At 41.8% G+C, this 140,546-nt stretch overlaps 1 protein-coding gene and 1 long non-coding RNA gene across 6 annotated transcripts; one reads left to right on the plus strand and one right to left on the minus strand.

Annotated features, from left to right (window-relative positions):
• Positions 1–2,352: 2,352 nt before the first annotated feature.
• Positions 2,353–54,416, minus strand: cdin1 (CDAN1 interacting nuclease 1). Of its 5 annotated transcripts, none has more exons than XM_046412375.1 (12): positions 54,254–54,413; positions 53,873–53,996; positions 44,432–44,477; positions 43,356–43,420; positions 42,455–42,515; positions 39,105–39,177; positions 32,041–32,120; positions 31,662–31,711; positions 29,889–29,956; positions 28,227–28,292; positions 27,940–28,045; positions 2,353–3,881 (listed from the first exon to the last, which is right to left on the minus strand). In XM_046412375.1, exons 2-12 carry the CDS (start codon positions 53,971–53,973, stop codon positions 3,725–3,727), a joined length of 873 nt encoding a protein of 290 aa, XP_046268331.1. In that variant the 5' UTR covers positions 53,974–53,996; positions 54,254–54,413; the 3' UTR covers positions 2,353–3,724. The 5 variants fall into 5 exon arrangements, with proteins under 5 accessions (XP_046268331.1, XP_046268333.1, XP_046268334.1 ...); XM_046412377.1 differs by having other exon boundaries at positions 54,160–54,254; XM_046412378.1 differs by lacking the exon at positions 2,353–3,881 and adding an exon at positions 8,452–9,817 and having other exon boundaries at positions 54,254–54,416.
• An 88-nt stretch (positions 54,417–54,504) lies between these two features.
• LOC124071647 lies at positions 54,505–73,961 on the plus strand. Its single transcript, XR_006845355.1, has 5 exons — positions 54,505–54,564; positions 55,063–55,142; positions 55,587–55,615; positions 66,466–66,619; positions 67,365–73,961. It is a non-coding gene; the product is annotated as an uncharacterized LOC124071647 (long non-coding RNA).
• Positions 73,962–140,546: the final 66,585 nt, after the last annotated feature.

Consider the following 140,546-nt stretch of genomic DNA (forward strand, 5'->3'; position numbering starts at 1 on the left):
TGCCTGGGGCAGAAACAGGCCAGAGCTCTCTTAACATAAATAACACAGGAGCGTGGAGGAAGTCCGTTTGGTGGTCTGCTGGAGGGATAGAACTTACCCATCAGTCTGCCTCTGGTTCTTTCTCATTCTCTGTGTTTCAGTGCTCTATGTAGCAGCTTGGCTGAGGAGGAATAAAACAGCAGGATGTGGAAGAGATTGGGCCAAGATGTACATCTGAGTGGATAGTGGACTTCCAATAGCCTGCAGGCCCAGGCCAGACAGAGTGGATGCTGTGAACTGCTTCAAACTAATCTGACACATGGGAGTCACAGATTTAAGGACTGTAACCAATATTACAATACTGATTGAGACGTGTGACTAAATCAGTTTGTGTGTAGCTTCTTGGCAACGTTGCATCAGGAAAAACACGATTAATAACAATATTCTTCCTTTTTGTTTTTCTCCCTCACACATAATTGATTAACAGAAATCCTCATGTATTACTTTATTGTAAATTTTTCTTTGATGAAAAATGCTGCATGTTGACTCTTGCTCTAGCTGGATGCCTCTTAAGGATCAAATTTCTTCCGAACACTGGTGTTGCTAGTTACAGGAAACAACCTCTCCAAACTGGCCTTATTTGGAGAACACTCGAGTGCCCCATTGTTGTGACAAGAACAATGAATCTAAAAAGAGGCGAGAGACAAGGGCAAGGAAAACACAAAATAAAGATGTCTGTCTCTTAAAACTCATCAGATTGAAGGTGTTTTTTTTTCTATATTTGCATTCACATCATGGAAATACTGTCAGCTGACGGCGATGTCAGAGCTCGCCTTTGAAGTCGATTTAAAAAAAGCTGTATTTGGTTTGCATTGTGTGCAGAACCTAATTTATAGGAGTTGACCCTGGCTCCTCTTTTGTGCGACAGCCATCTTGGAAAACAATGGCAGGAAGGCTTGAAACTTGAGAGGAACTGAATCTGCTGTTTTCCATTTTTTTCTGTTCTTATTCAACAGAGAATTTTCCCTCCCTGAGTAAAATAGCTCTGTTTTTGTGTCCAACAGGAGCCATAAACTGATGTCTAAGCATTCCATAGCCAGGCAATAGGGCTGAGTTTAACTGGACACATGGGGACAGTTGTTTTGTACCACATGGAGCAGGGGGGGCCTGACAGAGGAAGCCATGGCCGCCTGGCGACCTCGCAGTGACCCACTGGCCTCCTCATGGAGGGATCAAGGCCTAGATGGGAGCCGGCTGAAGGTTAGAGGTTTAAGGGTAACAAATCAAGCAACACTTTAGTGGTATTTAACCCCCACATACCATATCTCTCTAACTGCGTGAGCAGTGCATAACTGAGCAGAGCAAACATAGAAACACACTTTAATTCCATATATATGGAGTTCAGTAAGAGAACGGTAAGTGGGCCAGGTTTGGGAATGAGAACACCGCAGCGGAGACAAGGAGAACATCATTTCATTCATCTGTCTATACTTTACCCCTGAAGTTTGCTTTGATTCATCTCTCTGCAAGAGATCAGGTGAGCACTGATGGTCAGCTACAACACCTGTGTACTCAAAGATCAGTGATATCCTGACTCAAACTCAAACAGTTTTTAAGAAGAGATCAGTCAAATAGGCATGAATGATCTGGGGGCTTCTTGTTTAATGGTGCTTTATTGCATTACTGTTTCTGTTTTGTTTTGTGTTTTTCACGCACATATTTATTCTTGTGTTTTGTACTCTCTTGTGTACTTGAGTGAGTTGAGTGTTATGGATTTCAGAGGCCCATCTAGAGATGGGCATTGAAGATTAGCTTAGGATATAAATGCTGTGGTGTGTGGTGCCAGTTTATACTGCATACTTGTCCCTTTACAAATAAATAATAAATAAACAAATAAATTAGGAAACAAACCATCTTCTTTGCTCAATTTCAGTAGTGCAACAGTGAGGGGTCCACAATGCACGTGTAAAGTGATTCCCCTCTTATTGTAAGATGCATTCTCTCAGGTGGATGAAGGTTCTTCATCTTTTCACTTTCTTTCCTCTTATCATTTTTTGGGGCTATAAAGAAGAGGACACGACAGGGACCCCCTATAGGCAGTGCATATCTGCCTCTAAAAGCATCACTCAACTTTATGTTCACTTCTGGTTCCTCTAGCCAAGCTGTGTTTCTTCCATCGGTGTCTGCTCATAAAAGGTACTGGGGGTTGTAAAGATGTGCAACAGACAACTACTGGATAGTCACACACCTTTACATGGAAATCAGCTGTTTATGCGTACCTGTAGGCACTCACATAGCTTAAAGTTAAAGAAGTCTATAATGTGCATATAAAGTTTAGACTATTAATATTCATGACAAGAACAATTTGAAATAATTTATCAAAAAATATTTATTGATATTAGACACATACATAAAATTGCACTGAATTGTAAATTGAAGAGATTTTTTTTTTACAGCCCTACAGTGCACTCATGGAAGTGGCTTACAAACCTGTTTGCATTTTACTTTCTTGTGACTTCAGCTCTCTGGCTTAATCCTCCTGTAACTCCAGGCTACTTGGCTCACTAACAAACCTTAGCAAATTTAAGCTAACAGCTTGTACGATACACATTCAGTACAGACTTTAGGCTAACATTGTGAACTTTGACCAGCGCTGAATATGATAAGTCTATTAATGAATCTATGAATAGCCGGACAGAAAATTAATCGCCAGCAATTCTGATTATTATTATTAATCACTAAACAGAATTCGTTGAAAACGCTTCTTAGTAAACTGAACATCTTTGAGTTTTGGACTCTTGGTTTGGAAATTTAATTTAATTTTTCAGTTTTTGTGATTTTCTAATTTGAAGTTTAACCAATTTATTAAAAAAAATATTCAGTTAATCAAGAATAAGGATTATTCACCATGCAAAGTAACCAAGAAGAAAAACAGAAACACTTGTTATGTCATCAAACTTGCTGAGTTAGTGGGAGATGAGTGGAAAACTGCACCCAAAACGTGATGATTTATAGTTAACAGTAAGTGTTAATTCAGATAAGTCACACTAAAGAAAAAGATATTGAGTGTTCATAATACTTCCGTGATGAAATCCATTTGCAATATGAACTCTTGAACGCTTGAACCTCATTCCTCAACAGATTTTAGAACGCGAAGTGAAAAAGGTCAGTGGGAACAGCTTTAATCAGAATTGATCCTGACTGAGAGGGCACTGAGTGACGCAGGTGAGAGTCAGGCGTCCACCCAGCCCCTGGACCGCACCTCTCTTATCTGCCGATGGTGCAGAGGAGGAAGAAGTGACAAAGGCCAGGGCTTTGGGTGTGATAAGGAAGGGCCATATGTCCCGCTCTGGCCCTGGCTCTGGCCCTGGCTGTCCGCTGCGAGAGGCCATCCAGGGGCCAGGAGCTGAACACAACCAGGAAAGCCTTCAAGACGTTGTTTTCACACTCAGGTATGAATTCGACCCTGTGACGTCAGATTTACAGAAAAATGATGTGTATTTGCATGTGGTAGCTTTGGGGTAGAGAAAGACAGGGAGGGAGGAAGAAAGAGAGCAGACAGAGACAGAGGGTCAGGTGGAGTTCAGGGCAGATATCTGCCAGGAGTCTCACACTGCAGGAAAGCCAAATTGCTTCCGGATCTAGGTATCCACTCCTGTTCCTGCCCTTCCAGCCCGTCTTCCGCTCTCTTTCCTTCCATTCATCCTTCCATCTTAGGTTTTTTTTCTTTTCCCACTCTTTGTCTTTATTCCGGCTCTTGCGGCAGTCGGTCCTGCTGGCCGGCGTGGCACAGGGTGACAATGTCTGTAGGAAAGCAGTCTTTGAGCAGGATACCTCTGTCTCTCTGGCAGTCCAGTTCTCCTATGAAACCGTACCAGTAAATGACAAGGCCCGGACCAAACCTGCAGTGTGAAACAAAAGAAACGAAGACGGTTTTTTGTTAGTAAATCAATGCTGTCATCTCACAGAGTTCCGAAGTAGTTATGAATGTGTTATACTGTTGGTTTTAAATCCATATCTACAAAATCCTTATGGCTGTTGACTTTGGATTTGGAAGGTACAACAAAAAAAGCGGAAATAAGCAAGTGAAGAGACAGAAAGATGGGATACTAGTGAGATTGATCTTTGGAAGATAAGATTGCTTAGGTACTTTCCTTTGATCACCATCCAGGAAACTGTGCTGAATCAAACAGAGAAAAACTCTGTCAGGAAGATTAAGATCTTTCTGACAGAGTGATACACACTCGATCACATTACAATGGCAGTGAAATAACAATAATCTGTTAAATAACAAAGCTCTACACCAAGGCCTCCGCATCCTGTCATCGGAAGAGTTTGGCACATAGCAGAGCACACAGAGTTCAACATAAAATCTAAGACTTAAACGCACTGCATCTGGTGGTTAATGTTAGCCAGTCCAACTGTGTCCAGCTGTTTCATTCACATTCCCTTTGAAAGACGGAGTAACTTTGCCTTAGTTGGCAAGCACTGCTGATACTAAAAGCTATAAATAATGACTCACCGAGCAACTGAGCAGTTCAGACTGTTTATACATAAGGTGCCCCCCTTCTGTTCTCTTCCCTCTCATCATTTGGTTGCTATTGTGTCTTATAGATACTGTAGCTAGCAGAAGGTCTGCAGAAAGGTGCAGAAACAATTAAAATGGAAGAGTTCTTTGCCAAGAACGAAGATTGCTATTTCACTACCTCTCCCTTGCAAAGGCGATAAATCATCTTTCAAGCTATTTATTATGCCCCAAAGAGCCACCGGTGGCCCCTCTCTGCCTCATATAGATCATACCTATTCTTTGAACATTAGCTGCCATGCATAAAGACATGTCACAGTTGAACTCTGAACGGAGGAGCACCTCGGCCCCCACCTGCAGGACCAGATTCAGGGGGCTGACAGTGCTCCGGTCCCAGACACTCTATCCTCAGACAGTTAACATTGTTGCTGGGCCCCTGGAGACCGAGACAGGAAGCTAGCCAAAGGGCCCTGGAGAGCGACAAAAGTTCAGCTCCAAGGTAAAGGCGCATAAAACCTTAAATATGTGACCAATCAATTCATATTAAAATATGTACTCAAACATCCTATGGTGTTATTTTAATAATAATTATTATTATGGGAATCTTTAGTATATTTGCTATAATTTATCAGCTTATTAGAAACAGCTAGATGGTTGACCTTACAACTTGGACAAGGTATTTTAAACGCATAAATTATAAGAGTGAGTTCATAGCCATACATGTACTGTACTGTGTTGACTCGGCCTTGAGGCGGTGCATGTTCTACATACAGTACCTGCATGGAGACAGACACATGCATGAAATAATATGTGCCTATAGTCCCCTCCCTCCAAGAGGCCCTTGCAGCAGTACATGCTTCTGCACCCCATCCCTGCATTCTACATTTTACAGTGTGTGATTTACGGTGCTGTATCTATGAGCAAACAGTCCAAACCTAACAGCGCTGAAGAAAGCCCACAGATGCACACCGAAAGTTCACCACAATGTCACACACATAGCTCAGCCTCTCAGCACCGCACAAAAGCTCAAGTCCCCAAAACTCTCATCGTTTCCACGCTCCACCGCTGCACATGGTTGCCAACTCTTAATATGGAAATGTTATGGAAACAAAACCTAAACATTTACATTAGATGACTTTGGAAAAGGGGTTATGCTCTTCTTTTTATTCAGCTGCAGTGCTGTATGTATTTCCTGTGCTCTGGACGGGGAGACGAGGCTGAAAAGGGGAGAAAAAGGGAGACCGCTCTGCACAGTGTAGAGAGAGGCAACCTTCTGTAAAGGTTAAAACTGTACATCAACAGATAAGGCAGTGGTGTACGATACATCATGTCCCGGGTCTGTCAGGGGAGGCTGAGCACAAATTGAAACAAGCAAAATTATAAACACAGGGGAGCCATGTCACCAAGGCCTTTCCATACCGTAAAGAAAATAAATGGACTTTGAATCCTACTCAGAATTAATACAAGTTAACACCACAGGGACCTTGAGGTAAAAACCTGAGACTGGGAATACAAACAATAACAGAGAGGGGGAAGGGAACGGTCACGGGGCCAAGTCTGAGCCTGATGGCTACAGTATGAGACTCTTAAGAAAAAGTTCTAGGCAGCATACAGACACTGTAGAGCAATTACAAATATACCATATGTGATGCTCTATACTACTATACAGATCCTCTAAACTTGCTGTGTTATAACGCCTGAGGAAGTTAATGGAAGCTAGGTTTGAATTTGTCGGCAAATTATGGTTTATTATGTGGGCTGGCGCATCTTAACCTGGCGTGTGCTTATTACACACACCACCTCTAAAGTCAGCGTCAGCCATCCTTCCAATAAACACCTAACTGTGTAATGAGTTGGTGAAATTGTTTGTGAAATGTAGCTAATTTCAGCAAGGGGACCAGTTGACAAGCTTGGGTGTGGATTGCGGCTGCCAGCCACGCTTTCGTTAGTGTTAATGAGCGGGTGGTGGTCGCATTTAAAGCAGGTGCCAAGCAGCTTACAACGGCAGCAAAGGCACTCGGGAACAAAAACCCTCAAATGGAAGGAGTGTTATTAGTGTCTGCCTGCAGCCGAGCCTCACACAGAGCTGAACATAAAATCTCTGCATCTTCTCAGAGCACTGGAAAAAGTGTGAAGTGCAAAAGCTAAATAAAAAAAATATATAACAAAATACAAACTGTACCCTTGATTTTATGTATGTCCTTCTCATTTTGTGAGACGTCTGAGGTTCATGAAGGTCAGACAGCAGATCCCACCCCACCCAAAAAAAAAAAGTTTTTTTTTTTTTTTTTTTTTTTTTTTACTAAACACATATCAAGTCTAATTTGATCTGCCACATTTGGTGAGAAAAAGTTACATTAAAACTGGGGGCTGAGCACTTCTGCCAAAACACAGTACATGACATGATGAATTATCAATAAAATCAAGATAAATTTATGCTCAACTTTAAAACACCGTCACTTCATTTTACACACCGCACACAAACCCTTTTTAAACAAACGCCTCGGCAATGATTTAGACGGCGCAAGCCTCTACCTTAGGGTGAACTCTATGTCTCTGAGGTCTCCCCACAAAGACCTCTTTGTCTACAGCATCTATACATCAGGTCACAATGTAGGCCCAGTAAAGCACTGCCAAACATTAGCTTTACTCAGCCTCTTCTCTGCTCCCTGATATGCAGGTAGGGAAGCTGCTTGACTGCTTTTAAGACAGAAAGCGTTGAGAGTGATTGGGGTGAGAGGTATAGAGGAATAAGTCTGTGTTGGACTATGTACATAGCAAAAGACAGAGATAAAATGTGTGTATTAGTGACAAATGGCCTGTTCTTTCATGGTCAGCCCATGCTATAGGCAGTTGCTTACAGGAGTTTATTTACAGGGCAGATAATGGTTGCGTGATGTGTTTGTACGTGTGAAGTTTTAGAAGGGGTGACAGTGACCCAGAGCCTGAATGTCAGGTGATACGGCCCTGCAGCTGGTCACTGTACATCCAGCTTGTGTATTTTAAATTAATGGCCTCCCAGTAGCTGTTTGTGGCAAAGTCAGCCAGCCTGATGATGAAGACGCCCCGATAACACAAGCTTCTGTGCACACAAATGGGATATTTAAAGGCTGACTCTGCCTGGAGGGACATCCGCAAACAGGGCGGTAAATAATCCCCTGCTACAAACTATACATCCACCTGTCCATACATAACAGAAGTTGAATGGAGGAGTTAACCTCCCACAGACAAGTTATTAACATGACTAGAGCTAAGAATAGAAACACCTTTTTTCTCTCCGCCTCTGTCTTAGTGCTGAAGGAAAAGTTCAATTCTGCTCAGGTATGTAAAACACAAATAGCAGACATTTGCAGCACACAGTTGTATGTTTAACCCAAGCATTGTAATTAAGGTGGATTAGACGGCAATAAAAACAAAAGAAAAAAAATCTTCCGCCAGGTGTAATTCTCCCTGACATTTTTATGTTTTCTGTCAACGGGGTATGGAAATGGAACGTGACGTGGCTGTGGTTCATCTTTGTGGCTGCTGGAGGTAAAGAGAGTGTTTTATGTGTATGTATGCTGAGATGACTATATGTGCTCTCAAAAGACTTACATATAAACAAATGTTTATTACCTTGAAGCTCTTGCTAAATAAGTTCACACAGTGTTAATTAGGCCTGTCACTGCCAGATAAAGCTATCCGCATTTTGCGGTGTACCAAAGTTTCTAAATCTGGAGTCAGCGGTGACTTTACTGCCCTGGCTTATGGTATAGTGTGTTGGCGTCTATTGGATCTCAAGTACTTCGACGGGGTTTGAGTCATGACAAAAAATATATCATATATATAACATTGAGTAATGACAAATTAATTCGGGCATTTAGTGTTGTATCTTTTGTTATAACAATACATTGCCTGCCTATACAGACATAGTTTTCTCAGTGATACATAGTTCAAATTATTCTTATTATTCCATGAGTTACCTTTAAGTTGTAATACCCTTAAGCTCCCCCAACGTCAGTGCCCAATGGGAGTCTTTATCTCCCAATAACGAATTATCACTTTCTCTGACCTCAGTCTCCCTCACAACCTCCTACCACCTCAGCCACCTTCTCACATTAACCCAAATCTTATCACCTCACACACACACACACACTCACGCACAATCTGACTGACTCTATATCAATCAACTGATTGATAACTTGTCTAACACATGATTGTGTGAATGAGCACGAGCTAATAAGCATCAGCCTTATGTTTATTTTGACAGCACAGAAACAAGACAAGGAAAGCACAGACTCCCAGCACCATTTGGTCCTGGTTAGGGTCTGATTGTACAATATCATACTTCCCAAACATCCTGCAGCCAAAGGGAGGAGTCTTAATCAGTGTTTGGAACTCGTCAAGTCCCTTAACTGAGCATGTCGCCTACCACATTAGCAACACATATCTGAGGGGACAAGAGCGCGTCGTGTGTGTAATGTGTGTTGGTCTCCTCTCTGATCTACGGCATCACGGTCCAACGCGCTCTGACACACTCTGGCCTGCTTTGGATGTGGAGCGAGTCCAAACAAGGTGTGGTCTGGCTTTGGTTTAGTCTGTTTAGTGTTAAGAAATTGGTTCAAACGGCATTGAGGACACAGCGTGCAACAAAACAACCTGCCGATGACAACTTGATGATAACACCAAAACAATAACTATCAAAGTTAGGTTGTAGGCATGGAATCAAGCCTTTGTAATATGAATGTAATATAAAGAATGTTCCATCTCTGTGCTATTCTCTGGCTATGGCTGTGTGAGGGTTAACATTCAGATGGTCAGAGCTCACCTGATCTTTTCTCAGATATCGACTCCCCATCCTCTTTAACGACCCTCTACATCATGAAAATGGCTTGATCTCTTCAGTTATGACACACTGAGTGGGTATTCATTAACACTTGATGCTGATATTATTAAATTCTATTATCGCAATGGCTGCAAATGGTGTCCCCTGTGCAAGTGCTGTACTGAAATCATGAGTAGGCAATAACTGTGCCTGTGAGTGTGTGAATACATTTTAAATATACGCACTGCATGGAATTGAGATGACCTTCATTATAACCGATATGGGAATTAAAAAATAACAGAAGAAAAAAGGTCTCTAAGGCTTTTACTGTTTTCAGAAGAGGCTTATTAGTGTCCAAAACCAAACACTGGCCAGAGTGCTAATTTGGAGATCTGTCCAGAGAATCCCTCTGGTCCCTCTGGCCTTTGATGAATCCCCATGTTTGCAAGTTCTGCTTGGAGACAGGAAGCTTCCCGTGGTGGCAGGCGGGCTGGCTGGGGGCTGGGAGCCTGTGCAGACGAAGACGACCACAGCGTCAGGGGGATACATGCTCCTTTAACCTGTTATTGTGAACTCCCAGCAGCCCTGGCCGATAATTGCCACCTGTCTCTTGGGAAACGCAGTCAAAGGCAAGCAGAGGGACAGCCATTTTGTGTCTGCCATTGCTCCTCGCCCCCGCACAGCCCCGGTCCTAGTCCTGCTCTTAACCCTGGTGGCTAATGTGTTTTCAATTTAGGATGATCCCCCTACTACAGGCACAGCCCTAATCAACAACAGTTTGTACTGTAACCCTATCTGCCCTTGCGAGGGCAGCGTCAGCCTGACCAGGCGCCTGCAAACCTGGTGTGTCCAGCAGAGGAACAGTGTTGTGCGTGTATATATGGATGATATCATGTTTATATGTGAGGTCATAGGATGTGTGCCTGATACTTGGCTGTTTGTCTTCTATATCTTCTTATACCATTGAAACAAACATATAACCTTCCACACACACACAGCAGACTCTCACACAAGGAAGCTGCACATGATGTCACAAGTTACAAACTAAATACATTTAATTTAATTATGAGTATATGTAAAAACAATGAAAGTTATTGCTCCATTTTTAAACATACATAATTTTAGAAACATCTGACATGAAAAATGCAGAAAAAAACCATGAAAATATTCTGCTTTTTTAAAGGCATAATGTTTATAACAAAGTGACAAATGTACTTTGTATACTCTTTATGTCACTTCTAACTATGTTTTATTTTATGTAATTTCCACTGTGAAAAAGCCACACTATGAGTACAGTCTTATATCTTTAATTCTGCTGAGACTTCAGTGAGGGCTGAATCAAAAGTGAGGCATGAAAAGGCAGGTGTGAATGTTTGTTGTGTAGGACCTCCTGGCCTCTGCATCCATGAGTAGAACCCTGCCCCAAAATTAGAGTGTGGCCTCTAATGTCTCCCTGGGAGAAAAAGGGGCCTGGCTTTCGTCCAAGTCAGCACCTTTGGAAGTGCAGTCGTGTTACCACCACTAAATCAACATGTCAGCGCCCGGCCCAGTGAACTTCTTCACCCAGACTCCACCGCTTACAGCTACCCCACACACCTAATGAATTGGTGTGAATGCCCATCTGTCCGCTACAATGAAAAGGGAAAAGAAGACATGAGGAGGAAAAACAAAAAAAAAAAAGAAAGATATTTCTTTTTCAGCTGTTGCACAGAACATTTGCAGTCTGCCAATATGACACTCACAGAGAAACGCTGCATTAGTCCTGTTACGTGAACAAAAAACCCCTCAAAAAACTGCTGTGACAAAACAAGCCAGGTTAACGTATGCTCGGCATCAACCTTGGCCTCTGAGTCCAAAATGGAACTGTCCCAGTTTGGGGTGTAGGGGGTTTGGAGACGGACGCAGGCGAAGGGCCACAGAAAGCCGTGTGCTTACTCGGCAGTCTGTTTACATTCCTGCGGGTAATTTTAGCCCTTGGGAGGGGAGGTGAGCGACGGGGGGGGGGGTCGACATGTCGTTGGGGCTTGTCAGTGGTTGACGGACCAGCCGGCGCATTGGCGGCACCTGGACATGTGGGTGGTACTTAGAAACACACACACAGGCATAAGACCTCCAGCAGACAAATCATTGGAACTGTTATCTGTGTTTGTGATAATCAATTATTTACAAGGGTTAGTCATGAGAAATTAAACGAAAGAGCTAACTAGTAACATATACGTAATATCGATGGCTACTTTGTCTATGACTGGCCAACTAAACAGAGCACAAACTAATGAGGAGGTCTAAGGGGAAAAACCACAGCAGTGAGGGTGCAGTCCTGATAATAGGCCCACCACAGAGCGCGATTAGCTTTGGACAACACAGGATATCCCCAGTGTTTTCACTGATGATCTGGGGTGCAAATCTAATTTCAGAGTAGTTTTTAAAAATTTGCTATGCAAACAAAACAAAAATCCTGGTTCAAGAATCGCTGAGGGCTTCTGTGTGCATGTTGGGATTTGTCTTTTTATTGCTTCCAGCCCAGAGTGTCTCTTCAAAGGGCAAGAAAGCGAAATGTCCATGTGTGTTTGCGGTGCTTGTGTGTCAGTGCACGTGTAAGACAGAGAGAGGGAGAGAAAGAAAAGGGGAGAGAGAGAGACTCAGAGCTTATCGAAACTAATTAGGCGAGGGATCAGGATGGAAGTTAAATACTGGGCTACATGTAATGAAAGAAGCAGAGTGGGGGACATCTAGGGGTCAAGCCCACACCAAACAGTGGTCCTTGGGCAATCTGGTATTGATTTTCACTCGTTTCGGGGATGAAGGTGGGAGGGGGGAGGGAGCCATAGAGGAGGGAGAGAAAGGGAGAGAGAGAGAGAGAGAGAGAGAGAGAGAGAGTAGTGTAGAGTCTAAGGGTCTTGTGAGTTGTCAACTTGACAGTTTAACCCCTTTTGGAGGAGAACAAACAAACAGAGGAATCTCCTGGGCTGACAGCGTTGATCTGTCACAACGATGACACTGCAAAGCCCCACACAATGCCCACACGGGAGAGGAGAGTGGGCAGGAAAAGGCAGGAGGGTGGCTTGATATAGATATGCACAGGCACATTCCCTGAGCCTTAAGAAGACAGGACTGTGCTCTGTTTCTGGGAAGCCTGAACTATGAATATCTACACCTTCAAAAATTCAGAGAAGGAAAAAACATTCAATGACTAGGCTACATTTGCACTGAAACTGTTCAATTTTACTGTGAAATTTTTTGTATGTGACGTTTCTTCTTAAGTGTGTTCTGTGACAGTGGTTGACTGACAGATATGCAAAAGAGGGTCAACCAAAGTAGACCCATCAGATACATTTTGGTTTTTTCCCCCCAAGTCAAAAAGTTTGGGTGCCTCTGATAAAGAAACAAGGGTGAGTGTCCACAGCCACCCAGATGCACACAGATGTCATCGCTCCTCTCCTGTCACTCAATCTGTGAAGGCCGTCACCCCGAGCACGTTCCCTCTCATGTCTTTAAACACTTCGAGACCCCTTTCGCTTTTCCCCTCAGACCGCCTCATCGCTTTGTCACATTGCCAAAGGGGGACTCCATTAGCCTGGCCATGCATACAGCCTCTAACTCTCACTTATACTTAACACACACACACCCACCAACACACAGAGGGAGGCTGATACGCGTAGCTGAGGCTGTCCACATCAAATTAGAGTGGCCCCCATTGTCCCTATTAAGGCCTGGGAATGCTCCATCATGACGGATGCTACGGAGTCCCTCACTTGTCAGGAGTTGTCAGACAGATAGGGAGTCTGGATACACACAGCTGACAGGTAATCTTAATGTCTTCAATTAGCCCAATTAGGCCTGTCATAAACAATTCGATAAGTGCTCGACCAACACAAACAGATAAACGCACGCACAAGCACACGCAGACATACGCACTCACACATCGAGGTCTGCGGGGTATTAATGAGAAGGGTAATGGGTATATCAGCGGACGGTTGACTTGTCTTTTGTTTCAAGGAGGGGTGTGTCCCCCATCCTTTGCTCTCAGCTGCGCACTGCTGGCTGCTACCTGGTCAGTTCAAATTGTACTATCTCCTTTCATTAGTGCATCGCTGGCTGAGAATCTGAAAGGCCGTGACAAAATTCATTTGAGACGAGTGGGAGCAGATTGCCTGAAGCAGGTGCTATAAGGGAGATAAAACAAAAGCAGCACCTTTGAGAAGCTCTGTGCGTGCATACGTGTGTGTGTGTGTGTGTGTGTGTGCGTGTGTGTGTGTGAAAGGCTTTTTCCTGCTCTTCACATTCTGTTCTTTTCCTTGCTATGGTAAATGGGTAATGACACTTTTGCTTCTGAAAAAAAGAAAGAAAGAACAGGGGCCAGAGAGGAATCAACCCAGCGCACACTAGGAGCGTTTACAAAGCTGTGGTGAAATCTAAATATTGTTTCTAGTGTGACTAAACAGGCCAACACCTTTCTGTGAAGAGGATGTGCGATAGCCGAAATTGTTTGATTTGGTCTCTCCTTCACAATATCTTATCGCAGAGCAACGGTGACACCCACACTACATCCCCTGCTTTTGTCCTTTTACCGTTTCTTTAAATCCATCTATTTGCATTCACTATCAATTTCTTTTTCTCGAGGTATGCAGGACATGTTTCAGGAACCGTGAAGCACAAGCTAATGTTTGAAACAGAGATTGCACAGTTTGCAAACACAAGACCCGAGCAAAGTTAGTATCAATATTTGAACAAGGACTTCACATCAACACTGCCTTGATCTTGTGTACAGAGGCCTTGAAATGTCCCATATTAAGCAACAAAACTGACACTCACAATGCAGCGCTTACACACCAGTTGTTGGGCATTCAGGGCAATGTTGCACAAAAGTGAGAAAAAAAAATGACCAACATACAATCAACACAGAAGAATTCAGTCGAATATGCTGAATGGTAAAATCCCGAGGCACAACTGAGACAAGAGAGAGAAATCAACTGCTATCAGCAAGATCTGTGATGGACAACTAGCTCTACTAGTGATCTTTACCTCAAGTGACGGCTGGAATGCCATCTGAGGAGAAAAAAAACAGAAAGAATTAAAGAAAGAGAAAAGCCGTCACCGGGAAGTTGTAATAGGAAATTGCTCTTGGCAACTATTTGTTCAAGCACCAGATTTTTTTCATCTTTATGCCAACCCAGCGAGCCCCCATTGGAAAACAGGGCAGGTCCCCCTAATGAGTAATCTATTTCAAAGCAGTCGTGTCTGGGCATGACAGTTTACTGAGAGGCTTGAAGAACTGGTAATTACCAGTGTTACGGGGCAATTAATGCATATTACACTGCGGCACTCATGGCGGTGACTGTCAGCTCCCCAATAAAAATGAGCACTCTTCAGCTAAAGGGTGACATTAATTGGGCCCTTAATGACTATGCAGAGGAACCAAGCCAAATAGGAACAAAACAGGGGACTCGCTCTGACTCCAGCAGAGGGCTGGAAATTGGACTAAAAATGAGATTAATTGCTGTTTAGAAAAAAAAAAGAAGGGAAAAAATGTGGTGAGGGGAAGGGGGAGAAGGAGGTTGGAATTATAGGGTGCAGAGAGCAAGGGCTGCTCATACAAATGACAATTCAATTAATTATTTTATACAGTATTTTCTATACCTTAAGGAGTACAGACAAGCCTCAGGCCCATTTCGAGGGCTTTGTCTTGATATGTTGCTCATTGCATAAAAACAGCCACATGTACATTTCCCCAAGCACATAACATGGTGCATATGCTTGATATAATGAATACATTTAAAATCTTATGTAAACGAGAGCAGGTACTTAGGTCCTCCATACTGTGCAATAGAAAAAATCATCTTAAGAAGCAAGTATGGAGAGTTTCTTGATTATACACTTTCCCACTTTCCTATGAAGTTTAAGGCTTTAAGTATGTCTTTACACTTAAAACAGTCCATAAAAAACATTAAGCAAAGCTTAAAAGTAAATCTGCCAAATTACAGGCCTTCCACCCCCAGAAGTGTTTGTTTAGAATAAGATCAAGGATTTGGTGAAGACACGAAGTAATTCCGATTAATGTTGCTAAAGCTAGGCACATACTGAACACCACCTGAATATGCAAGCCCCAAATCATAAAAATATCAGCATGCAAAACATGCCATAATTTGCATGCATTTTTGATTTTGGATTTCCTGGCTATTTAAATATGCAGTTAGAAATAGTCCAGCACTGCCTCTTGCGCTGTCACGCTGCACACTCACGCTGTCATTGGTCCTGATAGAACTCTTCCGCTTCAAAGGAAGCTTTGCAATGGAAAGGAGAATGAGCAAATATTTGAATTGCAAAAACGCATCATCTTGTGAGGGGAGAAAATTCAAGACAACTTTTTAGAGTTAAAGACCCCCCTCCCACCCCCCCAGCAAGCTAACCCTCTGCACACAGCACGAAAAAGTCAACATATTCTTAGTGTAAGCGCTCTCCTTGCTAATTTACCATATCCAAATTTGTGTAATGGGATATGACACATTTTAGAGGGGATTGTGGGAAAAAACTTTAATTTGAGGAGAGAACCATAAAATGTTTAAGCTGCCCCTGTATTTAACTGAAATCCACCACACAAATCCAGGCTCTCAGACAACCTGACATGGGTTTGATTACAGACTGAAGTGTAATTAGCTACTTAAGTTATCCTCTGGTAGGCTGGATTGAGCCGTACCTCCACTGTAGCTAGCTATTCCAGCATAACTAAAGAGATCTTTAGATACTGTAGGAATACCTTTACCCTCAGGATTCAGCTCGGCCAGTTTACATCTATTTATATGCAATCACTCCAGGAGAATCTCTGACAGCCTCCAACTTTCGCAAAAGTTAGTGGGGAAAAAAAGTGCAATAAATAATCTTCATGACAAATCAATAATGTGACTCATAGCATATTTGGAAGTATGAGCTCCCAAATTTGGTGCCAGGATAAATAGAACATTTAATCCAAAAGTTACAAGTCTAGCCACGAAGGCCATGAACAACATTAACAGCAATAAATACCCATCTTCAGACATCTGAAAAAATACCCCTGCAAAGGGGGGAAAAACTGTGTTTATGATTGTAAATTTATTTACCACAGGCTGAGATCTACCTTGAGCTTTAAATCGGGGAAAATGTTAGCGTCCCAGACACATACTTAGAAAATGTCTGGGACATGTGGAGAATTACTGTGAGTTGCAAAATAAACTGTGGAAAGACATGCAATCAGCTACTGGTGGAAAAATAAAAAGGCTACATTTCTTTTATAAGCATGTCAGAGCCTTAAATGTTTGACAAATAGTTTGTGGATTCAACACAACAATTAGAGGATCAAATTAAGTTTACCCTGTTAGAGCAACTCCAAATTATATCTAAACAACAATCTCAACCTCTAATCACTGTCTTAAAGTGCTTAATTCTTGTCATCTCTTAACACAAAATTAGCATTAGCTCCTCGATACACCATCCACATCGCACCTCCCAGCAGTTCAACCCTGCCATGGCCTCTACTCCTTGTGACTCGCCTACGTGTAGACAACTTGGAGACAGGTCTGAGCAGAAATCAAACCTGAATGATGGATAGCTTTACTGCACAATGACCTCTGTCACTGGATTCTTGCCCTAAATCAATGCTAGCGATAAGGGCTCTGCGCCAGCGCTCACCTTGGTATGTTCACCAACAGACCTTATCTATGGCAGGAGGAAGTGTGAGTAATAACTAAAGACAAGCCACAACAAAACCGCTAACCCCACCTTGTCAAACATAATTTACAATGTATATTCCTCTTACACCCCCGCCCCCTCTGCCGCTGTTAAAATAGCAATTATGAGAACCAAAGAGATTTGGGACTGTGTGTTTGGTAGATTAACCTGTTGTACGATGGTGGGAGAGCTTTGCACATACCTATGGTCCAAGTGGGGTTCATATTTTAACAAGGTATTAACTCTGGCATGCCCATGTACATTCATTCACAAAATTCACAAAAAGATCCCTAAATCTCACTGTTGTCAGGTTGCTGTGATTCAGTGATGCATATACAGGGAGAGGTTGGTGCTTCAAGTTGAGAGGAGGGCTCACAGGAAGTAGGAGCGAAGACTTTATGAAGATTACAGCATTGAGAACTCTGAGACCCTTCAGTAGTTTTTCATCGGAGTGTGTGTGTGTGTGTGTGTGTGTATTTGCATGTGATTCGAAGAGCAGAGTGGGAGAGCAAGCATGCTTCCAGGCAGTTGCTTCAAAATGGAAAGAGAGACCAAACATGACATCAAACGTTGCAATTAGCTGACCCCTTTCTCCTGGAGTCACAGTTTGAAAAGCTCTGCCTTTAAAACCCTGATTAAAATATGTTTGCTTTCTCATTCAAAATGACATTTGACAAGGTTAGTAATATTTCAACTAACTGCAAAAACATTCTTGCGGCCGTAATGCTTTTTTTCCATCACTTTGCAGGGGCGCAGGTAACCTCGGAGCGACTTTCCCATGAACTCAGTGCTACAATTTGAAAACAAAACGGCTGGGAGGAGAAAAAAAAAAAAAGAAAAAAGTAAAGCAGTTCAAAGTTTCACTTCAGCGTGTTTTGTTTCACCCGGGCAGCTAAAGCTAAATGTTTTGCGATCATTATTCAGAGAATTTATCCCCTTTCTAATTCAAACCACAACGAATATTTAAAACAGAGCCAGTAGTCTTTTCTCTGACCGCGAGCTCCATCCTTAGCAGGGACTCAGGGGGGCTGAGGACTGTCAGCAGCTCCAGGGATAGAGTTCCTCAAACTGTTAAACCCCCTCGTCACCAAATTAGGAGAGGTGTATTCTGTATTCCCTGGCCTATCAAATGGAAAAGTAATATAAAAAGTAAAGTAAGATGTGATTTAATGGCGCATGGCATTATAAATTTGTAATAATATTTTGTGGCAAGAGTATACTGAGCCCAAGGATTTTTTTTTTTTGTTTTTCAAAGGCCTTCAAGAAGTCAGTAAACTTAAAAAAAGAAAATGTAAATGTGTCCGAGACTGTATTTGTCAGTGTGTGTTCCTGACAAACTGAAGATAAGTAATGAATAAAAGGAAGGGATCAGAACTGTTCAGGCCAAAACTCTGTCTAAAGTTAATAGTTTTCACATCCATTCCAGCTGCAGGAGAAGAGAATGCGACGTGTCGGGCCGGACAGTGAGCCAGCCCGGCCTTAGCCGCAGCTGTGCTCAAATTGAAGTGGCACTTTCTATCAGAGGCCTATCGCCAGACAGCTCTATTCTGCCCTTTCACTTGTAACCTCCATGACACACAGACGCCTATTACAAAAAATAAGAGTGGTCATTTAAAACACACAGCCGTCATTGAAGAGACATATTTCAGGTTTAACGTGGCGCGAATGTGCCAGCTGATAGAGATATCACTCAAAATGAGAAATAGATTTCTCCGACATGTCCGTGGCGGCTGTACAAAGGGGTCGGCAAAAAGCCCCAAACTCACTGCAGAGTTTATATTTCACTTGTTCAGAAATGTATGCCTCTGTTATCTTGCATCAGTGCAAAGAAAAAAGGATTGGGTATCACACGTTTCAACTTCCCTCCTATGATGAAACGTCACGTCGACAGCAGACAGAGATGGAATTTGGATCATATCATTACCCCGCTAACTCCTTAAGCCCTTGTCACAAAGGTTTTGTTTATGGTGGTACAATAGAAGCAGAAAAAGATTTTTTTGCATTATTAACACAAAAGAGAGCGAAGACTATCTTGGTAGTCATATTGAGTGCACATTTATTCTAAGAAGTTTTAATAGGGTTCAGTGGCCAAATGCATTTTTTCCTAATCATTTACAGACCTGACAGAGAGACAAATCCGTTGACCTGATAGATCTTGTACATTAACCCCCAGAATTGATGAGCAAAATCAGAAGGTCAGCACTTGGACACAGGCTCCTCATGTGTCTTTGATTACACACTCCCACTGAGGGACAGGCGGGCAGAGATGTTTAAGCTATCAGGCAATCAGACCGCTGCAAGACGTGAAACTCAAACCAGAGACGGGAGAGGGCTGCCTGGGAACAAAGATGGGGGAAGAGGGTCCTGATGAAGCTCTTTAACAAATGCCAGGCCAGTGAGGGAAGACTCAGATGTGCTTGTATCTCTTTCAGCATTTCTGGCAACAATGCAACAAAGTGAATTAATACCGAAACATAAAGCGAGGCTCACAAAAACAAATGCCTCTTCATCTAGTATTTAAATTTGGTTATTTATGGTACATCAATCAAAATGACTGCTATCAGGTACCATCAGATATAGGTCTTACATGGTGAAACAAACAATTCAAACCATATATCAGTGTTCTTCTGGGATATGAATGAGGTCAGATGGTGAGTGGAAAAAAATTTTAAAATCCATGTGTAACTAAATGTAGAGTGATGGGTGGAAATTCAGAACAGCGAGGCTGCTTTTGACGTCATATATTAAGGAACGGATAGAGAAGCTGATTGGTGATGCAGGTTTCTCTTTTGTATGTTCAAAAGTTTTCTCTCAAATATCATCTTATTTACAGCACTGTCTGAGAAGAGGAGAGGCCTGCTCTCTCAGTCCATAATATCAAAGATTTGTTATAGTTAGAAAACACCAAAATCTTCTGCAAGTCAGTACACACAGAGGTCAAACGGAGGCAGGACAGTGCTCAGTATTGGAAATGCTGAACATGCGTCTATCTTTTACATTTCTGCTAGCGATATTTTTTCCGCATTTACACAGAAATTCATTCGGCACTTGTTGGGAACCACATGACAAAGATTTTAATGTCAGAGAGGATAAACAAAAAGGTGAAATCAGTTAAAAAGAAAGAAAATAACCATGGGTGGTGGGAAAAAAAAAGGAAAAAAAACAAAACAACCAAGGTTACGTGAGGGACAGTGGGCCTATAAAAAGAAGCCTACTGTCTAGATTATCTATAAGGAACCACTTATCACCAGCCACCAGCTCCACACAGTGACTGATGGGCCTCCACAGACCATGAGTACCAGCACATTATCTGGTACACACAGGGCTGCTCTTTAAACACAAAGGCAGAAATATGAAGCATTGTTTCCTTGGCTGTCATTTGGTAAAAAATATTCTATTTATTCTCTGTCTTTTTCCCATTTCTGTACACCAAAATACACAAGACAATGTTGACCACCATATAAATTAAAGCAGAAACAGATTGGCTAAACTGAATTGTTATTTTGTACCATGCAAAAGACCACTGACTTAAACCCAAGCAGCTCTTAAAGAGGCTCAGTTAAATCCTGAAGCATACTAAAAAATATGCGTAATGTCTACCATGTTAGTCACAGTAGGACAAGTCAATCCAAATAAATAAATAAACCAAGAAAATCCTCTAAACACTTGCCTTGTCATGAAGGTGTGTGTCCAGAACTAAAATATGCATTTCTCTTCTATCCATGTGAACCATGGTAGAATGAAATCCCTGTTCCGCTTTGCAAAACGTCATTCCTTAAAACCAACTATCAGGACCGTAATGTTTGATAAACAAACAAAATGCCACATTGTCTCCATTCAATGGGGTATTTAGTATCGGTAAAGATTTAGTACCGGTATTTTTTCGCGGCGCTTTTCTTGGTTGCATTCATTTCCTTTGACAGGCCACAGGACTCGTGGTCCAGTGCTTTGCTTAGGCCCTTGGAGGACACTGGAGGAATCATCTAATGACTCCTGGCTTCTGTCATCCTTTTCTATAGAGAATTAAGACACAATTAAGCCCTTTAGTTGGGCAGGATTAAGATGACTTTGAAGCTGCTGTGCATGAAATAAAACGCTTGAAAGCACTCATGAACAAAAGGTCCTTAAGAGCATTAAATATTTGTCTTGTGGCTTCGTGTTTAAATGAGTGTGTATATGTGCAGAGAACAGGTTTATAAAAATCGAGTAATAAACTACTTTTAGCCTTCATGATAGATTCAACAAAACACAAGAGCACAACTTTTGTATGATAAGAGACATCCTTATAATTATCTTCCTATCTCCCATCTCTCTATGAAGATATCTGCCAATAAGTGTGAACACGGGCCTTTGTGTGAAACAAAGCAAGCACCATGTATTGTGTGCAAAATCTGTCTAGACTACCTCTCTGTCAAGAAAATATCACTGAGAGATTTATGTCACAAAGTGGTGTCCTTTGGGGGTCAGACGGCCATCAAAATTCTCCTGTTAGATTGGGTTTTAAAAAGAGCCATTTTAATCCTTGCCCACTACTCTCTGTGCTTTTGACAAATGCTACTGACTTCTTCCTGGAACGAAACCCAGAAGGTCACTGTAGGTGGAAAGAGGCATCAAGAAAACGAGGGGGGATGGGGGGGTCTCTGTAAGTCTGATGACATACATCGTGAAAGCTGACAAAAAATATACGTTTATCTTTTAAAAAGTTCCATAGCAAAACGGGAATTCACAGAGTAGACATGCTTGCACCTCATTTTACTCGAGGCTTTCTTCTCCATCTCACAGTGTCACAGGCAAGCAGAAAGACAGGAGGAGGGAAATGTATCGCCGGGGTGCCGCTTTCTGTCCCGCTCCTCGTTTATACACACAGCGGCCGTGTCAAAGCTGCTCTCACACTCAATGGTAAATGACAAATTTGGATAATGCACACATACAAGCCTACAAAAATAAATAGGAGACATGGAAGCTTAAGCAGAGCTAAATCCCGGGGCTGCTGGAGACCCGAGAGTGTGGATTACACCCCAGACGCCTTAAACAATGCACCCAAATGTGCATCCTTAAAAGCATGAAATCCTTGAAGCATCAGAGCCGACTTGTCATTTGCCATTAATATTCCAAGTTGCTTGTGCTTTAGGGGCCAGCATTGCACTTCTGTGTGCTGATGTGCCCTAAAACAAACACTTGCAAAGCCCTAAAGGAACCACCATTGTGGATAGCTATTTTTCTAGCTGTGGAATATTCTACAAGAGGATGTCATAACAAAGGAAACAATAAAAAGGGCCACGTTCCTGCACTGCATGGGGTATCCATAACTATAAATAGGAGGAAGGCAATGTCAGAGGTGCTTGGGCTTTAGCAGGAAAAATGACTTTTGTGCTCTCAAAAACAGAGGAAATTAAGCTCTAACAACAATTTTCCATGCATATTAAGTAAACAAAAACTCTGCAACCATAACACCCTGGAAAGCCACCTCATCAACATCATAATAGAAAGGCTTAAGAAACTATACACACTCCCAATAGCTGCAGTATTGCGGCTATTTGCATACGGGTTCACTATGACTCTAGTTCTTTTTTAAAGGCCACTGTTGCAGAGGAGATTTTTTTTCCATTTTCTCCCTTTATTTGTCATGCACATCTCTGACAGGAAGGAGGGGGCAAAGTATGGCAGGGCACAGGTCTTGGAGGTGTCACGTCGTCACCCTTGAAGCGCCAGTACCTGTCCTCAGGGATGGCCCTGTAATGTCCAGCCTCATTGGATCAGCAGCAGCCACGACCTGTGGGCGCCCTCTCCCAGGTGACATCCCCTATCTGCTCTGGCTGTCTGATGGCTCTGCTGCCGAGGCTAATGTTCTTTTATGCTACTGTTGCATTAAACTGGATCACATAACCTGACTGGATAGAAGCAAATGTGTATAGGTACACTATTTAAGTAAATGCAGTTCTAAATATGAGAAAATGCCTTTATTCCTATTTAACCAGTAATTTCACTGCACACTATCTGTACATCTCAGGCATTAAACGTTGTTTAAAGGTTTAGCAGCTGGACTCAAAAGGGGTTGTCTTAAACACAATGTGTCATTACACTCCAAATATTAAGCATTCCTGTCACTGCAGCTTCGAAAAGTTCAACAAAAAATGATGGACGTGTTCATTAAAAAAAGGATGGCAATGTACAATATCTTGAAACAAAAAATTAATTTCATGTCGCAAATGGATTGACGGCTCTGAGAATATAACAGAATTGCCAGGCAATTTGAGCTGTAAAAGCTGCAGCATACAGTTCCAGATATAATTGGAAAAAGTTCACAAAGACCTCAAGATGTTTAATTGCAGCTATGTCAACTAATATAAAACATCACATAAATCAGATTTTTGTCTATTCATTAGCCAATGTGTCAGCGAGCAGATTAGGGATGTGGTAAGAACAGTCCGCCGAGAGTCTTCAGAGTTGTGACTCCCTCATTAATTGTAGTTTTACTTCTATTATGTACACCAAAACAGAAAGCTACAACAAAAGACAAACACTAATCTCATTTATGCAAAACAGATTTGAATGGACATCGATATGCACTTCTGGAGCACGAGAATTTTCTGCCGGTGATTATGGGAGGACATAAATTATCCACATTACAACAGGCCATGACTTTCAAAATTACTAAAACAAAAAGAGCCAAATGAAACATAATGCAAGAGTCTCAACAAATTTCAAAGTGGTCAAACCAGATGATGTATAATGGCAAACCCAAAAGTCTTAACCCCCATTTCATATGGGGGAGAAATGAGGCATACTGTCCCATTATATCGCTATAAATCATTTTTTGTGGACGTTTGACAGCTTTTTATCAGATCTAACCTTTTCAAGCCTCCATTAAGAGAGCTAACATTTTCAACTCTGACACATTTTGCAGTTTACGAATCTCACAGCTGATTTACTTTGGGTGGGGGCGCGCTGGCGTCCATGCTCATTTCCACACAGGCTGTCCATTGTGCCCGGACTGGGTGGAATGGGGGAGGGAAAATAGGAAACAACGAACAGAAGTACAGGCTCTGAATCCATTCATTTAACTCCACATTTTCCCTTGTAATGTGTTAGATCACAGTCTTAAGTAGTTTTGGTGCCGAAAAGCTCTATTGTGTTAAAGAGTATATTCTGATTTTATTTTTATTCTACCGATTATTTCATGGTTCACAACTGTGGCATGGAGACCAAGTAAGTGCTGCAAAGATCCCTCATAATCAGACAAAACTATACATGAGTGGACTCTCAGAGAAGAGAGTATGAAACAAGCAAAAACTAGACTGATATAAATGCAAAGGACAAGCATTTTACCAATTTAAGAGGAACTGTAGCCATTTTAGTCAAATGTTCTCGTTTCTCGTTCTCGTGACTGTGCTTTGATGTTCCATTAATGTTTTGACTGGTTTTTGTTAAGCATATTTTTGCACAAGCTGTGATACACACACTCTCCTGACAATAAGGACCAATCATTGATCCATAGATCCATCTATTTATCCATCCATCAAATATCAAAACTTCTCTTTTGTCCTTCATTCAGGATACACAAGAGGACTGTGCAAACTGACAACAATACATTAAGTAACTAAACCTCACAGGGACCACTACAGCAGCATGGTCAAAACTTGAAATAAGCAATAACAAAACCACAAACACATGAGCTCAGGAAGTCAGCAAATATTTGTCACGATCTGAATGTATTCTGAATTAATTATTTGATAAGATAAACTAATCAGAGAATCACAAGGGCAGGTCTTCAGTTGTTGCTTGGAGAGTTACAGAAGGAACTTTGCCAACCATAATTGATTTAAGCACACCATAATCAAGGAGGGGCAGTTAAGGTGGCACCACAAAAGGGTTCATATTTCATTACATGCTGTGTTTAACCTTACCCACTTCTCCTAAAACACACAAGAGGCTCATTATGTGTTTAATATTCACCAGCAGGTGAATAATTTTTATGCAACTCTGATAGTTGGGCGAGATGGATAACTCAATTATCTGAACATCCGTCAGAGCAGAGGGCTTGCTGGCTCTGGAACGCCACCAGCTAAGATTGATGGCTGGAAGACACCAGTAGCTGCTGCTTCACCATCTCATCCAAGCACCGGGCCTGAACACGCCGTTTGATTCGGCAGAGGACCGTTTTTCTCTCCATTTTTTTCCCCTTTTATCTTTTTTCTTGGGAGCATTGTAGGTGAAGCGTCATTACCCCTCACTCCACTGAAGAGGGGTTCATTATGGGGTTAGTGTGTTGGCAAGACTATTGTTTGGATGATAAATGCAGTTGGTGAGGGCTTCGGAGGGAAAATTAGTTATGTTTTTTCCTTTCCGTCTACAAAAACATGTCCCCATAGCTCACTCTGCAATGCTTGAGGGCAAAACGAGAACAATTAACACAAGCAATGGGTGAAGCAGGGAATTCATGAAAAATAAGCAAATCACTGCAAATGTCAATCAGGGGCAATGAAGTAATTACAAACACTGCTGTGCGATTCCAAGGGCAGTCAAAAAGAACACCAAAAGGTTTGGACTTAAGCACTAAATTTTGATGAATGAAGGAATGGACAAATGTCCTAAACATTAGCCCTGTAGCGCTCATCTCATAAACCGAATCCAACTAATGAGAAGTGAAAGGAAGATGACGTCACTCTCTTGCCCCCCATTTCCCCAGTGGTTTATGTTTTTGTGAGTACAAAGTGCTGACCCCAAATTCGCTGCCTTCACTTTACAAACACAAATGTGCATTACTGTCTGAGGTACAAGTGTGTGCGCACAATGTGCATAAGCACTAACAGTAAGAGAAAGATGAGGCACATTTTCAAATGTCAGCAGTAAATGTCAATTAAAAATTACAAGGGTGCTGGAAAAGGTGGGGTCTGAAGGGACTGACATTCTTTTTTTCTTTTTTGACACAACAATGTTTATCTGACCAGGCTGCTGCCTGACATGATAGGATCTCCTTTGTCAGTTCCTTAATACGCTCGGACAAGGCCGCCCGAGTGAATACCAATGAAAGACACCCGTGGGCAAACATGTGAGGCTTAGACTAACGCTAACTGTCCAGTCAGACTGTTAGTATTCTGATATTTTAACCTACAGTGAACTTAATACCACTAGTACCAAAGAGGTAGACCAAAGACAGATTAATGCCACTTTCTTCAAACCAAGAACACTGACTTACACAGTGAAATATTTATGGAGACATCTGATCTCGATGTCATGCTGTCTGTGGTGCTAATCACATGAGCTCTTTTCACATTACTATAAGTTTGACTGACCGAGACAGCAATCATTCAAGTACTTTCTCATCAAACAAGGAATGTTCTGGAGCTTAAACAAAGCCTTTTATTGTCAGCAGCCATCTTAACGACATTTAAAGAGATGGAAACCGTCACAGATTGGCCCTTTTAAAATTCACACCTCAGTGACTTTTAGTTCCTGGCATCAAAAACAGCGAGAAAAAAAGACCGAGCTTTTTGCTCTGGAAGTAGGCTATTTCCAAATAAAACTATGCTACTCTGAGAAAATAAAACACACGCCATTGATTATGACCTTGACCTCATCGCTAACTGCTCAGTGATATTGGATGAGTCACCTTCCCTGAAAATTAAATGATTCTTCCGCCGGTGGCTTCTCTGTGAAATCAGTCGGTCAGTCACCGCGAGGCAGGTTTAACATTTTCTGATTGTGGAGCCACAGTTTGTCTTCTTCTTACTTTTACTTTTTATCAGTCTTTTGAATGGATATCTCTATATCAGGGAGACCTAAACACCAGCAAGCATTTTGCTATCTAATCTCTGATAGGCAAACAACAGAAGGGTAGTTTCAGGTGGAAGAACAACACATATAAAAACATACATGGAAATAAATTCAAGATAAACAGCTTGTCTTTCTGTGTTGTAGTCTTGACAGATTTAGAAGTCTGATCCTGGTTTGGTGCTGTACAAGCACCGAGAAAACAAAACCAAACAGAGAGTCCGGCTGTGCCTGGGGTCTGGAACCTCCTGGTGCTCCAGCACCATGTCACAACATGTCAGCTGGCCGTCACGGCTGAGGGGAAAGGGGGGGTGGGAGGGACGGGGCCGGAGCATGGCGAATTGAGGCAGCATGGGCAACTTTTCAACATGGTGACTGAAACCTCGTGCCAAGGGAGACAGAGATGTGAAGACCACATGTGAGCGAACTCTGTGCTTCTTTCTATACATGCTTAAGCACAAAAGTCATTCTGATTACCCCAGTTTGAAATTAAGCCAATATAACACTCAATAACGTGCTAAATGATTTGGATAATAACTTATGACACACTGTACAACAGTCAATTCTTTTGGCATTTAATAAGGTATGACTAACCTATCTTACTTATTTTATGACTGGGACACTCTTATTCAACAGAAAATGAAATAAGTACGTATTCTGAGCATCTTATTCACATCTAGCATTGAGATACACACATTCATATGCATACACATGCACACACCTCTGTTCCCTCAGTGGCAGACCACGGGGGCCCTTTCCTGTCCAGAGGTTCTCATGACAACAGATGCAATGGATTAATCACCCATTTCCCAGCTTCCCTTTCAAAACAATATACTCTGGAAAACAATCATGCTCACAGGCTGTAAAAGGTTCCAACGACAGGAGTGGATGTGGAAGTAGTGCGATATACAGATGTACCATTTGGAAGTGTGTGGTTGGTTCGGTCTGCGCCGGGAGTGGGGTGTGGTTAGCGTTGTTAGACAGATATATGAGTTACCATTATAATAGTGAGAAAAGCTTATCGTCGTAGCGGTCAAAAAAGGAGAAGTTGTAAACAATAAGTAAACTGGGGAAATAGGACTAGCAACATTATATGGGTAATAAAGCAAATGGAAAACAAGATATAAATAGGTGAGAAATTAAAGGTGAGACTCACCTGTTCCAATAGCTCCAGAACTGCTCATTGAGATAGGTGCGATGGCTGTGGTCGTCTCCAAATGAGGCTTTGCTTTCAATCCAGTGTACAATGTGGCCCTCCACGGCTTTTCAGAAATAGAAACACACACAGCAGCACTCAGAACACCAGTAACAAGAATGCCACACAAGCATGATCCAGCAGGGACAGGTGGCATTTTAGCAGTATTTTCCCCCGTCATTGTCAAAAATCAAAGAAAATCTGACATTAACATAAAAATGTTTTGACAGCTGCATGTGGATACTAACCAATGGGGACTTCCAGGATGATATCAGGTGTTTTGTCATAGCCCATGGCTCTTAGTTGGTTTTCATCTACAGAGAGATTAAGTGCAGAATTTTAACATCTGATTCTTACTTTACAATAATTTTGCTCTTCACTGAACAAGTTCTGCTACATCAGCCAATGGCAGGTAACCTAATGGCCTTCACCAAGGCGCTGGTAACAAAAATCCTTAGTGTTAGCAAAGAAGAAATAACAGTAGAGGACAGCATGCACAGTAAAACCATTAACTACATCTGCCACATATTTGCTGTCGATGCACAAAAAACCTGTAAAGCCAAGTTACAGAGCTGCTTTCCAGTTTGCAGTTTGGCAGAGCATTATAAAATATACGGCAGGGGGACAAGGTTGGCATTATAGACTCCGTAAGCCTGACCCCTGCTTGCACAGGCCGCAGCCATTGTCCTTGACTTCTGGTGCGCTTCAGCCATTATCCCTACAACACCTGATTTCTCCATTAAATCTCAGGCTGACCAGGTCATTCAGTTCCAAGGGCCTGCCTCTTTGTCTCCAGCCAAGCTCAACTAATGGGGCATGGAAGGGAATTGAGGAGAGATGGAGGGTGGCGGTGTCACCGATGGTGAGGAAGTAGCATCAGCCAAGGAGGGAGAAAGCGAGCTGAGTGAGGTCAGCGACGGGGTGCCACAGGCCTGTGGTAGAGAGGGGCATCCCGGCTGTGGTAATGTGGGTATAAATGTGTACGTGGCAGGAGCCTCTCTTCATTCTTACCACGCTGTTGACATTGTCATGTGGCTCTAATCGCTTTTTTACATCATCTTTGATTAAAATTAATGGGCCATCTCTGCTGTTGGGTAGCTTATTTCCAATTCATTTATCAGATGGGGTGAGACTGCCTCAGTGGCCCTTGTGTCGCCCGAACTCTGACAGTTTTAGAACAGTCCTGTGTACAGCTCTGAGGAAAGGTCAGCACTCCAGGTCCAAATAAATGATATGGTCTTAATGGCAGAGGGAATGACTTTTACCCTTCATCACTCATCTGACCTAGGGGATGGTGATGGGATGGGCTGGGGGGGTAATGGTAGTAAGGAAGGGTTAAAAATTCTGTTTAACAATTTCACACCTGGACACTCTACCTTGATTTAATATTGTTGGAAGAAGACAAATGGTGCTAGGTGCTGGTTACAGCAGCTACAAGGAATTTTAAACTGGTTATAAAACAGATTTTAAAACTGATGCCTCTGTATAACCTACACAAGCAAATGAGACCATCAGTGCCAAGACTGGCTAACTGACATTACATTTTGTGGTTACTGGGGCAATGCCTGAATTAGCCCTCTTCTTACAAGACAGGTATGTACTATGTCTATTTTACTCATGAAATACATTGTGAGACGTGGTTTTACATCAATATATGTATTTACGTTGGTAAAGGTCACAGTGGACATCACTACAATACAAATGGCTTCTAACTATATTTACCAATGGATAGCTACTGAGTTACAACAAGGATATTTGATAATAGCTCCTTGATGGTGGCAAATTAATAGAGATAACATCTAGCATATCAGTCATGTCCAGGCATTCCTTTACTAAATTTACAAAAAGGCAACACTGCCATGACCACACTGACTTGAGAATTGTTATGACAAGGTCAAGATATGGCTTACCTAGAAAGGAAAGGTTCCTCTCCTTCAGTTTGTCACAGAGCAGCACTTCATGCTCTTGGCCAATAGCGCTGAGAATAGAGAGTCAAGGATAACAACAAATGGCAACAGCAGCATTTTATATGTCTATCAAGACCCCAAAATTTTAAAGCTGTTTGCTTTCATCAGGGGCAATAATGTAAAATGAGATAAGAAGTTCAAATGTAATATTTATGAGACTATAGAAAAAAAAGTTGTAAAATTAAGGCATTTTACCTGGAAAACTGGCTACAATAAAAACCACAGAACACAAGTCAGTTTGCTGTGGTAACAACATAAGCATGCAGGTGAGAGCCGATGTAAGCTCAACTATGCACATGTATGTTTGAGATTAGTTTAAGTTAAGAGTATGCTTTTCTCCACTACCTGCTTACTATGCAAAGCGAAAGCTACTTCTCTTTTAGCCAATGTATAGCACAAGCACAATCAAAGTTTTCAGGTCAACCTTAATCTGCTTTCACAACAAATCTCCCAAGTGCATTACCTAAATGAGGAAGATGAAACAAATGCCAATTTGGCAAAATGCATAGGGCGCCTGTACTAGCTGCTCCACTCATTCATCTAAAACCCTTAAAGAAAAATGCTTTTATAATAAATGTCATTTTGCATCAGGATGCAAGCTGCTTGATGACACTGAAAGAAATCCTGCATTTACAGAGGCTGGATGCCATATAGATTAAACCTTTTTCCAAGAGAGAGACCAAAACGTTCTTCAGACATTGTACTGCCCTCAGCAAATACTGCTCACTCAAAATGGACCCCAATTAATTAATACATAATGTATTAAAAGTTATTCCTCTCATATGAGGACGCAGCTTTTAGTAGTAGGCGGTTATCATGAACTCTCAGTGATGGAGTAACTGACTCTAAGTTGACAATGATGAGAGGACAGCCAAAGAAAAGTGAAAAAGGGGTGGGGGGGCAAGAGAGGACAGGGTTGGCTGCCTATGAACAGAATGACCCAGCCCCACCACACACATAAAAGTCTGGCCAGACACAATAACATACGGACGTACACATGTACACTCATTCAAATAAGTCTCCTCCCCTAGGAAATAGTTGGTCTGCTACCCAGCTGCTTTCCCCTGAATAGTCTGGACTCCAGTTCTGCCCCTTTAGTCAAGGCCGAGCCCTCTTCTAGGCAAGGATGGGGTGTATTTGTTGGGCAAAGACAGAGAGTGAAAAGATACCACGAGGAGTAAAACTGAATTATAAACAAACACAACTTAACTAATGTGCAATCAAAAACTATTAGTGCAATTTGGACTGCTGTGTCCAGAACTCTCCTTGGTGCTGCATGGCATAAACATTATCAGAAGTTAAAAAAAAAAAAAAAAATCTAATTAAAAAGTATTTCAAAATGTGGAATGTAAGAATAACTGATTTTTTAAAAAATAATTAACATGAAATAAAACACCATGTGGGTTAAATGAAATACCAAAGAAAAGAATACATTAACCACCACAAGGCTTATGAATGATGTTTTTCTTGTATCATAGAACATTGGCTCTGATACACTGTGTGCACATAGAGATGCATTTAGATCAGTCTATCCTCTCCTCCTCCTCTTCCCTCCATCACCTTCCAGCCCCTGTATCAGTGATAGTGGGGCGGCAGGCAGGATGAAACACTTCCTCCGTGAAGCAGAACTTTTATGTCAGGTGAAGCCAGACACATCTCATCCCCTTCAATAGCTCCTCGTCAATTTCAGGCTTAAAATTTTATGGGATAGGATACTGTTTGATGCAGTCTACCAGCGGTCCATAACAGCAGTCATTTATTGTGCACTGAAAAGAGGGGGAAGAAATATTATGGCATGAGAAAAGGGTGGATAGGTGGAAGGGAGGCCATACAGTGAAAACACATGAGACGCTGGCAGATTGGCAGGCATGACCGCTGGCTCTCACATGACCTCGTCAGCAAACGTGAGGGGCTGATGCCGTCTGTAAGCCAGGTGCTACAACATCACTTAAAAACTCACTGTAAGTAGTTAACTTGTTACACTGAAAAAGGAGGGGGCAACACAATTCTACAGTATAAAGAACTGAAATGAAGCAATTAAAATAAATTTAAATTTGTTCCTTGTAATATTGCAACTTAAATTTATAACACTTACTTGGTAGACGTTATTGGCCAAAATCTGGTCCGTAATTAATGAGGGCTCTCTAAGCATGCTGTTGAGGACTGTTTTCGAGGCTGAAAATAAGACAGAAAGGCAAGAGATGAAGAGAAATAAATACAAAAATCACATTAATATTAATACCAAAATTGCATCAAAAACAGCTTGTCTAACCTATAAATGTAAAATATATTTATAAAGTTTATAAGTGCTGCATTGAATTGAGAGGAAACGGCGAAAATATACAAACAAGAGACAGGCTTGACATGTTGTAATTCACCACGCCGCTGTTAGTGCAGTATTTCCACACTAGTCCATTAGATGGTTGCTTGGTGTCTATACAGATTTCCTATAGATAAATGTTTCAGTCCAGAGCACAGGAGCCCCATGTAGTTTATCTATGTTATGAACGCTGACTATTCTGCATCTCTCATCCCCATTCCTGCTCTACTAACATTATAAATCAGAAAGGAAAGCCAACTGGATTGATTCGCTGGCACTGCAACAGCAAAAAATTCCTTAAATCATTTCTTAAAAAGATTTGGATTAAATGGATTGTATCATTGTGTGACGAAATGGTTGAGGCATGCCATTTTAGTGATACATGGTCCTGACAGACTTGCAGCATTACAGACAATACAAGCAATGTTTCTATTCACATTTCAGGCATGGATGGTGCCTGTATCAACATTTCACAGAGATTCCCCAGCTCATCCAGAGAACTGTGCAAAGTATATAAAAAGAAGACAGCTTATTTGAAGATTTATAAAAATTGATTTAAAAAAAAAAAAAAAGGGGGACTTAAAAACCCTAATGAAAAATCCAAATGAAAAGGGATCAATTGAAAATGGCTTTGGTGTACATTTACAAACACCGCCTGGATCATTAAGAGTGTGTTAAATGTATTTCATTAGTAGAAAGGCATTTTGAAGAACATTTTAAAACCCTTAAGAGCCCTCTTTTCTGTCCTGGCTTTGCATTTCTTTTATAGGCGTCACTCGTTGAGAAACCTATCACAGAGGACAAACAGTGCTGTGATCCCTCGTCTACCTTATGATGAAATAAAGAGGCAGGAGGGTGGAGAAGAACAAAGCCCATTCAGCGCTCCCTCCTCTCTTTCTGTTTCTTCTTCTTTGTCTCCATCTTTCTCTGCCACCTCCTCTGTTTCACTCCCCCCCCCCCAACCCCCCATAACCTCACACTCTCTCTTAGAGCTGCAAGGCACAGGGCTGTGCTTTATTTCTTTGCTCATTTTTCTCAGAGATTGGTACCTTCACACGCAGATCCATACCATGCTCCTATGTAGTGTGGGCAGCGGTGAAGAAAGAGGGTTATATTTTCCCCTTGAGTTAGGACACCTCATGACAAATGATAATGGATAATCAATAAAGCGGGAAATATGAGGCAGCAAACTTTATGAAGCCAGGAGACATATTACTCCCCAACAACACTGGTTTCCCTTAACAAAGTCACTACTCGACTGTGCCTAATAATCTGAAGGAAAATCAAAGGACCCGCAACCACATCAGCAATATTGGCAACTTATTCCACTTTAATGGCATTTTGATTGATTTTTTCCCTCTTCCTAATGGTCGTTTTATAGATTTGACGCTGCTTCTGCAAAACAGTAGTGTGTAATAAACCTCCCCGAAGGCAAACGGCAGCCATTAAAGCTCTTGTCTTACTAGCACTCATAATTGGAGGTTGACCACCACCACATTTTGGTCTCTCACATAACACACAAATACACACTTCCAAGACCAGGTTTCTCCCTCTCTCTCCTTGTCCCTTCAGACCTTTGATGTTTTTTGGTAGATGGCCATAATAAGTGATAGGATCCCTTTCTCCTGCTCTTTTTGAGCGATGGGGTTAAAAATAACCATAAAGAGGTGACCTTGGCGCTGACATTGTAGAATTTCAGCCAAGCATTGACCTGATGAAAATGGAAGGCCAGGCCGCTAATAAATCAGGATGCTTTTAAAATGAGTTTACCCTAATGCTCATTTATCACTGGCTGTAATGCCATTTGCAGGCCCAGGATTCGCTGCTGTGCACAAACACAGCAGTAAATAACAACAGGGCTCTTGCATCCCTCGCATCGTTGCAGCCTCCAACATCAGCATACATTTATTAAAGACGCCCCCGCCTCGCACGGCAGCACTCCTCTATGACACCCTGAGCTCCTCTCTGCCACACACACACGCCATGTTCTTTGAATACACACTCTCAAGGCACACACGGAGGCACACATAAAACATGTGGAGGAAAATAAAAAGCATAATCTGAAGAACACCAGACACAGGGAACAAAGCCCTGCAGCACGACTTTGCACCTTGTAAACATTCACCAAATTTACTGTAATTGTCCCAGGTTGGTATAAATTCTGACTAAGGCACCATATCACACCGTCAACATCTGAACCGAAATAACAGAGAAGAGGAGAATAATAGATGTGAAACGCTACGCCTCCATTGGGATTTGCAAAAGAAAACATCCAGTGTAAACAAACCACTGTTTTCATATGTAATCCAAAAGAAGATAAACTATACAAGGCAAGGTAACAGCGACATAACCTTGGCTTGATTTCTCATTGCTTACTTGTGTCGTTTGTTACTACTCTTCCTCTTTCCACCAGGGTGAAAAAGCCATTATCTCAAATGCAAAAAAATGTTAGGAAACCTCATTAGATAGCAACATTTGTTGAGGGAGGACCGTAATAAACAATAACGGATGACGATTGTTATTGCCCCTGACACTGATGAGCTCCTCTGCAAGTTTGTTTATTAATTAAAAAACCCACTTTTTTTTTTTCACGGGTGGGGGGGTGGGTGCTTACACATTTTGTCTGTATGCCCCCCCCCATGTTCCCCATGCACCAGCCATTGAGCTGTGGAGGGGCACTCGTTCATCAAACTTCATGGAGCAAGGGAGAGACAGGTCCTGATAATGTGCGCCGCTAAAGCTGATTTTCCATGATGAATCTCGGAGCATATAAATTGGCTAATATCTGAAAACATTTACAGATACTAGAGGAATTGACTACTTGTGGGACATGATGGATGAGGCTCTGCGACGCTGGCCGACAGCTCTGCAAATCTCTGCGGCTGCCTAAAGCCCTCATTTGATTTTCCAATTTACTCCTTTTAAATTTATCCTCCAGTATTGAAAAAAAAAACAGAAGATGAGAGAGAGAGAGAGAGAGAGAGAGAGAGAGAGCGAGAGAGAGAGAGAGAGCGAGAGAGAGAGAGAGAGCGAGAGAGGAAGAGGAAAAAAAATGAGTGTGTTTTTTTTAAAATTGTCTGTGGTGGTGTGTAGGTGCTAGTTGATGATATGAGGTGGTATCTCCTGTGCAGGAGGAGCCCAGTCCCTGAAGAGGTTACTGGGGCAGAACTGATCTGCTTCCACCTGATTCTCCCTGATAGCAGTGAGATGAGACTACGTTTCTGTGTGTGTATGTGCACATGTCTAGGTGTGTGTGTGTGTGCGTGTCGCAGTAGTAATAGTAGATCTGGGGAGGCTCTGCTATGGAGAGAGGCTTCCTAGGTCAGGCCATTAGACTGTGGCAGAGGCTGACTGGAGCTTCTCTGCTGAAAAGGAGTAATTAGTATACTTGTCAAGTGAAGTGCCACGCTGCTGCTTACTTCCCTTGCACCCACCCTTTGCATACATACACACACACATGCACAGAAACACTCATTCTGCCTTTGCCGCCTTACTCCCTCGCTTTTTTGCTAATGAAGTGCCCTTGCTCTCATTATTTGGAAAAAAAGGCTGCATATACACACCAGTGAAGAGGTGAGAAAGAGAGAGAAGAGAGGAGCACTTGAAGACAAGAGAGGAGGAACCATAACAATCAGAGTGGAAGTTGAGATTTTACTGGATAGAATATAATACAATATTCAGTTATCAGCACGTCTGATCTGCAAAACACTGACGCTATTATGAATTCTGTCACGGAACCACGGGATCATAGTAGACGCTAACATTCTCACAGTGTTAACATCAAACACGGGACATTTATAACCTCGTGTACAAGGCTTCTGTAAAGGAATGTGACAATAAATCTTAAAGGCGGTCGAATCACATAGTTACAAAACATGGAGCAGCAATCTAATCTGGAGCTGGGCCTTGGGAAAATGGAAAAGGTCAAATAGCTGGCAAAATTGCCTCCTCAAAAAAGTATGTCTAAATCTAGAGGCACATCAACTGCTGTCAAAGGAGGAATAGATAGAAAGATGAAGAGATAGCAGGAGGGGACAGGAAGGAGCTGGAGCTCCCCCAATGTGCCTGCAAGTGACTTCTAAGAGGTAGTGTCTACTGACAAAGAGCTGGAATGACAATACAGCTGTTTATAATGTAAATGTATCATTTGCAGAACTTAAAAGTGGCCTGAGACACAAAGTGTTTATACAAAGTACATACACGTGATATAGATTTAATACATGTTATGTTGTGATTTTGGCCATAAAAGATATTTCAATTCAGTGTGGTTCTTCAGTTCAATTTTATTGTGATTATATACTTTTTTTTTGTCCCCTTACTCCATTATGATAATCTGACTGTGGTAATAAAATATAAATATGCCAAATATTTTACAAGCAATTCAAAGATATATTAGATATTCAAGAGGAATAATCAATTTGATTACATCATTTGGGAAGATAGATAAACTAAAATATAATGAAAATAAATGTTTTGTTGCCCTAGTTGCATTTCTTATTATTGCATTTCTAGTTTCTTATAAACTAAAACTAGTGCAGTTGTCCCATCTAATACACCATTCCACAACAAATCTGAAACTCTCATTCAGTGAAGCTCTACCAACTAGCTCAAAATGCTGTATTTGCAAAGCTTTTTCTCGAAAAAACAGTCACATTAAGTTCATCTTCTAATGACCTTAAAATAAGCAGTATAAATGTGCACATGTGACCTTTAATCCCCTACTGCCCAGTCTCTTTTGATGAGACAAGGAGCATTATGGATGTTGATATCATATTCAATAAGTGATAAAACTGCTTTGAATGTATTGATTTATTTACAAGCCTTACCAGATAGTCTTTCATTCTGCTTGACTGGTGCGCTCCCCAATAGTTTTGCTGCACGGAGAAGGGGGAGGCAGCTCGTCGTGGTGGTGTCCGTCATATTGAGGTGTGGTGAAGAAGTGTGTAGTTAGTGGTGTGTGTGTGTGTGTGAGAGAGAGGTGGGGTGGAGGGTGCAACAACAAGCGAGCAAAACAAGGAAGGGACAGAAAACAATTTAAAACTGCGTATTGATCCAGCACTAGTGATTGTACATATATTCCACAGTCCCAAAGGCCCCATTCCTGTGTCTCTTAAATGCAAAGGGAAAGAGAACGGGAATAAAAAAACGATAGTGCTAGGCAAAGGCAAGCCGCTCACCCAGTCGGGGGTAATGTCCCTTATATAGAAGTCTATTGATCTTTGCCGCGCACCAGCCTGCCCTCCCTCTGGAGTCTGACAAAAACACACAAATACGTGCACATACACACCAGAGCGCAGTCTGGTGCTGGAGGGGGGCATGACGGATATGCCTGACAATAGCACTGAGCCAACCTGTTAGCTAATTGCCAGCAAAGACAATTATCCTTGCATTGTTTCATAATGGCAGCACATTACTGGAGTCTAATATACACACAGGGAGATTGGACGATTTGACCGCGCAGTCCATGCGGGCAGCAATTCATTTGCAAAGGCCAAGCAGGCCATGAGGACTCTGCAAGGTAGCTCCGTCAAAACAGAAGTCACCCTCAAAGCAACTGACTTTATCTGGCACCAGTGAAAAGCTACAGTATAATGACATTAATGTGTGTCATGCTCATACAGCCGGTAACAGTCAAATTATTTTACCAGATAAAACTGTAGATACTGATCTCATTTAAATCACAGTGTTTCGTCACAGCATGCAGGTTTAGTTAGGTTGATTTGTATCTATGATTTTCCTGTAAAAGTCATCTCACCCCTGTGAAATCACATTCTGCAAGAAGAATCGTTACCACAACATTTCTCACTAGCCTTCAAACACTGTTTTGAAATTAAACCACGATCATCCAGGAAGCTGGAGTGCTTCCCCTGGATGAATGCTCTGTTCTACAAGATGCTCAGACTAGTATTTTGACAGGCAGTGGATAACGGTGGGTCCAAAGCAATCACAGCTTTGACTTTGACAAATGGCTGTGCTGTGGCGAAGTTGAAAATAACACACATCCACTTTAATCTCTTTCTTGATTAAATTGGAAGCACGTCTTTTTGACATCATGAGATTCACTCTCAAAGCACTGACTACTGCACAGACACACACACACAATCCTCAGGATAGGCCTACTGATATGGAGCAATGTGATATTCGGAGTTCCAAAATGAGAAAGAAAAAAAAAAGAGAAAGGGTTTTTGTATGAATGAACAAATGCCCCATGTAAAAAGGTGTAACTGAAAACTATGCGAGTATTTGTGCCAAAAGATGACATAAGAAATATCTAAAGAGGAAAACAAAATGTGCAAAGACAATTATTCTTACAATTTATGGACAATCTCTTTAACAAGGGCAAAAAAAAAATATTTGTGCCAGGAATTTTGTTCTCCAACTGCATGTCTATCAACAACACTTTGGAATAGTTTACTTTTCTCTCATTACCCCAGTACGAATGGAAAGAGAGAAGGGGATGAGGGAAAAAGAGAAGTTGTGTGTGTGTGTGGGGGGGGGGGGTCAGGTAGATGGATGCATTGGGGGATGAGGGAGGTTGAGGAAAGAAATCAAGGGTGTTATAAATAACACTGATGAGGTGAGCTAGCATTGATCCACACTGCAGCTGAGAGGTGGGTGGTCCTCCCAGTGCTTAATTGCCAGTCATGTGCCCTGGGATGCTGCTACTACTACATGAGGACTGTCTGTCATTAGGCTTGGACAGACTGAAAATACAGCCGCTAGAGCTGGAATTGAGACTCAAACTGAAAGAGATTCAAAAGACAAAGTGCTACAATTAAGACTGATGTGAGAGGGGAGGACAGAAAGGACAGACCGGGGAATGGAAAAGTTGTACTCACGCATTTCACCCTCCAGGCCCTGAAGGAACCTGTCCAGGATCATACGAGCCATCAGTGCAGGAGACAGATCCACCTTTACATATATTGGACAACAAAGAAAAAAAATAAAAAAAACAGAGAGAGAGAATTTGCGTTATTAAAAAACAGGCAATGACATCAGTGGTGAACAGAGGTAACATAGGTAGAGTGGAACAGTTATTCCTATCTGGAGAATTACTCCATTTACAAACCTTCACACTAAACCCCACATATCTAGTTGGATGTATGAACATATTTCAGAGAGCCTAGGAATTACCTCCTGAAATTACATGGCCAGTCTACCTTGGGCTGATGTCACACAGATAATAATGACTGTAATGGCTCTAAATGATATTATTGTGTTTCCAAACCTTGACCTAACTTTTGACAATCCCTCTGCAAATTGGTCTTTCAAAATCTTGCTTTGCAATAACCTTTCCCACAGGAACAAGGGATGGCCTATTACGCAGCCAAACTACCTAGCTGAATTGCCTTCGACTCTGTCAAACGCACAACCGTAGTCTCTCATCTCATGTGAAAAGACAGCGCACACTATGCCCAGACCGGAGACAATGGAGAGCTTTAATCATAGGATGATCACCAAGGCAAAACTGCAGAAACCAACAGGACACACCAGAGGAACTGTGGGAATGCAGTCCTTAATAAGAAGGATAGAACCCATGGCTGCAGCACTCTTTGAACACAAAGACACCTTGAGAGGTGTGCAGTGTTTCTTGTTTGAGGGCAGGCAAAAGCCCTGACAGGTAAGGGAGTACTAATGACTGATACTGAAGGTGTCTAAGTTCTTCTCTGCACAAGGCCTTCACACACATTCTAAAGAAAACTACCATGAAAGAGCTACAATCGTATGCAATGAAAAGCCAACAGTACTCAACGCCAGCAGAATATGACGATTATTCAGCTGAATTAACCGGCATCATCCATGAAATGACCCAACTGTTCTGAAGCACATACAAGCCTTAAAGGTAAATGAGGCGTTTGAAGCAAATTTCTTTTCAGAACTTTTGGATTTAAACAATATCTATATATATATATATATATCTCCTGCAAATAAGATGAGGCAGGAAGTCATTCCACTACTAAATTTCACATCCTCTCCAGTATGGAAGGAATTAAAACAGTGCTTGAAGACTGCCATTCCTAGCCAGCTCATTATGAAACACAAAGTTCTTGCAGCCAAAGATCATTTTTTCTCTTGTTAGCATAATTAGGAACCAAAAGTGAATTTGCCCTCAGCCTATAGTGAAAATGGTGGGTTTCATCTTTTATCTGATGCTTCTTGGTAACACTGGGAGCAGAAAAGCTTCTCTTTAAACAATGTTTTTCACCCGCAGTAGTATTTGTTAACATCTCCATAATATTGCACTAAGAAGGCAGCTTGTGTAAAAAAAAAAAAAGAAACGGAAGAAGAAGAAGAAGAAGAAGAAAAAGGCCAAACATGTCTATAATAATTAAGGGGTGAACACAGAGTTTATGTCTTCATTAAGACCTCTGATCTGTTTCTTAGCATTTGTAGCTTGCAGCTACAGTAGCTCTCTTTCTTCTCTCTAAGCCTCCTCGTTTCCTCTCCCTTTCTTCTCTCCTCTCAGTCCTTTCCCTTTTTGTTCTTATTGGCGTGCTCTCCATTCACACCTTTGGATAACGAGAGGGTATCAGATTCCTGGTAACCTGCATCAGGGCTGACACATGAAAAATGGCAACATTACCAACACTGGCCCTGCCTGAATAAGAACCACCTGATTAGTTCGGGTACTTGCGTCTCCCTAATTTTCATATTAATCATGAGACCCATCTCCATTTTCAAGTCAAAGCACAGCACTTCATGAGTTTCACATGTGACTAAGACTCAGAAAACCTTGAATTCCTGCAGAAAACGATTACTGGTCAGTACAACTCTGGTTTTGTCAGCCCTAATGGGTGTCACATACAGTACAGCATGTCCTCTAAACCCTGTATGTTTAAGTAACCTTTACATAAAGCTCCACATAAAGCATGCAAAAAACAGCAAAATGTTGGGTTCAGAACCTTCATTCATGGAAGACTTCCAGGGGCAAAAAAAAGAAAGAAATCCATGAATAGTTTTCATCATTGTTAATCATTCCCCTCTGTTGGAGATATATTGTCTCATAAAAGGATGAAACTACATCAATTAGCGGTCTGGGAGACCATGAGTGCTTGGTTTAAATGTTAAGTAGCATATTAAAATGACAGTTAAATGGTTCATAGACAGTTATCTCTGAGCTGAATTTAATCCTTTGGAGAAAAAAAAAAAAATCACGTGTCAATTAAATGGAGAATGAATAATGGCAGTTAGCTTTGAGGTGCCACTGATGCATGTGAACTGCTCTGATTTTAGATTAAGAAACCCTCAAATCTCGATGCCCGGTGTAAGCGCCAATAAAAATTTAAATGTGCATTTAAATATTTTAAAAGATTACGCAGCCTATTCTAACAATCAAAATAAAATGAAACTGCAAGACTAATAAATTCAAATTATTCAATTATTCAAGTGGAAAATAAATAAATAAGTGGAAAAAAATTCAGGATCTACATTTACAAAACATTTAGACATGCAGTATATAATGACGTAATAATCTAAAATGTACTGCAACAGTTCTGTAGTAATTCAACCACATAATTTTTGTTCATTGATCAAGAACTGTCATTTGATTCTTATTAGCCTAATTGAAATTATAATGTACTGATTGGGTGCAAAATGTAACAAACACTGACCACAATGTAGATTAATTTTCACCAATGTGAAATGAAGAAACTTGGTCATGTGAATGACTGTGAAAGTGCTTTAAGTATGAGGTTTTGTTTTCAAACAAAAACAAACATTCACCACCTGAATAACCTGGTTTTAACTTCACATACATGTATAATTATATGTATGTGCTACATCAACCAGAGAACAAATCCTACACTGACCTCCTAAAGTAAACAAGTGATGAAGTGATGAAGAGAAGAATTAACCAGTGACCCGGCCCTCACCTGTCCACAGTTTGCAGCAACTCTGCCTGAAGTGCAATTTGGAAAATTACATAATAAAACACAAAAAGTATTTTCACATCTGCTTAATGGAGGCAAGAGCTAATTACATTAAATAATTGATAATGAAGCAGACCATTTTACCAATTTTGATAATGACTAACAGACAAGGGAGAAAATCAAAAACTGCAGTCAGTGTGTACCTATAACGTAAGCATCAGGGATTTTTTGTTTGTTTGTTTCAAAATGTAAGGAAAAAAAGAGCATTAGACAGAGAGAGAGAGAGAGAGAGGGGGAAAAACTAAAGGTTATGGCATTACCTCAATGGCCAACTCCAGCAGGACAGGAGCAGTGGGATGCGCCTTGGCTTCACTCAGATACCTTCATTATAACAAAGAACAACAACAGAAGTGAAAAAAAAAAACATGGCCCACAAAGGCTGACAGAAGGGGTAGAGGGGACTAAATCGGGCTAGCCAAGACATGCTAATGTCCCTGATGACTTTGCCCTAGGTGGCATATGGCAGGCTCAGTGCGGTTAAAACAGCACTGCTTGAAGGGCTTCAAATTTCCTAGAAGCCAGACAAGCATATGATAGTTAGTTAACCCCTGCCGCCCAAAAAGGCTTTTTTCCCTCGCCAGCTACAACTGCAGCTTGCCTCAGATCTTACCCAGATCATCTCTGAGGTTTGTTGTTGTAAGTGGATTAGAAGTGCATTATCTAGCCTTGTTTTCTTCAGAACAATGGCTTAATATGCCAGATAAAGGCTAATTGCTATATGCAAAGAGGCTTTCCCCCCCACAGCCTGTTTTTTCTTTTCCTTGTTTAAAAAAAAAAAATCCTTACTCATTGAATTACAGATAATCATCCCATCATAAGCCTTGTAAGTCTAATGTCCAATGGCTGCTTATTTATTTATCTGCTTTCAATTTGACATGGAGAACAGAGCTTTAGCTTAGCAGGTGCAAGTGGAGGTCTGGAATGAATCCTGAGGGTGGTGATTTGTTTGGAGGAGATTATATCTGTCATGGTGGCCCACCTACTCTCTGACTGAGGAAGGGACTTGCCAAAATCTCTTCTTCAGAAGAGGGGGAAAGACAAAGAGGGCACACAAGAGTATACGACAGAAGGAAAAAAAAAACATTCATAAAGATGAGAGGAAGATAAACAGAGAACGTGGGACAAAAAGCGAGAGAAGAGCAATTTAAAGAAGTACAGCACCTGCGGTAGTAGCTTTCAAGAACATCTGGTGCATGGTGTCTTGAGATTGTTCTTTTGGTCCGTTTCTGTCACAAAAAACACAGATGTAATAATAATACTACTATAATAACAACAACAATAATAATAATCATTTCCATAGAATGCTCAAAAAATGATTGTTTTCAGTAAAATTTATTAAAAGGCAAAACCTTTACATTTTTCTAGTCATACTGAATACAATGCACCATCAGCTCCTTTGTCATGCTCAGTTCTGTATCAGCAAGTGCAAGAGATCTTGGGTCAGAGTAATTTAATTTCAATAAGTTTGCTAGGGGTCAAAGTGTGCCGAAGCAACCTTGCTCAAATACCCTATCCCCTCCTACCGCCCTGGCTCAAACCTTGTATTAATTTCCTCCTTTTTCGATCTAACAATGACCCTATTCCACATTCCGCACTCTGACATTTCCATGCAATTCAATTGCCATCTTCACCGAGAAGAAGGAAGACAGGGGATAAAAGAGGAAGAGCACTGGTTGAAAAACAACTTATTTAAAACCTACTACACACAAAAAAAATGTAATTCCACAGAGACAGGCAGTGTGACTGACACCTGTCAGGGGGATGATAAATGACTCCATTTTCTGCCTGTGCTGCCTTCTGCCACTGGCGGCAGTGGCCATTTATCATCATCCGCTGTCAGCCGTGGAAAGCAGCAGTGACAGTGCAAGTCAGCAAACATTTAGCACACGCAGCCGCACTACACGGGGAAATTATTATTGTCAGAATAATAATGGTTTAGCATAATTTATTACAGGTCCACCAAATAAGCAGGGGCTAGATGTTATTAGACAGATGGATGGGAAGACTTGGCAGACATCCACTGAGGCTCAGGCAGGCAAGGACCCTCAACGTGAACGTGAGGAGGAGGAAGAGGAGGAGGTGGGGGGTGAAATAAATGGGGGTATGGTGGGGTGGTGGTGGGGGGGGCATCCTCCAAACCAATCAGAGAGCTGGCAGTTCAATTACAAAGAAATAAAGGGACATTCATCATTCAATTAGGCACCTGTCAGGGCTCACAAAAGAAGAAAACTTCTAACCTGGTACTCCAGGGAGAAGATGCTCAGAAGAGTGGACTGCGAGTGACTGGAACAAATAAAAGAAGGACAAAGTTAATTACCAGAGTGCATTGCACAGAGACAAAGGGAGAGGGGGTGCTTCAAAGCTGGGGCCAGCTGCCCTGTAATCTAAAAGAACATGAAAACAAGTGTGGCAAAGTTGTTCCAGATGAACACCTCTGACAAAGGATTCCTGCCACGATGGTGTGGGGGTGGGAGAAAGGGGGAGGTTGTGTGGGGTATGAGAGATGAGAAAAATATAGCTTTTATTTTTTTTTTCTTTCACTCATTCATACATACCATCTTCTTCCGTCCCCTTTCTCTCCAGTAAGAGCGCTGAAAGCTAAATTGTTCTGAATTGAAGTGCAGTTCCTGCTGTTGTAAAATTACACAAAAGGCAAGTATGCTCACTCATAGCCAAACTAAACATGACAAAACTGGAAAGAAATTAATGACACCCATGCAAATATTTGAAAGGATTTAAGTCCAATCAGCAATCCAGAGAAGCACAGCATTCATGATTACACTCCTTTGGTTTGGTAGATGTCTCTTTACAAAGGGGCTGACCATTGTGGGGGTGTGTATTTGTTTATGTGAGTTATGTAGCAATACATGGACTGGAGAGTTTTCCTGCTTCACTGTCAGTGCTGGCATATGTGCAGTTCTGGAGCCCTCCCACCGCAACTGATGGGCTTTGAAAATGGAAACTTTCACTGCAGGAAGCTGGGACTCCCAGGAGTCGGTCAATTCCATGGGTTGCTATAAGTTACATTCATCTCCAGCTCCAGTCAATGTCAAACACCTGGCAGAGATGCAAAACTGGAAAACAGGCAACTCCAACAGGGATTCACAGCCTCTTCGATATCCCTCCCCAACCCCCACTGCATCCCTTGAGTTGAAGATATTTAAAGTGGTGACAGATATTATTCTAATTGGATGTTACATACCTCCGTCTTGCATGTATTAAAAAAAAAAAAAAAAAAAAGATGAATTCAATAGAAGCATGCACACAGACGTACACATACAAACTGCTCTGTGATGGTCTCCTGTGGTTTTGTGTCTCCATACACCACTCTTAGTACATCTGATTGTTAAATTTAATGGACTTCTCGTTGCAAGGCACCTGAGAGTGGTATGTAAATACAGACGAGACGCCGAAGCTTCCAATCTGTATCGAAATATTGAGTCCATATAGGCCTTCGTCATCAATCACTTTCAACCATGAAATAACTATGTGACATGTAAACAAAGCCAAAGGAATTTCACACATTGATTTCTGTCTAGAGTCCCAGTCTGTGAACATATTTTAAAAATAAAAAATATTTCAACCAATGCAATAGTTTAGCAGTTTATAATGACCAAAGAAGGCATCTTGGGTTCTCCACATGCCAGTTTTAAACTGTTTTACAGCTCCAGCTGGAGAACAGCTAATTCTCAACTATTCAAAGTCTCTGGGGCTCGACACATCACACAGATGAGTCTGGTGAACCACAAAGTTACAGTCACAAAAGTGGAGAAACAAATGTTTGAAGTAAAGGAGAAGATGAAAAAACACTGCCACCTCAGCATTAATTTACAATGATGCTTGGGGACAAAGGGGTCACTGCAATTAAGTGGGCCATTAAATGGTCAACTGTCAACATGTGGACACTTAGGGAGGGGGGAAAAATTCTTCCACACTTCAACCTTGCACCTGAGCATTTCAACAACATTACTGCCTTATTGTTGGCATGGGACCATCCCGATTCCCCTGCTGGAACAGACATCTGTTAGGTTTTAAATGGATTACTCTCTAAAATGAGCATGATTACTGTCTAATTGCTAAATCTATTCCCTGTTAACTTTAAAGGGACATAAACTGCAGTAAATATCTGGGAAAACATATCCGTTTCAAAAACAATAAGAACTTTGGGGATTTTTGTTTTTCTTTTTAACTTCAATCAGTTTTTGCTAACATCAAAGCTGGACATCACAAAAGCTAAAAAATACCAAAGTATCAATATGAGAGCAACTGTCCGGTTCATGGTAGTTGAAATGCTATATGCAAAGGCTGGTCGCCTTTGCTTCAAGCACTTCAACAAGAGCAACTATTGTAACATTTGAAAAAGATTTAAAAAATATATCGAGAGCAGCGGAAAGAGATGAGGGCAGATGCCTGGATCCAAACCAAGAGTTGTCTGCGTTTTATAGAGTCTGTCAAGTTTTACACTGCTCTCATACTGCATAATGCTCTTTTTTCAATTTAACAGACATTAACAGTAAGTTATTGCAAGGTTTACATTAATGTATATCCAACCTGTGCTCTCCTGGGCACAATATGTTCACTTCATTCTAAAATATGGAGGCAAGTGCAGTGTTACAAAGGGGATCTGATCTGCCTGCTGCACAGTAGCATCACATTTGCACTGCAATGCATCCACCTCCTTGCCTCATAATACCAGCATTTGAGGGACCATCCAAGTGGTTATAAAATAAATTAAATGATACAAGAAAACTATTTCAAAGCGTGTCTATTTCGAAACCATTTTGGGCTTTAAACAAAGCTAATAATGATTATTTTTTCTGATTTATGAACAGCTGAATCAATATAATGATAAATGATGCAAAACAGAAAACTGTTAACTGTATAACTACTCGGCTAATCGTTTAGCCTATAAAACATCAACAAATTCAAAAACATAAAAAAAAAATAAATTAAATAAATTAAAAAAATAAAAATACTCATCACAATTTCCCAGAGTCTAAAGCAACCTCTTGACATTGCAGAGGCTAGAAGAACCCGCCCCTACCAGTATCGGAGTTCATCAATCAATCAACAATCTTCATCCCTCCTACTGAGCTTACTTGCCTGTATTTGATGAATTAGAGACATGTTTGTCAGTTTGTGTATTAAAATCTATTGAATCAAATAATGGACACATTCTAAAATTAATTTCAAAAAAGAATTGGTGACACTGCAGCGCTTCCTTACGTTGACCTTTATGGGAGAGGAAAAAAAATAAAAAGCACCCCTTGGATATAATTTAGAACATGGGGAAACAGAAGGTTGGGAGACAGAAGAGTGGTTAGGGAATCATTCACTCTCAACCTAATTACGCTTCCTTACAACATAAGACAGAGCATTAATATGCACTGGCACCCAAAATAGTAAAGCAGCAGATTAAATTAAAAACAATTAGGGACTTTCACTTTGTCATTGAGCTGGTATGCCTGTCTGGTCAGTGCTTTATGCTCTATTAAGTTAGGCTATCCACTGGTTATGAATCTGACAAATTCATGTTTGAGTGTTGAATTGCCTTATCTCCTTGTGTGCTCAGAGTGTATCAGTGTCTCAAGCACACAGTAGAAAAGCAGCAGCGAAACGCCTAGAAATCCCCATCAACCTAATTAATAGGAGATGGGGGAAATCCGAGCAATCAATTATATTCAGAAACTTCCTATTTACAAATAATTAATTATAAACAATAGCTGTAATTTGGGTAATGAAAGCCACCTGGCTAATGGCATTGGTATCATATGCTGCGACAGTGCTTAGCATTTGGTGGATCTGCATGCAGAAAGTGTTGCGTGGTGTGACTCTTCAGGGCATGGATCTGGCTAATTGTGGTATATCACATATTTTTACTAATGGCGATGAAGCTATTTTGAAAAGGGAAAGATATGCAGGAAATGATTCACTCTCACAAAGTGTATGGAAATACTGCTTGCTCTGTTGTTAGCCACACCTTTATCACTCTACTACTTATTAGTTGCAGCTAACCCTAACCTTAGCATAATTGGGATTTATATTTCATGTAAGGATTTTATTCAAGAAAAATTTATGACAATAATACATTAAGCCTTTACTTTCCTATAGGTCAATATTTTATGAAGTGAAGGAAAGAAACAGCTGAATGTGGGTTAAATACCCTGGATATGCAAATGTTGCTAATTATACATGCTGATAGGCAAAATGCTAACATCTGTTTCTCAGCTAAACCTACCGTCATCAGCAGTAAAACAAATGTGTACTAAAAAATTCTTTACGCATTAATGTATAAATGTGATATATTTTGACAAGCGATAGAAACAAACACAAACGTCAGTGTGCCACACAGCTTAAGACAAATACTTGCACAATGAGCCCACGTGTTTACAGTTCAAATTAGTTTGACTTTTTTTCTGAAACAAAACTGGAAATCCTTTTTTCCCCAATTCCCAGTCAATGTACTCATGTATGGTATTTACAGAAATGTAAAATACAGAATTGTATTATTTTAAGACTTGTTATTTTATTAGTTAGGATGTAGAGTAAGACAAATCAACAGTTTCACTATATTTTTAAGTTTTTTTTTTCTCATAAATGAAGTAGGCTTTACTAAAACCCTGACTCAGTGTACATTCCACTGCATTTCTGAAAATGACCCACCTCATCGTCTCTCTGCAGAGGGCCATACAAAACTACAAGCCTGCGGGGACTGTGGACAGAAACAGCTTTAGCAGAAGAATAACAGGACTACTGCCTACTATCGTCCTAACAGATAAAAAGAAATATGACCCCTACACAGCACCCTCCACTTTATTACAATCTTTAAAATTTCTGTCTGCTGAGGTGCCCTGAGATGTCAGAACTCTTATATAATGATGGCAAAAAGAGCAGGAAAGATCCCGCAATCATCACGCTAATTGTGATTCCCCCTGAGAGCAAGGGATCTTCATAACGCTGTCTGTGACAAAACATGTTAGAACTATTATGGTGCATTGCCATTGTTATAGTGTAATTATTGTCATTGCTGCCTCTGCAAAGTCTTGAGGAAATTGAAAATGAGGTCCGTGTTATCTGTCAAGTGGCGAGCGTCCACTGGTCTGGCAAAGAAACACATTATACTGACCAATTGCCTACTCCCCGAAGCGTGGCTGGGGAACTTGTACCATTCTAAGCAATTTGTTTCATTCTTCTTTTGCAATTGATCCCAGTATGCAAAGAGAACCTGAGGCAAGAGACTCTACCATAGCTGCCTAGCTGAACTGTGCTACTCCGTGCTTTAGGCTTCCCTCTGTGTGTCTACGGCTTAAGGGGTTGAGGGACAACAATAGTCCTACCACCAAGTATAAGGCACAACACCTTGGTCTCACAGTTGCTCATATTCTTGTGTCAATAATTTGTCTCTGCTAACATTAACATCTTTTTCCGTCCTGCAATCCAATCAGAAAGTTTTTATACTTCAAGATAGTGTCCCTTATAATTGCTACACCTTACTTAAGCAACAGGCTGCTTACCTCAGGGTTTTATGCTCAATGAGCCGAAAAGGCTTTACAATGCATAGTGTGTGCTTGGACAACGTCCCTAAGATATTTGGAGGAAGTAGTCATTCCTGTGCTCCCTAATCAAGTAATTGATTGCATCTATTATTCATGAACTCCTTAGCCTGACATGAAGTTGTAAACTCAGCACAGCTTCTCTTTCTACATCTCTCTTCTGTGCTTACACTTCATTCATCCCTTCACCCATCCAACGCTCATCTAACCACATAAAGCTGTGAAATTAGTTTGCCAGCCTCTCAGCCTTCAAGGGTTGTACCCCTAAGCCCCGACTGCCAGTTTGTGTTTTGTTCAATGCGAGCAGCCAGAAGTGTGATACCATGCACTGGAGGCCGTCGGGGCTACCCTGACAGACTCTGCACTAGATCAGTCTCGGGGTAATGTCACTGCCACTTCCATGGCTAAAACATAGCTGCAGAATTCTACCTTCACAAGGAAACCACACTTCACAATTTTGCTGAATACAAAAACACTCCAACTGAGACATTTTGAGCAAGCACTGTTTATACATTTAAAACTACAGCAGTATCTTCAGATTACCTCTCACCTATAAAAAGGCAGGTGTTTACATTTGAAGATCTGCGACGAGGTTAACTTTAGTAAAGGTCTTGAACTGAAAATAGAAATGTGAGTTTTCAAGTTACTAAGTTACTAAGGACTTCAGGATATCAACTGTAGATAACTTGGCAGTCTGGAGAAGGCCGGCACATTTTCTGATTTTCCAATAACAATAGCAATTTTATTTGGCTACCCAATTAATTATATACCAAGACTGTTTATCTTCTAATACAGACAAGTGGTTGGGAAATCTTGGTCATACACAACTGATGACAAAAAATAACAACCTTTTAAGTCTTTGGTTGAATTTTTGAACGATAAAATTAAAATAAATGCATAAAGCGCTTGCCAGTTTAATGCATCGTGCCTGTTACCAAATCCTTAGGTTTAACCAGCATGTTAAAAAAAAAAAGAGAGAGATAAACACTACAGCCACAATAAATAATCAATGAGCAAGTCCCTAAGCTTCATCCTGAGCTGAGATATTACCATCAAAAACAGTGTGTGTAGCCAAGAAATCACCATATCAATGGCACATGCCACAACAACCCTGTCCCACGCTTTCCCTCCAAAGATCATGCTAGATAAACCCCAAATAACAGAGAAATTAACAAATGCTTGACATTTGCTCAACATCCATTATTCTGACACTTCTTCAGAATTTCAAAAGGCTGAACGCATGCTTAATCAACATTCATATTCCCAGAGCGAGCCACGGCACCATATTGCAGCCCGCCTCAGTGCTGATGAAAACGGCACATTAGGGCCCGATTCGAAAAACGTTCAGGGACACCTCACCAGGGAGCTGTATGTGTGTATGTGTGTGTGAGAGAGAATAAAAGATAGATAGATAGATAGAGAGAGAGAGAGGAAGAGAGAGGGAGGCAGTGGTTGTGTGGAGGGATGCTTCACTTTACTTTTTAAATATTTTCCAAAACAGATGCATTGGCCCCTTTCTGCACACCCTCCTACTTCCATGAATGTGAAAGCCATATGAAGTCTAAGCTAAAAAGGGGGGGGGGGCAATCATTACATCTAAATTCATTCATAATATAGCACAGAAGGACACGGAGGACTCTTACATACCCTCCCTCTTTTTCTTGCCCTTCTTACACAGACTCTCTGGGGACAAAGGGTGGAAGGACTGGGGTCCCCTTCAGACCCAAGGGAAGCCAGGCAAGGCCTTAGAGAGCAGCCCATCATTTCCAATTCTAATACGTAGCAAGAGCAGGACGTGATGGGGCTGATGTCACATTTCCCCCCCGCACCGGCCTGCAATGAGCCCTCCTGCCCCCCTCGCTGCTTAGCTGTGGTCCTTATACTATGCAGGACACCACGGCTGGCTAAGAGGGGGGCACGGAAGAGAGGGCAGGAATGGGGGTTGATATTTGCATGTCCCTCCATTGTGAGTGGGGGTAAAAAGTGACAGCACCGTGTCCAATTCTTTTCCCCCCAGAGCAGCTCGGGCCCGGCAAGAGAGGCCAGGCTGACAGATGACTCCCAACATCTGTGTTATGCAGCCGTTACAGATGAGGGACTCCACATCACAATCTCTCACTTTCTGTCTGTCTATGGGACACTCCCTCTCTCCTCCCACTATCCATACTTATAGTACGACAGAAAGAATGACAGACCCTCCGTGGAAATTACCTTGAAATGGCCTATAACAATCATTTTGTTCAAAGTTTAAATTTTCCTCCCTTTAAGTCCTCAATCAAAAGCAATGATTATAAAATTGTTTTGAACTCAGTTGAGAAAATTAAAGATAAAGGCTATTCCTATTCATCTACATGACTGGAAATTAAACATAATGTTCACATGACAAAAAAAAATTATTCAAGAACAATTTATTTCCTGACATCAAAAACTATAAAATCACATGTGTTACAATAAAAACGTTGTACAAAACAATGATGTAATGCATGTGTCCCACTGTTCTGCAATACAGAACAACTATTTACTATCAGTGTGCCAGATATTAAAAACTCAGCATAAAAATATGTTAAATATGCTAAAATGATCACATAGCAAAACAATAAGTGTGTCCTCTGCAATAAAAACAAGCCTCCACCACAACACTGGCAAACAACGCATGAAGCTACAGTTCACTCAATGTTGCTTGCATCATTTGGAAGTCACCCAGTGCAATATGAAAAGATGGGATTTCCAGATACCTGTCTTTTCTATCTCTCTCTACATTATAACATAACCAATCTTTTGCCCACCCCCTCAGCGCAGGCTTGTCCACAACAAACTGCTAACCCTCCCTCCAACCCCCCCCTCCCCTGCCAGCTCCAGCCTGGCCAATATTTACGCAGTGGCAGGGCTCCCACACGGTCCGAGGGGACAGGAGGGGTATGGGGCGGGGGTGGCTGACTGCCGTGCCTGAGCGCATGCTAAGAGATGATGGATGGCCTAGTCGATATGTTATGTCTTAAGAGCCTGATTTCCTGCCAGTCCAATCACTAACCCTCCAGAGCCCAGCTCAGCTGATTGGACAACCAGAATAATTTCGCAGGCTGTGAAAACACTACTGCCGTGCCTGTCTGTCAGGTCCAGTGACGAGACTCAGGGATTTTAAAGAGCAAGGGCCTCCCCAAGATTGGTTATGGTGAACGAAATAATAACAATAACCAGCAAGACTAAACAAAAGACCCAGCACCTCTGGGAGAGAGAGATCGTGTAGAATTATTGGAATCAAAACCTTCCAATGTTTTCCTTTAATTATTACACGAACAGTACCACTTTTTGAAAAACTGGCATCTCGACTGTTTGTTAAAGACAGTTTGGATTGGGAAACAAAAAGGAGAAAAGAAACTTAAAATAAACATGAGAATGACCTCCTAGTGTTGGTGCTAAATATACAGGGTATTAGATGAACTTTGAACACCTGACATATTCTGTAAAATGTTGACGAGCTGAAGCTCCGCTGTGTCCCCGCTGGGGACCTGATACCTTCTTCTAGATTGGTGATTAGGGCACAATGGAAGTAGGAAGCTCCAAATACATACGACTTTGTAAGTGACCTCGACTGGATCAGCCATGGTGTCCTGGTGGCCTTGGGGATTACACATGTTACGTTCAATAAAGTGAGGGCCCTCAGTGTCAAGGAGAAAGGCAAACACAACCATTAACCTCTCTCTTCGATTTGTGGATGTGCAGCAGCTGCATGGCAAAACACTGGCTAATGCTGTGGTAGAGGCCTATGCAGAAATCTGTGTGGAATTAATTAGTGAGCCTAAGAAGTGAATTAAAAGGAGTTATAAATAACTAACAATATGAGATTTAAAAAATAGACACAGGGATAAATGATACTGCTATGGGGAGTTTATTTGACAGATGATAGCCATCAGTGAATTTAAACTGCTTTCATATCTAGACACAATTTCAGGCAGTTAACATTTATTTACAATGGACAAAATATGGTAAAAGAAGCTTATGCACAGCAGTATAGCGTGTTCATCCACTCTCATACATAAAAACACACATCTACAACTATGAACAACACATCAGCACATGCAAGGAAGCTAACAAAATTAAAGAGTCCAGTGTGCAACCACTTACTTTGGAAATCTTTCCTTCAGCATCTTCATACATTGGCGTGTGGGTCTAAGCTGTTCAGTCCATTTCACTATCTCTTTATATTCAGCTCGGGAAAGTCTCATCTTGCTTTGATTAGCTTCTGTATCTAGCGGTACATACAGAGAGTGAGAGTTTGATTAACGGATGTTCCTGTGGCAATCTGATCTAAGCTGTCAGAAACAGCTGTACCTGCACTGCTAACCAAACTTAGCTTTATATTACGACTGACACGATATACTAAACGCAGATCACACAGTAAAACATTTGACCTCATCTTCGAAGAATAACTGAATTGCTAAAACAGGCAACACACTGTAAAATAGGACTGTATAACAATTAATAGCATGTAAAGGGACTGTTTACCATTGATTCCCGTTGCCCGTGGAGAATTCCCGGTAGCAGCTTCCCGCTAGGAAGTTGAAGAGGTGACATTTGTGTGAGCGGGACGCTGATTGGTTGATTCGTACCTCTAACTGAGTATACCTGCAGCTGATTGGTTATATGGCAGTACGAAGGCAGTGTCTAAATGAGAGCTGCTCAGTCTCCGCAACAGCGATGCGTCACTGCTGGAGTCTCGTCAAATGCAAGCGATACAAAGGCTCGAACGTGAAATGGTTCGCCGAAAGCTCTCAGGTCCGACAGAGTAAAGAAATGAAAAAGAAAATGACTAAACGGTACGGGCAAAGAGAGTTGTATGAGACAGAGTGACAGAGACATAGAGAAGAGAGAGGGAAGCGCCTTCTTGAAAGCGTGTTTATACACGTAGCATGAATACAGCGAGGCAACTCACTGCAATTTCTCCCTGTCCCTAATTTCACAGTTTTCAATTACAGCATTAGCATAGTTCTGTGTTTGCATGTAAATTGCACATTTTAACGAAAAGGCCACGTTAGAATTGTTCTAATCATTTATTTTTCTTACATTACGTTTCCTAAATCATAAACTGCAGACAGAACTGGTAAGTTTCCATGTAAGTTCAGTGCTTCACTTTTCCTTGAAGAAGACAGAAAGTTTTACAAATTCCACGGCAGTGACACATCATTGATGTGTATTATACGGTTTTATTTCACCATTGCAGTGGTTCGACCAGGGGCTTGGACAGGAATTCTGCCCCCACCTCCTGAGAGAAAATCAGTATGAGCTTTTCCTAATTATTTCCTTGCAACCAACAGGAATTTTGGTGGACCATCCCCAGCCGTGGGCCCCTAGAATCATCAACACCTTTCACCTCACCGCTAGTGATGGAGCAAAGGTAGTGCTTTAAATGCCCCCTGGCAGAAATATGTAAATCAGACAACAGATGATGATGTACTGTGGACCACTGCGGCAGAAAAGAAACATACAAGAATAATGTTAAATATATTTGTAGCTCCAAATTGCTTGCATTTCAATAGAAAGCATCTAATTGTTACAAATACAAACTGATTTTGGGGAAAAAATAGTCCATAGTAAATTATTTATTTTGTTTCTTTACTTCCACTTGAACCATATTATTTTTTTTGAGTGTTCTTCAGTGTTGTTTTTAGACAGGGATACTGAGATATCACTAAAATTTTAAAGACCTAATTTGTTTAATACATCCCTTGAGATCAATATAATTTTACAATGGCGTTGTTGTCTAATTAGTCTCTGAACAGTGCTAAACCTCAGTCTACCCTAATAGATTTACTCTTTAACCTTCTGTCTTTACACACAGATGCAGGACAGTCTCAACGTCATATTATGGTGAGTTTCACATTTTTTTCTCTTTTGTGTTTTACTTAGCAAAAATGAAACAACATAATCTGCACTACAAGTAATTAGCCCAAAGATGTGCAAAAAAAATCTCAACTCAGATTGACATTATCATCAAAAGCCAGCCTTTGGCAATATCAAATAATTCTCTGGTCTTTTCTTTTGACATTAACATTGCCAGTTTCCTCCATTGTGGATGAACAATGCATTGAGCAGAAAGGCTGTATCTGACCTGTGGTCCATCAGAAAATAGGGCTCATTGTTGTTGGGCAGTGTAGTATGATGTCTGAGATGAGCTGAGGTCTCGGGCTGTGTGTTCACCGGCACAGTCCTTAGGTCTGAAAGGGCTCAGTTCTCTTTGGAGCCCACAAAAGGGAGCTGTGTAGTGGGATTGGTATGGCCAGATAAGATCAGGGCCTCTGAGGAAGTCTGGTCTGATTGCTACACAGGGCTGAGGTCAGGGGCAGGAGGAGCAGTTTACTCATCTAAGTATCAGCAGATCAGCGGGTTTGGTGGGGAGCTGCGTGTGTAATAGGTATAAAAGGATCAGTGTAATGTGATGGTATAAAAAGATAAAAATCAGAGAAGGGGTTGGAAGGCAGTGTACTGTAATGGCCCCAAAAGCGAGGGGATCAGAGATTTTGTTGTGTGTAGGTGTCTGCTCGTGTGTGTGTGTGTGTGTGTGTGTAGTCCTGTGTGCGCACACGCACAAATCTTTTTGATGGCTAAGAGAGCCACAGTGGGCTGTGATGAGAGCTGAAGGAGAGAGTGAGGCGATGGAGGGGATACAGGGAAAGGATGCAGGGGGAAAGACGAGTGCTTTGGAGGCTGCGTGTAAACAGGGCAGTGGTACACACAGTGCTGTTAACCAGCTGTGAAGCCTGCGCACAGTGGGAGATGAATTTACAAAGGATGTCTCCCTCTGATATCCAGGAGATGCTGCACTGATCTCTGCTCCACTGCTCTCGGCACACCATTGTAGTGCTAAGCACTGTTCCACTAATGGCACTTATATACCTTAATGCCTGGAAAACATTTACATTTTGCTTGCAGCAGAGGGAATGTGCGTGGCTGCGCAGGGGAGAAAGAGTGTTTGTGTGCGTGAGTGCATGAGAAATAGTTTTCTATCAACAGCATCTTCAGTCGATGAATCTAAGGTTTGTGAGGTTGTGTAATTTCCTTTACTCATCACACAGGTTAAGGAAATTGCAAGTACTCCCATGTCTTGCACATTAGTCCCTCCTTAGCAGATCCAGTGATATTACTCACCATACAGACAGAGCATTTTGTTACACTACACTGTCAGCATTACTGTCACAATGTTTCTTTTTTTTTCCATTTTTGAAGTGACTTCACTCCTCTGCACCACAGAATTGCTCTCCAATCTTTGGGGAATTTGGGATCTCAGCTCTAAAATTCACAGCTTAAACATGAGGAAAGCCATAACCAGGAAATGCCTGTAGTATTAGCAAGGTATCAGATTCATACATTCCCCCCTGAACAGCATGACTGCCCCTGAAAATCCCACATCCATATTTTATATCACAGAGAAGACAAGACACATGTGTTTCACCCAAGCTTTCAAAGCTGTTTCTTCCATTTATTTTATTATCCTTTAATGAATTTAATTAGTGGACATGTAATTAAATGCAATTGTGCTCACCCCCATAACACACACACACACACACACACACACACACACACACACACATGCACTCTTTTGGCTGTAAATTAATAGCTCAAAACAACATGTGCTATGTGAACAAATTTACTGGATTAAAAGGGGATTGATAATATTTTGGGATTGTATTTCACTATAAACGGCTGCACGTGGAAACAAAGGCTGCAGCCCAGGCTCATTAATCTTAGTCAACGGGTTGCCCGGGTGCAATTTGCATGTCCGAGGTGGTTGCACATGCTGCCTTTTGGACTAGGCTGTTGGATCTACCTCGATTTGGCCAGACCGTTAACGCCGCGTCAATCAAGGATAACCCAATAACAGTATGACAGAGGAAGGGAGAAAAAAACGTTTTCTCCTCGTTATTCACCCCACCACCTCCCCTGCCTCGCCTGTCTGCCCAACTCCTTATTTTAGTTAGCACTAATTACATTGGCCTGATGAAAAATGAAAACATTCTGTTGCATTTATTACTGAAAAGTAAAAATTTCACTTCTTCAAAGACTTGGACTTTCATTTTAACTATTTTATTTACAGGTATTTATTTCCCATCCAAACATGATAGTATTTGGTTTCAATGCTATATCAGATAGAGGTCTAGCTTTTTAGCCTTTCAGAAAATTTGGGGAAAATAATCACTTTTATCTGTAAAGAAAACTTTTTGGGTTAGTCTGTATTTTTTCGTCAGTCACAGTTTGGAGCTTCGCTAAGCCATTTAACTGCAGATAATTGGGTTGAGACGTGATGCAGTGAAGTTCAAAATGTAGCACAATTTCACAAGGCTGTAATCTCACCACTGGCTCCATACACTGAATTCTAATTATCTCGTCATGAACTTAAAAAAAAGAGGCAATGTTTTAATGGCTTTTTAACTCCATAAGAGGTGTGTGTGCTCACGTGTGTGTGTGTGTGTGTGCACGCATGCATGCATATGTGTATGTGCATGACATGGAAGTTGATACATGTGTACGTGTGTGTGTGTGTGTTTTTGTGTGTCAGACACACACAGAGACACCCACCATCCCCACACACAGACATGTGAATGCGGCTTGTGTCTGGTCTGGCCTCTCTACCTAGCTCTGCTGCCGAGGCTCACGCTGTGCTCTCCCCCCATCCCCTAATATCCTGGAGGCATTTTTCTCATTATCAAATATTGTTTGATGTCTTTGTTTCTTGATGATTAACCATGGTCACCAAACACTGGTCTGGATTGTTTAAAATTTAATTTTGGGGCTCTGAAGTACCTGCAGAGGGGCTGACTGGTAGGGACACCCGTATTTTATGTATGCTATTTTTCACGCTGAAATGCAAGAGGACACACATTGAAAAACACAATAAATCCTGGAGGAGAATCATTAGCGGAATACTGGTGGGTTTTATGACCATTGTTATTCAATGCTGTATTGAGATGCAGTATATTATTCTGTTTATTATGGGTTTATGGATTCAGTCCCATTTTGAAAATAATTATACTGCTCCTCATTCTACATAAATAAAGCTTCTCTCTTTATGCTTTTCTGTGTGTTTAAACAGAAATGTAGTGGTGCGTATGCACTGTGAATATTTATTTTTCCACTGATAGCAATTTTTAGCTTTTCAAAATTCTTTTTATTTGTGCATCTTTTCCATATTATTCGTGTTTTCACTGCACTGGTCTTGTATATATTTCTGTGGCAATTTGAAAATCATAAAGACTAACATCTTGCCTTAGGAATCAAAGATTTATGATTGAATCAATATTGTAAGCAAACAAATAGGGAAACAACACTCTCCCCTAATGTCAGCATGTCAAAACTATATTGAATACTTGAAATATCTGTGTATCTAAGGCTGAATAGCAGCCATTGTATCGGTCTAATGATATTATCCTCTGAAATTTGGAGTGAAAGAAAAATGGCAGAAATGAGGAGTACCATTGTCTGCCCCATTTTATTTAAACAAATTGCAAGAGCAGGGAGAGACACAGACTGAAGGGGAGACTGAGCGAGGGAGAGAGAGACAAAAAGAGAGAGAGAGAGAGAGTGCTCTGTAAATGAAAGGTTATGCGTCGTCCCATGTGTTTGTATTGTCAATAACTGGAGAAGGCTGTCAAGAAAGTGGGGAGATAAAGGTCAATAACTCAAGCAAATGTGTTTGTATTTGTACACTCCTGCTGATAGCACAGCAAACGTCAGGGCCTGTGTCTGACACCCCACAACAATAACACAAATAGTGGGGCTAGCACTAGAATAGTCATTATTATTGTTGCTGCTGGAAATGAGAGGGAACCTCAGCACATGGCTGTGACAGCCGGCGCAGTGTCACTCAAACGTCACTCCATAATGAAACATGCCGGAGATCCGAAAAGGCGATGATAAAGTGTAAACACAAAGAGATAATGTTGCTGGATCATTTTGATATTTGCCTTATCTTCTTGTCTGAGGATAAATATGATCGTTAGTGTGTTGTTTTGGGAGCACTTGAGACAAATGTAAATATTGGAATAATTAGGGCTGTTGGTTTTATTTATTTTTCCTTGAAAATAAAGTCCCTAAAATTAGATTTTCTTTTTAATGTGATTTGTCACTCAATCAGAAACACGACTTCTCAATAATAATTTTAAACTAATCCAAATGTGGTATTTGTGAATTGTCCTTTTTTCCCAATAAATGATTGGTTAGGATTTTTTTCATTTTCCTAAATAAATTAAATTTGTGAGACTTGTTTTTGCCACACAAGGTTAAGCAGAAATGTGAAAGCTTATTTATTTTCCATGATTCCTATATGTGTTCAAGTGTTTTTTTATTCCACAGCCATTTAGTGTGTCTCTGTGGCCTTGAGTGTAATAAATGTGCAATTAACAGACTTAACTAATTCATGAGGAACATTGTGAAACTAACGAAGGGCATAACTACTGTACAGACGCTGCTGTCATTGGTGAATATTGTTATTGTTCTGCTTTTAATTGCTGGTGGAGGAGGAGGAGGAGGAGGAGGAGGAGGAGGCATGTTTTGAATATACGTCCTCAGTTACCATAGCAGAAAAAGAAACACAAGCTCCCTCCTGACAGTTATATCTAACGTCAGGGCTACGTGGAGGTGTTAACTTCTCTGGATTAACCAGTTACCAAACAAATGACCCTTTTTAAAGTATAGGACAAAGAGATCAGATATAAGTAGCAATGCTTTAAATAACAGCGTGAAATCCTCTGGCCATTCAGCTTTATCTGTGGTCAGAGAAAAGCTGCCTGTATTTATGTGTCTTATTAACACAGAGACTTCCTTGTTTTGATACCAGATACAATTTCTGATATTTTAACCGTTGTCACTGTGGAATCACCATTGAAGTGTGTGTTTCTTTCTTTGATGTAATGGCAATAATAAAAGCTGTAAATCATTTTTAGGTCTATATATATATTTAAAAAAAAACATACAGCTTTGTTACGACTCATTCCGTGCTTACATTTAGGTGTATACCCGAGAAGCGTATATTCTGTTGAATCATCAGCACGCAAGGCCACAAAATTTGCAAACGTGAGCAGATGAAGCAAAATGTACTTTTAGTTAGCGTATAAAGTCCATAGGGGAAAGTGGATCCCTCTTTCTCTCTGTCACCCTCTCCCCAGTCAGTTTGTTTGTTGGCTGTGGAGCCTCGTAGTGGTTTACATTACATATGATTATGTAAATCTGAAGCTGTTCCTGTGCATTATGGGCCAACGCATTGTCAAGATCTTTTCTAAAGCAGTCAAGTAGCTATTTCTGAATTCTTTTATTATCTGAGAGTGCAACAAAGAAAGTCTTTTGTTCACTGTTTGCCGCACACACACACACACACACTCTCACTCACATGCATACACAAACACACATACTTGAGCACCTCTCCCGACGCTGTCCATGACTTACTACTGTCCCCTAGTGGTGCTCGACTCCATAGTCTCTCTTAACTCTCCATTTCCATCAACTTTCCACTGTTCCGTTCACCTGACTTCCCCCCCGTCTTTGTCCCACTCCCCCTCTGTGTGCCTTCTCTCTCTGCCTTATCATGCTCAAACATTTAAAGGGCTGATTTGTTGTATTGTATGACAGAGAGCTCCAATTATGCATTACTGTGTCCACAGTTGCTTTGCCTTCAATGGCAGGCTCAAACAGTGTCAACAAAAACAGGAACCCTGATGTTTTGTGGCTATTGTGAGGCCAGAGCTCGTGTCAATAAGGTATTGTTTAGTCAGAGCGCCACACCGAAACTGCAGTGAGAATGTTATCAGACCTGTGGAAAAAGGGTGTGTGCATAATAGTGCTAAAATGTAAGTATGATTGTTTGGACAAGCCTGACACAAATGCACATGAGGAACAGTTCTGGTGTTCTCTCGCCTCTCCACACTGTTTTTTTTTTTTTACTAAGCTGAGATACACAGCATACACTTTCATTTATTTATTTATTTATTGAACAAAAAACCCTTTCCATCTGAAACTTTTTTTTTTTTTAATCCCATTCCATAATTACTTCTGGATTATTTATTCTTTATTCTAACATATTTTTAGTAAGGTCAAAAGAGTACTCTCTTATTCTCCATCCTCCATTCCTTCTACTAACAGTATGCATTTTTATACTTTTTTGTTTTCCTTTCCTGATCACTGTTATTCCAGCCCTAATTGGTGTGATAACCTGGAACAGTGCTAATAAACAATAGGGTAAAAGGGTCAGTCTTCGCTGTTGGTGCATGAACACACACACACACACACACACACACACACACACACACACACACACACACTCACACACACAGTTTGAGTCACTCATGTCAAATGACCAATTATACAGGTTATAGAGAATGGCACGTCCGTCTCCGGTGCCGCGTCCCTCCTGGGATGGCTCTCCAACGAGAGGGCTATCACTCAAACCCAAACCACATTCATTCATTAGCCTGTTAAGATGGGCATCAATTATTCATTAAGAAGGTGGCCAGTGGATTATTTCTGTCAGCACCGGTCTTATTGTATCAAAGGTTGATTATGGCTTGGTTGTTTTAATATGCACTATTGTCTGTGTGATCAATCAAAATAAAAGATGGATTAAAACTTTCTGAAATAACAACATATATGAATTTAAAATTTTGCTTTTACATTTTATTTGGATCAGTTTAGTTTGAAGGTTTGTTTAAATCTTTCACATCAGCCCGATTACTTGAAATTTAAATATTTGTCTGAACAGCAGCATTAACTTGGTGAGAGTGCAGTTTGGACATCATTTTCTCATTACTCAGCACCATTCAACCAACTTAAAGTCGACATATCGTATGATATCATGTCTTCTTGATTTATGAGTAAAATGTGCTCACCACCTTGCCTTTATTATTCCTGTCTCTCACTAACAATCTTGTGCTCACTTCTTTTTCTTTTTTCCGTGGCATCATCTCCAGAATTCACACTCACATCACTCTGTAAAATCGTTTTATAAGAATGTTAAAAAGTCCTGTGGGGATTTTTTTTTTAGAGAAACTCTCTCAAAGGGCAACTAGTAAAATAGCTAAACTGGAGGACTGAGAAAGTCTTTGCTGAGACTGAAAGCATGAATTAGTACAGTCCACTGTTTCCTGCGTGCAAATCCCACCATAGACAAGAAGTACTGATGACATTGTGTGTAATATAATTACACTAGCACTTAAATATTTGGTATTACAGATACATACATACATTTCTCATCTACTGTTTATTCTGATATCACTAAGGCGTCAGTGTGAATGATAATTTTTTTTTTTATGTGAAATGAGAGGATTTTAATTCTCTTCACAAAATTGAACATGATTAATACATGAAGGTGGTTGTCTTCATTTTTACAACAGATTGTCAATGCAGTATTTCTGTTCATACAATATTATGAAACGCCTGCACATTAACCTACTTTTTCCCTTCCTTTGACCTGCAGAATACCTTTTGAAAAAAATGAGCAAGTAAAGTGGCATTTAAGCAAACAGGTCATGAGTGAGGCAATGTTTTAGCAAATACAGATGGAGTGTTTGCGAGATTAGCATCCTGTTACAACACATAGCAGCACACTTCAGTGTCATGTTTGCAATGCTTTTTGATGACAAATTTGACCTTCTGACTTCAGAAAAGTAGTTCAAAGCAGCAGATAGCATTCAGCGGAGCAGATATGGCATGTAAATATACACCATGTAAACAATTCCTTCCTTCTTTATCAGAGAACATTTTGGTACACTTTTTGATATGTTTTTACCTTACTTGACTTTTTCATTGACTTATATGTTTGTATTTTGTATCTACAGAATATACACATGTGGTTTATATGTGTCACTGTTTTTAATGTAGATATTTGGTTTGCGTTACCTTTCGTAAAGCAAAAAAAAAAAAAAAAAAAAAAGTCCACATATAGTCTTGCTATTTGTAGAACGTAGTGTTCTTCACAGACTTGCATCATACAGGCTGCAAACACAGCTACATTTCCACGCACGCAGTCAGAACTTCATGCGGTCAGAACGCTAGATCACTCCTCTTCATGTATTTTACCCCAACCTCTCGTCCCTGCACCAAGCCCTGCAAGTGTTAAAACAATATCCAAGTGCCATGTTGTCGCACAGTGTCACCACTTCATAAGTTAGAAAAATTCATTGAGGGGAAAAAAAACATGGGTGTGTCGCTGTTCTCAGAGCCATAATGAAGGATAAACACTGAGACGATGTGACAGAGCGCAGACCTTGGACTTGGCCCTCAGCTTTGAGCCACAGCAGGCGCTTACACATGATGCAATGACAGCTCCTTGAGATTGTGGTCAAATTAGTTCTTGCTTGGTGTAAAGAAACTATTCATAACAGCAAAAAAAAAACCAAAAACAATTTTTCATATAGATCAACATGGCCATCTGGTTAAATTCACATATGCTATACCTTATTCATGCACCTCCTTTGCTGCTCTCTGTGGATTTGCTTAATTTTCTGTCTTCCTTTTTCCCTCAGGTTTGTGCAGCACTTGCAGAGTGAGACTCTCTCAAGAATGTGTCTAATTTAGTGGCTAAGAGGCAGATTTATACCTGTGCTAGTTATGGAGAAGGTTGCTCCCCCGAGAAGCCCAATGACTGTTTACGGGCGGCCAGACAGTGCCTTAGCAGATGATGAAGCACCTGCCAGAGTTCCCCTCATGTCTGTTCCATCCCTTTCTGTCTGTCTGCTCGCCTCCCCTCCTCTCACTTTCTTTCTTCTTTCATTCTTCCTTCTTTCTCTCTTTCTCAGCCCTCACTCCTTCCTGCCTCCCACCCTTTCTCTTTCTCTTGCTTTTGTTTCTTTTCTCAGCAGAGCCTCATCTCCTTCAGTTACCATGGAGTTGTGCATTTTACAACCATTCCCACTGCTCTCCCCGGAGTGAAACCATCTACTTACTACGTCTACCACTGAGAATAAGAGAGTTTTCGTCTCCATGTCCCTCCACCATTCTTCCCCCTCCCTCCCTCCTTCACACACGAACTGGATAGACAAATTGACAGCAACACACACAGACACATACACCAGCAAACAGAACTGTGGTCAGGTTTTGTTTATGACAGGGAAAGGCAATATCGAGATTGTTTCAGAGTAGTGTCATCACGTGAAATGTATCGCTGTCAGGAGTGTGTTTTATACGTCTGGGCCCTTGGCTGAAGCCATTTTGGGAAACAGAAAATATCATATCATATGACCTCCTCTGGTATAAAAGTAAACTATCGGCTATAAATCCGATACACAACTACAGTAGGCCTAGTGTGTGTGTGTGTGTGTGTGTGTGTGTGTGTGTGTGAGGAGGACGGGAAGTGAGTTCTCTATGACATGGAGCTCTCTCATAAAATAAAGATCAGCTGTTTCTCACAGTAAATTCTAATGAAGATGCTGGGAATGTATTTGCTGATGTATAGAAAACTAGAAGTGTTGTGGGTTTCCTAAAGTGAACAAAACAGTGACCATGCATTTTATTTTTGATTTCAGCTTACTCTACCTCTGCATACCGATTTCAAAAAATCCCTACCATTTTCTCTGTTTTTTGTTTTTTTTTAACGGTCATTTCAAAACTTTTTACTAGAAGACACAAAAGAAATGACTTCATTTCCCACAACTGCAAATCAAAAGACTAAATACAAACCAAATACTCTGCCAGTTCCAGTATGTCAACTTTTCAAAGGTTTCATTTCATTTATTTCCCGAACTGAAGCTTCTAATTTTGGTTGGCTCAAAATTTATATTTCCTTCAGTAAAACCCAATAAAGATTTTATAAATCCCCAAACACATTATTTATGTTTCTCCTTATGTCATTTAGATATTAAATCATCAGGCGTTGACCAGTTCTTGGTCACAGTGCTGTAATCCAAGTTCTTCTTTCTCTTAAATTTCCAGGCTGCATTATACTCAATGGGCCGTAACTCGTTAATGTATGTGGTATGATTTTGCACCTGTAATTAAGTGTCAGTTTATAAACACACAAACACTAATAATACCCAGTGCTTTTCTAGGGAGAGCCTAGTGGTGGCAATAGCTCATCCATCAATGTCCCTAATGAGGCTCCACATAGACAAGTCAGTGGAGGCTTCCTGGGCCGCTCGTTCTTATTTTTCATGCTCACTATGATAACCACCCAAATCCCTGGTAAGATGATATCTGCCAAGATTGGGAAGATGTTTTTTTGTGTGTGTGCTTGTGTATTTGTGTGCATGTTTGGATGCTTACGGTGTGTGTGTGTGTATTTGGGTGCTGTTCAAAGTTCCCATTAACCTCGCTGTCATTTTGGTGTTGATGATGTTAATCAAAACCAGCACCATTAAGTGCGAGGTGGTTAATATGGCTTCTCTTTTCAGTGTCGCCATTAATAACATGATGCAGAGAGGCCAACTTGAGGAGCTAATGAGGTGTCACAGGTCATTTCAACCAATCAGAAGCCACCACAGGACATTAGCCAAACAAAGGCCTTGGCTCTGCTACACTGTGCTATTGGGACAACATGGCGTGTAAGGGAGAACGCAGTTAGAGCAACAATAATATACTTATTAAGCTGGGACAAGCTGACACCAGAACTTTGTGCAGATCTTGTTTATTTATGGTCTCAGCAAACCCAACATTTTCCACTGAAGTTCTTATGCAGCTTATGAATGATAATCCTCATCCTGTTTGTTTGAATTATCGGTCTCTCCATGTCTCTCTCGCAGGCCGCAGAAGCAAACAGCACAGAAAGACGTCGACATGTTTAGCTAAGAGACAGATCTACACTTTCAGAAGCTGAGGGCCTTGCACTGTGGGATGGATTTCATGCTCCGGGTTGGCACAAAACCAGGACTGAGAGTGGGCCTGGAATCCTGCAGGGTATGTTTCTCAACACAACATTTACAGCGTCATAGAGAGTGCTGATGGCACTTTTGAGGGACTTATGATAGCAGAGGTCAGTATTACTGATGGCTGAAGTGCCCATAAACAGTGTGCATCTCCGTCTGAGCCTTACATGTGTCTGGTACTTGGAAGCAAAGTGAGAAGAAGTTTATTATCTTTTCATAATACTACTGTCACCAATACTCTTTTTAGGATCAGACCGAATGCCAAGCTACTGTCTATTTTTTTTAATATTTATGTGTTGTTGTTTTTTTTTAATTAATAGATCCTTAATCCAGCCCAATAAAATGACAAGGAATAGGGAAAAAAAATCCAAATTAGCAAAGCACCACATTAACAATGTACAACTTTAAAATGTGAAAATGACGAACTGGTTACCATTGTCCTTTCAGTCAAGCGATCAGTCATGATCCAGTGCTAAATGTGTTGGGGTCACTTACTGTACACAATTTAATAAGTAGCTGATTTTTTTAAGTAAGAATGTAAATGAGTGGGTCATAAAGTCAGACAATATTTGATAATTTTCTCTTGAACAAACCTCTTATTTTACTGCGTAGCTCTCTCTCCCAAAATCCCAAATATTTAATATCACTTCAGAGACTTACTGATGATTCCCAATGTTCCCATCCACCTTGTGACTAGTGCACGATAATAAGGAGAGACCACTCTTGAAATACTTGTGGACTACTTGATATTTTTTTATTTTATTTCTGTGTGTCAGAATGAAAGCAGTCAGCGTGTCGGCGGGTAATGACAGAGGAAGTGACGTCTGACAACTATGGCCTGCCACCGCGGTTGGTTCTATAAGAGCAGAAGGAGGTGGTCACGTCTCAACGCTAATGGAGGAGGAGAAAATGGCCGTGTCAGTCCTGTCAACGTATTATGTTTTAAGCCTAGACAGTTGTTGTCGCTCTTGCAGGCCCATAATTTTATGCCATTAAAAGTGCCAAGGAGGAAAGAGTGAGGGAAGAAGGAAGGGAGGTGGAGGGTGGGCTCTGAAGTGAAAGCAGTTGTAGGGGGTTTTCTACCTCTTGTTCCCTTCATGCCTGATTCCCTGCTACTTTTGTGCTGGAAACTTTTGGCATTTCTTGAAAGCATAAAGACTAGTTGGGGCTTTAAAGTGATCATAAAGTCAATCATGTTGGCTTGAATTACCCAGCAATCTCTGTCAGTTAGTCCGCTCTTAGCCACTACGGCATGAGATGTGTGTGGGAGTGGGGTGTAGACATGTGCCTGTGTGTGTGTGTGCATACGTGTGTGATCCTTTGTGTGCATTAATGTACATACTGTAAATGTGTATGAGACGGGAGAGGTAGAAGTCAGGCTGAAATGAGCGGTGGTAGTTGGAGAGGACTAATTTTCATGCTTGATTGCAAGTAAAGTCCTAAAACACTGATAAAAGTAAAAAACTAAGTAAAAGAATAGAATTTTAATTTTTAGAGAATCCTAGATGTTTAGAATACTTTTAAAAGCAGAGAATTAAAACAAACCATGGGGCCAAATTATAATGCCCTGCAGGTCCAAGCAACTCTGACACTTCTTTATGAATTGCCACTAATCGAAAAATGTTGGCGGGAATTACTGTCACTTGTTCTGATTTGTATGCATGACAACCTTTTTCATCTCAAAGAATTCTAGACCCCACAAGGTCTTTACATTATGGGCAAACATTTGCAATTATGATGAACTCTGCCAGCTTATCTCAAAAGGAACAGGTTCGTACTGATGGACAAGTAGACGTTTTAATGAAATAAACTGCTTTGAGCTGATGAAATAAAGATTGCTCCACCTCAGGGCACACTCAAATTAAATTATCAAGATGACTGCATGCATGCCGCTCCCATTAACTCAGGTATGGTAACAGCCTAATCACACTGCACTTGTTCTTTATAATGTTTGTGAAGCAACTACTTTGGATGACAGTGGATGATGCATGCAAGGAGTTTTTCATCTTCTGTCCTACTTATCAGCTCTCTCCTGTGATGGCTAAAAGCCTCCCAGATTTTCTTTTATTCCATTCAGAGGGATGAACTAATGTTAAAACCATGTGTTGTCCCAGGAGGCTGAGCGAGTGGACACTGTGATCCATGTAGTTTTATGCGTGCAGATAAACATGAGCCCGACGGCTTGTCAGAAGCCTGTGGAAGGAGCCCAGAGTCCTCTGCCTTAAAACAATGTTGGTGTTGGGGCGAGAGGGACTGTGAGTGGCAATGGGAAACACCTGTGCTGGGGTGAGCAGCCGGACAGTTTGTTTGGTTGGAAGGGGGGTGGGGGTTTACCACTGTTAGAAAAGGAAGATAAGGCAAGCGGGAGGTATAAAGCCAGTTGGAAAGGCCACTACATCGTAGCCATTTGCTGCTGAGGAGTGGAGGTCTGAGGAAATTAGTTACAGTAATGTCTTGACTGTTGCCCCTTAAATTTTAACACACATGTGCTGGGAGTAAAGAGCCCAAGGCTGAGGGTTGGGAGGGCCTGTATGTGTTCATGCATATACAGACACATTAGCTGAGACCATCAGAATTATAGCTTTTGTTAAGGTAGAGAAAACACAGCGCAACGTTGAATTTAGAAATATGACTTCAATATTTAGCTATGTCTCCCAATGGTATTTTTGTACCGATGCTTTCTATTCTCCAAAATTCTCTAATGTCAGAAATTTAAACAAAGGCATTCTGTTTCAATATCATAATATTTGAGTAAAGATTTGGCTCTGCCGTGAATGCAGAGCCTATTTTTGGATTTAGTCTCTCTCTGTGAGTAACAGCAGGTTTCAGGAATAAGCACAGCCACATAGTAAAAGCCCGTGGCAGCGTTTCAGACAATCTCTGCAATAACGGATTTTTTTTTCTCTTTTTCATATGTATTCTGACTTTTTGTTGGCTTGCATGTCTTCAAGATGTATCGATTATCAAAAAAACCTTTTAGCAATCCCAGCAGCTTATAAAACTTATTTTCCTTATGGTAAAAGGCTTGTTACTTTAACAACTTTCATTAAAAAGTTAATATTCATGTTAAAATGTGTTGAAAACGCCTCTACTCCATACATGTATCAATACAGAATGATTAATTCATTTATTTCTGTAAAGCAGCAAAAAAAGGTTTAAACCATATAAAGTTAAGGCATGTCGGTTTTATTGGTTTTTAAATAATACCTGGCTGTGAAAACGTGTGCACGCAGTATAAACATGGGAATCCCAAATGAAACAAAGAACGCACAACACAGCACACGTTTTTACAGCCAAACATCACACTGTGCTGGATATCCATCAGCCTCTCCTCAGTGGCCCAACGCTCCCCCCCCTCAAGTCAGGTTGATCATTCCATCTCCTGCCTCTCTATCCTGAGGTGCCTGCTGTCAATTTATCAGACTCTTCCTTTTAATTTCATACTTTCCACAGTGTAAGCATCCATCTCCGCTGTAACACAACACCGTTAGAGGGTTCAGAAGAAAGCAGTGTGAAACAGGCTGGTGTGTAGCCCACAACTGACAGGAGAAGCGGGTTGTGATGGAGTAATGATATCATGAAGGGGGAAAAAAAGTATACTGTACACACAGTTTGCAGTTCTGGCTGTACATTTTCCATGTTTTGGTTTACATCAAATGGTTTCAGTATTTGTAGTTAATAAAAAAATAAAAATACCCTTTTGAGACAAATTTACATAGCAATTAGAATTGCTTCCATAATATAAATATGAAGCGTAATACACTGATAATATGTCCTGCTGCTTATAAAACCATGAAACCACAGGCAAGCATAAGATACAGTCATTTAATGGATATTACTGTATCTGTATTCTGAACTGACATTTACAGTATCAGTGGGTGAATCTGGCAGTCATACAGTATTATAATCTTAAGTATTCATATTGATAAATGATAAATCAGATGTATTTTAGGAATCGAGCGAGCAATCAGTAGATTATATTCATTGGCATCAGTGCTCTTCCCTTGATACGTCTGGAATTTGAAAATAAAGTAAATCTGTATGAGATTTGACACATAAAATATCATTAAATTTAATCTTAATTTAGGATCCCTCAAACCTTCTTTCTATTGTCCTTTCCTGGTCTTTCTCTCTCTCTCGCCGTCTCTCTGTGTGCGTCTAACAAAATTAATTACTGTATGTTTTATTTCATGGAGGTGTCAGGATGAAATGATGAATGGCTTGTAATATCAAAAGATTAAAGACACAATGCAATGAAGGACGCACATGCTTACACTGTGGTAGCGCTTACATGCAGACACATGTCCTCACACACACTCACACACACACACACATGTACACAGACAGTCTCTGGGGCCATTGATATCTAGTTTCATATTTGATATTAACTTACTGAGGGGGGGTGAGTATGGCCACAATGTCATTACCAGTGGTAGAGGGGAATAATAGAAGTGAACTTTTCAAAAAGGTCTTTATAATTGCAGCCTGGGCCTTTCTTGATAAAATTCCATATTGATATGTACACTGGTCCCCTCATTATGGCCACAGATGAAAAAGAGCATTTCAGCGTTCTTTAATGAGCGCTGTACCAGTGAAGGTCATCTTAATGGGGTTCAACTTGCTGTTGGGAGCCAGAGGTAATATTCTAATGAGAAAGAGCCACTACACCACTCTAGTTAATTCTGTAATTGCACCCGTGGATGCCATTTTATTGTTGCCTGTGCAGAGGTATTGAAGTGCTTTGTTGTCGTTTGCAACATTGCCTGTCCTCCCTGGTCTGGTTTGGTGGTCCAGTCAAAGCTTGGATACATGCAATGTGTGTGTGTACACAGACACACTCTCATTACCATATTTTAAATCCACTTCGCACACCATACCATCTTTTATTGGAAGCTACAGTTTATTCATTGCTTACTTATGGGTGGAGGGACATCTGAACCACCTAGCAAAAAGAATGAATATTAACCTCAGCGCAGAGCAGTGCGGAGCGAGGACAGCAGGAATGTTCATGTGCATTTGAGCATGTGTTGGCTGTGTTTGTCTGTGCATGGGCTGATTTTAAATTTGCCTGAGTGCATGTGTGTGTCCAAACAGAAAAAAACCCCTTTATGCCTGAGGCTGCTTCTCCTCTGAATCTTAGTCTATTCTTTGGAATAACACAAACTTTTGCATATTTCAGTTACAAAGTGTATTTCTGCATGGAGTTTCCTCTATATTGTCATTGCTATTTAACATTTTCAGATTGTTAGCAGATTCCTATTTATTATATTAAAAGAGTAGAGAGAGTGTCAGTGAGTGTTGTCAGACTCCAGATGTACCAAAACAAAAAACATTCTAAGTCAGTGAAATAGAACAAGAGAACCAGAACTTTCTAACTCTACACCATAGATTTATTTTTCACTTTCAAACTTGTAATATTCAGCCCCAGCCAACACTGACCCAAGTAACATCACTTCCTGCAATTTATCCCATTGTCAGGAAGAAGGGTTTATACCATCGTTTTCACATATTCAGGACTCCCCAAGATGTGTAAAATTGGTGGAGTACCCCTTTAAGCATATATAGTTAAATCGCAGATTATATGAGGAGTACAAAGTAGAAGTAGGAATTTAATTGCCTGTTTTCCTTGAGTCCATTCTCTGAATAACTGTCCCCGTGAAGCATGTTGACAAGATGAATGGACGGACAGAAGGCACGTGGCGCCCATCTGCGGCTGCTCGGTGGCCTTTCCTCTGTAGCAACCCTCACATCGGCTCTACACTCAGATGAGAAACAGAGCAGTGTGTACTGTAGCTCTGGTACCACCCATGTTTGGACTTACAGTAGCATTTGGTCCAGTGCGTTAATGTCTTGAGACAGTCATAATTTCGGAAATACCATCTGATGTTAATGTCTATAATCTGTAATAGGTGCATTTTTCTGGTTAGTATTGTAAGAGGGCAACTTCAGATTATACATGTCAGTAGTACAAGAGTGACTACTTCAAGAGTCATTTGATAGAAAAATTGGGTCTCTAAAGAAAAAAAGGGTGAATAACATAAACTAAAACAGGCTTTGAGATTTCCCCCATTCCTCTTATTATTCCCTCTTTACAGGTCAAGTCATTTTACACGAATACTTCCACCATGACTTGTATGCACATGGGAGATGCATGAGGTTAAAGGTCATACAGCTTACCCCCCTTTCTGAGGCAAAAATAACTTTCAGAGTCACGAATCATCAACATTTGACTTCCCATCCAAAACTATTTCAGTCCAAGACAATGATGAAAAAGATGTAACTAAAATTTGTAGAGTGAAAGCTTCGGGGCATACACTCTTTGGGGAATTAAAAAATGAGCAATTTGTCAAATTTCATTCAACGTGCTCAAGTGTAGATGAATTTCAATATGTCTCCTTGGACTGACTGAAATAGCAGAGTGTAGAAGAGAGCACATACTCCATATGATTCAGGTGGTTGTGTAAAAGTCTGAGAGTTTTAAAGGTGATAAAAAAAGGCAAAGCAGTGAATATCATCTTGTAGATAAGACAGCCACCCTGTTTTCCACAGGCTACATCCGTTTTATCGCATCTGGCAGCAAATTAAGGCACGTGTGGCAGGGGGGAAGGACGATTGAAAATGAAACCTGAGGCTAAGACTGCATTCAGCCTGACTGCTTTCTTCCCTCAACGCTGACATTAGGCTTTGATTCTCACATGAGATCCTCTGATGATGATGATGATGAACCATAAAAAATGATATAGCTCAATAAAAGTACAAAAAGGCGCGAATTCATAAAGAGGACCTGAGGGCCATGTTAGGTTTGGTCCGTGCCAATGCATTTTTTCTCCCTCTGTGGGCTTTTAGAGATGATTACCTTGGATATTTATGGCTGAAACATTTTCTGATTTGAGGGAGTAAGTGTGGCTGGATGTTTGTGTCTGCTGGCTCTTACAATGCTGCACACATCCAGTAGAGTGGGTTTTCTCTTGCCATTACCCAAGATATATGACCTGTTATCCATGAAAAACCGGTATAATGTAGTATTGTTGTCATCACTGTCATCATAAATAGCCCTGGAAAAAACCTACTGTAATAAATGAGCGGTGACAGAATTGGGAAACCGACTGATATTGACACACCGATTGAAAGGACAAATGAGATGGTTGCCGGAGTTTTCTCGGTCACCTTGAAAGTCCAAAAGTTACAAATGGCTTACATGCCTTCATATATCATAATGAGACCATGCATGCCGATACAATGTATTGACACAACAGTTTTGTGTCAATACATTGTGGAAAATCAACTGCTATCTGCAGCCAAGAAACAGCTGGAACATATCGGACCTCTCCTCTCCTCTCCTCATTGATTCTTTTATCCTCTGCTCTCTATTGAAACAGTGTAGACTGGAGAAGGCGGGTTCTAGCGAGCGCCAGCTCCCTCCGTTTCAAGCAGCGTGTGATGTGACTTGAGCCGTGTGATCTTCACGAGAGAAAACCCTGATGCATACAGGAAATAATCAGGGCAGCACAGGCAGGGTTCAGAGGAATGCAAATATTTTCAGAGTGCTTAAAAAACAATACCACACACGTACAGCATACCGCCAAATGCTACCCATCCACCCACCCCATCACCTACACACACACACACACACACACACACCATACACACATCGAACCACAATACATACCCACACATACATCACACAACAGAGGAACAAAAAAAACAACAACCAGCCCCCTGACAAAACTCTTCCCCAAGTGCATTTGCATAAAACATTAAGCTTAACAAAATGATTACACCTGACAAGTTGAGTTGGAGGAAGAACATCGCCGGTGGCAGCCAGTTACTTGCAGATCCTGCAATCATTCTCTCGTCAAGCAACTGTTTCATGGACGCCTTTGTAGGCACTGTCATGCCATCGCATCGTGATTAATCCTTCCCTTTTGTTTTCCTTTTCTCCCTTCCACCCCTCTCAGTCCCTCCCACAAATCCAATAAGTTGCCCTTAAATCAGGTTACCCTGCACCTTGCAGATAGGAGCATTGTGATGGATATGCCAAAATGCATGCCAGGCAGCATGTTTTTGTGCGGAAGCACTGTGAAATTGTACTGCTGTGATTCTGCATTATGGTGCTAAGTGTTTGTCTTGTAATGCAATTAAATGTGCATGTAAGCCGCCCCCACACTCCCCAAACTATTGTGTGCTGTATTTAATAATTTTATATACGCTCTTTTGTGACATTGCCATTTAACCTGAGGTGAAATAGAATAATTTAGCGGAGTATTAAAAGAATAACTTTAGAGTGTTTGCCATAGAGAACACAAGCTGGATCATTTTAGAAAAAAAAAAAAAAAGATGACTATCAAAACATTAATATCCTTCTCACTCATAAAACCCTGCTGAAAATTCCTAGCTCTGAATACTTTGCTGAAGGATAGCTTGCAGATAAAGAAGGAGGGAGATTATTGCCTCCTTTCATTTCTGCCCCCCTGGCAGCAGTAGGTATGGTAATATGGTTTTTGAATATTTGCAAGTATGAACTTAAGAAATGAGTGCTGATAAGGAGTGACAGCAACAGAGGCAGCAGAGATCTTCAGCATGACAGGCGATGTCAAAAACCCCGGTGACGCTGTCACTGTGACAAACTTTTCAAAAGAACAATGCACACACACGCGCGCACACACACACACACACACACACACACACACACCCCGTTATTGAAACTAGCTGCTGCAAGCCTCTGACAGTGTTGTCCCAGCAGTTAAAAAATGGAAACATCACCTAATTATGCACGCTATATTTTTCACGGAGTACTTAAGCCTACAAACTTTCAATGTATGTCAATATACTTTACTTTGAGTGCCCGGGTGCACAGGCACACTGGTAAAATTAAAGATTTATAGCAGAGATTCAGCCTGTTTGATAACAGAGTAAATTAAAAAAATAATTCAAATAAAATCTTTAAGCTGTTGGTTCAAGAGTACTTTTTCAGGAATAGACAAAGTATATATATATATACACACATATATATATATATATATATATATTGTCCCCAACCTGCACTGTGTGTGCCCTGAACCTGACACTGACCTTCACAAGAGCAGGTGTCTGTCTGACATACAGGCTCCGTTATTGAGTTTTTCTTCTTCTTTTAATCTTAGCTGTACTTTTATTAGTAACTCTGCAGACCCTGTCACTTCTATAAGAAGCTGTGAGGATCATTACTTTCAAAAAAACCAGCTGGCCCATTGTTTAGGCTCTGCCAGCTGTGTCTATTTTCATAACCCATTTTCCTTTTGTTCTGCTACACCCCCCCATATAAAAGTAAAGAGACAGGAAGACAGTGTTGTATTTCACCATTTTCTTGAACTCTTACCCTTACAATGGCCTAATGCTCAATGTTTCACCATTGGCATGTGTGCCTACATGCACGTATGAGTCCGTATGTGTGTAAGTGTGCATGTGAGAGTGACTGTGACGGGAGGAAGGCGAGGTCTGTAATCACCTAATCCAAACATACACTCGGGGAATCTCATTACTGGACCTAACAGTTCCATTTTAACCTTATCTGGTTTCAATCAGCCGCCTCTCATTTGGAGCAAGGTGCAGAAACTTGATTCTGTCTTGAGTCTCCTGTTTGTCTTGTCTATCACCATCTTTTAAAGCTAGCGGTATTTCAAATTCTCCATCAGTGGTGAGGAGAGCGACTTCAGTGGCAGTAAAAAGCTGGTTCTCGTCATCCAGCTTGCAAGTAGCGGTGTGTGACATCAGGGGGTTTGTATGTGCAGAATGGACGGCTGCCATGGGGAACTCCCGCTAACCCCACACCCTTCCACACTAACCCCAGTTCTTCCCCAGCCACCCGCTCTTACAGCCCCCCCCATTCACATGCAAACGGACATTAAAACGAAACCTGACCCTGGCCCTGGAATCTGTAAGGTACTGTTTTTTCCTTCTTCTCTCCTTCTTTTCCTAAACAGGGAATCCTGCAGCTTGTGTGTGTGCGTGTGAGTGTGTGTGTGTGCAGCATTAAGGTAGTCAAGAGAGGGTCAGAGAAAGGTGAGCAAGAAGCTACGTCAGCCACTGCGAGTGAACTGTCTCAGGAATCCCCAGATTAAAAAACTCCAGAAGGTTGAAAGTCAGAGATAATCACAGGATCTGGAATTCACAATAACAAACTGGCCATATATCTACCTGTCTCCGGCCTTCCTCCCTGAGACGGCCACAGGGTCAACCAAATGGCTGCATTCCATCAACAGCTCTTTTTTTCCTCCTGCTGTGCTCCCAATGAAGTGTCTGGAAGGATCAAAAATGGCCTCTGAAGCTAAACTTTTAACTCTTCTTTCTCTGTCTCCCCCTATCCACCCAAATTTTTTTCATCTGACGTGTGTATTTATTCTTGTGCTTTTTGAGCACTGAGAGCTGGAGTTAATATGACAGCGCCACTTTATCACATTGTGCTTTGAGTTTTGAAAAGGGACTGAAACTGAGACTGAAGGCCTGGATCTTGGACTCATGATTAATGTGGGATTTTGAGGTAGATGCTACCAAGACCCCACCACTACAGCCCCACAACTGTGACTCCAGCCAAGGGCTCGGGGCTGCAGTGCAGGAGCTGAGGTTAGAGGTCTGGAGCTTTGTGTCTGGGGTTAGAGAGCTTCCTCTGAGACTTAGGTTGGAGCCACGGGCTCTGCGGCTGTAGTGATTTCTGGGTTGAATTAACAGTTTAGCAGGGGAGCTGTGAGTAGTGTCTGGAGGGGACTGTTGGGGTCTGGTGTAGGGTCTAGTAGGGCAGGTATGATTTACATAGCTGTGAGAGAGTCCAGGATCTAAGTCTGCCCAGACCCTTCCCCAGGGAATCTTGTTGAAGGAGGTGCTGCATTGTGATACTTGTGTGATTTATGTTCCCCAAGTACTCTTCCTTCCATTGCCTGACAAGTTCATTATTTATTTCTGTTTTTTGTGATTATTTGCTTTAGCGCAGTTACAGATACTGTATATTGCATAGACTCTGTGTAAACCTTGGGCTGTAACCTAGAGATTTGACTGTGTGCCTGTCTTTTCTTCAGATCTCTGCTCTGTAGAGGTTAGTCTTTGTTGTTGCCCGTGTACCCGTCTAGACACTGAGGATAATTTGTCCCTTTGCTTCCTTCTCTGGTTCCTCCGTTCTCAGCAAGGGAAATTACCTTACAAAGAGGGCAAGGGTTGCCGATTCAAAGTAAGTTATTTCGTCAGTGTAAAGTGCAGTAAATAGCCCGAGGTTAGTAAAAAATAATGATATACAGTCCTGTCCAGAGGGACACTATAGCATGAGACACAATCAGACCCTTGCAGAAAACTTTTCGAAATGCTTTCAGCGGATGTATTTCATCATATTAGATTACTACTGTGGATAGCACCACTGCTGGATGGTTATATCATATTCATATCCTGGTTCAGAGTCTCACTGCATTGTGCACCAACATTCCTTGAGGGTAGCGCATGGGGTTTAGGACTGCAGGGTGTATCTAAATTCAGCTATTGATTAACGTTGCAGCAGAAAAAACAAAACCGAAAGAAAGCCTCTGTAAAGACATTGCCGTCTGCAGTTACATAGCAGACTGTTTAATTCCCCCCTCACTGCTGCATTCAAATTATTTGCTTTCACAGTCGAAAATCGAAGGGTTGTAAAAATTGACTTCCTGTACAGCCAGAGAGAAATAAATTTCAGCAGTATTGGCAGCAGCAAAACAGAAAAGCTATGGCCCAGCATTTAATTATTGAAGACATTGATCAACAAAGTGATTTATTCGCTGTGGTTCGGTTAAAAGGCCTAATTGAGTCGCAGTGCTCTGTAAAAGGCTTTTATTTGTTCATTTGGTCTGGATCAGATTCCATGATAACCTACAGTTGGGAAGGAGAAGGAACACTGTTTAGTTTGAATGAATGCATTTAATGAAGTCTTTTGAAAGCAGAATTTAATTTAGGTCCCTTTACAAAAGAAGCAAAAATGAAAGGCCAGTTATTGATCATAGAGGCAGAAATGAAAGACAAAGTGCTTTTGAAAAAGAATATGAACAATTTGTGCAGGTGATATTTACAATCTCAGTGCATGCAGTATACACTGGGTATATCCTTCAGTAGTGCACAATATACCTTCACAGCCATCCCTAAAAATCACTCTCATTTGTGGCCAAAACCTTTGATGACGACAATGTGATTATTTGTACAATAGAGGGGGACCTTCAGGCCTCCAGCTATCAAGCTGCTCCTTCATCATTTACACTCATCAATAAGAAGGAAGTCCAATTTATCTGACACTTGTGTTGCCCTGTAGTGCCCATGGTCTCACTGTTTGAACTAAAGTAATCTAAATTGTTTTGGGCTCATTTATCAGTGCTTGCGGTCTTTGCCTTTATCTGTCTGTCTTTATAGTAGATGATATGAAAAACAATTTTGATGTAAACTCTTGTCAGAGTGGGAGAGATTTTGTTGATCTGATGTATTTCCCTAAGCATGTTTATGGTTAATCAAATGTGATGCACCAAACACTGTAATTAATACACCCACAGAGTTTCTGAGGCATCTGTGATTTTACAAATATCATCACTGAGCTGCACTTTCGTTGTCCTTTTTTTGTCCACACTATGGGTGTGCAGATAAAACCATTAGAAATTTTCGTAGTGCCAAGAAAACGTCCTTTGAGGTTTTCCATTTATAGTAAGAGTAGCCTTTTCTGCAGATGTTTGGTGTATTTAAAGAGTGGTTGTTGGACAGACTGTACCTTCCTTCTGCTGCCTCCCCTTCCATCCTGAACCTCTGGCTCACACCAGCAACATACAGAGGGATGAGAAAGGAGGAGCAGGCAGCAGGATGTTTTCATCAGAATATGTCTCTTAACTCCACAGCCGCTGAGCAATCTAATGATCTCACTCTAGACGGAGATGGGAATGTCGGGATTAATGGCATTCCAGGAGGAGGGTTGGAGCTCTAGGTTGTGTCCCCGGCACAGTTAGAGACTGGAGAGAAGAGTCAGACAGCAGGACTGGAAGAAATTATGAGATAAAGAGAACTGAAAGAGAGAGAGAGAGAGAGAGAGAGAGAGAAAGGTGAAGGAGGGGTGGTGTCAGAGGAAGAAACCACAGGAAAAAAAGGAAAAGTGGGTTGTTCATTTTCTGGATAGATAGATCAGATGGAATGGAACCATGCGTCAGAATGAAGGCAGCTGTGCTTTTGGCTAGCTTTTTCTTGGCACATATAAGGACATGAGCGCACACATGCTCCTCATCCCCTCATACACAATATACATTTGCACACACACACACACACGTACTGTTCACATTGAGGTAAAGGGATCTTCATGGACAGGTGAGGGTTAGCTTTAGTATTAGCTCTGTGCTGCAGGCCTGGATGAGCTCAACCACTTTCTCCTTCGTTCTCCCTCTCGGGGGCTTACGCCGAGGGAGCAGAGTTTAGCAGGCCCTCAAGGCATGGAGCCATCTAAGCAGCACTAAGTCCTGGAACTGCTTCAGATTACCTGCTGTGTTCTTTACCAGATAGTGCTGTGAATCTGCGCATGAATGCTGCATGTCACACACTTTATGTGTTTCCATTACTTTGAACAGATCTGTGTTTTAGTTTAGCGTTACAGCTCATACGTTAGTATTAAGCACAGGTTAAACCAAATAAGTGTATGCCCCAAGAGTAAAACATATTTTCCTCTTGTGGTATTAAGCCATGCAGATGTTTCTGAAAAGATACTTCCCAGGTGAATATTTCAATGATGTGAACAACGCAAACAAAATTTCATTAGTCTCTATTGTTTTGTGTTTCTGGCAGGAATCTCAGAGACATATGTTGCAAAACCTGAGCTAATTGGACCGAAATGAGAGTCTTTTGTAGTCTTTTTTGGTGACGCAACCCTTCAAATATACACCGTATAAGGAATTGGTATGAACTGGAAAATGATGCAAATGAATTGGCTTTGCCTTAAGTATTATAAAACAGCCAGATTTTTGTTCAATGTTGCAGAGAGCTAAGCACAGTCCAACCAGTCCCTGGAACAAAAATAAACTGTTATCCTTGGAAGTGTCTTTACTGTACTTAGTCACACCGGCATTTATCATGAGGTTATAAATCTTTGTGAGTGAAGGATGTTAATGACTCTGAGAGACAGTGGTGGAAGTGCTCTGTCTCCTCCGTTAGATGGGTTGTGATTCTAGTTGCAAAAGACAGAGCTATGGCTGGGATAGTACTTTACCTGGCCCAGAACTCCCCTGGGCTCACTATACTGGATCGTTCTGCAGACTGGGGGCCTTGGCCTCATGCTGGGCCTGTCTGCAACCAGCAGTTTATGGAGACACTGCATATAGACTGACACTGACAGTTTGATGTTTGTTAGCCACCTCTTGTACCTTCCTGTTTGACACTGTGGCTATCTCTGTCTTTATTTGTTTTAGCTCTTTCTCTTTGCCTCTTCCTCTCTCTTTTCTGTTCACTTTTTATTTCTGTATGTCTATTTTTTTTTTCAAAAGAAACTTAGGAGATGGTTATAGCTGGCTATGCATCTTTAGTCTAGAGTGAGTTTCCTGGGTCTGTATGATTTCAGCCAGGAAACACTCTAAATGCCAGTGAACACAAATATCAATGTGTGGTGGAGTTGTTTAATATTTCCTTTCCTCTGTAGATATGGACATGAGGGAAATATCCATCTCCTGGGATGCTGACCCGATACGATAGGAACTATCTATATTCCAGACGGAACTCAAACAATGACGTTTGGAGTGGGTAGGGGGGCTATTTGTAGTGCCGGGTCACTTCCGAGGCATCAGCCCTAACCTTTCAGGGTCTCGGACCTCAGTCCATTTTTAGTGATGAGTGCAGTGAAAATAAGCATCACCAGCAGTTTATCTTTTTACAGCCTTGCATCATTTCCTGCCTCCCCCTCGCTTTTGATCATACCCTCACCGACTCTGCTTGAACACACACTCATACACAAACAAACTTGCACCATCTTCTGACTCCTCAATCTTTCCTCTGTCCTTCTAGCCCTAATGAGACTTTCAGCTGAGCGATGATAGACTTGTATTTATTCTCCAGGCCGATCATTTTAGGGAGTGTATCTCCACTCTCGCCTGGGGCCCATGCCAGGGACAAATCAGCCCCAGCCTCAGGCAGTGAGAGGAATGGAGAAGCTGTTTTTCAGCATCCACCTCCTCCCTCCCCGTCTTTACAGTAAATATACACACTGTATGTAAGTATTACTTCAGTCTCCCGCAGACATTGTCACTACTTGATTTTTTTCCAAAACAATTTACCCTCAACTTACAGTTATGCAAACACTCCAATGCATGCACAGACACACACGGCTAATCCCTTTAGCTCATAACACACTAACAATGGACTAACTCTGAGCAAAAGCCTGAGGCAGTGACTTTCTACCTCCCAGCTCTGTAAACAAGGAAAAAAAACTGACAAAAAAAAACAACATCATAGAAATGTTTCCGCCTGTCGTGGAGTCAGGTTCAAGTACCCCAGCAGTAGTTTGCTTTTGCATATAAACTTCAAAGTTATCAGTTAGTGACTATATTTTGTGGAGAGCGCCGGGCTGGGGAGACGGAGCAGCACTGTGAGATAAATCTGACATGCTGCACATGTGCTCATTAATTCAACATTTCAGGCCATGTGGATGAGACTGGGAGGGCCTATCCAAACACTGTCCCTCCACAGCAGGGCTCTGAGCACTTGAAGCACTCTCTATTTACTGTAGGCTTGTGTTTGGACTTGTGCCATATAACACTTTGACCCAGCAAGAGGAGGTTGTTGAGACTTGTATCCGAGAAGGGAAACAGTGAGCTATTGTGAGTCCCAGCACAGCAGGGTTTGGTTTCGGTGGGCTTTATCTTTTTCTCAACTTACTGACATGTACAATTGGTAGTCTCTCTAAATCTGTGAGCTATTTTCCTGCATGATCCTCCAACATTATTTAATGATTTACACTGTAATTTCATACACTCATTTTTTATCCATTGATACAATGTTGTGATGGAATACATAAAACCAAACGCTAAGAAAAGTAAGATGAATTACACAGAACACTGTTTGTGAAACTTGTAATGTCTCTAAACACATTTTTTAAAACATTTTTTCAGCTGTTGCAGTTGAAAAATGGACAAAAGGGTGAAACATCTTTTAAGTGAATGCAAAGAAAACTGATCCTGGGCAAGTCCACCCTTACCCTGCCGCCTTTTACAGACACACTCATACCTCTGATTCAATACTTTAGATTCCAGCATTGCTCTGAAACATCCCCTCAGTGTTGACATTAGATCCACAGGATCAGTGTCTCTCGGGGCAGATGGTCTTTGGGGAGGGGTAGCGGAGCTCCCTGGATTTGTGCTGGAACACGCAGGACGAATCAGAGCACCTGTGTTCGTTTGGTCATAGCTCTGCACATCACATGATCTGTCTCAGGCGGGACAGGGAGTGGAAGGGGGTGCAGCAAGGGCACAATGATGTCCAGACCTCATCCCTGTGTGTCTGTATCTCCTCAAACTGACCTCATGTTGACCAAGGAAAAAACTTGTCCATATTTGCCTCCATTTACCTCTGCAATGACATCATCTACCATATTTGATGTTTTCTGTTCAATGTCTTGTCTGGAGTTGTCATGCAATTACTGACATTATCTTGATTCCTTTGACGAATTTATTCAAGAAAATGCAAAATGTCTTTGGGAAAATGTCAGTCAATGTACTTTCAATGGTTTTGTACTTGCCATCTGGTATTTCTGGTTTCTACCAGCGAGGCAACATTTAAACAACTAGTCGGCTAATCGCACATATCCCTAATTACAAATAATGCTTACTTCTTTGGCAGGACAGCAGTTCATAGAAGGTGAACAGGCGGGACATCTTTATACTGATTTCATGAGTCCATAGGACAAGCTTCAGGTCACAAGGCTCGATGATATCACCCTCTGTACTTTTCTATCAGAGTGATACCACATGCTGTAGCTGGTCTTCAGGACTGAGAAATATTATTATGAGGCGAGGGCTCGTGCATACTTCAAAATAGCACTGAACTGTCCCAAAAAGGAGCGTAATGTGGAACAGAAGTAGTGTTGCACTACTGTCCAGTGCAGTAACCCCAGTCAGCTTATGTGCTGACAAGAAACAACAGAGTGGGGATCACACTGTGTTCTTTTTGTGTTCCCCACATTATAATATTTGGGAGTAGAATTGTAAATACTTGAAGAGTAGCCCAACCTTTTGTTATTTCTACATCCATCAGACTTCTGCTTCATTCTGTTTACTTTGCATTTCCTGACTTTACACTGGAGAAACTGTTGTTATTTTCTTCAATCCTGTTCGTGACGCCGAATCTTGTTGTATGTTGGATAACGATGATGACACAGTCTTGCTTGCACTGCAGACACTATACAAAAGAAAAAAACATTAAATGTATTTGATACAACTGTTCTAACATAGGTAAACTTAACATTGGGGAAGTTTGATTATCCTATGTACATAGTTCTGATTTTATAAACCTTAGCCTTCCTTTCATACATTAAATAGTCAAAGCTGTCCTAAGATATCCAACAAATTTGAAAAAGTTACCTGTAAAAGGATTCATAACATGTTAAACTTAAAAATTAAATGAGTGATTTTTAATTTTATGAGATCTTCCCGGCCACAAAGCCTTTAAAACCATCCTGTCCGGGAGACGTGATGTGTAGTTGTCCTCTGCCTTGTTCATCCTTACTGTCACAGTGGATGACAGGTAAATGACCTCTGAAAGTGCAAATACTGTCACTCCACTGTCATAAATGCCCCTGTACAGTGCGAAGCAACATGCATATTTATGATGTCGCATAAACACTGCCCTTATGTCACACCAGCAGGCAAATGTGTACCTCGCCATGCCACTCATCCCTCCTTCCCCCCAGAGCCCCAATGGCACAGAGCACTAAATGAAGAGACGTCAAAGAGAATGCCAGCCTTTGTCAAACTCTACATGGTGAATTACATCAAGGCACAAACCAGAAAAAATACTCTTTAATCTGCCCATGGGGGGAATTATTCCCAAACACTCAGTGATAGCAGTGTGGCCATTTCATCCTGTTTTGATTCGGAGGCTTCTGATGGGATCTAAAGTGCATGTTGAGGCAGTGGTGCCTGCTTTTGTGAGGTATCAGTCATCCTAACCTGTCAGGGGTGAGGGACTTTTATAAACTGTAATGACTAGTGGATGATGAGTCCAGACACGTCGTTGACTGACAGTTTCACCACCCTGCCAAAGTCTTAATCCAGGAGGAATGGCAGGAGGCAAGGCCGGGTATTAATCCTGCGAGTGTTAGCTTCATAACAACAGAAACCCACAAAAGAATTCGACAGAATTCTAATTTTCATTTGACTGTAAGCTTCAGATTAAAGTACATCGTGTAGGACTGTTGCTCTGTTACCACTGCCAGTGAGGTGGAGTTGTTAATTACCGGGGATAAGTTCTGGGATAAGCCTAAACAATTGGCCACAACTGGTGTGAAATCCTTTTTGGTCCCCTGTGAGGTGCTCTGACTCCTCCACCACACCTCGGCCCATCTTTCCTCTCAGTGGGGTGCCCCCAATGACACCTCCGGTTTCCCCTGGCAAAGCAGCCAGACTTCCTGTATTTCCCAGCCATGAGACATTGCCTACAGTATGTGCAGTTGTTGGCAGGGAAAAGGTCCACTTAAAAAACCTGCAATAAATTTCAACGGACGTCTGTTAACTGGTTTATGTTCTTTTTGTTTTCCTTTTGGCTACTGTTGCTAGTTTTACTTTATAGCTTACAAAGCAGATGGAAGTGTTGAAGAAGAGCAAAGTTCTGTGAAGTAAGTAGGTTTAAGTCCTAAACACTCATGCACACACACGTGCACAAAGTGGTTCAACCAAGGCATAAGTTGCACAGGAGTGATTAAAGCTGGTTTTATGAAAACGAATGCTCTCTGACCTACGCCCTTCCTAAATGCTGCTTTCCTACCTTGAACGCTGGGTGAAACTCATTCAAACCCTTCCCACAGGTCAGTTAATAGCGGAGACATTTGTGAAAGATGCTTCCCGAAAATTAATGTATTGAAAAATGTGTTTCCTCCCTCCCTCACATTTCACATAACCTCTCCTGTTAATGACGCTCTCATAGCCGACAAAGCTTGAACAACGGAACGACCTCAAGTGAGGATCCACCTGTGCTGGCGGTAAGGAAAAGACGGTCTAGTCAGAAAGTCCGGTGGCGAGGAGACAGCCAACATCCTTTGCAGCTGGCTGTTGCTTCTCAAGGTCCACTCTGAGAAAGTGAAGCCGTTACGGTCAACAGTATTAGATATGTAATATTTATTCCCTCTCAATATCCATTAAAGTCAACCACAATCCCCAAAGTCAGTCCTTACAGACAGCTGAGTGGGTCAATTTGTCAGTAATGTTGGCCTTTGCACACCACAGTGTCACTTGTGGTGCAGGAATGGAAAACACAGCCAATAGTATATTTCAAAATATATTCCCGATGTAACTGCAACAGCCACACAGAACTCATTGTACCACTTCTTTCAAAGCACAGCCTTAGCAGATGGGTATTAATCCTTGTAGGTGTGAGTTGATTGACAGGTGCTTTGGAATGTTGCGTGATGCTGTTTTACAGTTCAGTGTCAAGGTTATGGTGCATCACACAAATCAACGCTAATCGTAGCCCCTAGTAAGCTCCACCTGACAGTGAGAAACTCCACTGACGATGAATTGTTGACATGTTTTCCAAAACCAGCATGCCCAGCACATTGCTTTCCCTTAAGCCTATTCACGGCAATGGGGAGTGCTGAAAGGATTTTGATTGTCTGCTAAAGTATTTAATGCACAGCAAATATTTTAGACACTGCTCATGGTGCGGAAACAATACATACAGTTTCCAGCATTCTTGGTTAATCAAGCAGAACAAAACAAACCAAGCCAGTGGGAAAAAATGAGAAAAAAATATTGTGCTTGTGGTGTGTGTGTGTGGATCGTTCTGAAGGTGCTGCTGCTATTATTTTACTTTCTCAAAATGCTTTCTTTACAAGAGCACACAGTGAAGTGAAGTATGTGAATGTTCACCTTATTCCACCTAGTTTGTAATAAATGAACGACAAGATCTAAGTCTTTCTTGGATGAAATTTAACCGCATTACTCTGAAATGAATGTGTCTCTGCCCTGTGGTGTTTAAAAGGATTACTGGAAAAACACAATATCTTCTTTGTCAGCACTTAAGGTCTATATAGCCGTGCCTCAGGATATCCCTTTCCCGAAAGGAAGGATTGCCCCATTTTATTTTATTTTTTCAACTCTCATGCTGCTCATCACATTAACACCTCAGCTACTCTCCAAAGCAAAAACTCCCTCTTAGAATGGGATTAGTCAGAGCAAAGTTGTCATCTTCTAATGCAGTGTAAAGTGCTACAGCCTTTAAGACCAGATGAAAATGGACATTTTGTCTTTTTAGATTATTTGTAATGAGAGGCAAAATGATGTGAAAGAAACATATTCTGCACAGATTTTAAATATTTGCCCTACAGAAACAGTTACTTCCACTTTGCTGAAACAGTTTTCAACAGGATTGTGCGTTCATTTCACTGTCTTTCTGTATTGTCTAACACCCTTGGTCCTTCACACACCCGCTTTCTCCCTGTCCCCTTCCAGATGTTCCCTTTTAACTTCCTCTCCATCTGCCATTCTCTCTCTCTTTCTCTCTCTCTCTTTCTCTCTGACAAAATCGATAGCAAGTCCATTTGCCATATCATTCTGTAACATCTCCCCAAACTCCGGATGGCAATGATGCGATGATAACCCAGGGGTGAGGCGCATAGGGGAGAATTTTAGACTGATCAATACAGCTGGTGTACAGTATGACAAGGTTTTGTGTAAGGGTGCACCATCCTTTTGCTACTTGCTGTTATATCAGACTTTTCTATATTAAATACCATGAACAAATTTGTTATCATATGATAAAACAGTATTTTAGTGGCGCAGAAATTTCATGGTGGCAGTTTTTTTTTTTTTGTTTCTTTGTTTTTTACACAGAATTTTCAGTTATGCTTTTAGAGATTTCTGTCAATCATCATTAGTTGGTTTAGTTCATAGTTCAGTTTATGAGTCACAGACTTGAATTTTCTCCCTCATTGTCCCTGGACAGCAGCAGTGATATGAGCCACTATGACATCACTCCATTAATGTGCTTCTCAACCAAAGAGAGTCAGAGAGTGACCCTTCCTGGGGGGGGGGGGCTGCTCCGGCAAACTCCACTCAAAGCCAACCTTCTGCTTCCTAAACATGGATTTAATACCCTCATTAATGATATATGACAGGGTAGATCAATGCACACTGCAAGTTAGAGCCCTGTGTGCGTGTATGTGTGTGCACATGCGAGCATTTGTACATATCCATGTGTGTTTATGTGCATGTGCACTATGCCGTGCACTGCCTTTAATGGGTACATGCTGTTGAACATCACAGAGACTATGGATAAGTTACACCTCATGGACATGAGGCTGGGAATAGCAGGCTGGGATGCCTTTGGAGGTCATGGCAGATAATTCCTTGAACTATAAGAATAAAAAATAAAATGTTGGCTGTTGCCATTCATGACATGGATGACATGGTGTCCTATAAGGAAATTAGAATAAAGAGGGCAGAGTCAAATAAATATAGAAATCACAATTTATATGTTTTTATTAATATCTATCTTAAAAGTTTGGGTTTTTTCTGTCTTTCTGAAAATACTGCATCAATTTTTGTTTTAATGGAGAATGGATCTGAAGCACATTATAACCACAGTATTTTTTTTTTTAAACCAGTGTCAGTGAATATTTCACATTCTCCAGTGGATTTTTCAATAGTTTATTTAACTTAAGAAGTATGAGCATGATCTATAAAGGAACAAAATTCTGAATCAAAACTTTGGGAGTTACATGGTCTTTTGTGCACTGCAACAATCAGTAAAATGTGCAACAGAGTCCTGCATGTATAATATGTTGCGTTTACAATGGGACATGTGGTTTAGAAATATCACTGGCATAGCCCCATATCAGTTCAATATTTTATTCTAGCTCTGTATACAATATATAGAGTTGGCTGTAGAGGCACACTGCCAGAGACATCCAAATAATCTTCAACGCTGGGATTGAATTTTTACAGTTTTCAGAGCATCAAGGTTAAAGCACATCTTTTAAAAAGCAAAACTGAAGTACCATCTACTTGACCCTGTGACACTCTATTTAAAGGGAACTATAGCTGAGGTGATAGCATGTAATAAAGCTCCAAGATCAAAGTTTGGATTTGATTTCCAGCCAGCAGGGCCCGGTGAGCAGGGTCCTACAAGCCCATCCAACAGCCATGGCAACCATTCAGCACTTTATTTTCTTATTAGATTGCTCTCCCAGAATTCCATTTTTATCCACATAGATCTGGCCAGTGAATCACCATTAAAGGGCCCATCAAGCTGTCAGGCCATCCGGAGTGCAGGTGCAACGGGCCCACTCCACTGTAAACAAGCAGCACAGACCCCTGAATAATGGAAACCCAGACTGTTTTATGTTGTTCAAGGGGACCTAAAGAGATTCATCTCCTGCTGCTTTTCACCAAGTTTGCTTCTCAACTCCAGGCTGAGCCGCTGAATGTTATAGTCTCGTAAGAGGAGAAGAGGGAGGGCTGGGGAGAATAAAAAGGTTGTAGTTGAAGGGGAAAGGAGGAGTCTGGGAAGAAATGGAAATCTTTCCCTACATTCTCAAGACAATCACTGCGAGCCTGTGCCAGAAAGCTTTGTTTCTGGAAAGGGTCTAAATGGAGCATTTTATGCCTGGCTGAATACTGACACTAAAAAGCGGAGACTTCTTCATATCTGACAGATTTTCTTTCATTATCTTTTCTCCGTAATTTCTTCAATAGTTAGAGGGCCTGCAGTTCTTTGTAGAGCAGCGAAATGTCTGACTTAACTATTCAAGACACCAGATAATTGCCCGCCGGTCCTTGTTCCCCCAAGGTCAGAGAGAGAGAATGGAAGTGCCCAAGAAAAACAAATGCAGACCATAGTGTAGTTGTCACACGCTCCACTAACACATGTGAAGACTGGTTCCTCTTTTGTTCTCAAATAAATTGCCCTGAAGAAGTGCTCACACATAAATGTGTCTCACATAAACTGAAGTAAGAGAGGCATTTTTCATGATTTGAGAAAATGGTGCTCAGAGTTTATCTTATGTCGTTGAGTTTGAGTGACATCATCCCACCATTAGATTATTACACGCCCAAGATGCTCAGTGTTTTCTAGAAATGGGCTGAAGGATTTTTTTTTTTTCAAAGTCCAACAAAGACAGTGTTTACTTTTAGAAAAAAATGGGGATTCAAAATGTTACGCTTATCTGAAGGTGGAACTTTTTTCCGAGCAAGAAACTGAGCTTGAACTGCCTAAAATGATCTGAAATCTGCCCACTACTCTCCAATTTGAAATTGTGAGCTCGCAAATGTGTGCTAGATATAGCTCTGTGGGGTAGTTAGCACCTTAGTGCCCTGTCTTTGAGGCTGTCTGGTTGTCATTAGGGGTGATGGGCAACAGTACAGGCAGGTGGGGCTCAGCGCTTTACGTTCACTGACAGTTTTGCGAAACTGTAAAAGATATTATCCAAGGGGAATGAAAACAGCACTCAGCGGGTCTGTCAGGGAAGACAGACAAGTTAAAACAGATGACACAGTGACTGCCCCATCATTTTAGTGCCCTGCTCCAAATGCAGCTGTGAAGAACCCCAGGTCGCCACATCTGGCCGGGCTTACCTTAAGGCTGAAGTCTGGGGCCTGAGGGGACAGACAGTGGAGACAAAAGGAGACCTGTCGAAAAGACCAAACAAAGGCTTGCTGGCTACCAACAGGCTAAACAGGGAGAGGACCCAAGACCTGGTTCCTGCCTTTGTTTTATGTCCCCATCAGCCATTCAAAATGACACTTAACAGGAAAATGGATGGCTTTTATTTCAGCGTTTACAGTATGTGGCTAGATCCTTTCTACTGTAGCCCAGCCTACTGACATGATGACGCGTGATCTGAGATACCGAAAGGGGCACACACAGTATGCACAGTTTACATGGTTACAGATGTTGTATTTTCAAACTCTAACTCAAAATTTACTTAATTGAGATAAGTTTCATTTGAATACGTGTTAAAGTAAACATTCTCTGACGTGACTGAAACAACTGGATAATAATATATCAAAACATACTCAAAATCTTTTGAATTTCCTCAAGCTGTAATTTCACTTAACTGTGATACCGTAGAGTGTTACACATCATTGAGATCACATAAACAGCAGATTTATTAAAGGGTGATGTTTCTAGTCCATCAAACTGCTGGATTTCCCTCCTCACTCTACAGAGGTCCAGGCTTGTGGCCTCGGGCACTGAGGGGTTTGGAGGAGAAGAGGCCCAGGCCAGCGAGGGCACAGGGCAACATGGGGTGACTGAAGGACACAGTGTGAGGTCACACTGGGGCTCTTCCTGCTCTGCATGTTGCATGCCCCAGTGCTCTGGAGGCCAGAGCCTGATTACTGCACTGGGATCCAGCCGCAGAGCGTTTTCATTAGGGAGAGGGCCAAGATCGTCCAGGAAGGTTCCGGCCCATTAATACATTTGAAACGGCGAATGAAAGGGGGGCTGTCGGGGGGTTTGAAAGTGGGGCTGTGGGTTATTTTGAAAGGGGAGAACCCTGTGGAACGACCATGAGAGCCTTAGTGAATAAATGCCCTGTGGATCATCTTAACTTCATTCTACTTTTTTCCCCCGTGTCCTCTCTCTAAGATCTGCAGCCAATTTTCCTGCAATTTAGGATAAATTGTTTGTGAAATCCATGTCGATCCTTCCACTGGGAATCCATTCACAAAAGATAGAGAAGGGAAGACTTGGCTGGATGGGTAACTGCTGTGCGAATGGGAACATTGTATGGAGAATCTGGTTAATGACATCATCTGCTTCCTGTTTCAGACTTATGCTTTTCATACAGACAATCAAAACATGCCGTAGAAACAGATTTTGCATTCACACTTGAAGTAGCTTGTAGTGATCAAAGTAGCTCCATTCATGTGATACCATACAGTATGACATTGACAGATGTTTGCACAAAGCCGTGATACTTTTGATATGTGTGTTGAGGTCTGGGGTTTGGGGGTCAATACAAGCTTACAAATGCAGGAACGCAATTTCCCAGGGTTTGTATTACCTAACGTGTTCTGTGCTCAAACACCTTTATCTTTCTGTCCTGGACTGATGGAACATACACAAAGCAGGTTGGTCTAATTATACTGAAGGTTAACTGTGCAGCTTCTCTCTTTGGTAAATATGATATTTCCCCAGCTAGTAGTTGCACCACTGTAGGTGTTTATTATCAATAACCATATCAAGCCTTCACCACTGGAGGAAAGGGAATCACCTCAGGTCAGTTTCCAAACTAGTTAATATTTTATTGCATGTAGTGGTGTAATGACCACTATTGATTTTTCATCATCTCTTATTAATGCAGTCTGGTGCCACAGCAAAATGCTAATCATACATTGCACCTCTCTACATTTTTCATGTTAACTTCTTCAATTACTGTAACTAAAAGTACATCTTAATTCAAGGTCTTCGAAACCCAGTGGCAGTATTTCAAAAGTGTGCTGTGATGCCTCTCCCAGCTGGGTGCTTAATGGAAGTTGTATTAGAGTTTAAATAAAATGGTAACAGCTCTCACCAGGCAGCCAGGGAAATTAGTGTTGACCAGGTTTATGCAGTTTATGAAATTCTGCAATAAACTAGGCTTGATTAATCTAATATATTAATATGGACAACCGAGACCAAATATGACCTATATGCTTCACTGGCTCAGCACACACTTTAGACAGCGACCCTGCCAATAATACAAAAGCTGGACTGGGCACGCCAAGCCAGTGCAAAGTGAGCTGTAAAGCCTGACGTGTGTTTTGTCATTGAAGCACAACAGGGAAGAGGCTGACGGTAAGCACTGAGCAGTGCTCAGGGAGCAGCGGGGGTAAAAAGGCTCTGCGACTTGGCAGCAAGGATTGCGATCTGTGCCAGCACAGCTGTCCGGCAGGCGTCTCATTCAGAGCTGCTCCCAGCACAAGCGACGAACAATCTATCACTACAGCGGCCGGGCACACAAGGACACAAAGGTGTAAACCCAGCCTGCAGAGGAGCAGGGCTCAGCAGTACACTGACAGAGCTTTACATATCATGATCTGTCCTCAAACATTTGTATGCTCTAAAGTGAATTAATTGGTTGTCTGTCAAAAACTGAGGGAAACTGGGAAACTGAATATTTTGACATCTTCATTATATTCCTGGGTTAATTTTGCAGTTACACTGTGATTTTTGGAAGGATTCTCAACAGCACATTCATTGTATCCCTTCCATACAAATTGTTTCTTCTTTACCCAGCTCTTGTACGGATGCCTACGCAAGCTATCTAACAATGGAAAAGCCAGGGTAAAACTCAAATCACCTAAAGTTTTGAAGCATGTAATTCAGTCAACTGTTAATAATCTGCAGGGCGCCAGGCTTGTGGAGTGTCTTTTGTTGAAGAAAAAGAGACAACAGTGAAAGCGAGGATTTTATGAGCAGGTTTTTGTTTACCCTTTCATTACAACCCTACTATATTATCAGATGCCTACATCCTGAGTACAATCTCTTGGTTAGGTTTTAATCTCCTGACGTACTCAGCTCACTCCCCTCACTGTCCTGTGCCACACAGGGAATCGGAGGGGGCTTATATTACAACACATGAATCAAGGCAAAATGAAATGCACTCCAGACGCTTTCAGATGGTTTTAATTTATGGTTGAGGCCTGCAGATACAAAAAACTGCATTAAATGTAATCTGATCACTTTATTCGATGCTGAATTTATGAGCAACGGCTGAGTGACTGATTTTAAAAATAGACCCTGTGATAGATTACAGGTCTTTAACCCTGAGATATGTCGGTAATGATATTAATAAAAATTTGTACAAAGCATCAAACCAAAGGTTAAGTTTTCCAATTACAAGTAAGAAAAAAGCTCTCCACACAAGTTTTAGTACATGCTCCAAATAAATGGTTTGAAAAAGAATTTATTAAGGAAAAGCAAACCTCGCAAAATAAGATGAAAGACATTCAAAGATACTTAGACGCAGTCACTTGAGTAACATGTCTGATTTTTCCAGTGCCAGTTTAGCAGAGATTGACTTTCTCCATCCCCTCTATTGTGGTCTGTGTTCCATTGATGTCTCAATTGTAAAAATCATCTCTCATTCTGTGTCCTCAGAGATCAAATCAATTTATGAGAGCTAGATATCTGTCGCTGGACCAAATCCATTACGGTCAATCTAACCCAGCAGGGCATTTGGCTTGCACATTAAGAGGTCCACAGGCATTTACAGCGAAGTGAGGAGACGCATCAAGTTTTAATGCTCAAAGCCACAGAAACCAATGAGGGATTAGTCTGACTCATTACTTGACGGTAATGCCTTGTGGCATTAAAAGAGAAGTGCAAAATACTGTTGAACAAATATCTTTTTTCTTTAAAATACAAGTGATGAGAGATTGTGTTTAATCTTTTGCTCTGTTGAGCAGATAATGCATGGCCACGAGCAAGCACATTAGCATACAATCACACCATTTGTTCCAGTTTGTGTGTGGCTGCAGAGACTTAGGAAGTGCATCCATCAGCAGTTTCTGGCCTGTGCTGAAAAAAAAAGCCTCTTCCTTCCTTCAACTTTGACCCGAGTGCAACCAGTGACACCTGGTAAGTGAGGATGTTCCACTGAATGCTGAGGGATGTGTCTCCTTCATGTGTACAGTGTATTTGGAAAACCACAAGATGTGCGCTTTCACAGTGTTCTCAGGCTTGGACAGAGTGTCTTCGTTAAGAGGAGATGTTGATGTTCTCCTGACAGCAGCTTGTGAACATCTGTGTGAGGACGCATTTCTCGATTTCCTCCCACCACTGTGAAATCAGGATCAACTTCAAACCCAGTGCTTGTGCCCATCTGTCTGCTTTCTCAGTCTGCCTCACGGATAAAATCATTCCTCCTCTTATTACCGGTAGGGTTTCTTTAAGCAAAATACCAAAACTGTAACCAAACTTTAGCCATGAAGCTCTCTACAGATATTCATGATCCCCAGAAAATGGATTGTGCTGACTTTGGTGATACTGACTTGTCCTCTAGTGCTACCAGCAGGCTGTCTTGATATTTCCTTGTATTGTAATTACGTTGACAATTTTGCTAACTTTCAATAAATTGCCACCATGTGGTTGGCCTTTGTGGTTTTCAATAAGACGTCTCCATCACTTTTGGATGGATTATCGACATTTCTTACGTTCATGTTCCTCACAGGATGAATTGTGCCACGTTTCATCAACACTATCATCAGGCCAAAACTAATGACACTTCCTTTTGCCTCAGCAATACTTTGTGTTTAGTGCCAATTAGCAAATTTTAGCATGCTAGTACACTTAGACTAAGATAAGGGACACTGTGCATAACATACCTGCTAAACAGTCGGCATGTTAGCATTGTCACTGTAATCTGGTGGTAACATTCAAATCAAAGCACCTCTGTGCCTCGGAGCCTCACAGGCATGCTAACATGGCTGTAGATGGTAGGTCTTCTTTAAGTGCATTGCCACGTTTTCTCTAAATTTCAACTGAAGTACAAAGTGACATTACCTTCCTCTGCCCATTAAATCTTATTTGGTATAAAACTCTACTAAATTCACTTTTCCTTTTTCTAATCAGACACACGGTTTCCATAAGTGGACTTTGAGTCAATGCACGCAGCATGTAGAATATACTCTGGTAAGGTCTGTTAACACTGTGAATGTTTTGTCATTTGTGTTTATTTGGAGCAGACACCAATAGGCTTTAAACAGGTTTGTGTTGTTATGAGTTTAAAAAAGGTTAAAAAGATAATTAAGGTCAAGCTTAAAATACTATTATTATTTACAGTATATTTACAACTTCACTGCATTTAATTTGAAGTTCCATGAATATGTATTGGAATTCTCGTTTCTCTCCTGTGAGAACCTATTTTCTCATGCGCTATTTGTCTAATGACAGCCTCCGTAGGCAAGGTAATGTTTACACTCGAAGAGTTTCCCACGTTGTATGAACGTCTCACAGTTTGCATTCTTTCCAGCTGTATTTTGCATTCTTTTGAGCCCAAAGATAGCATTGTTGGTATGTATCTACTGTACTACTTCTTGTGTTGTAATTGCATACTTCCGTAGTTCGTTTTTGTGTACCGGTAATTTAGACGGAGATTTAAGGTAAAGCCGATACTAGAACATGCAGACGTTACTGCTAGCTCTCAGGCTACATGAGGCACGTTGTGCACGAATTTACGAGCTTAGATGCAAACCTGAATGTGTGATTTTTCATGCTTCTGCAAACGTATACATTTATTAATGTACGAGGATGATCTTATGAGATTACCAGTTTATTGTTGTTTAGCGCAACACTGATTTGGGCTATGTTTTGTATGTTTCAGTTTCACAAATTTCTTACACGTCATTAAACCTGTGGACGGCAAATCTAGTCTTCAGAGTCGTGATGTTAAGAAGAGTTTATCTGGCTGTTAGTGTATGAAAGTGTACCGAAGGCAGCACAGTGAAACAACAGCTATCAAGCAAACAAGAAAGAAATCGCAGTGCAGGCAGCTAACCGTTAACTAGCCACAGCTAACCGTAGACGATGAGTGGGGAAGGATCAGCGCGCGCTGTGGAGACAAAGGCGACTGAGCAACGTCGGCAGACAGACAGGCCAGCACGGGGCGCTGCTAAGCCAGCAAATTCAGACGAACGGCTATCGCTGAGGACACGCTCCCACGCTTGGTGCTCTATACGGTCCAGTGCGTCATCGACGGGGTCTGCAGCAGCTAGAGCAAGAGCAAGAGCCGAAGCAGCTAAAACACGTCTGGCATATGCTGAAGAAGAAATGAATTTGAAGTTAGAAAAGGCTAGGTTGGAAGCATCTATGGAAGTACTTAAGCACAAAAAGGAAGCTGCTGCAGCCATCGCGGAGGCAGTAGTACTGGAGGCTGCTGCAGATGCTGGTGAGTCTCACAGTAATGAGTCACACAGTTGTGAGCTGAACACAGACCCTGATCCCTTGGTGGCCTCACAGCGCACAGAGAAATACGTGATTGATCAACTGAGAGAAAGAGGACCAGAACTGCAGTTAGGTGGTAATGGTGACACGCCAACAAGGTCAGCACCGCCGCCGTCACCCCCACATCTCCAAGCTGATACCAAACCTTTTGTGCCACGACAAAACAACCCTGCTCCGCCTAACCTCTCCCCCCAGCAGCCTTGCAAGGACGTTGACGGAGGCGGCCATGATCCAGCTACCAGGTATTGTCGAGAGGCTTGTGCTCCACACGTCAGGATCAAGAATGAGCATGCCGTACCGGTGCACCAGTTTACACCTGGACTTTATAATGGGCATCTGTCACACTATCCTATGCCACCGAACTGTAACAATGATAGCTCACACATGAGTGACTTTGTAAAATATCTTGCCCGTCGTGAGCTAGTGGCTACAGGATTACTTCAGTTTAATGACAAACCGCAAACCTACAGAGCATGGAGGCGTTCCTTCCAAACCGCAACCAGTGGCTTAAACCTCACACCTAGTGAGGAGCTGGATCTTCTGCTTAAATGGCTTGGGAAAGAGTCAGCGGAGCAAGTTGAACAGATAAGAGCAATACACATCCATCGACCAGAAGCAGGACTGGCCATGGCATGGGACAGGCTCGATCACACATACGGCTCTGCTGAAGCTATAGAAAATGCTCTGTTCAAACGCATCGACAGCTTTCCCAAGATAACCGGTCGAGACGGATCCAAGCTAATGAAACTGAGCGATTTAATAATGGAGCTTCACTCTGCTAAAGTGGAGGGTGACCTGCCTGGTCTCTCCTTCCTGGATACGTCAAGAGGCGTCAATCCTATAGTTCAAAAACTCCCGCCTCGTCTTCAGGAGAAGTGGATATCAGCTGGTGCATCCTACAAGCGGCAGAACCAGGTACCTTACCCCCCATTTGCCTTTTTTGTTGATTTTGTCACCCAGCAGGCTCGCATGATGAGTGATCCCAGCTTCAACTTCATCACTCACTCAGACCTGGGTGCCAAGACTGAGAAAGCCCCTTGGAAGCCATCCAGACAGCAAGAGGTCTCTGTCGCCGTCCACAAGACAGAGGTGTCTCCTGTAACTACGTCTGACACTGGTGAGCCCCCAACTAAACCAGTTGACTTTGATAAGATATGTCTGTTACACAAAAAGCCTCATCCCCTGCGCAAGTGTCGGGCATTCAGACAAAAGCCCATCGAAGAGCGCAAAACACTGCTTAAAGAAAACAATGTATGCTTCAAATGTTGTTCTTCTTCGTCTCACATTGCAAGGAACTGCACGGTCAACGTCCAGTGTGCTGAGTGTCAGAGCGAAAAACACAACACAGCGCTTCACCCTGGACCAGCACCGTGGACCCAAGAGGCGGACCCCGCTCCTGAGCACGGCGGGGAGGATGGAGAAAATTCACCACCGTCTCAGGTCACCACTAAATGCACAGAGGTCTGCGGCGGTGAGTTGGCAGACCGCTCCTGCTCCAAAATATGCCTTGTCAGAGTGTTTCCAGCTGGCCACAGAGAGAAGGCGGTGAAACTGTATGCAATATTGGACGAGCAGAGTAATAGGTCACTGGTTCGCTCACAGTTCTTCAAAGTGTTCAGTGACGAAAGCCCGAGCGCTCCATATACACTGAGGACATGTGCTGGAGTGAAGGAATCCACAGGCAGGAGGGCCAGTGGCTATGAAGTGGAATCTCTGGACGGAACTTTCTGTGCCTCGTTGCCAAGCCTCATAGAGTGCAACGACATCCCGAATAACAGAGAGGAGATTCCGACTCCTGAAGTGGCGCTCCACCATGCCCATCTGAGGTCAGTAGCACACCTCATCCCAGACATTGACCCGCATGCCCCCATTATGCTTCTCCTGGGGCGGGACATTATCAGAGTGCACAAAGTCCGCAAACAGGTGAATGGCTCTCACAACCAGCCCTATGCACAGAAATTGGACCTGGGCTGGGTCATAGTTGGAAACGTGTGCTTAGGTAATGTCCACAAACCACTGACAATCCGCACGTTCCACACGAACATTACAGAATTGACACGTCCTACTCTCTTTGCTCCATGCCCCAATGTGTTTCATGTTAAAGAGAAATTCAGTGACATTCAAGTAACCAATTCTCCCTCGGCATGTTGCGAAGACCAGTCTCCCTGTGAAGCCGACCACCTGGGGTGTAATGTGTTCGGACGGACCAAGGACGACAACCAGGTGGCTCCTTCCATTCAAGATGCCACATTCATGAAGATAATGGATGAAGGGCTACGGAAAGACTCCAACGGCAGCTGGGTGGCGCCATTGCCCTTTAAGAGTCCACGCCCGCGGCTTCCAGACAACAGGCCACAAGCGACGAAGCGCTTCATGTCTCTTAAGCGCAACCTTGAGAAGAAGCCTGAAATGAGAGATCACTTTCTCAGCTTCATGGACAAGATGTTAAAGAACGGCCATGCTGAGTTAGCCCTACCTCTCAGCGATAATGAAGAACGATGGTACTTGCCAACATTTGGAGTGTATCATCCAAAGAAACCTAAGAAAATACGCGTGGTGTTCGATTCCAGCGCACAATACAACGGTGTGTCACTCAACGATGTGCTGTTAACTGGGCCTGATTTAAACAACACACTGCTCGGTGTTTTAATTCGCTTCAGAAGAGAGGCCATCGCCTTCACAGCCGACATAGAACAGATGTTCTATTGTTTCCTGGTGAGCGAAGAAGACCGCAACTTCTTACGTTTCCTTTGGTTTCAAGACAATGATCCCTCCAAGGCCATAGTGGACTATCGTATGAGGGTCCATGTTTTTGGCAATAGCCCCTCACCAGCGGTGGCCATTCATGGCCTTCACAAGTCTGTCCAAGCCAGTGAACTGCACGTCGACCCAGATGTGAAATACTTTGTGATGCGTGACTTTTATGTTGACGATGGGCTAAAGTCCCTGCCTACTGTCGAAGCCGCCATCAGCCTGCTAAAAAACACACAGGATGTTCTCTCCAAATCGAATCTGAGACTACATAAGATCGCAGCCAACAGCAAAGAGGTGATGGAGGCGTTTCCAGCCAGTGATCACGCAAGCGACCTCAAAGACCTCGACCTTGAAGCTGACACGGTGCCGCTGCAGCGTAGCCTCGGACTCATTTGGAATCTCCAGACAGACTGCTTTCTGTTCAGCGTCTCGGACGAGATGAAGCCATACACCCGCCGGGGCGTTTTGTCCACCATTAATAGCCTCTATGACCCGCTGGGGTTTGTTGCGCCTGTCACGATCCAAGGCAAGGCTATTCTGCGAGAACTCACTATGGAGAACGGTGACTGGGACGCGCCACTACCTCCAGCCATGGAGGATGCCTGGACATCTTGGAAATCTTCCCTAGCCGAACTGTCTGAGCTCTCCATTCCCAGACGCTACACAGAAATGTCACCATCGACAGCTGCAAGAAGAGAATTGTGCATTTTCTGTGATGCGTCTGTTAAAGCCATCGCCGCAGTGGCCTACTTAAAAGTCACAGACACAGATGGGAACAAGCAGATTGGATTTGCAATGGGAAAAGCCAAGCTCGCTCCTCGCCCTGAGCATACGGTGCCGAGACTTGAACTCTGTGCAGCAGTGCTTGCCGTTGAGTTAGCAGACCTGATCTCAGCGAAACTAGATCTTCATGTCGATGCTGTAACCTACTTCTCAGACAGCAAAGTGGTCTTAGGCTACATTTACAACGAGACCAGACGCTTCTATGTCTATGTCAGCAATAGAGTGTTACGCATCCGAAGATCTTCCCATCCAGATCAGTGGCGCTATGTATCAACGCACCAGAACCCTGCAGATCACGCAACACGGTCTGTACACGCTGGCCACCTGAAAGACACCAACTGGCTGAGAGGTCCGGAATTCCTGTCCAGAGCAGAGCCCAGCACCACTGGGAGCGCGTATGACCTTGTTGACCCCGGCACGGACCCTGACATCCGGCCTCTAGTGTCTGCCTTAAGCACTGCAGCTTCGCCCAAACAGCTTGATTCCCAGCGCTTCGCTAAATTTTCCACTTGGAAGTCGCTCACACGAGCAGTCACTCGGATCATTCACATAGCCCGCCATTTCAAGAAAGCTCCAGAAGGAAAGAGCTCATGTCAGGGATGGCATTACTGCAAAGCCAAATTCACTGTTGAAGAATGCAGCAAAGCTTCGGCTGTGATCATCCACGCAGTTCAGCAGGATACCTACAGTGATGAGATAAAGTGCATCCAAAAACAAGAGAAGATACCAAAAACAAGTCCTCTCCGGAATCTGGATGTCTTTGTTGACTCGGAGGGCCTTCTAAGAGTCGGAGGCCGTCTACACAATTCAAGCCTGGAACAGTGTGAAAAGACTCCCTTGATTATCCCTGGCCAGCATCACATCGCAGCGTTACTTATTAGACACCACCACGAGAAAATTCACCATCAAGGCCGCCACTACACAGAAGGGGCGGTCCGTGCAGCTGGCCTATGGATAGTTGGTATGAAGAAGAAAGTGAGCAGCATCATCCACCACTGTGTAATCTGCAGACGGCTCAGGGCCCCACTCAGCATCCAGAAAATGGCTGACCTGCCTGCTGATCGTTTGTCCTCTGACCCCCCATTCACGAGTGTCGGGTTAGATGTGTTTGGGCCATGGACCGTCTCCTCACGTAAGACCAGAGGTGGCTTCGCACAAAGCAAGAGGTGGGCAGTGATCTTCACGTGCATGAGCATAAGAGCCGTGCACATAGAGGTCATAGAGTCCCTCGACACGTCCAGCTTCATTAATGCGCTGCGGCGTTTCCTCTCTGTGCGTGGGCCAGTCAAGCACCTACGCTCAGACCGTGGCACGAACTTCGTAGGTGCCAGCAAAGAATTAAAGATACCGTCAAACATCGACAGCGCCGCTGTGAAAACTTACCTCGCAGACCAGGGCTGTACATGGACATTTAATCCTCCACATGCATCTCATTGTGGTGGATCATGGGAAAGAATGATCGGACTCGCTAGAAGAATTCTAGACTCCATGTTTCTCAAGCTGAAAGACAAGCTCACCCATGAAGTATTGGTGACCTTCATGGCAGAAGTGGCAGCGATCATAAACGCCAGGCCCCTTGTTCCTGTGACAACGGACCCTGACGACTCCTTCATTCTCACACCAGCTGCTCTGCTCACGCAGAAGTCGAGCATCGTTTCTGCTCCCGCTGGTGAGTTTGGAGCTGCAGACCTCTACAAGTCCCAGTGGCGACAGGTCCAGCATCTGTCCAACACCTTCTGGGACCGCTGGAGGAAGCAGTTCCTCCCGACACTTCAGGCCCGCAAGAAATGGCAGTCATCGCACCCCAACATTCAGCCTGAAAGTGTTGTTCTACTCAAGAATAGCCAAGTACCTAGAAATGAGTGGCCTCTTGGTCTGGTGACACAGACTTTCCCCAGCAAAGATGAGAAAGTGCGCCAGGTGGAAGTGAAGATCATCAGACCAGAAGGGACTTCTCTTTTCCTTAGGCCAGTGAATGAACTAGTGCTCCTCTTGCCTCCAGATAAAAGTCAATAGTAATGATGGACTGTTTGTTGTGTGACGTATTCACGTCAGGCGGGGAGTGTGTTGTTATGAGTTTAAAAAAGGTTAAAAAGATAATTAAGGTCAAGCTTAAAATACTATTATTATTTACAGTATATTTACAACTTCACTGCATTTGATTTGAAGTTCCATGAATATGTATTGGAATTCTCGTTTCTCTCCTGTGAGAACCTATTTTCTCATGCGCTATTTGTCTAATGACAGCCTCCGTAGGCTAGGTAATGTTTACACTCGAAGAGTTTCCCACGTTGTATGAACGTCTCACAGTTTGCATTCTTTCCAGCTGTATTTTGCATTCTTTTGAGCCCAAAGATAGCATTGTTGGTATGTATCTACTGTACTACTTCTTGTGTTGTAATTGCATACTTCCGTAGTTCGTTTTTGTGTACCGGTAATTTAGACGGAGATTTAAGGTAAAGCTGATACTAGAACATGCAGACGTTACTGCTAGCTCTCAGGCTACATGAGGCACGTTGTGCACGAATTTACGAGCTTAGATGCGAACCTGAATGTGTGATTTTTCATGCTTCTGCAAACGTATACATTTATTAATGTACGAGGATGATCTTATGAGATTACCAGTTTATTGTTGTTTAGCGCAACACTGATTTGGGCTATGTTTTGTATGTTTCAGTTTCACAAATTTCTTACACGTCATTAAACCTGTGGACGGCAAATCTAGTCTTCAGAGTCGTGATGTTAAGAAGAGTTTATCTGGCTGTTAGTGTATGAAAGTGTACCGAAGGCAGCACAAGGTTTTTAAAATGACTGGTATAGGCAGAACTTGGCTCCGATAGAGGCTGATGGCTGCACAGCCTCCACCCATAAACTTCTCAAACTAACTCTGAGGGAACAAAAATAAAAGATTTCCACCTAAATTTCTGATGGTTACTTTGATCAGTTCCAGCTTTATTTATTGATTATTCCTGGATGTTCAGTTCTAGATTTATATTATCTCTTATTTGCTGTTCAGTGATCGAGATTTATTGAGCCAAAGATTTTTATTTTCCAACAATATTTAATTTTTTTTCGTTAAGGTGCAGGTGATATTAGCAAATTAATTGGCTTTTTTCTACCCAAATTATCATATCTGTCCTTGAAAATCCATTGTCAATTGACCTCTAGTAGTTATGTTTACATTACTATTAAATGACCTTTATTTTGGCAATCTTTATAAAAGACTCAAAGAAAAAAAAGCTCATCTATCCTTTATTTAACAAGAATGTTGCCTAACCTCTTTCATCCTCAATGCAGATTGAAAATAAAAGATATGGCAAGGCAAACAAATGAGGAACAGCTCGAATGCTTCTGCAATTTACATCTGAAGCCAGAGTGGAAAAAGTACATATCTGGGAATCTTTGTTCAAAGATGATACACAAACACTGAAAATAAAGCCTGAGTATGAGGCAATAATTGTAAGGGCTGCATGTGATAAATCCACTCATTGTCTTGTTTCTCCAGTTGTACAGCACCTATCCTGGAGTAATTGCTACAATTGTGCTCTCAAACTGGAAAAAAAGGCCTGTCTGAATGTAAACAAACTTTAGCGAACAGCAGAATCACAGGCAGCCATGTTTTGACAAGTGCATGATGAGTGTCCACACACTTGTGTGTTCGTTTACAATTAGATAAGCTAACTCCTACCCACAATCCCTTTCAGAGTCTGCCACCCTGGTGTTCTTTCTGCCTGACTGCTCACATAAGCTCTTCTTTTAATGTCAAGTTCTGAGCCCAGTTTTGCAAACTTTCTTCAGTTAAACAAAGACAGACTACTACTGTATTCCATCTCTTTGCTTTCTCCATTGCAAGTGTTGAAATAGTTACAATGACTTGGTGGCTGGTTCTGTGAAGATAGTATGAAAAAAAAAGAAGAAGAAAGACTTTTGGATCTTGGAGAAATTATTCACGACTGCAGTTCAGAGAAGAGCTCATATGATGTGCTGTGACAAGTGTACCGCTCTAAGCACGTCCCTGCCACCCTAGAACGCGGTGCTGCATGCCTTCCACAGACACCATTAGTGCTCTGAACAGGGGAGAACGGCTCGTCATCACACTCTCACAGAGGAAAAGAGGAACCATGATAGCATTTCTGAGATTTGATGTTTGTTTTGAAGGCTCGCTGAAGTGCTACATATGAGTTTTGCTTTTTGTCTGGAGTGTCGTGTCAAGATGTTCTCAATATTATTTTCCTGTTTGTAGCTGAGGGAGCAAATAAGTACTTTTTTATGTCTGTTGGTTTGTTTTATACCAAGATAATGTCAGTCACCTTCAGATCCCAGTTTTTGTTTAAATTCAAGTGATTTGCAATAGGTGTCTAAGTTACTTCAATAATAATTTGTACACGAAGACATCCGTCAATGCACAATGCAATTCTAGCTAATTCTTGACATATTTTTTGAATAGAAACTAGAACAACTGAGCAAAAAACAGATTTATTTTTTTTTTTTTTTGACTTCAAGACATGCTGGTGTTTTGTCTGTAATTGCCCTGTCCTTTGTTTTGAGGTCCAGACAAGAAGGATTTATGCATTCATAGAGGATAACAAAGGAGCTTCGCTTTAGGCCGAGCATAAGGACAATGACATGTCACCCTCGTACACACACATCAGAGAAAGTGATGGGGCTGGGGCCATCCCAGACTACCATAATGACCCTGCACTTTCCTCACATGCATGTATTGAGATATGTGTGCCTTTGTACCTTTGGTCTATTATCTGTCTGCAACTAGGCCTCCAGCTATCCAGATGAGTCGGGGAGTTGAAGTTGTGCCCGGCCGTAGACCTAGTGTTGTCTGATGGGGAGCAAGAGGGTTCAAACAAACCAAGCCTGTGAATTATGGAGTAAAGCTTGCTCAGAGCGTTGTGTAAATTAGCCTGGTTACATATGCATAGGCCTCCTCCTGCCCAGAGGTCATAAACCAACCTAAAGACAATGGTAACATCCCGCACACGTTCTGTGCCTTTGCTCAGACAACAGAATTAGCACAGAAACACAACCGAAGAGAGCACGTTTTGATCTATACACGTATTCTTTATTTTCTATTTTTATACCAATCTAGTGGAAATTCTCCAACAACTTCTTTATCCTTCAAGTTTTTGCTCTTTTCCTCTCCCATCTATCTGCTTGCAACTCGTCAAACACAAACTCACCTTTATCACTAAATGAGAGGGAATGGCTGCCTCCTCCTGACAGGTTATTATTGATCTTTTTCAATGTGCTGTCAAAGGTAGATCTGCCAAATTGCAGGGTTGGTCTTAGCTTGTTGTCCATCCGTCCAGGAGCTGTGAGCTGTGAGGCAGGTCACCAGCTGACCAGTCAAACAGCTGTCTTAGAGGCATTTCACTGCTGACAGTGACAGCATTAGAGAAGAGCAGCCAGGGTCAAAAACCAAAGTCTGTCTGTCAGAACTGTAACTAGAGGGTGGAATCTTGTCTGCTTCTGATTGCTCCCACAACAACACAGAAATCTTATCCCAGAAAAGAAAAAAAAAATCTGTTGAAAATAATTCCAGTGAAAATGATTGACGGCACTTGTTTGTAATAGGTTTCAGTCTTTAAATGTCAGTAGCAAGTACGATAGTTTCACTTGGTATGGTCATGTGGCCTATGGGCAAAAGTATTGCAACTTATCGGAGGCCTGTCAGGTCACACTAAATATACTGTACCAGCAATCATGTTAAAGGGTTAGTTTGACATTTTGGGAAATTAGTGTGTTTGATTTCCTGCCACAAGTTTGATGAGAAGATTGATACCGCTGCATTCAGGAGATGCTAGATTAGCAGAGCATAAAAACTGGAAAATGCAAGCCTGGCGGTGTACAAAGGATAAACAGAACAAGTCTAAAGCTGAGTAGTTAACACATTAAATCTTGTGCATTTTAACATGACATATTGTGGTTCACAGGGAATTAGGTTAAGCTAAGTAAGCTAACATAACTTCATCATGTCCTGGCTCGAGCTTCATAGGTTTGCTCCATTGACTTTACACATCAAAGTCTGTTTACAAGTCTTGGGGAGTACTGCTGCTTATGTGAACAATGTTGCTAGTGCAGTGGTTAGCACCATCACTTCACAGCAGCAAGGTTCTGGGTTGGAACCCAGGGGCCTTTCTTTCTTTCTTTCTTTCTTGTGTCACAGCCCAAAAGATGGAATTAAAAAAATTGAAAAGGTTTATGGTTCTGCTGCATTGATTTTGCTACTTTTTTAGACTGCCCATTCTTTTCAAACCCTCAGGAAGAAATCGATTAAGCGCTTTTCCTAAAAAGTCCAAGAATTTTAAAGGCATTATATATTATAATATTTATGTGTTCATATATCTAAAAATGACCAAACCTATGTTGAATATTTTGTTGAGTAGTTTACTCACTTTATCCTAAATATTTCCAACAAACCCAGAGAAATGTGTAAATTTGTTCAAGGTGAAATATGTTTTGTATTGATCGACAGTCGTCGTTGTTGTCATATCCCACTAGCAACCCCCCCGTAGTTGCTATAACTTTCAGGGAAATACAGGAAACACCAGATTATACTCAATCTCAGAGAGTGAGGAAAGAGATTGTAAACTAGCTAAATGTTGTTTACTATTGTTTGTGTTGCTCGCTCGTGATGCACGGTTATTCATCAGCTCCCATGATTCCACATCGCTTCCTGACAACATTAAACTCTGTCTTTTGTTATCATCTTGATTGAGAGACCCCTGGTGGCAGAAATTACATAGCCTGTGGTGTATTTAACTGGTGCTAATGACACGCTAATGTTGATCAAATTTTCAAGAGGGCAGGCAGATGAAGATAAAACAGATTAACTGTACAATGGAACTCCAAACAGCAATCCCTCTTCATCACTCCTCGTTCCTTAAAAGATACTTTGTTCTCCTCTGTCCTTGTTTCTGGTTAATGGCTCTTTCTGTCTTTTTCTTCCTTTCTTCTGCATAGCCCAAAGTCTTTAAAACCTTGTAAAGACTACATACTCACAATAGCATATGTTTCTTCCAAAATGTGACTTTTAATGTCCTCACTTCGGTAAAGTTTTATTTTTATTTGATTGAGTTTTATTTATTGGCTTTTATTGTTTAAAACATCATTGAATTTCAATTAGCTTTACTAGGACTGACAATAATAAATCATCAATAAATGGTGTTGCATGTTCATAATTAGTAAGATAACTGCAGCAATGTCCTACAAACTTTACATAGTGTTGCTGCAACAGTACTACAGTTACCTTTAAATGAAATATTACTGAAGGTATCTTGTGAATAATGTGTATCACACGCTCAGTACGTTACTTTAAGGTGACGGGTCCTGAAGTGTTAGATGTTTTTAGTGGTGTTGTTCATGTACGTATGACCTATTGTTTATGAGAAGAAGACGGGGTTCAGACGAGCTGCCTTGTGTTGTCTGCCCAGGCAAAACCTTGTGAACCAGTGAACCTGCAAACCTTGAAATGCTGATCTGAGGCCTGCTGAGGAATGATGACAGCTGTCATAGCTCTGTGATAAAGTCAAACAAAAGATAGGGAATAAAGGGAAGAAGCAGCAACTTCAACACTTTTGTGAGGAAGACACAAGAGGATTTTTTTTTAGCTGAATTTTGCAACTCAGCATAAAATGTGTCGGATTGAGAAATAAATAAAGGCTGTGAGTGACCACTTGAAACGCTGCAGCGCTGCAGGGGATTCTGCTTCCTTTGTTTAGATGCTAATATGCTGCTGTGATAGCAATATGGAATGAAGGGGTCCTCCTCTGCCTTTGATACACATTATCCCTCTGCATCTTTTTTTACTAGCCTGGCACAACAAGAATAGTATCCCTTGGAGAGTAAATGAGGCCCTTTTGTTACAGGCTGACCTGCAGGCACTGAGCAGCCATTAACATAAGCATATGGGTAATATCTAACATTGCTGCCTTCTGCTTTTGTGTACAGGAGATAATGATGCCTCACTAATATGACTTTGTTGTACTTACAGTATTGTGCACTTCTACAAGGGAATAATAGTATCGCCATAGATGGCCAGAGAATGTTTCCAGTTCAGGTTTCAATCTCTTCATATATTCATATTTAATGTAATGCAGAGATTATGCCCTGAATATTATCTGCCGCACAGGCTCAGAGTATCTCAGTGACCTGGTCGTGTCCTCCAGTTTTCTGTGTAAAATGAGCCAGCCTGCCACACACGGGGTCATTGCACTGGATCACTTTGCAAGCCGCTATGTTGAGGGTGTGTGGGCAAACTTAAGTGAGACCCCGAGCAGGAAATGGACAGGAGGGGATCAAAATGAGTGATGGAGAGACAGAGTTCGACTGGGAAAAAAGAAAAACACCAAACTAAGAGCAAGGACCTTCTCAAGTTTCATTTTAATAGCACAGGGCCATTTTTCTCCCTTTACGCTAAGCACAGGCCCGGCCATTAGGGCCTCTCTGTAGAATGTGTAAACCTCCTGCTATTAAAACCACAATTTGCACTGTCAGCTCCTATGAGCCAAATCTATGACCACACTACAACCCCTCCCCCCTTTGCACGACTCAGACCCCTTTTTTCCCTTTTGTAACAACTTTCAGGCCACAATAACCATCATCAGTTTAAGGCGGCGGGTCCATTACACTTCCCCTGTTCACACAGCCCTGCATTAAGCTAATATTATCTATTCCCAGAGTGGCCCAGACCTCCACACACCCCATCAATTATTAATCTCCTTGCTCACAGCTAATGTTTATTCTGAATTATTTAAAGCTATCTTCATTTATCAATAAACATAAATGTTAAACAAAGAATGCTGATGAGCATGAATTACACTGTAAAAAAGTTTATGAGATTATTTGGATGTGAGGTGATTTATGAATGTGATATTCACTGGTAATATTTCAAACGAAGGACAGAAGATTGTTAATGGGGAGGGGGGGTTACTGTCACAGTGAGTCTGGTCATTTTGTTTATGGTCATTAATGTTTTAGCATTTTAGCAGTCAGGGGCAAAACACCATTTTCAAGGCAGATTTCAAAATGTAACTTGGTTTTTATGAATGGATTATTTCACCACATATGCAAATTCAAATCTGTGTCCCAGATATTCACTGTTGTTGAAAGCTCTTACACATTAGTCCAGTCCTCCCCAGGGTGCCATTACTGGTCAATACCCCTGCAGTGAGAACAAAATGAACCTGCGCCTCTGAGATGTCCAACCTGTTAAAAGGAGAACTGAGCAGACATGAGCACAACCTCTCTGCTGGGTGTTGCTCTGAAAGAGAGGCCTGTGCTGCAGCCTTTTGACTAATGAAGGCAAACAGGCAAACGTCACAGTTCTCTTTAAGCAAACACATTTGGATATTATGGATGACCTACGGAGGCTGTAATAACACAAGCCCTGAAGGGTGTGAAGGAGCTCGGCTTGGGGCTGGCTGCTCAGCAGACAGATGTCACCCAAAAAGTCCATGGCACCTTCACCGTGGAGTGCTGGGAATTCCTTGCCAGGCCTGGAGAGGATGGCTTGGAAGATAAGAAGGAATGAATACCATCTTGACATGTATATTGGTATAGATTTTGTGTTAGACAAAGAAAGAGGTGTCTGGGTGCACATGTGCTCGAGGAGGATATCAGAAGAGTGGGTGGGATTGGTTCACCTCCAAAATACCCAAGACCCTCATATCCAATCCACCTGTTATTATTCAAACAGTCTGAATCGACAGATTACGTTTCACACAGTACAAAGAATGTCAGTCTGCAATCACAGAGATAGGAGAAAGAGCAGCCGTGCATTTATAGTGGCACCCAGGGGTATGTTTCTCCACGTGGTTTTAGATCACTCTCTGACATTTTCCTTCCATCCTTATAGTACAATTTTGATGCCCCCTGCGCGGTACCTCGCAATAGCACCTAAATCCCCACCTTCCCCACCTCCACCACCGCTGTCTCCTGTGTTGGGTAAACAAGGCGGAACCCTCGTCAGCATGGTTAAGCTGGCGGCTCGTGACAGAACGCTGAATGAGTGATTTAAGGTTTCAAGTGAGCAGCTTTCACAGTTAATTAACCTGCTGATGGCTGTGCATGTGTGGAGAGGAGCGAGGGATTCAGGGAGGAAACCCTCTTCAGTTGCTTCGCCGTTTCAAGTTAAGACAGCCACGCGCATTACTGTGACACCAGGGCTAAAGTCCTCCAGCGGGGCCATCACTCATTTGTGTCTCTGGAAGCTGCTGGTTCTGCAGGTTTAGCCTCATCTTCTCTCTTCACCTTCAAACATGAGAAAAAAAAACGTTTGGGCAAAAATGTGGGTCTCACCTCTTACCCTATAGGGTGTGATTGGAAGAGAAGGAATTAAAATTATTTGTGCACCTGAGTCTCAGACCACCGCATGTAGAGCTTGAAGTCTCACACAAGCCAGAAAACATGCTCTTAATCGGCAATTACAGAACCCCTTGGCTACGCACTCAAGAAGACTTGGACGGCAAAACACCAGCGACTACTTCATCCCTCTGAAATTTTCAGGAAGTTGGCTGTTAAGCTGCATTTAATTATGAGCTAATCACTCCCGCTGTAAATTTCCAAAACACTTGCCATTCATGCTGGGAGGTCAGGGACTTTGGGCGTAGATGTGTGCCTGAGTCGCTGAGTCGATTGGAGAAAAACACTTTCAGCGTGCAACATTAACAGTCATCAATGCTCCTGCACTCTCACCAGGTTTCTCCAGAAACTTGATCTCTGGAGTGCTGAAAGCTGGTTCTTCACCTGTTAGCAGAACACCCACCAGTCTCTGGGGTCACTGTGTATTTTTCTCTGGTTTACCACCCAGGCAGGAATGCATGGCAATGGGAGGATAGTGTGTGTGATTCATGCCGTGATAATTGCAGTGTGTGTCCTCTCATTTTTGGCAGCTGACTGTTCAAACAGATACTGTGGCGATATGCCCTGACAGGGATTTGAGTGTTGCTTTTGATGTAGTCTGAAAGTTTAAACAAAGCATAGATTTTCTAGAAGATGAGTGTGCTATGTTAATTGCATTGAAACAATACATGTAAAGACAATTTTAGTTTCCATCAACGGTTCATTTAAAATTATTGTTATAACCAATTAATCTATGTGTAAATGGGAGCTTTGGTGGTGTAATTGTCCTCCAAGATGGAGCTTTCACTTACTCATCTACATGGCAGTAATGTAAAATCTTGGCTAATTTACATGATCCTTGAGGCAGTGCAGCAAAACAATTTCCCAGTGAGGGCAAAAGCATTGACAAAACCAAATAAGAGCATGTAAGTCATTATTGACTCTTAGCCTTTTTTAACTACTCTCCTAAGGACACCATAATTGTCTACCCATGTATATGAGTAGCTCCGGGTTGTTTCATATGGCTCTTTCATGAGTTCATGTACATAGTTTGAGTGAATTGTACAATCATGATTTGTATTCTAATGGATTAAAGGGTAATCGTGAGAGCATTTAACAACTGATTTATGTTCCATATTCCATATTAAGTTTTTTTTTTTTTTTTTTAAATCACTCAAATCTTTTAAGTAATTTAAAAAAGTGAAAATGGGTTGGTGATCATTATGACTAGCTACACAAAACCATTTAACTTATTTCTAAGGTATATATCCAAGTATGTAGAACAGTATATCTGTGGCTCATTGTAATAATGGCTATAAGAACAAAGTCTTTATTTCTAATACACTGCATATGTAATATAGTATGTAAGTAAGTGTAAGTATGTAAGTATGTTCTTGAGCTATGTAAGAAAATCAGCAACATTTGCAAATTAAGCATACGCTTGTTATATTCATTTCTAAACAATAACATACTGGTTAAAGAGCTGAAATGATGATTGAACAGTGTGTGTATGCATACATGTCTCGCTTTGTCCCTCTAAAAGCAAATGGGAATGTGGAATAGAATGCTTCACCACTGATCTATGGGACTCAATGATGCAGCCCTCTCCCAAGGCACTCTGGGATGCATTTGGGACACGCATGGAGAAAACAATGGCGGGTATATTACCAGAAAAGATAAATCTATCTCATTAATCCCTTATTCTCCCAGGCTGGGAGGCACATAAGGGAACATGCAGAAGCAGTATTGTAGGCGAGGATCTTTCACACAGATGGGCAGAGAAGAGGAAAGGAAAAGGAGGAGGGGCCATAGTGTCAATTTGTGCATCATTAGACAGTGCAGTGATGGCGAGAGGAAGAGGAGGATTACCAAGATGTGGCTTTCAAAACAAAATGATCAATGATGTCTTTGTCTTCTCATATAAAAGATAATGTATCTCTTTTTCTTGAAGACATGCATTCAAAAAGCAACAAATTTTCATAACGTTCAATGATTTGGTTATTTTAACATTCTTGCAATATTCTACATATTTAAGATTAAGCTCAGTAGTATTTAATGACAAGGTAGAAATCTTTCTAACCCACAATTCCCTTGTACCTTTATTGCGCCACACTTTCAAATTACCACCAGTAAATTCGATTGATTTCAGTCAAAAATGACATTGATTTTTGCCCATCTGAAATGGCCAGGAAGTCCATAAAACAGATAAATAGGTCATAACCATTTTACCAGCCTGTAGAATTCCACAGAAAGATTTAAGGGGCCATGAAAGTCTGATGGTTAAAAATGAGGCTTGTGGACCATCCTGTGAAAGGCCAAGGAAAAGTACCAAGAACACTGCATTCCATCTATAGATTAAAAAGCACTGATGGCTTGAAACCAGATGGTTATTGATAATATTTTTAAAGTAAAGTATTATTTTAAGATGAACATTGGCACATTGATTTCTTTCAAAAGGACTACAAAGAACGCAAATGGAAGTAGACTTACAGGGCTGAAACCTAAGTTGATTGCAGATTCAATTAGACAAATTCCTTTGCTAATTTTAGGAGCTGGTTGATATCTGATACACCTGAAGCTTGGAGATTTTCCTATGGATAAGGACTGAAAAGCCTTTGGTTTGATGCAGTGTGAATAGCTCCACTATGCAGCAAACTAATGCTTTTAGTTACCCGTCCCCCTCTTAAAATTATTCCTGAAATGCATTCTTATATAGATGAAAATGGGTTATTTGCTTGTAAAATATCATCTTTTCAAGTGTTTCATTACAGCACACACTCACACAAGCTCTTGACCTTAAACTTGCACGAAGAAGGCCATGAATAAATGTTGTGTTACTCTTGTCAAAGGGACTTTATTGCTGAGTAGTAATATAGTTGAAAGTGTTTTCATATTTGGAGTTTGCTACAGACCCTGATGCCTTGCTCCAGGGCCCTTCAGAGATGACTAATTAGAATGTAGCATATGCTGTTTACCTGCAGTGAAACTTTACTCTGCCTGGATGGGGACCAAACTTCCATGATTTTAACGTTTTATTTAACTTTTAGTTAAATGTATTTGAAGCGCACTCTCTGAATACACCAGTGGGTCGATAGCCAGGAGTGCCTGTGTTGTTGACAGGAGAAAGCTATTACTAATTTATTTCTCACCTTCCTCTAGTCCTGACTAAGAACTGAGGCCATGTCCTGGTGGGGCCAAGCTAGATTTCAGTCCTGTCAACCTTTTATTTCAGCTGTCAGAGAGGTGATGGACGTGCAGGTCCTTGTTTGCCCTTCCTGTCTTCTTCAGCTCTATTGGCTGTGATAGGCTGCATGGTGGAAATAGATGGGGGGCACATTTCAAGGACCCACCATGCCTACATGGTATAGCTACACTTCACGTGTGGTGGATGGATTTGAGGAATCAAACACTTCTTCCTTGTCTCGCTCCTCCTGAGACATCGTTTACCTCTATAAAGAAGAAGGGGAGAGAAAGTTTGATGGGTGGAAATAGATTTGATGGTTGCGGTAGGCAATGTGGGCTGTAAGTTAAGACCAGGAAATTGCCTTCCATCAAAAGAAAGATAAGATGTTGAGTCCTAGTCAGACGAGCAGAAAACCAAACCAAAAACTGGGTGCAACAGCATTTTCATACAACCCTCTAAATCAGTAAATGATAGGTGGTGTTCTGATGACGTTGAGCTCTTTTTGTCCAGACCCAGATCCCGTAGGAAGTAACATGTGATATCCTGAAATGTGTGAAATCAAATACTGCTGCAAATTTGTTCAGTGCAAAATAAAACTCAAGTACATGATCATCAGTTAAACATTACAGATGCTTGCAGATACTTAGGCCACATGTGACATTATGCGTCTTTTTCGGTGCTGATTTCAAAAGTATAGCCATCCCACTCAGATCTAGACATTCATCTGAGCCAAATCCACATAATGACATCCGATTATATGTCTCAAAACCAGGAAAATAAATATGTCTTTCTGCAGGCTTGGCTTTGAGGTTTGTGAGGTTGGAGGGCTGCTGCTTTTTGGACATGCATGAAAGGTTTTGTCTTTATTTCACTGATTTATCTCAAAGTAGTGAAACTTCCTATCTGTAAACCACGGAAGTCTTAATGATAGACCTGTAGAACACGGAGAAGACAGCTCCGCTGGACTCATAGCAATACTGTTTGGCCCCATATGGTGACTTGTGAAACAGAATTCTAATTTTAAAACAAATGGACATTAGCACAATCATGTCAGCTTCAAATAAAGACCCAGTAAATGCATTTGATTTGTGCAGAGTCTTCCACTGGTGGAAAAAAAAAAAACATTTACTGAGCTGTGCTTAATGTACATAAAGTACATCTTTGAAGTAGTTCTACTATTTCCATGTACTGTGTGTTCTGCTTTACACCTCTGCTCCACAACATTTCAGAGGAAGATGTTGTAATTTGTTGTATATATTTTTTGCACAATATATCTGAACAATAAATAAAATGTGCATTTTTATAGATTAAAGTACTAAGCAGGCCCAACTTAGCCAGCTGCTTAAAATGCTGCTTACGGGTTAATGCAAATAAAAAGAAGAACATGATTCATATTTTATATATAACAAATTATTCTGAAAGGTAAATTATCACTTTTGATGTAGATTGATTTTCCTCCCTTGCCCCTACTGGATATAAAACAATCCACTTCTACATATTGACCTACATGCTGAAAGTGGCAAGTTACCCTCAGCCTAATCTAGTTGCTTATGGTATGAATCTATTTTGCTATTTTAATGCCAGGATTCACTCCTGGTGCAACCGTACCTTTCTCCTGCTCTGACACAATAGATCTGTCCACCCTACGAATAACAGTTCAGTCTTCAGTCAGACTAATATAGTGGTTCTGAACCCAGCAGACTCACATGCAGGACTCCGGCCTGGGAAAGAGAGCTACAAGGCCAATGGGGAACAGCAGGTTTCTAATGTGATGGGATATGTTAGTGACTGAAATAACGGGGGAAAACTTCAAAAATGTGGAAAATGACTAAACATAAGTAATTGTAACACCTAATGGAAATAAATTGCTGTTAAATATGGGCAGGCAGTATACAATGAAGTTTTAGAGCTTTTAGCTGAAAACAATGCTTTGAGAGCAGTGAGAGCTGGGCTGCAAGATGTTAAAATGCTTCGTAGACCTGAGGGAAACTGCAGAATTGTGTGATAATTCTCTGTTGGTTCGTCACTCTGGTGATCGCTTTCACGTACAAGTAGTCATGTTATTCAGTGTTAATGCAAAAATATTTACTACAGCAGCTTTAAGTATGTTTTGATTATAATATTTATTTTGTTGAGTAAAAATTCCAAATGCACATCTTGGCAACACAGTATTTTTACACTGATCTCACTACTTTTACTTGACTAAAGAAACTCATCATCATTGTCTTCTGAACTGCCGTGAGTATAATGCAAAATAATTCACAACCTAAAAAAACAAAATTTACCTTCATTTGTTTCATGACTATCACCTGACCTGAGAACCTACACTGAACTTTGCAATCATCCAGCAGGAACATATACTCACATACTGTGGATGATGTTAAATATTCCTTGTACGTGAAATACGCAGATGAATCAAATAATAGGAGCTCATTAGCTGCTTATGACATGTCCACTGACAGAAATGAGTGCTGGCTGAGGGGTGGAGTCCATGTCTCTCCCTTTCTGTCAACCAGTAAGGAACCCTGCACAATGGAACTTTAGAATGAGCCTTTGTTTTGGTCGACTCTCCTCCTCTAGCTCTCCTGTCATCCTTTGATCATGTCAGGCTTCTTGCTCTCTTCCACATTCTCTGTCTACCCTCATGGGTCTGATGGGAGAGAAGACACTGCGCTGGGAGAGACCAAAGTATCCCGTTCACCTCGTTCGCTTCCCCCTGCAGGGCCATTCCAACCCTCACCTTCTAGCCCCCCGCCCCCCCCGGCCTAAGCTCCCTAGTCAGGTGACAGGAGGTAAGAAAACACTCCTGGTTTTGGCCAGATACCAGCAGACACTTTTCTAGTAGGGGCCCATTTTAGTCACCCTCTGCACACTTACTGTGGTATTCCCCTAACCAAGACTGGGGTCAGCACCTGTGGGTATCACGACATGCAGCTGTAGAGGGATGTCAAAATGTGCCAATCCTATCTTGACTTAACCATGTTAGGAATGAAGAAAATTTTTAGGGTGTTTTTGTTGCATTACACGTCCTTAGCCTATTATCGCTGACAGGTAAACCACCCAGGTTCTTGTCTTTCTTGTTGGAGTTATTTACTCAAAAAGTGGCTAAAATATGAAGTAACTCCGTCTGTAAAATTAGACCTTTATGCATCAAGGTAAACGCTGTCTGTCCACTTTGTCTCTTTGGTTTATTCCTGTTTGTATTGATCTTTGTATTTACCTTGGTTGTGCCCATATGTCTTTTTCGTTCTCCTTTTCTCCCAGGCTTGCTGTATTGCCTCGGTCCAAACACAGGAAGTGTCTGTCCTCAGCTATGCATTTGATGCTGCTGCCCAGTTTTAAATGCCCCCAAACTCTGTCAATAATATTGATGTAATCCACAGGCATTTTTGAGTGATCCTGCTGTCACGGGGACATAATGACAGGCAGTGGAGGCCTGATTGGATCTGCACTACAGCGAGGTCGGCCGGCGCTCAGCCAACACAGCCAGGCATTGATAAAGTGTCACAGACTTCAGTGCTTTGATTAGCCCTTCGACTAATGCCATGCTAAGCAGAAACATTACTCTGCCCCCGCTAGCTATGCAGCTAGAGGAGGGGAGGGCTGGCTGAGGGAAAGGGAGAAAATATACTCTACAGGGAAATTAACCAATGCGGATGAAATGGTGTACCAAGGAAATTCTTGGATAAATTAACAACGCAATTACATTACATGACACACTGCAAGATGGATGAGGAAAACTTGGCTGGTATTATGTTCTGTTTTCCAAATTGCAATTTATTTGAGGGCTCTAATGGATGCCGTATTAAAACATCTTGGGCTGCGGTCAGATTTCATTGTGTGTCACCCAGACGTGATTGATGACCCTCTCTTCCACGCCCGTCGACCCCCACCCCTCCCACCCCCCACGTCCTCTCTTGCAACCCCTTACTTCACCCTCCTACATTCCCCCATACCGCATTCTCTGCACATTTACTGGGAATTTTAAACATTAGCAACGTTTATGTGGATCCAGGAGTATGCAATTGATTTTCTTATCACTTAATTTCCTTGCTTGCCCCTGCAATGAGATGATAAATTCTATGCTAGTTGCATACTGAGAGCTGTAGTCCATTTCTTCTCTTGATCTTTTCCCTTTCTCTCACCCCATAGTAAAATTCTATCAATAATGCCATTTTCCTGGAATCCCACCCTCTCATCATCTCCCTCTGATCTTCCTTTTCCTGATCTGCCTTTTCATGTGCTTTTGTTCCAGTTGCAATGATAGCTCCAACTATTCTTGAAATGAAAATATAATCTAAAGTATTTTTATTGCTGTAGCAAATGCATTAGTGCCTAAGGGACATCTGGAAAGCATCCACAATATCATAGTGCCTTTATTTTACCATTCATAATTACTCACAGGACAGTGAAAAACCACATGCTATCTGCTTTGAACTTGGGTGGAACAGGGTTTGCCCAGTCTGACCTGAACAAACGTGAAGCAACCCAATCCTTGATACACTTTTCCCTTTTCAATCATACAACCCCCTACCTTTCTGTCTCACTCTTCCGGGGAGGGAAAGGTTAATAACATTCAGAATAAATCAACGTGCAGTACATCCCCTGGATGACATCAGCGAGTGCTTCTCCAACCCATTGGGCCATAAACAGCTTTGTTTTTTGTTTTTTTTTTCAGTTTTGTTTCAGATGTGAGCAAACGGATAAATAATGAATGAGCTGCGCTGACGGGACACATATTTCACTTAGCGGAAATGGCTTTAATGCAGTCGGCCTGTATTACACTTCCAATCACTGAGAAGCTGCACGGGGAAAAGGATGTTCAAACAACATTCAAACAGTGTTGAACTCAGGTGCATCTCTGATGCAAATGACCTAGTTTTCAACAAAACTCCTGAACCAGCTCCTCACCTGCTGTAACCTGTGATAAAAGATGTTACATAGGGAGTTCTGGAGTTGAACTGATAATTAGAAATACTTCTTTGAGTGGTTGCATTCATGCCCATGATAATCCCACAAAAAAAATATAATATGCAAATAAGGAGGAAGGTTATTCTCGATTATGAAAAACATCTTGAAATTGACATAATGTTGACTTTTTTTGTGTTGTTTAATTTTCTTAGACATTACTTTTTTCTGTCAAATCCTTTCCCACAATACAAAACTGCATCGCTTATACATTCCTTGCATGTAAATGAAATGATTATTTTTACTTTTTGCAACGGATATAATTGGAAACTGCTTCATATGCAACCCCATGAATTTCCACTTTATGGACTTTGACTTTTGGTACGCAAAGCATTTAACTGTACAATCTTATTCTAATTTGCTATTTATTTACATATTCCCAACAGAAGTATTCTCTTTGTGGTTTTGGGGAAATTCAGCGTGACTTTCCTTTTTCCCAGGTCTCGATAGTTAAAAACAAAAGTGAGCCTGACGTTTTTTTTGGCCATCACATAGCTTTTAGAGGGTTTGTCTAAACAAAGTTTGGGGTTTGTAAATAGCGAAGGTTATCTGGCCATCGAGGCCTCCAGATGGCGGCTGAGCCAGACCACCTGCTATGGGAATGCCTTTGCTGTGAGGACTGGGTGGAAATGTTCAGGCCACAGTTCTCTTACTCGCTCCCTGTGTCTCTCTCCCCATACATACTCACACAATCTTTATGGTCGGAACAAGGATGAGAAGAAGCCCCCTGTTCGTTTTCCCCTTTGAGCGCTGCCCTTGACTCCCCCTTCACCCCACTAGCCCATCCACCCCACCTCATACTGGCCCACCATCACCTTTCCCAGACTTTATCCTCAGAACTAAACAGCTGGACAGGGGAGGGCTTTCCTGCAGGTCCAGACCTATCATGTAAAAAGATGACACATCCTTTGAAGAAACTGGGCAAAAGGGAGAAGAGGCAGTTTCAGGAGAGAAAACATAAACAAAGGTGTTTTAATATGATGGTCGCCAGTGGCACACAAAGAAAAGTGAACGAGGGCACGAGTAAAATTGCTTACAATACCAAGCCTTTGAATGGCAGCCTGGAGACCTAAAGCGTGAAAACATAAACCTTGTTTTTAAAGCCTGAATGCAGAGCAATGGATTTTGTTTCTGCTCAATAGTTTCTCTGCTAGAATCAAGATCCAGTGAATCTATCTTCACTTTTTGTTTCTTTTACCTGGTATTTTTTTTTTAATACTTTATAATCCAGTTAAAGCCTCCCTGTTCATAGCTGAACATCTTCGGCAAGTTAGTAGAAAATATTTCAACAGTGTGTGTTTTAAGAGAGCAAAGCCAGAAGATCTCCCTTCTCACACAGCCCCTTCTGCATTGTTTTAAAGAGAAAACTCCTCTGATACCGTATCACCCAATTGTCTGTTTTGACACTTGACTTTGATCGATGGAGGTTCAGCAATGTGGTTGTACACACGCCCACCCCTCCCCTCCTCCCCCCCTCCCCACAAAGCCTTTAAGAGGTCATGAAAAGCACCACTGTACATCAAAACAGCCAACACATTCCCTGCCACATCATCCAACATGACACATGTGAGACAACGCTGACCACAACAATGGCTCAACCTCTTTGATGGTAAAATGCTTGAGTGTTTATTTACATCGGGCAGCCTCCTCGCCTGTCCGTCAGTTGTGTGCAGCACGGCTGGTGTCTTTGAAGTCATCATGAGCGCAGCAATGATGCCGCGTCCCGCCCAGGGAGCGTGAAGAAAGGCAGCCATATTGGCAGCACTTGTTGTTCAAGACACATGGGCAGAATCAGACACAGAGTGTTTGATTATTTGATCATTTTTGAAGCCTAATGGCAAAGATGAATGAGTGTGCAACTGCACTGTGGTTTTTTTGATTTGATGCAAAGGGTGGTGCAGAGATATTTGAAATGAACTTCTCTCTTTTTTTTTTTAATCAGAACCATCTCTTGCCTGTCATAAAGATGTGACTTAATCCACAATCTTGTTGTCTGTATTAGTAACAACAGACAGTGACAGAAAAAATGCAATAAATCTGGAGAAAATATCCCCAAATGCATTCTAATTGACAGCACTTTTTCCCTGAATACAATAGCATAAAAACACAATTATACTTGGTGGACATATTTTGCATCAGTAATGCAGCTACTCCCACAGATCAGCATCCACCCTGGACCTGATCCCCCACTTTCTCTCTGAGTGTTAATTAAAGCCAAAAGGTCACAAGAGGTGAGAGCCAATAACAAGGCCACATATTACATTTAAGTTGCTTCTTTTGCTTACACCTTCTCAATAATTCATGCTATCAAGTGTCAACAAGAACGTGAGGCTTTCCTTCCTTCCCGGAAGCCCCAGACTGGGATTATCTGTCCTCTGGACTCACTGTAAGTAAGGAAGTGTGTGCAACAATACATACCAAGCCAAACCCAGCCAAATAAATAAATATGGTAATTATTAATGGAGTTTCAAATTACTCATCGTCTTCTCCCCAGCCAACTCCTAGTGTGAGCACTGTGGCATACAAGCACATGGAGGCTACATGTCTTCCACTTCCACTTCATCCTTGTTCTGTTCCTTATCTCAAGGCACACCATCCTCCTCACCTTTTCCCTTGTTTCAAGGTGGATGTCTTTTCCGCACCTTCTTAGTTGTTTCAAGATGGCAGTTTTACACCAGCAGATATCAAATAAAGTCCACCTTTTTTCCCCTCTTCCAGTGTTTGTCTGTACCCAGAGTGGCTTTTCATTTTTATGTGTCTGAGTGTTTACTGATTTCTATCGGTGTTTGAATGTCATTACACCTGCGGCCATTGTGACTATTGTTGTTGAGGTGTATTTTGAACTGAACTGATTTCATTTTCATCAGGCATTTGCATTCAGCAGGCTGATAGCCCTACTTGACTTATGTAAGGAAATACTGCTCAAGCATGTAAAGATATAGAACTGCGCTATGTGTTGACGCTGTGCGTTTTAAAAATATCCCACTCTTCAGATGATGCTGTTAGATGCTGTTACAACTATAGAAACTATACTGAAATGTTTTTGCAATTGAAATATAATACAAGTGCAGTCTTCCATTTCCACCCACTTGTACTTGAAAATATATTTTTCCACTAATACCGAAAGAGCACAGAACATGCTCTCTAATTGAAATGTAAACTGACTGTGGCCCGTGTTTATACTAGCATTGATAAACATCATGAATTCAGGCAGCATCTGGTCTTAAGGACAGTGTTTATTTTTCTACTGTATGAAAGAGATGATATATTTTCCCCAGATTCATTTAATGCAGTATTGCTGCATGCTTCATTTCCCTTTTGAATGATTTGTTTGGAACATTCAGTTTTACATTTAATTTTACAGGTTTTTGAATGGCCACGTCATCATCATTATTATCAGGATTATTACTGTTATCATTATTATTATTGTTATTGTTGTTGTTATCCTACATAGGAGTATACATGAGCAGTTTTTATTCTGCTGAGGTGTAGATCATGTCTCTGCTTGTTTCTCCACCATCGAGGGGTGTATTGTTTCTTAGTGCTCCAGCTCGATTGCATGCCTGCATCTCCCCCTCCAGGACAACTTGCATTATGGTCCCATTCTCCCTCAGCACTAAGGCTGGAGAAGGCAGCAGCTTGAAGAGCCACATCTCCATCTCCATCCACACATTCTGAAATATGTCATTTAAATCACGGCACGGAAAGGGAAAAATCCAAAACAAAATATCAAACAGCCAAAATGATGCTCTGTTCCATGACAAAATAGTTCTAGGAGGGACCTGGGCAATTTGCCTGAATTCTGTTATTCCCAGCCCGGTTCTCATCTGTGTTCCCTTCTCCCCAGTGCCAGCCTGAGCTGATAACAAGTGAGTGCACTCCCTAGGATGATGGATGGGCCTTAGCCATGGGCTTGTCAGGAGAGGGTGCAGGGCCATATGGAAGTGGCATATGGAAGCTCATAGTAGAAGATGGGGCAAAAGGAGGGGAGTGACAGAGATATACATTAAAGACACTGCTTTGCTCTTAAAAATGCAAGGTTCATCAGTTTAGTGGGGAATATCAGTCAGTGGAGCTTCCTTCCGTGGGACTGGAGGCAGACAAACACAGGCAGATGCAGGAGGTTGTCCTTCTGTGATTGTGGCAACTTTCTTTTTTGATTCTGTGTTAAAATATGGCTGCTGTAACTCTTTGCAGTTACTACCAGATATATAGATAAAAAAAAATAAGAATAAGAAAGAAATAATCTCAAAGAGCTTGGGTGGAAAATAACTACAGCAATATGGAACTTCTGTTTTATACTCTGAGCATTTTAGCATTGATTCAGTGCTGTGTTGTTGTCAGTCACATTTAATTTCCACTTTTATCCAGAGGGATGCCTGCACACAAGTTCACCCATGCAGTCCTCCAAACAAGCATTAATTATGTCTTCAGATCAAGTCATGATCAGTCTATTTTTACCTTTCTGTCTTTGTGTGCGTGTGTGCGTGTCTGCATGCATGTGTATTATCAGACATGGTCATGTTTGTGTGTGTGTGTGTGTGTGTGTGTGTGTGTCTTTCTCTCTCTCTCTCTCTCTCTCTCTCTCTCTCTCTCTCTCTCTCTCTCTCTCTGTCGGTCTGTCTTTCTCAGTGCCCTGTGGAGTGTCTGTGGGCCCTGAGGAACTCTGTTTGATTGTTTAAAACCCTTCTTAATTGGCGCTTTGTCTGTGCACTCCTAAATGAGGCGGGACACCCACGGTGGGGGTTCCTGTGGAGACCGTGGGCCGTTTGACAGCCCCCACGGTGGGGCCTGTCCCACAACCCCTCAAACTGCCAGCCGCATGACAGCGGCCCATGCTGCACCACCCTGGCCAATTAAAACTCAGCTGTCAGGACCAGACAATATACCAACACTGGGTGACTGAGTGTGACTGTGAGATAGCAGAGAGCAAGCAGGGGAGTGTGAGTGTGTGTTTGTGTGTGTGCTAGGGGTGTTCATGTGTTGTGTGCAATCATTAGCTGATGAATGGTCCCCCTCTCTCCTTGGCCTCCTTGTTTGTGTACAGTACGTAGTCATTCCAGTGTCATAAGGTGTACGTGAGGCTTTCAAGCCCATGCATGCTTGAAAATATCCACCCATGGTTAGTGTGTTCAAGTTGTGGGTATGTGTGTGTTCTTTGTCAAGTGCTCAGCAGACAGGCTGTATTGGGTTACATGCAGACAGATTTGTAATTCGGAGTAATCACTTAGGACAAGCCCTTACACCATTTTATCTGGTCATGACTCTAGGCCAAAGTCAATACTCATAGTATAGTAATGAGTAGGGGCTAACTGAGCACGTTTTATTAAAGCTCCGAGGAGTGAATCCGATGCCAACCTGCTTCCCCTTGAAAATATCTCATTCTCTTTCTGTCTCTCCATCTCTCTCTCTCTCATTCTCTCGTTCTCTACCTGCAGCAGCTATCAGACCTTAGGCCTTCTGTTCATAGGTGGTAGCGGCACGTCATCCCTTGCTTTTATTGTTTAACAAACATAAACAAATCCCTTCCAAACAGGATAAAGGGAATTATCGGCAGTAGGTAGGATCTCGCCCAAACCGAGCTGTTTCTTCTCAAACCCCCCAAAACATCAAGCAAGTCTTTGCAATGTGTTAAAAATCGCATATTTATGTTTAAGACATAAAATCAGTGCAAAACAGGCATTGTGTGAGGAGATTACTCTGGAATGACAAAGATGAGTTAAACCCCCCTTTGGCGGGATCCAGATTTGTAATCCAAGATTCCAGCACTGGGCATAGATTCAGTTTAATCCCTGCTGAAGGCAAAATACAGTTATTGGAAACTTCTCGTCTCGTCATAACCATGTTCGAGCATCACATAAAAGCTCACCTCAGCAATATAAAATCCTCAGCATTCTTTGCAACAAAGGGGATCGTCTTACCTTATGGTCTCCGTATTGAATCATTTGCCTCTCTGTGGTAGATATGCTATATGTAGTGAACAATGTAACATTGTTGAGAGGGTGCAGTAGCGCTCTACCCTTGGGCAAGTCTGTGAAGGAGCATGATTTGATTGACAGACAGTTTCTATGGGGGCAAGTAATAAAGTAAGAGTCAGAAACAGTGCAGCTGCATATCCACCTTTCACCTGCTGTGTGGTTGAACAAAAATACAAGATACTCTTTTTCACTTTTACTTGCGATGTAAAAATGCACCTTTCTGTATTAAAAAAAAATAAAAAGAGCAGCATTAAAATAGACAGGACTCTTTACAAATTAGTTTTTGGAAGCCAAAAGAAATAAAATCCCTTAAATCATTAAGATAGAGGACGGTAAGTAAAAGTAGACCAGTCATAATGTCGACCTGTAGAACACCCCACCATTTTACTTCCCTCATTAGAGGTATCGACACAGATTGTGCTCAACTACAAACGCTGTGCAGTAATGACATACACATGGAAAAATACACACTCAGGCACACTGATGCACTCATCTCTTCTTCTGTGTCCTGCATCTGGAAGTTGCTCCATGAAAAGTGGCTTCTTCCTGCTCTCGCTGGAAACATTTTCCAACCAGGGGAAGGCTTCTTCTGGGAGCTGGCCCACATCCAGGAACGCTCAGGCTTCACAGCTGTCTTACAGCGTTTAAATGCAGCATATGGTACCCAAGTACCATTGTTTCACCACTAAAGACCCTGTTTTTTCATCAAGGAAGAAAGGCTATTTAACGTCAGCTTCACTTGGACAGAGGAAAGAAGTTTCGAAAATGAAAACTAGGCTGTGAGAAAGGGTGATGCAGTTTTTTTTTTCTTTTTTAGGTTATTTTCTCAGACTATCACTAATTTTGGCAGTGATGACATTTTGATTCTCAGCCTGTGAGTTTGTGAAACAACACCATCTGTGTGCTTTCCTCTAATTAGGGTAATAGCCACAAATATTACTGCAACAGTTCCTCATGACAAGCTGTTACATGCCAATGTGTGAAGACTTTTCTTGGTTTGATAGGCACAAGTTAGCAATTGCACTGATGTAACAGAACAGCAATTCTGCATTTTAATAACAATGAGGAGACCTCGTATAAATCTCATTTGGCATTGTTCCCATGAAATAAATCACATCTGCAATATTGTAGTTTTCTTTTAATTGCATTTTGTAAACATTATCTGCATCTGTATGTGTATTTCTAATTTTCGATATTGTCAGTATTCTGTTTTATAAGGTCACATCCTGTGAAATGGAAAAAGACAGTAGATTATCATGTTTTCTAAAAACAATAGGACCTTTGTACTGTATGTCTTGAGTGCACGACTGCAATTACAGAGCTTCACCTGCTGTGCATCGTGCTTCACATTACCTCAAAAACAATATCATATTCATCTTCAAAACCTGACAAAACATTTCATTTTAAGACACACGATATATCACATTATCTTCTCAATCTACTCACTTCATTTTCTTTGGTACCATTTGAACCCAAAATCTGACATTAACAAATGGAAGTTAATTTGCCTCCCTCAGAACATGTTATAATCAGTCTAAAGGTTAATGTTTCTGCTAATTTATAAATGCAGGATTGCTGTCAGCATGAGGGGGAAATGGTTTTGAAAGGCCTGACACTGTAAATTAAGCCTGTCAGATCGTCTCTCTGTGCCGGTGGATCAGAAGATGCCGCAGTCTATGATGTCAGACAGGCAGGCAAACAGCCCTGGGGGACAGACCTTGCTCCTTCACTTCCAAACACCGGAACGCTGGGAATTATGTAGCTTTGGAAAGGTAGCTGGGCCTCACAGACAGGAAGGCGGGGGGTCTCACCTTAAGGGGCCTCCACTCGATGGTCAAAACTGTGTGTGATGTGGATGGTTGATGAGATTTTAGCTAATTGAGGAAGACTCACTTGGGAGGATCACTGGAATGAAGATGTCACGCTTTGCTACTGCAGTGCATTGTGGGAGCATGGCAGCCAGAGTCTCAGACCATGTGTCTGTGATTAAATTTGCACTATACAGTTATTTTTCCTCTTGTCCTTTTTTTACCGCTCCAGGAAAGAAAAGAAAATAAACTGGCATTCTTGATGGATAGATTAACTGGAGTTAAGTTAATGTTAGTGATGAACAGCATATGTGGAGTAATTTTGATTGAAGAAAAACTGTTTCTGCCTTATTCAGACATGATCAATAATTCAGGTCTGAGTTACACCAACTCCTTGTAAATCACTTTTGAGTGTCAAGTCCATCAGTATTTTAGTAACACCAAACAACTACCTCAAATAAGTGATTTATTAAATTGGTCTGCATCCATTAAGAATCATCTTAGCTCGAGCTTTGCTACAAAACATTTGTAGCGCCATCCATTTCAAAAACACTCAACTATGTTAATAGCAAGTCACCGCAGCATCAAATGGGTAACATAACTCTCCAAAAACTGGGGGACTTATGGGGACAAACTGCAAGTCCTTTTATTAATGTAGGTGTTTCTTAGTTTGGTTTGTACACATGGAGTTCACTTTCACAGTTAGTAGTATTCATGCAGTTTTGTGCAAGTGGAAAGTATACGATTAAGATATTTTATTTGAGGTATGCATTAAGTAGGTAGCATTTTATTCATTATTATTCATTATTATTTATTAACCATCAGTTTATTCAAGTACTTCAAGTGTCATCAAGTGTCTGGTCAGTTATGGTAACCATTTTTCTTATTACTTTTACATTAGCTTTGTTTGCCACGTAACAGTTCCACCTTATTTAATTAGTAACATTTAATCTCTATGTGTAAGTGGAACATTTTTAGTCCAATAAACACTTGTGTTATTATTTGGCCACAAGTGAGAACTGGTGCAACCAGAACTGATCCAAACAGTTTGTGTTTTATGAGTCTCTCTTGTAGTTTCTTCAAGTGTGTCCATGCTCTGTTTCACATTTATATAAATGTTGTATCAGCAAGGCCAAGTTCACATCAACTATCTTTCCTCTGGAATTGCTCTGTTCACCCTAAGCGTTAGAGAGCCCTGTGGGATGGAAAGCATTACAGCCCTATAGCAGAGCCTATAAGCCAATCAGACACCGGGGGTAGTTACAGGGGTATGGGGAAACAGCCAAGCTCTGACAAGCACCAATCCAGTCCTGCTGGTGAGATGATGAGGCCAAGAAGTAAGATGAAGATTATGTCAAACCTGTGGTGGAAACCCCCACCACCACCAGCAGGAAAAAGATCCAGGCAAATTTCTTTCTGAGTGGGAGGAAATGGCAACCGACAGATTAGACATCTTCTACTATAATCTGTATAAAGCTTTGAAATATATGTCGGCTGCAGGCCAAATTTTTTTCTTTCTCTCTCTTTCTGTCATTCCATCACAACCTCTCTCTCACACACACACACACACACACACACACACATAGAGTAAAGTGACCAGAAGAGTTAGCGTAGAGGCCTGAAACTAACTGGACTCTTGTCCAGCAAGCATCTCTAGCGCAAGTGAGTGTGTATGTGTGTGTGTGTGTCTCCTGTGTTCACCCTCTCCTTTACGTTGGCCATCATTACTGCAGCCTGTCAGGACCCTGTATAATGGTGTCTCACCTGACAGCCTCACAACCTTGCACCAAACAAGCAGCATACTGTAGGAACATGAGGTGGAGGAAGGGGAGAGCAAGGAAGAATACCAGGATCCCCTGCTGGAAAAGTAGAAACCAGGGGAAAATACCAATCAATAGGAAAAAAACATACAGTAATTCAGTGGTGACAAATGATCAAATTCATTGTCGAGATGCTACGTGAAGAGCAAAGTGTCTTCATTAGCTTGTATGCCTGTGCACTGCCGTGATATACACTGATGACTGCCATTGCTTGTGCAGCAAGTGTGTCTTAAAGAATAGTCCTTCTCATAAGCAGGTCATTGTACTGTCAGAATTTTGCAGCAATTGGCTTTATTCATCCAGTTCTGTAGCTATAACTCTTGGACTACCTTGAGACTAAAAAATAGGAGCAGAAGAATCTTTTGATGAGGGACAAATAGGAATACTGCTGCGCTGTGTGAACAGGGTGCAGTTCCCCAGGGTTTTCATTGTCCCTGTACCAAGCTGTACCTTTCCCACTCCTCTGCTACTCTTCAGAGACAGATGAGAGTAGAAGAATGTGCAGGTGTTGGATATTTTTTATTTATTTATTTTTTTGCCTCATCATCAAAAATGATCATGTTGAGAGGTAAGAAATTTGTTTTGTTGGCAGAACCGTAATCAACACATTCATGTTCATCACATCACAACTTTTTATTTTAACAAGGTGTGCTGTGCTATGTTAGCAGCAGAGTGGTGGACAGTTTTTTTTTCTTTCCTTTTTTCTTTCTTTTCCTGGGGGCTGTACATGTCTGGTTATGTCTTTGAGTTGACATTCCATGCTGTCTGTATGTTCCTGGACTGTGATGACCCCATGCTGGGGCTCCGGGGTCCCACCAGAAGGGCCTGAGGTGCTTCACCAGGGTGACTTATAGCTGTTCTGGTGAGAGACACATTCATACATGCGGAGTCACATGACTTGAGTCACAAGTGTATGTATATATATATACACATATATATATGTTTCCACTCAGTCAGGTGATCTTTAAACAGGCTAGCTTGTGTCAGCCACATATAAAATGCTAAAATTAGTGTTTATTCTGTACTATGAACTATTTTGTTACAGTAAGTGGCAGTTGTTTTTTTTACAAATGCAGAGACATAGATTTTAAAATGTAATCATCTTGACCCGAAACACCAGAAGGGACGGAGAATGGCAAACTCCATTACTAATGGCATACCCCCATAATAAATCACTCTCCACACAATAACGAGCACACACATGTGTGTAGACACACCTGGCCACCCCTTTACTCACTCCATTCTTGCTACTCCATAGCCCCACCCAGTGTAGAACAAGAATTGCATGACGGTGCTCTCTTGGACATGAGGATTTAATAGGTGACCCTGGGCTGCATGCTGGGTCCCCTGCTGCCTGGGCTCATCCAGCCGTAAAATGAGGCGCAAGCAGGACCCGGCTGGTAATGAGAACTGGCATTTTGCTCAGGATAACCTCGGGAAAATCGCTTCTATAAATACCTTCTATAAATAAACGTGTACCTTGGCCCAAGACTGCGTAAGGGGCTTTCTCTGAAAAGGTCATCTATTGCCCCTGACTCTGCCACAACTCTCCATGTTCTTGTTTTCTTCCTCTGCCTCTTTTCTCCTTCTTCTTATTTTATAAGGTCTTTTGTCTTTTACCTGCACAGAACATGGTACATTATCATTCATGCCATGTGACCATTGGAGGGCTCGTTTATCCTTCTCATGCGTATCCTCTCTTCTAATGATTCTGTGTATCCTTGACCTTGGTCAGGCATCAGGACATACATCCTGAAGTGAGCAAAGAAGTGATAAATGGAAAAAGAGGACAACTCAGATTCGGCATGTAAAAGAACAAGTTATAATCGGAAATTAAAGAATAAACTTTATTGCAACATGTTAGAGGAGGAACTGGTTTTGGGGTTAGATACACTGGCCCCGTGTTAATTACTTCCCAGAGGCTTGTCTCTGTGTGTGTCGACACCATGGCCATGTTTAAATTTCATTTGTCAGTGCCACGTGTAATCAGATTCAACAGTAGGCACCATGTTCTCTTTTACACATAAGACTTAATTCAAATTTTGAATTAAACTTAAAATTAAGGACACATTTTTCTGTTCAATATGCTCTTTTTTAGAACTTGCTGACTAAATGATGTGTATTTTCCTAACTGATATGAAGTAGATACTGTTCAGTGTTTCTCTTCTCTAATTTTTTATTTTTAAGTAAGAGTAAATTGAAGAACCCTTTTAGAAGAAGAAGTTTTTATGAGTTGAGAAATGTTTCTTTTCTAACAGATGATGTTGGCAAAATAATCTATTTTAGTACAAATGAGACTGAAAATAAGACCACAGTGTGACAGTTTCTGAGACTGTTGAATAAACCTATTAAATGATCTGACATGTTGAATAAAAGTTAGCTTTTATTATTCTTCCCTCTTTCTCTGTTGGAGCTTTCATGACACAGAAGGAGCCAAGGACTCTCTCTGCAGGCCAGGTCACTTCTTAAACTTCGTTTATCCCCCATTTTACTGCCTCTGGGCAGCTTAAACTGATTAGCCTCAACCCTACGAGGACTGACTGACCTCCCAACGCATCCAATACCACTTATTGATCAATATTCATATTGATTCAGGCGCCCCATGCTGGATCAAGGACGAATATTTCCATTGATTTGACCAGATTAGAGAAGACAAAAGGTTGCCAAATCAGTTTAGATGCAATCTGCCAACAGGATATGACAGTGAGCTGTACAGGGATTTCTATCTGGGATTGGATTTGATGAGTGTTAACTGTGGAATTGATATAGCTGTAGGACTGTACCGATCGGTAGCTAATCAAGTAACACAGTATGTTAATGCAGTCATGCTTGCCCTTTAAATGCATAAGGTTATACCAATCGATTTACCTGGCTAAAGCCAGCCACATTCAAAAGTTAAAGCTGGACCACCCAGTGCAGTGAAATATTTATTTTAACATGTTTCATAAACACAGTCATAGATCTCGAGCAGCTGTGACTGGGGTGTGATTGTAATCTTCTTCACAATCACAATTGATTTTAAAATGCTTAAAGAGCTGCATCTAAATGACTAATTTCTAAAAAATTGTATTTGTTACTGTAGACTTTGTCTGTGTTGTCCTGCCTGCTGATTGTGAGTCCACTGACACTGTTTGTTCTTCACCACAGGAAGGGACGGCAAAGAATACAAGCTGTTACCACTGCTGACAGCACACTCACATATGCATTCACATACTGTGTGTGTGTGTGTGTGTGTGTGTGTGTGTTGTGCATGCACACCATATCCTTTATTAAGCCATGGGAAAACATGCTTCCACCCCTATTAAATATTGATGTCCTTAGTGGGCTAAAATGAGTGAATAAGTCATGAAACACTGACAACCAAACACTCAAAGAAACAGAGAGCATGTGGACATTTGCAACGTGTGATGTGTGAATGTTAACACTGAGAGTGAGCATGCAAGAGAGAGAGATACAATGAATAAGAGAGAGGCATTGCATGGTAACATCAGCGGTGGTCTTTCTAAATGAAAGAGGAAGTGGGACACCAGGAGATGTTGCCATTCCTTCCAGGGCTTTGAGAGCAGTGGATAAATCCCACTTTCTTCTTTTAAAATGGTACATGAGTGCTACATGCAAATGGAATAGCTGCTGGTACTGGAATAGAGATGGTTTATCCATACCTTTGCCTTGGCTGGCCTTTTGTATTTATTGGCGGCTTCACATTGGACAAATAATCCCAAGTGGCCCTTTTCTTTTTGAGAGCTAAGCGACAGTAATTGAAAGATCGAGGTTCGCTGGCTGACACTGGCTCTAACAGCTGAAGAAATGGCTGCTCCTCTTCCGCTGTCCCTGGTGGTCTCATTTTGCGGACATCACTTTTTTGGGTCAGCGAGTTAATCCCAAAAATATGTCCTGCCAGAACCCTGCCATTTATCTGGGTGGGTATTCTGTGTCAAGCTCAGCATGGCTAATTCTCTCTGGGACTCCCCTCTGCTATGGAAGACAGACCTGACTGGCAAACTCACACATTATCACCACAGTCATCTGATCCGCCTCTTCTCTTCTACTCCCCTCATTCTTCTGCTGGAGAGATCTCCAGAGATCCAGAGTGCCAGAAAACAGCAGGTCAGGCATAAATGACAATGAAGGCTTCATGTGTTGCACGACTACAAATATAGCTTTAACGTAATTAGGGAAACCATTACGCAAACCTTATTGTTGCCTTTGGCCGGATATTTGATCTTCAAGGCCATTTATATGGTATCAGCACTGAAAACGTTCCAGTCTTCATCAGTTGGATTAATCATACACTATGCCATAATGTTTTGGCAATTTCTCACTTGCCTACCACCAGTTCCAATTGACCTTTTTTTTTTCAACTCTCTTTGACATCCAAAAGAGAAGTTGCCATCAAGCTGAAAACCATTTAAGCTGTTCATACAAAGTCTAAACACACTTACAGAATGCCCTCCAACTGCACTCCTCGGTGCAATGTGTATTTTTTGCGTCAGGCCTTTCAGGAAGAAGTATCCATAGGCCTGTCAAGTGCCATACAGGGGTTGAATGTGGTCATTTATAAGAAGCCGACTGGAGTACAAAAAAAGCAAGAGAAGCCATTTTGGTGCTGTCAGAGGGTTTTGTGGCTCTAAAAGGCTGTGGTGATGTGCTCTGACACTTGGGGTCTTGTATGCTGCTTTTAAGAGCTCTGCGTGGGCACTCTCTGCATCACACACTGCCGAGCAAGACAAAAACATACCTGTCACTAGCAAACACTATGGCTGCACTTAAAGAGATTCCTAGCTGATTTCATGCCAGCAGAGGTCTTGAGGTGACTTTGTGACATTTTTGTTGTACAGTAAAGCTTTTTATTGTTGCTGCTGGACATTGAAGCCATAGTTCTTCATGCGCTGAGTTTTTTTTTTTAATAGTTCCTCCAAAGAAAAAGTGAGTTTGCTGAGTTGGAGTTGTCTTAGAGCATGGCAGTCTGCACAAAGCATTTTTAAAATGGTCTATTTCTCATATTTTTGCACTTTGCACTTGCAGTTTGTTCCTCCAGTGTAAATCCTGATCATTCAATAGAAAAACAAAATATAGCAAACCTTTTATTATTTTGTATATTATTCCCCCTGAAAAATGCATTGCACAAGACCAGATTATTTTTTTAAAAAGTTCACTTTCTTTTTTCTTAAAATGAACTGTCCTTCATTTAAATCCACTGCCTTACAGGAAGGTCACAGTGTGGACAATAAACAAGAGAGAGGACAAAGGAGAGACAATCCTCCATTATGCCCCCCCTTACTTCCTTCCCTCCCTTGCTTTCTCCTTCCCTTCATCCCCTGCTACCTTTATTTGCTGCCCTATTAACAACTGTTACTGCAGCTTTAATTACGCCCCTGTGATCTCCAAGAGTGGCGGGCACGTGTCATCTCCTTCCCAGGGGAGCCTGGGTAATTACCAGCATCCATCCAAGGGCCGTTGCTCCTGTTCCTCGGTCGCCGTGGCGATAATCACACTGCCGCTGCTAACATCTGTTCCTTGGGCGAGGAGTCCAAGTGGCCTAAGCCTGTCACACCATGCCTCCCTGTGTCAGGCTTGACCTATGACCCCACCTATGGCACCATGGGGCTAATTTGTTTACTCTCAGAGACAGGAAGGGACAGCTCAAAATCCCATCAGAATGCAAAAGCTTTTTTTTTGTTTAAATATAAATATTATATACATGTTAATAGGCTGTAACTATATGGGTCGTATTGCTCTTGTTTCTTTGGCTGTTCCAACATAAAAATCTCTACAGGCTTTTTGTTTGGAGTTTGGAGTTTTTGCCCTTTTCAGGTCTAGTGAGAGGAGTCCACCTCTCCTTTCACTAGACCAGGTTAATAGGAGACTCTTAGTCAGGCAGATTACAATCACCTGAGAGATGAATGTTTTTGTGTCTAGATATTGCTTGCTCTGCTTTGTGATGGTGATTTGAAAATGCCCGACGGAAATCTCTGCTGGATCGAAACCTTGCTCAGTTATAATTGCTGGAAGCTATTAGTGCAGTGTGGGCTCTTTTGTCTGATTCTTGTTTTTAATTGTGCAGTTTTGCTCATCATTTTGGGCTTTGATTCTGACTAAACTAAACAGATCAGTTTTCTGCTTCTAAACACCCACACCTTATGTCAACAACTCTATAAATACAGAATAAAAATGCCATGATCATATCAGGTTTGGTTCACATACAATCACATATCTTGGCAAAATCTTTTTAGACCAAATCATAGATGATTTGTATTATAGCCGATCTTTGAGGTTTGTTTTGCAGCCCAAAGTCATTCAAAATGCATGCATTGGAAAATGGATTAAATGAGACATTTGAGAAACAGAATAGAATTTCATCCTGCTAACAAAAATTCCTTTGGTGACTTCATTCAGAGCTGTCAGTTTTTAGATGAAATGTTCATTTTGTCCTGAGCTCTTATGACCTTTTCTCTTGTTTGCAGCAGACACCATTCAACAGTGTGCAGTATTCTCAGTTCGTAAAAACACAGTTTTAATTACAGTGTATCCAATCCAAGCCACTAAATTGATTCTGAAATTTTACTTATGCTCCGTTGATTGTCTCATCTAGGCCTGTGTTTGAGTCCCACAGATAATGCATGAAGGCTGGACTTGAAGTCCGATGGGACTATTTGCCCAAACCCGAGCTGAGAGTTTACATCAGAGCAGGAACTTGTCCAGTTCCATACACATCTCTTCAAAACTTGTCCTCTCATGTGTAGCACACTTTGCAATTCTTGGCCAAGTTTTCATGGGAAAAGAAAGGCACAGCTACAGAGTGGGAGTCAGAATTAGGGTGCAATCAGTGTACAAATCCTCAGAGACTTTAAAGCCATTTCCTTTTTTCCTACTGACGAGACCCAGCAGCAAGTTTTGCCCCACTCACAAACTTTTCCCATAATGAGAGCATTTAGTTGTCTCTGACCACCTTATACATAAGAAAAAATGGTATGATTAAGTCTAGGTACAGTAGCTAAAAGGATAGGTAGCTACTCTAAATAAAGATATATTGCATATTTGTAGCACAAGAGGTGGCAGAATATAAAGAAGCGTGGAGGCTTGAATAATGAAAAGCTTTCTGATCAAAGGGACAGGAAAAGCAATGTATTTAAGCAGGTCAGAATCTTTTAAAAGCTGTTTTATTTATGCGCTTTTTAAAAGAAAGTCATAGTCAATATTTGGCAGCTGTGACATTAACGAGCAACGTATTATAAGGGAGGGAGATTCATAAATATGCATAAAGATATTAGTGGGGTGTTAACAGTAAGCACCTGTCTACTTAACCGTGACAAGAACTCTGTGAGTGACTTTACAGAGACCCCCCCTCCTCACAGAGCCACATGTGTCCTTCTTTACTTAGCGTCGCCTCTCCCTGCCAGTGACAGTACCGCTGACAACCCACACTTGAAAAAAAAAAGAACATGTTTTCAGAGATGTCAACCAGCGATGGTGAAAGCTCAAGGTTAGAGTTGCTCGTTGCCTGGCACATCCGCCAGCCTGCCTGCCTGCCTCCCTGCCTGCCTGCCTGCCTGTTCTTCCTTTGCACTCTATGAATATTGGCTATCCACATTGTGAAATTAATAATGCATTTTCATATTTTTTCCCATCTCAACATGTGGGGAATAGCATAGCATCTGTCAAGCCAGCTCCCAAACTGTCGAAAGTCAAAAGGGTTATGTGTCGTTTTTTTGTTTTTTTTTTCTGTTTTGTCAACGAGAAGTGAGAAGCTGTCATGGGTATTAACTTTGACAGGGAGTGCTTCTTTGCAGTTGGCATGTGCATAATTATGTTAGAAGTTTTCCCAAAGAAGGTTAATCATCATTCTTTGTCCCTTCTGATATGAAATGTGCAGGTTGTTAAGTACAATTTCTCTCAGTCAGTTCACATGCAGTATGGTATATTTCTGCACTAACACAAATCCATGTTACTGCATGAATTAGAGAATCAGTAGCAGACAGACAAAGAAAAATCATGTGAAAAACTGAATTCCTTCAAAAAATGTGAATTTTGCATATGTTAGATTCCTTTAGAAGATACACCGAATTCATCATTGGCAATGTATACAATCTGAATTCTCAGTTTCTTTAAACATCATCGTTACACTTCTGTAATCATCATTATATTTACAAGGATTCAAGAGGCAAAATATCTAACAAACTGACTGGATTTGTATGCTGGTCACGGTATGGTTAACCTAATTGTTTGTTCCCATTCCTCAAAGTCACACCAGAGTGGCTGTCCTTTGGAGATGGGAGGTGGCGAAAGCTAGACAGAGAGAGAGAGTGAATGAGAAACAGAGACAAGAAGAGGGTAAGGAAAAAATGACGGCCATCTGGGATGACTCAACATTCGTGTCTGGGATTGCTGAATGTTCCACATGCACCTCTAACTGTCACGCATTGTAGGATGCCATCCTCAGACAGATGCAGGACAAAAGGTGCTGATGTTTACCACTAGGCTCCTTCTCTCCTTTTTTTCCCCTTCATTCTCCTATCCTCTGTTCGCCTCTACGGGGGACGGACCCCTTCCTGCTTCACTCAAGCAAACGCTGTGTGGCTGATCTGAATGCAATGGCAGAGGTAAAGAAGGGCGGGTGGGTTTTTAGTGAACCCAACAAGTTGTGCTGGGATGCTGTGCTCTCTCTCTCTCTCTCTCGCTTTCTCTCTTCACCTTTTTCTCCCGGCACCAGGTGGTGTGGGGGAGATGCTTCCACCTGCTCACCTGCAATGTCACTCTGCCTCTCCCGCACAATCACCATGTGTCACCATGCGTGTTATTTACCCACACAAGCCTTAACTGCCACTCGCTCGTGTCATGTTGACTTCCCTCTATACCTTTAAAATAACCTCAGGGACTTTAAATGCAAATAAAGACTTGGGAAATAAACCATATGGAAATATCTTTGATTTGTAGCATATTGTACTGTTTCTTGGTTTCATTTATTTCTTAATTTTATCTTTCATTTCAATGATGTAATAGCTATAAAACAGTTCCACTGAGTTTCCTTTTGCAACAATGACTCTTGACCCCTTGATTCACCAAAACATGTATCTTCAGTCTTACTGAGTGTATTATAGTTGTTCTTCCCTTCCTCTCTCCTATCCTCTGTGTTTGTTCTTTTCTGTGTTCTGTGCTCTTAAAGACAGAAAGAGTTGGGCCTCTCGGGGCCACATGGGACCGCTGAGAGCCAACCTTCTCAGACTTCTGGCTAACCTTCATGTTCGATCAATAACGCTCTATAGAGGCCCCATCTTTGGAGTTTGTTTGTTTCTGTTCTGCTGCTTGCTGTGCTACTTACATCATAGCTAAGATGATGAAATTGATCAAGCTTGATGCTTTTAACCCCAATATGAACTAGAGCATTTTAGAACACAGAGGTTCCAGGTTAGTGTGTTTTTTGTCTCAACAAACTTCTCACAACTAAAACCATTTCCCTAATTCCCTAACTACCCCTCTTCATTAGTGTAGACTTGAGTTCCAATTAACTCTTCATGCAAGTAGGACTGTTTGCCCCTCACCACCAGCTATTTGATACTCTACAAAAAAATACCTTGAGCGTGTAAGATGGATGAACCCTGGCTGCTCCAACAGAGGTCAATGATTTCCCTTCCCATGTCAGCTGAGAAGTAAACACCAGGACACAGGCGGCTATTTCAGCTCAGTGTCTGGACCCCTGAGCTTTGCTGTGAAGCTCAAGATCCCTATCTCTGAGAAAAGAAAGTGCGCTTGCCCTCCTCCCACTCTCCTTGCCCCCTTCCTTCCCCTCCACTCCTTCCCCACTCCACACCACCCAGTCCTCTGTCCTCTTACCTTCATTACGCATTTTTTGTTTATGCTTGGGCGCAACTGTGGCTGCTCCTGATGGTTTGAGGTCAGGCGTGACTGGCCACGGGTTACTCTAAATAAATACACATGGACTAGCCAGGAAGGAGCGGGTAGGCTGCGCTTGCCGCCGAATCGCCCTTGATTAATCAGCTGGCAGATTCAGGGTGACTTTTTGTGTACACTCCCCAACGCCACCATTCCTTCCCCCAATTGACCCCCACTCCCACCGCCCCCCAAACCCACAGAAGGTGATGGAATCAGGGCAGTACAGACAGGCTGGTTCAGGCAGCCAGGCAGATGGAGCGTTGCCACACAGTCCTGCCACACAACAAACATACATATCTAAGTAACACGCACATAAAACCATGCGTAAATGCACAAATACAATTACACACAGCAATGTTCCATAGTTCCTCTGACCAGCTACCCCAACTTGTGGTCTCTTGCTAAAGTGACAGAAAGTTGTAATGTCAAGACTACAGTGGAGGCAGAACACTTGGCCTTATGTGATACACACTAGAGTCAGCAAGTGAATAAAAACGGCATTATTACTGTATGAATGGCAAAGAGTGGAAAAAAGGGAATGACTTCCAACATTTATATTGCATATACAAATTTCGCCTACCAAATGCATTTTTATGAAGCTATATAGCTAAGCTAAGGTCTCCAATTGATTTGAAACATCAGTATAAACAGCAGCTTCACACACAGCAGGCTATAACAGTTGATTCCAGCTCTGTGCCCAGCTCTTGTTTGTTCCTCTTCTTTCTACTCCCCTCTCTACCTACCTATCAGACAGTACAGGTGGGCACCCCAACCTGCACCAGCATCTCCCTCCACCCCTACCTTGGCTGCCATCATTAGGGGTGGTGCTGTTCTCTCACCTGTCAGCTTCGCTTGACCATGGATCAGTGGAGCCTCAGCTGGACCATGCAAACCCCTGTCACTAACCCTGACCCTTCCTTCTCTTCCTGGCTCCACATATATGCCCCTCACCCCTCTTTGCAACCTTCCACCTGCCCTGGCCTTCAGGCTCATGCAGCTGCTGTCCCATCATCCAGCCCTTTATCCCCCCTGCTTTTTCTTCAGTTCAAGCTCCCGGCTCTAACTCTAGACCTAGCCCCCGGCCTCAGCCCCCTGGCCCCTGTGCCTCTGTTGCCCCCAGCATGGATGGACCTATCCTCGGGCAAGGTGTGGCCCCATGTGGCACGTCTGTCCAGAATACAGGTTATCAGCTCTGATCGCCGCAATAGACTTCTACCCAAACCTGCTGCCCTGAGGGGAAGAGAGATGGAGAAACAGAGACAAGAAGAGAGAGTGAGTGCAGTTTGAGTAAAAGAGGGAGTTGATGAGAGAGGGGAGGGGAGAACAGAAAAAGAGAAAAAGAGAGGAGGAAGGGATAGGGATGGAGTTTTGCCTGGAGGCAGGGATGAGGCAATGAGTACCCCTCAAAAACAAGCTGGCAGTTGGAGACCACCACAGGCACTACTACAGAAAGAAAACATGGGGCCTTTCAGGTGAGTGTCAAACACTAAGCAGCATTCTCTCTGTTCTCCAGTTCCGTCTCCACAGCGACATGCTTTAGCCACCCCATGGACATCCTGTGGAAAACTCCAACCAGACAGCTGAAATGATGTTTTGATGACTGATTTGTAAGTGCCTCTCCTTTTTCTTTTTTTATCGTTTCATGTCCTTTAACGTCTCCTCCTTTCATTTCATTTCTCTTTCAAATTTCTTATTGACCTTTTGTTAATCTACTCTAAATGAACTTGAATTGATCTGTTTATGTGGTGCCATATCACTCCCAGTCCAACAGATTTCATATCTGTTGCTGGACATCAGGTGTAAAACCAAACCATATGCCACCAATTGCTGCAAATTACCCTGGATCCAGATTATCAGCACTAAAAAACCTGTCTGAGTTTGAAGCATCATTAATTCTCCAGCCGTTTCGTTTTGCAATGAGATTGCCAAGCACTCAGTGAGGGTCGGTTTGTATCGTGGTCACAGACATTGTAATCAGGCCTCAATAATCACACTTCCAAAAGCGGAATGTGCCTGGGGCCCGCGCCAACAGGCCCTAATGTGGGGCGCCGTGGGCCGCTAGCCTGCAGACACACAGGGCTGGCAGATGGAGGCTGCCATTAAACACGGACAATCAGAGAACACAATCACTGAGCAATATGTTGTGCACAGAGAGGAAGACAGTCCAAGATGCAAAGTCTTACTGTAGATTTGCTGTCATTACAGGAATCTGTATGATCCTTGTTTCTGTTTCATGGCTTATGTAAGATCAAATAAGAAAAAATATACCTTACCACAG

Source organism: Scatophagus argus, chromosome 15, assembly GCF_020382885.2.
Source record: "Scatophagus argus isolate fScaArg1 chromosome 15, fScaArg1.pri, whole genome shotgun sequence".
NCBI classification, from domain to species: domain Eukaryota; kingdom Metazoa; phylum Chordata; class Actinopteri; family Scatophagidae; genus Scatophagus; species Scatophagus argus.

What these genes read in the sequence shown, in the direction of transcription:
- cdin1 (XM_046412375.1), bottom strand. Translation starts at nt 53,973, where the DNA reads ATGAGACTTTCCCGAGCTGAATATAAAGAGATAGTGAAATGGACTGAA. An exon ending in CTGAAGGAAAGATTTCCAAA is followed by an intron (nt 44,478 to 53,872) that starts GTAAGTGGTTGC and finishes TATTTGTTCCAG; the next exon opens with TCACTCGCAGTCCACTCTTC. An exon ending in TCTTCTCCCTGGAGTACCAG is followed by an intron (nt 43,421 to 44,431) that starts GTTAGAAGTTTT and finishes TTTTTGTGACAG; the next exon opens with AAACGGACCAAAAGAACAAT.